This window comes from Schistocerca americana, chromosome X, assembly GCF_021461395.2.
Source record: "Schistocerca americana isolate TAMUIC-IGC-003095 chromosome X, iqSchAmer2.1, whole genome shotgun sequence".
In the NCBI taxonomy this organism is placed as follows: Eukaryota; Metazoa; Arthropoda; class Insecta; order Orthoptera; family Acrididae; genus Schistocerca; species Schistocerca americana.
This window is the reverse complement of record NC_060130.1, coordinates 467,669,827-467,814,005: the sequence shown is the minus strand read 5'-3', so window position 1 is coordinate 467,814,005 and position 144,179 is coordinate 467,669,827.

Genomic DNA, 144,179 nt, shown 5'->3' with positions numbered 1-144,179 from the left:
CAACTTCCTCTTCTTTTAAAATTGTAGGTGTTCTGTGAACATCGGATAAAAGTAAGAAGTTTATTATCTACAAAAGAAATCTCTGGATTTTGATGACTATTTGGAAGATGCTAAAGTGTGTTGTACCTTACATAGGAAAACAACTAAATACAATGTGAATAACGTGAAATAAAACACGAATTATATGACATCAGAATATACATGTTATTAATGTGCTACCTCCACATACAAAATCTAATGAGAGGTATCCAGGCACCTGGTACTAGACACCCTTCGCCTTTATATGCGCATCGACGCGAAACCTTGAGTAGGTCAGAGCATTTCAAGAATGTTATTATGCACAAACAACTGTGACACAGATGCTGCATTATGAGCGGATGGAGTGTCAAGCTGATACAAACAATCTTTGTCCGAAAACTCTCTCTCCGCTGTATGTAGTACACACTACTGCCAAATGTATTCATAAACATTTGCTTTTGACGTTATCTTAAGCGAAATCTGGGAACAACCGCCTTACCACCAAAACAACCCCATGCCGTAACAACACTTCCTCTGTAACTCACTGTTGGCAATCCACACGATAACAGCAAATGTTCTCCAAGCATACACCAAACTCAAACTCATCCATCGGATGGCCATAGCGTACAGCACGATTCATCAAAACAAATCACTCGTCCCAATCCTCCAGTGCATAGTGGTGTCACTCTTTACACAACGTCTAGTGTCTAGTGTCACTTTGTACAGAAGTGAGAGACTAACGAGGAGTTGCTCCCCCATTGTACTTCATTCCGTTTACCATCCGATGCAACGCTATTGTCTTTCTGGTACTGATAGTAGCAATTGGAAAATTACATCTGGATCTTCAAAAGACTATATCTGACATTTTACAACCACGCTCGGGCATGCCCGACAGTACCTGAACGTCACTACAGGACGTCTGCCGTATCTTCGTTTAACAAGGGTTTTTCTTCGCCTTCCCACTTCACAATCTCTTCATCAGCTGGCTACTTGGGCAGCTTTAGAAGGGACGAAATGTTCTCAACTGATTAGCTAATTTGCTCATGTACAATAACTAGCCTACGTTCCGACTCACTGCGCTCTCCTGATCAACTTATCCTTCTATTACCTCATCCCTACTGACGATCATGTTGGTTCATTTGCTGGCTCCCGAGACTAAGGCACGTAAATCACTCAGAATAGAAAATGTTAATATACAGTGGAAGGCGATCTGACCCTTGCAATCACTAATAACATTAACACACGTAGAAGCATGCATACAACCATCGCTAGAAAAATGCTAGGAAATTGACTGTAATTGTTCTTAAGGGAATACACGGAATATATGAGATTGGACAAGACTAATGATTATAAAAGATTGTAATAAAACGTCGTTCGTGGACGGACCTAAACCTATACTGAAGCTACCCAAATACTGAATGACGTAAATGCATATCTGTTATGTGCAAGGTGATGTGGGATCCCACCGAAGTGTGGTGCCATAGTAGGGGTTATAGATCAAACGAGTGTCCTACCCATTACCAATAGCATCACTGCTGACAAGATACATAAGAGCACTATTTGACGTCTGCGCAGATACTTAACGCTTGATTTCAACGGAATGTTATAGCGTTCTTCCCACAGAATAGTAGCCGGACATGCTCAAATAAAACAGGGTATCCATTGGCGGCAATTGCAAGGGATAGACGAGGTTCCGACAACACACTATCAGACATTGAAAGCGCTCATGCCAAGCAAAGAAAACTGTGACCGCATAGAAGAGGACACTATATGCAAAATTAAATCAATGGCAAACCATCAGAGTTTGTTCACATCATCTGCACACTCCGTATGGCTATGGTAGTCATTGCAGGACTTACTCATCACATGGTGACCTCTGGTCATAAATAATTTCCATGTTGCAACTCAACATACAAGCACTAACTGTGTGCATGATGTATCATGCGCGTTTTATACGAGACTCATAATTTTCTGGGATGATCTGTACAGTCTGAGGACCATTTGAATAGTATGAAAAAGATAACGACATTGAATTTGTTCTGGAAAGAAAACCCGCTTCAAATTTTATTGCTGATGTGGTAAAATTAACGTTTCTGAAAACCACTACACGATCATTGGTCGTTTAACTTACCATAATTTACACACATTAAAATGACAAAGTTAGAAAAGTTAATAGGCATCCTTAACATTGCTTATATGTCGTAATAATGTGCGTTCTAATATTTATTTTTTTCTATGATAATAATACCTAATTTTTCAAATTTTTATACATCTTAATTACAAAATTTATTAATCCCAAACTTATTTCAAAACCTCTAAGAATTCATAAACTTAAAACTTTGGTTATTTAGAAAGTTCACAGTAACAATTACTTTTTTCGTGCAGCAACTGGACTGTGGTGAGTCGTAGGTATTCAATATAAAGTGCTCTCGCTTTTCATGTACACTGATTTAAGATCACTTTCCAGTGAATCTGGTTAAAAATTCTATTTTTTTTAGTCTCCAATAAATATTTAGAATTTAGTGCACAAATTGGTAGTTAAATGACTAGATTCGGACATCCGGAACACCTTAGAAAGCCAATTTAAATATGTGCCGGAGTGTGAAGTACCTTGGAGACGGAGACTCCAGATGGTTTGCAAATGTGTTGGAAAATATGCCTTATGGAAGAACTGCAAAAATTGAGAAGTTACAGTCTGTTTGTCATGTCCAAAAGCACACGTTGACATAAGCTAATAATAGATATGAAGGAGAAAAACGTCAGTGTTGGCATACAAATTGGTGGTCGGGGTCGTCTTACTAAGGAAGACGTGACAAAGTGCAGCTCTATTATATCTTAGCCATAAGAAGGAAGCCAGACAATATTGAGGCCATAAAGAACGCAGTATGGGCTACCTTTTTCCATAAAGCTCCTACGGATGACATCCACAGCATGCTCTCTGTGACAGTGCTGTAGGCACATGGTGTCGTTACAAAAAGCAATAGTAAATGGTGAGACTTATGCACAAAATCACCCCCTGCAATCTGAGGTATTGGAAGCAATTAAGCCCATATACAGGGACCTAAGTGACACTAAACTATTGTCACAGTGCTTACATGGGAAGACACAAAATGATAATGAATGTTTCAACCATGTTATATGGGAACGCCTACCTAAAACTGTAATTCTTGGTTTCAATACATTGAGATTAGGTGTATTAGATGCAGTTATTTGCTTTAATGATGGGGCAGTCAGCACTGATGGCAACTGATTCCTTGAGAGTGGCCGAAGGCGAAAAATGGGTTCTTGAGGCAAGAAAGAGGCCAGAACAGCAACGAGGAGCAAGTAATGGAGGAGAGAAGATCAGGTACATAAACCCAAGAATATTATGCAACTGGAGGGTTTTAGAAAAGCAGAGGTCAGTATCAGATGAAATCTACCTTTAAACTGAATTTCCCAAGAATCTAAAATTTCTGAGATGTTTAATTTAATGAAAAAAACTATATGAGCTAGACGTCTCACGTTTTTTGGAATATTTCAGCTACCAGTTGCAGAAAACGAGACTACAGACTCCAATTTTCTGTCACCATAAAGAACAAAATACCCTTAGTAACTATAATCATTTCACTTTACTTTGACTCTCTGAGTCATTTATTTATAGTATAACAGCTATCAACTGAAATCATTGATTAAACTCTACTTTTTACATAACAATGTCATAAATGCGTGCATAAAGTTTTAAGTATCTAAGAAAAGTAGTTAATAAGTCTATTTATTTTAAATGTAGACGACAGGAAAAATTTTAAATTACTGAGCCACATAAACGTATATATGATAAAGGTCATATCAGAGCTATTCTCGCATTTCTTAATCCAAAATCCTCATTCCTAAAACACTTTGATAGTCCAAAATTTTCTTTATATTCAAATTTCACATTAAGTAGTTAGACCTTCATAAACTTTATGAAAATTTTTACTGTTTTTCCAGCCGTTCACTGGCAAGTTACCTTAAAAAATTGCATTACATGTGACTAAATATTTTGTGTATGACCAATTATTAAAAATTCACTGTCAATTTCCCAAAAGAATCAAAGACCGTCAGTACAGGACGTCTGCCGTATCCTCTTTCAACAGAGGTTTTTCTTCGCCTTTCGACTTCACAGTCCCTTCAACAACATTGGCAGCTCTAGATGGGACGAAGGAGCGCTATTTGACGTCGGCACAGATACTTATCACTGATTTTCAACGAAATGTCGTACCATTCATCCCACAGTATAGTGGCCTTTCGTCCTCAAATAAAACAGGGTAACTATTGACAGCAAGTGCAAGGGACAGCAGATGTTCCGACAACACACTATCGGAGATTGAAAGCGCTAATGCCGAGCAAAGACTACCTGTGACAGCACAGAAACGCTCCCTATATGCAAAACTATAGCAGTGGCATACCATCAGAGTTTGTTTAAATCAGTCTGCACACTCCACATGGATATGGCAGTCATTGCGGTACATACTCATCACTTGGTAACCTCTGCTCAAAAATAATTTCCATGTTGCTACTCAACATACAAGCACTAACTGTGTGCATGATGTATCATTATGTGATCCACTACAGAGAGCAGATTTAAAAACTCCCTTCTCCATAAAGGTATTAAATATGTGGCCGCCCACTGTGTACTACTAGATCACAGCCAGCTAATGTTGTGAGGTCGCCGTGGGTTTGCGTATGCAGGAAGTTTTCAGAACCTTTATTAGCACGTGTAAATGCACCGTAAAGCCTCACAGGACTGTTCAATCCGATGATGACAAAGAATAACTGGCCCTTCATACAATTTTAGATACTACTCAATACCATTTGTGGCATAGTAAAAATGAAAAAAATCTCGGTATCTCCTGTAACGAATGGGAGTGATCACATGAGGCTATTGTTCAAAGAGTGACGTTAGTTCGTCTCGAGCAGAGAAAGACTCTTAAAGAGAGACAACTGCAGCCATTACTTATCCCTTCTAAAATCGTTAAATCCCTTGCACACAGTGTCTAGTTCGCTTCATTTGAGAACGATTAGTCTTTCAGTAACGCAATTCATTTAGTTTATTCGTAGAAAGAAGGTTCGCATTTATAGCTTCGTTTCCACTTCGCATATATTGCGATCCTGTAGCCACTCGAACCGTATATTGTTTCCCTTACAGTAGGTTATGTATATTTACATGGCAAGGTGACGTTACAAATGGTAAGAGACATCTTTAACATTGCTTACTTGCTGCAGAAAGGTAATTGCTAAATCGTATTTTATACTACCGTCCATCATCGTTAATTTTTGAAATTAATATACTTTATTACTACAAAATTTACTAATGCCAATCTTATTAACAACAACTCAAACAATTCAAACATATTTCATTATCGTTACTGAAAGGTATCGCAGTAACATTTCGTTAATTCGTGCAGAAAACACACGCTGGTTACACATGTCTACACGGAAACTAATTTAAGTACCAATTGATTAATTTTTTAAAATCACATACTCGATTCAGTTTACAATCTAAAGAAAAGATTATTATCTAGATATATTTGGAAACAGAGAATTATCTAAACAAAAAATTGCTTTGCTTGTGCCTTAAATATTCGATGTATCAGATTTTATTCAACCTGCAATGCACAATTTCCCAAAACAATCAAGTTCTCCCTTTGCATTGTTTACAGAAAGCCACCTTCATTGTTTGAAACCGAATATGAATGGATTACAATTGGAATATATATTTCCAATCACTATGAACGCACTATACAGGGAAACGTCCTCATCTGTGGCGATCACCCTTCCTAATTCATCACGTAATTACACAGATAGATGTAACTTTCAGCAGTTTAACGTATATTTACGAGTTCTGTCTACATCATAAACATGATTTTACTCAACTTTCTCATCTTTTAAGATTATAGGTGTTCTGTCAACATCGGATACAAAAGAAAGCTCTAGATTTTGATGACCACTAGCAAGATGCTGAAGAATGTGGCACCTTAATAATGAAAAGAACTAAATACAATGTGAATAACGTGAAATAAAACACGAATTATATGACATCACAACATACATGTTATTAATGTGCTGTACCTTTACTGTATGATTAAATGATGATGGCGTCCTCTTGGGTAAAATATTCCGGAGGTAAAATAGTCCCCCATTCGGATCTCCAGGCGGGGACTACTCAGGAGGATGTCGTTATCAGGAGAAAGAGAACTGGCGTTCTACGGATCGGAGCGTGGAATGTCAGATCCCTTAATCGGGTAGGTAGGTTAGAAAATTTAAAATGGGAAATGGATAGGTTGAAGTTAGATATAGTGGGAATTAGTGAAGTTGGGTGGCAGGAGGAACAAGACTTCTGGTTAGGTGACTACAGGGTTATAAACACAAAATCAAATAGGGGTAATGCAGGAGTTGGTTTAATAATGAATAGGAAAATAGGAATGCGAGTAAGCTACTACAAACAGCATAGTGAACGCATTATTGTGGCCAAGATAGATACGAAGCCCACACCTACTACAGTAGTACAAGTTTATATGCCAACTAGCTCTGCAGATGACGAAGAAATTGAAGAAATGTATGATGAAATAAAAGAAATTATTCAGATAGTGAAGGGAGACGAAAATTTAATAGTCATGGGTGACTGGAATTCGAGTGTAGGAAAAGGGAGAGAAGGAAACATAGTCGGTGAATATGGATTGGGGCTAAGAAATGAAAGAGGAAGCCGCCTGGTAGAATTTTGCACAGAGCACAACATAATCATAGCTAACACTTGGTTTAAGAATCATGAAAGAAGGTTGTATACATGGAAGAACCCTGGAGATACTAAAAGGTATCAGATAGATTGTATAATGGTAAGACAGAGATTTAGGAACCAGGTTTTAAATTGTAAAACATTACCAGGGGCAGATGTGGACTCTGACCACAATCTATTGGTTATGACCTGTAGATTAAAACTGAAGAAACTGCAAAAAGGTGGGAATTTAAGGAGATGGGACCTGGATAAACTGAAAGAACCAGAGGTTGTACAGAGTTTCAGGGAGAGCATAAGGGAGCAATTGACAGGAATGGGGGAGAGAAATACGGTAGAAGAAGAATGGGTAGCTTTGAGGGATGAAGTAGCGAAGGCAGCAGAGGATCAAGTAGGTAAAAAGACGAGGGCTGGTAGATCCTTGGGTAACAGAAGAAATATTGAATTTAATTGATGAAAGGAGAAAATATAAAAATGCAGTAAATGAAGCAGGCAAAAAGGAATACAAACGTCTCAAAAATGAGATCGACAGGAAGTGCAAAATGGCTAAGCAGGGATGGCTAGAGGACAAATGTAAGGATGTAGAGGCTTATCTCACTAGTTGTAAGATAGATACTGCCTACAGGAAAATTAAAGAGACCTTTGGAGATAAGAGAACGACTTGTATGAATATCAAGAGTTCAGATGGAAACCCAGTTCTAAGCAAAGAAGGGAAAGCAGAAAGGTGGAAGGAGTATATAGAGGGTCTATACAAGGGCGATGTGCTTGAGGACAATATTATGGAAATGGAAGAGGATGTAGATGAAGATGAAATGGGAGATACGATACTGCGTGAAGAGTTTGACAGAGCACTGAAAGGCCTGAGTCGAAACAAGGCCCCCGGAGTAGACAACATTCCATTGGAACTACTGACGGCCTTGGGAGAGCCAGTCCTGACAAAACTCTACCATCTGGTGAGCAAGATGTAGGAAACAGGCGAAATACCCTCAGACTTCAAGAAGAATATAATAATTCCAATCCCAAAAAAGCAGGTGTTGACAGATGTGAAAATTACCGAACTATCAGTTTAATAAGTCACAGCTGCAAAATACTAACGCGAATTCTTTACAGACGAATGGAAAAACTAGTAGAAGCCAACCTCGGGGAAGATCAGTTTGGATTCCGTAGAAACACTGGAACACGTGAGGCAATACTGACCTTACGACTTATCTTAGAAGAAAGATTAAGGAAGGGCAAACCTACGTTTCTAGCATTTGTAGCTTTTGACAATGTTGACTGGAATACTCTCTTTCAAATTCTAAAGGTGGCAGGGGTAAAATACAGGGAGCGAAAGGCTATTTACAATTTGTACATAAACCAGATGACAGTTATAAGAGTTGAGGCACATGAAAGGGAAGCAGTGGTTGGGAAGGGAGTAAGACAGGGTTGTAGCCTCTCCCCGATGTTGTTCAATCTGTATATTAAGCAAGCAGTAAAGGAAACAAAAGAAAAATTCGGAGTGGGTATTAAAATCCATGGAGAAGAAATAAAATCCTTGAGGTTCGCCGATGACATTGTAATTCTGTCAGAGACAGCAAAGGACTTGGAAGAGCAGTTGAATGGAATGGACAGTGTCTTGAAAGGAGGATATAAGATGACCATCAACAAAAGCAAAACGAGGATAATGGAGTGTAGTCGAATGAAGTCGGGTGACGCTGAGCGAATTAGATTAGGAAATGAGACACTTAAAGTAGTAAAGGAGTTTTGCTATTTGGGGAGCAAAATAACTGATGATGGTCGAAGTAGAGAGGACATAAAATGTAGACTGGCAATGGCAAGGAAAGCTTTTCTGAAGAAGAGAAATTTGTTAACATTGAGTATAGATTTAAGTGTCAGGAAATCATTTCTTAAAGTATTTGTATGGAGTGTAGCCATGTATGGAAGTGAAACTTGGACGATAAATAGTTTGGACAAGAAGAGAATAGAAGCATTCGAAATGTGGTGCTACAGAAGAATGCTGAAGATTAGATGGATAGATCACATAACTAATGAGGAAGTATTGAACAGGATTGGGGAGAAGAGACGTTTGTGGCACAACTTGACCAGAAGACGGGATCGGTTGGTAGGACATGTTCTGAGGCATCAAGGGACCACCAATTTAGTATTGGAGGGCAGCGTGGAAGGTAAATATCGTAGAGGGAGACCAAGAGATTAATACAATAAGCAGATTCAGAAGGATGTAGATTGCAGTAGGTACTGGGAGATGAAGAAGCTTGCACAGGATAGAGTAGCATGGAGAGCTGCATCAAACCAGTCTCAGGACTGAAGACCACAACAACAACAACAACACCACCTCCATATACAAACTCTGATGAGAGGTATCCAGGCACCTGGTACTAGACATATATACGAAGTGTGTCCACCCTTCGCCTTTATATGCGCATCAACTCGAAACCTTAGGTAGGCCAGAGCATTTCAAGAATGTTATTATACACAAACAATTGTGACACAGATGCTGAATTATGAGCAGATGGACTGTCAGACTGACACAAACAAATCATTGTCCGCAAACTCTTCCTCCGCTATATGTAGTACTCACTACTGCCAAATGTATTCATAAATATTTGCTTTTGACGTTTTCTTAACCTAAATCGGGGAACAATCGCCTTACCACCAAAACAACCCCATGCCATAACAACAACTCATCCTCTGTAACTCACTGTTGGCAATCCACAAGACAACACTTAAAGTTCTCCAAGCATACGCCAACCCAAACTCATCCATCGGATTGCCATAGCGCACAGCACGATTCATCAAAACAAATCACTCGCCCCAATCCTCCAGTGCATAGTGGCGTCACTCTTGACACAACGTCTAGTGTCTAGTGTCTCTTTGTACAGAAGTGAGAGACTAACGAGGAGTTGCTCCCCGTTGTATTTCATTCCGTTTACAATCCAATGCAATGCTATTGTCTTTCTAGTACTGGTAGTAGCACTTTGAAAATTACATCTGGATCTTCGAAAGACTTACTCTGACATTTCACAACCAGGCACTGGCATGCCCGAGAGTACCTGACCGTCAGTACCGGACGTCTGCCGTATCTTCGATTTACAGTGGTTTTTCTTCGCCTTCCCACTTCACAATCTCTTCATCAGCTGGCTACATGGGCAGCTTTAGAAGGGACGAAATGTTCCCAACTGATTTACTAATTTGCTCACGTCCTATGACTAGTCTACGTTCCAACTCACAGCGCTCTCCTGATCGACTTATCCTTCTATTCCCTCATCCCTACTGACGAACCTGCTGGTTCATTTGCTGGCTCCCGAGACTAAGGCACGTAAATCACTCAGAAGAGAAAATGTTAATATACAGTGGAAGGCGATCTGACCCTTGCAATCACTGATAACATTAACACACGTAGAAGCATGCATACAACCATCGCTAGAAAAATGCTAGGAAATTGACTTTAATTGTTCTTAAGGGAATACACGGAATAAATGAGATTGGACAAGACTAATGATTATAAAAGATTGTAATAAAACGTCGTTCGTGGACGGACCTAAACCTATACTGAAGATACCCAAATACTGAATGACGTAAATGCATATCTGTTATGTGCAAGGTGATGTGGGATCCCACCGAAGTGTGGTGCCATAGTAGGGGTTATAGATCAAACGAGTGTCCTACCCATTACCAATAGCATCACTGCTGACAAGATACATAAGAGCACTATTTGACGTCTGCGCAGATACTTAACGCTTGATTTCAACGGAATGTTATAGCATTCTTCCCACAGAATAGTAGCCGGACATGCTCAAATAAAACAGGGAATCCATTGGCGGCAATTGCAAGGGACAGACGAGGTTCCGACAACACACTATCAGACATTGAAAGCGCTCATGCCAAGCAAAGAAAACTGTGACCGCATAGAAGAGGACACTATACGCAAAACTATATCAATGGCATACCATCAGAGTTTGTTCACATCGTCTGCACACTCCGTATGGCTATGGTAGTCATTGCAGGACTTACTCATCACATGGTGGCCTCTGGTCATAAATAATTTCCATGTTGCAACTCAACATACAAGCACTAACTGTGTGCATGATGTATCATGCGCGTTTTATACGAGACTCATAAATTTCTGGGGTGATCTGTACAGTCTGAGGACCATTTGCATAGTATGAAAAAGATAACGACAATGAATTTGATCTGGAAAGAAAACCCGCTTCAAATTTTATTGCTGATGTGGTAAAATTAACGTTTCTGGAAACTACTACACGATCATTGGTCGTTTAACTTACCATAATTTACACACATTAAAATGACAAAGTTAGAAATGTTAATAGGCATCCTTAACATTGCTTATATGTCGTAATAATGCGATTTCTAATATTTATTTTTTTCTATGATGATAATAACTGATTTTTCAAATTTTTATACATCTTAATTACAAAATTTATTAATCCCAAACTTATTTCAAAACCTCTAAGAATTCATAAACTTAAAACTTTGGTTATTTAGAAAGTTCACAGTAACAATTACTTTTTTCGTGCAGCAACTGGACTGTGGTGAGTCATAGGTATTCAATATAAAGTGCTCTCGCTTTCCATGTACACTGATTTAAGATCACTTTCCAGTGAATCTGGTTAAAAATTCTATTTTCTTTTTAGTCTCCAATAAATATTTAGAATTTAGTGCACAAATTGGTAGTTAAATGACTAGATTCGGACATCCGGAACACCTTAGAAAGCCAATTTAAATATGTGCCGGAATGTGAAGTACCTTGGAGACGGAGACTCCAGATGGTTTGCAAATGTGTTGGAAGATATGCCTTATGGAAGAACTGCAAAAATTGAGAAGTTACAGTCTGTTTGTCATGTCCAAAAGCACACGTTGACATAAGCTAATAATAGATATGAAGGAGAAAAACGTCAGTGTTGGCATACAAATTGGTGGTCGGGGTCGTCTTACTAAGGAAGACGTGACAAAGTGCAGCTCTATTATATCTTAGCCATAGAAGGAAGCGAGACAATATTGAGGCCATAAAGAACGCAGTATGGGCTACCTTTTTCCATAAAGCTCCTACGGATGACATCCACAGCATGCTCTCTGTGACAGTGCTGTAGGCACATGGTGTCGTTACAAAAAGCAATAGTAAATGGTGAGACTTATGCACAAAATCACCCCCTGCAATCTGAGGTATTGGAAGCAATTAATCCCATATACAGGGACCTAAGTGACACTAAACTATTGTCACAGTGCTTACATGGGAAGACACAAAATGATAATGAATGTTTCAACCATGTTATATGGGAACGCCTACCTAAAACTGTAATTCTTGGTTTCAATACATTGAGATTTGGTGTATTAGATGCAGTTATTTGCTTTAATGATGGGGCAGTCAGCACTGATGGCAACTGATTCCTTGAGAGTGGCCGAAGGCGAAAAATAGGTTCTTGAGGCAAGAAAGAGGCCAGAACAGCAACGAGGAGCAAGAAAAGGAGGAGAGAAGATCAGGTACATAAACCCAAGAATATTATGCAACTGGAGGGTATTAGAAAAGCAGAGGTCAGTATCAGATGAAATCTACCTTCAAACTGAATTTCCCAAGAATCTAAATTTCTGAGATGTTTAATTTAATGAAAAAAACTATGTGAGCTAGACGTCTCACGTTTTTTGGAATATTTCAGCTACCAGTTGCAGAAAACGAGACTACAGACTCCAATTTTCTGTCACCAGGAAGAACAAAATACCCTTATTAACTATAATCATTTCACGTTACTTTGACTCTCTGAGTCATTTATTTATAGTATAACAGCTATCGACTGAAATCATTGATTAAACTCTACTTTTTACATAACAATGTCATAAATGCGTGAATAAAGTTTTAAGTATCTAAGAAAAGTAGTTAATAAGTCTATTTATTTTAAATGTAGACGACAGGAAAAATTTTAAATTACTAAGCCACATAAACGTATATATGATAAAGGTCATATCAGAGCTATTCTCACATTTCTTAATCCAAAATCCTCATTCCTAAAACACTTTGATAGTCCAAAAATTTCTTTGTATTCAAATTTCACATTAAGTAGTTAGACCTTCATAAACTTTATGAAAATTTTTACTGTTTTTCCAGCCGTTCACTGGCAAGTTACCTTAAAAAATTGCATTACATGTGACTAAATATTTTGTGTATGACAAATTATTAAAAATTCACTGTCAATTTCCCAAAAGAATCAAAGACCGTCAGTACAGGACGTCTGCCGTATCCTCTTTCAACAGAGGTTTTTCTTCGCCTTTCGACTTCACAGTCCCTTCAACAACATTGGCAGCTCTAGAAGGGACGAAATGTTCTGCTCATGTCCAACGATTAACCTACGTCCCAACCCATTGCGCTCTCCTGATCGACTTATCATTCTATTTCCTTATCCCTAATAAAGATTCTGCTGGTTCATTTGCTGGTTCCCGAGACTAAAGCGCACAAGTCACTCAGAAGGAAAAAATGGTTGAAATGGCTCTGAGCACCATGGGACGTAACTTTTGAGGTCATCAGTCCTCTAGAACTTAGAACTACTTAAACCTAACTAACCTAAGGACATCACACGCATCATTGCCCGATGTAGGATTCGAACCTGCGACCGTAGCGGTCGCGCGGTTGGAGACTGTAGCGCCTAGAACCGCTCGGCCATCCGGCCGGCCACTCAGAAGAGACAAGGTTAATGCATCGTAAAAGGCGATTTACCCTTGCAATCAAGGAAAACATTAACACAATTAGAAACATGCATAAAACTATCGCTAGAAAATTGACTTTAATTGTTCTTAAGGGAATACAGGTACTAATCAGATCGTCCAGGACTAATGTTTCTTAAGGGGTTAAGATAAAACGTCGTTAATGCACGGACCTAAACCTATACTGAAGCAATCCCAATACTGAATGACGTGAATGCATACCTGTTGAGTTGAAAGGTAACGTGGGATCACACGAGTGCCCCACCCATTACCATAGCATCAATGCTGACAGGATGCATAGGAGCGCTAATTGACGTCTGCACAGATACTTATCGCTGATTTTCAACGAAATGTCGTACCATTCATCCCACAGTATAGTGGCCTTTCGTCCTCAAATAAAACAGGGTAACTATTGACAGCAAGTGCAAGGGACAGAAGATGTTCCGACAACACACTATCGGAGATTGAAAGCGCTCATGCCGAGCAAAGATAACCTGTGACAGCACAGAAACGCTCCCTATATGCAAAACTATAGCAGTGGCATACCATCAGAGTTTGTTCAAATCAGTCTGCACACTCCACATGGATATGGCAGTCATTGCGGTACATACTCATCACTTGGTAACCTCTGCTCAAAAATAATTTCCATGTTGCTACTCAACATACAAGCACTAACTGTGTGCATGATGTATCATTATGTGATCCACTACAGAGAGCAGATTTAAAAACTCCCTTCTCCATAAAGGTATTAAATATGTGGCCGCCCACTGTGTATTGTACACTACTAGATCACAGCCAGCTAATGTTGTGAGGTCGCCGTGGGTTTGCGTATGCAGGAAGTTTTCAGAACCTTTATTAGCACGTGTAAATGCACCGTAAAGCCTCACAGGACTGTTCAATCCGATGATGACAAAGAATAACTGGCCCTTCATACAATTTTAGATACTACTCAATACCATTTGTGGCATAGTAAAAATGAAAAAAATCTCGGTATCTCCTGTAACGAATGGGAGTGATCACATGAGGCTATTGTTCAATGGGTGACGTTAGTTCGTCTCGAGCAGAGAAAGACTCTTAAAGAGAGACAACTGCAGCCATTACTTATCCCTTCTAAAATCGTTAAATCCCTTGCACACAGTGTCTAGTTCGCTTCATTTGAGAACGATTAGTCTTTCAGTAACGCAATTCATTTAGTTTATTCGTAGAAAGAAGGATCGCATTTATAGCTTCGTTTCCACTTCGCATATATTGCGATCCTGTAGCCACTCGAACCGTATATTGTTTCCCTTACAGTAGATTATGTATATTTACATGGCAGGGTGACGTTACAAATGGTAAGAGACATCTTTAACATTGCTTACTTGCTGCAGAAAGGTAATTGCTAAATCGTATTTTATACTATCGTCCATCATCGTTAATTTTTGAAATTAATATACTTTATTACTACAAAATTTACTAATGCCAACCTTATTAACAACAACTCAAACAATTCAAACATATTTCATTATCGTTACTGAAAGGTATCGCAGTAACATTTCGTTAATTCGTGCAGAAAACACACGCTGGTTACACATGTCTACACGGAAACTAATTTAAGTACCAACTGACTAATTTTTAAAAATCACATACTCGATTCAGTTTAAAATCTAAAAAAAAAGATTATTATCTAGATATATTTGGAAACAGAGAATTATCTAAACAAAAAATTGCTTTGCTTGTGCCTTAAATATTCTATGTATCAGATTTTATTCAACCCGCAATGCACAATTTCCCAAAACAATCAAGTTCTCCCTTTGCATTGTTTACAGAAAGCCACCTTCATTGTTTGAAACCAAATATGAATGGATTACAATTGGAATATATATTTCCAATCACTCTGAACGCACTATACAGGGAAACGTCCTCATCTGTGGCGATCACCCTTCCTAATTCATCACGTAATTACACAGATAGATGTATCTTTCAGCGGTTTAACGTATATTTACGAGTTCTGTCTACATCATAAACCTGATTTTACTCAACTTCCTCTTCTTTTAAAATTGTAGGTGTTCTGTGAACATCGGATAAAAGTAAGAAGTTTATTATCTACAAAAGAAATCTCTGGATTTTGATGACTATTTGGAAGATGCTAAAGTGTGTTGTACCTTACATAGGAAAACAACTAAATACAATGTGAATAACGTGAAATAAAACACGAATTATATGACATCAGAATATACATGTTATTAATGTGCTACCTCCACATACAAAATCTAATGAGAGGTATCCAGGCACCTGGTACTAGACACCCTTCGCCTTTATATGCGCATCGACGCGAAACCTTGAGTAGGCCAGAGCATTTCAAGAATGTTATTATGCACAAACAACTGTGACAAAGATGCTGCATTATGAGCGGATGGAGTGTCAAGCTGATACAAACAATCTTTGTCCGAAAACTCTCTCTCCGCTGTATGTAGTACACACTACTGCCAAATGTATTTATAAACATTTGCTTTTGACGTTTTCTTAAGCGAAATCTGTGAACAACCGCCTTACCACCAAAACAACCCCATGCCGTAACAACACATCCTCTGTAACTCACTGTTGGCAATCCACACGATAACAGCAAATGTTCTCCAAGCATACGCCAAACTCAAACTCATCCATCGGATGGCCATAGCGTACAGCACGATTCATCAAAACAAATCACTCGTCCCAATCCTCCAGTGCATAGTGGCGTCACTCTTTACACAACGTCTAGTGTCTAGTGTCACTTTGTACAGAAGTGAGAGACTAACGAGGAGTTGCTCCCCCATTGTACTTCATTCCGTTTACCATCCGATGCAACGCTATCGTCTTTCTGGTACTGATAGTAGCTATTGGAAAATTACATCTGGATCTTCGAAAGACTATATCTGACATTTTACAACCACGCTCTGGCATGCCCGACAGTACCTGAACGTCACTACAGGACGTCTGCCGTATCTTCGTTTAACAAGGGTTTTTCTTCGCCTTCCCACTTCGCAATCTCTTCATCAGCTGGCTACTTAGGCAGCTTTAGAAGGGACGAAATGTTCTCAACTGATTTGCTAGTTTGCTCATGTACAATGACTAGCCTACGTTCCAACTCACTGGGCTCTCCTGATCAACTTATCCTTCTATTACCTCATCCCTACTGACGATCATGCTGGTTCATTTGCTGGCTCCCGAGACTAAGGCGCACACGACACTCAGGAGAGACAAGGTTAATGTATAGTAAAGGGCGATTTACCCTTGCAATCAAAGATAACATTTACATAATTAGAAACACGCATAAAACCATCGCTAGAAAAATGAGTTTAATTGTTCTTGAGGGAATACAGGTACTAATCAGATCGGGCAGGACTAATGTTTCTAAAGGGTTATAATAAAACGTCGTTCTTCCACGGACCTATACCTATACTGAAGCAAAACAAATATTGAATGACGTGAATGTATATCCATTATGTTGAAAGGTAACGTGGGATCCCACCTAAGTGCCGAGCCATAGTTGGGCTTATGGATCACACGAGTGCCCCACCCATTACCAATAGCATCAATGCTGACAAGATACATCCGAGCACTATTTGACGTCTGCACAGATACTTATCGCTGATTTTCAACGGAATGTCGTAGCATTCTTCCCGCAGTACAGTTGCTTTTCGTCCTCAAATAAATCAATGTAACTACTGACAGCAAGTGTAAGGGACAGAAGAGGTTCCGACAACACACTATCGGAGATTGAAAGCGCTCAGGCCGACCAAAGACAACCTGTGACCGAGCAGAAGTGCTCACTTTATGCAAATCTATAGCAATGGCATACCATCAGAGTTAGTCCAATTCATTCTGCACACTCCATATGGATATGGCAGTCATTGCGCTACTTGCTCATCACTTGGTAACCACTGGTCATAAATAATTTCCATGCCGCAACACAACATCTACATCTACATTTATACTCCGCAAGCCACCCAACTGTGTGTGGCGGAGAGCACTTTACGTGCCACTGTCATTACCTCCCTTTCCTGTTCCAGTCGCGTATGGTTCGCGGAAAAACGACAGCCGGAAAGCGTCCGTGCGCGCTCGAATCTCTCTAATTTTACATTCGTGATCTCCTAGGCAGTATTAGTAGGGGGAAGTAATATATTCAACACCTCATCCAGAAACCCACCCTCTCGAAATCTCGACAGCAAGATACACCACGATGCAGAGCGGCTCTCTTGCAGAGTCTGCCACTTGAGTTTGCTAAACATCTCCATAACGCTATCACGCTTACCAAATGAACCTGTGACGAAACGCGCCGCTCTTCTTTGGATCTTCTCTATCTCCTTTTTCAACCCGGCCTGGTACGGATCCCACACTGATGAACAATACACAAGTACAGGTCGAACGAGTGTTTTGTAAGCCATCTCCTTTGTTGATGGACTACATTTTCTAAGGACTCTCCCAATGAATCTCAAACCGGTACTCGCCTTACCAACAATTAATCTTATATGATCATCCCACTTCAAATCGTTGCGTACATATACTCCCAGATATTTTACAGAAGTAACTGCTACCAGTATTTGTTCCGCTATCATATAATCATACAATACACGATCCTTCTTTCTATGTGATTCAAGCACTAACTGTGTGCGTTATGTATCATTATGAGACCTACTACAGAGTGCAGATTTAAACATTCCCTTCTCCATCAATGTATTAAATATGCGGCCACCCATTGTTTTTCACTCATTACTAGATCACAGACAGCAAATGTTGTGAGATCGCCATTGATTTGCGTATGCAGGACGCTTTCAGAATGTTTATTAGCAAATGCAAATGGAACGTAAATCCACACAGGACGGTTAAATCGGACGATGACAAAGAATAACTGGCCCTTCATACAGTTTTATATATTATTCAATACCATTTGTGGTATAGTAAAGATGGAAAAAATCTCGGTATAACCTGTAACAAATGGGAGTAATGACATGAGGCTATTGTTCAAAGAGTGACGTTAGTTGGTCTCGAGCAGTGAAAGTCTCTTAAAGAGAGACAATAGCAGCCATTACTTATCCCTCCTAAAATCGTTAAATCCCTTGCACACAGTGTCTAGTTCACATCATCTGGGAACGATTACTCATTCAGTAACCCAATTGATACAGTTTTCTCGTAGCAAGAAAACTCGCATTTACAGTTTCATTTCCACTAGGCATATATTGGGATCCTGTAACCACTCGAACCGTATATTGTTTCCCTTACCGTAGTTTATGCATATTTCCACGACAAGGTGACGTTACAAATGTTAAGAGACATCTTTAACATTGCTTACTTGCTGCAGAAAGGTGATTGCTAAATCGTATTTTATACTACCGTCCATCATCGTTAATTTTTGAAATTAATATACTTTATTACTACAAAATTTACTAACGCCAATCTTAATAACAACAACTGAAACAATTCGAACATATTTCATTAACGTTACTGAAAGGTATCGCAGTAACATTTCGTTAATTCGTGCAGAAACCACACACTGGTTACACATGTTTACACGGAAACTAATTTAAGTACCAATTGTCTAATTTTTAAAAACTGCATGCTGGATTCAGTTTACCATTTAATAAAAAAATTATTATTATCTAGATATATTTGGAAAAAGAGAATTATCTAAACAAGAAATTGTTTTGCTTGTGCCTAAAATATTCTATTTATCAGATTTTATTCAACCCGCAATGCACAATTTCCCAAAACAATCAAGTTTTCCCTTTCCATAGTTTACAGAAGGCCACCTTCATTGTTTGAAACCAAATATGAATGGATTAAAATTGGAATATATTTACAATCACTCTGAACGCACCATAAAGGAGAACATTCTCATGTGTGGTAGTCACCCTTCCTAATTCATCACGTAATTACACAGATAGATCCTACTTTCAGGGGTTTAATGTATATTTACGAGTTCTGTCTACATCATAAACATGATTTTACTCAACTTTCTCATCTTTTAAAATTATAGGTGTTCTGTCAACATCGGATACAAAAGAAAGCTCTAGATTTTGATGACCACTTGCAAGATGCTGAAGAATGTTGCACCTTAATAATGAAAAGAACTAAATACAATGTGAATAACGTGAAATAAAACACGAATTATATGACATCACAATATACATGTTATTAATGTGCTATAGCTTTACTGTATGATTAAATGATGATGGCGTCCTCTTGGGTAAAATATTCTGGAGGTAAAATAGTCCCCCATTCGGATCTCCGGGCGGGGACTACTCAGGAGGATGTCGTTATCAGGAGAAAGAAAACTGGCGTTCTACGGATCGGAGCGTGGAATGTCAGATCCCTTAATCGGGTAGGTAGGTTAGAAAATTTTAAAAGGGAAATGGATAGGTTGAAGTTAGATATAGTGGGAATTAGTGAAGTTCGGTGGCAGGAGGAACAAGACTTCTGGTCAGGTGACTACAGGGTTATAAACACAAAATCAAAGAGGGGTAATGCAGGAGTAGCTTTAATAATGAATAGGAAAACAAGAATGCGGGTAAGCTACTACAAACAGCATAGTGAACGCATTATTGTGGCCAAGATAGATACGAAGCCCACACCTACTACAGTAGTACACGTTTATATGCCAACTAGCTCTGCAGATGATGAAGAAACTGAAGAAATGTATGATGAAATAAAATAAATTATTCAGATAGTGAAGGGAGACGAAAATTTAATAGTCATGGGTGACTGGAATTCGAGTGTAGGAAAAGGGAGAGAAGGAAACATAGTCGGTGAATATGGATTGGGGCTAAGAAATGAAAGATGAAGCCGCCTGGTAGAATTTTGCACAGAGCAGAGTTATCAGTAGGTCCAATATGTTATCGTGGAGATAACATATTGGACCTACTGATAACAAACAGACCCGAACTTTTCGAATCTGTATGTACAGAGCAGGGAATCAGTGATCATAAGGCCGTTGCAGCATCCCTGAATATGGAAGTTAATAGGAATATAAAAAAAGGGAGGAAGGTTTATCTGTTTAGCAAGAGTAATAGGAGGCAGATTTCAGACTACCTAACAGATCAAAACGAAAATTTCTGTTCCGACACTGACAGTGTTGAGTGTTTATGGAAAAAGTTCAAGGCAATCGTAAAATGCGTTTTAGACAGGTACGTGCCGAGTAAAACTGTGAGGGACGGGAAAAACCCACCGTGGTACAACAACAAAGTTAGGAAACTACTGCGAAAGCAAAGAGAGCTCCACTCCAAGTTTAAACGCAGCCAAAACCTCTCAGACAAACAGAAGCTAAACGATGTCAAAGTTAGCGTAAGGAGGGCTATGCGTGAAGCGTTCATTGAATTCGAAAGTAAAATTCTATGTACCGACTTGACAGAAAATCCTAGGAAGTTCTGGTCATACGTTAAATCAGTAAGTGGCTCGAAACAGCATATCCAGACACTACGGGATGATGATGGCATTGAAACAGAGGATGACTCGCGTAAAGCTGAAATACTAAACACCTTTTTCCAAAGCTGTTTCACAGAGGAAGACCGCACTGCAGTTCCTTCTCTAAATCCTCGCACAAACGAAAAAATGGCTGACATCGAAATAAGTGTCCAAGGAATAGAAAAGCAACTGGAATCACTCAATAGAGGAAAGTCCACTGGACCTGACGGGATACCAATTCGATTCTACACAGAGTACGCGAAAGAACTAGCCCCCCTTCTAACAGCCGTGTACCGCAAGTCTCTAGAGGAACGGAGGGTTCCAAATGATTGGAAAAGAGCACAGATAGTCCCAGTCTTCAAGAAGGGTCGTCGAGCAGATGCGCAAAACTATAGACCTATATCTCTTACGTCGATCTCTTGTAGAATTTTAGAACATGTTTTTTGCTCGCGTATCATGTCATTTCTGGAAACCCAGAATCTACTATGTAGGAATCAACATGGATTCCGGAAACAGCGATCGTGTGAGACCCAACTCGCCTTATTTGTTCATGAGACCCAGAAAATATTAGATACAGGCTCCCAGGTAGATGCTATTTTTCTTGACTTCCGGAAGGCGTTCGATACAGTTCCGCACTGTCGCCTGATAAACAAAGTAAGAGCCTACGGAATATCAGACCAGCTGTGTGGCTGGATTGAAGAGTTTTTAGCAAACAGAACACAGCATGTTGTTATCAATGGAGAGACGTCTACAGACGTTAAAGTAACCTCTGGCGTGCCACAGGGGAGTGTTATGGGACCATTGCTTTTCACAATATATATAAATGACTTAGTAGATAGTGTCGGAAGTTCCATGCGGCTTTTCGCGGATGATGCTGTAGTATACAGAGAAGTTGCTGCATTAGAAAATTGTAGCGAAATACAGGAAGATCTGCAGCGGATAGGCACTTGGTGCAGGGAGTGGCAACTGACCCTTAACATAGACAAATGTAATGTATTGCGAATACATAGAAATAAGGATCCTTTATTGTATGATTATATGATAGCGGAACAAACACTGGTAGCAGTTACTTCTGTAAAATATCTGGGAGTATGCGTACGGAACGATTTGAAGTGGAATGATCATATAAAACTAATTGTTGGTAAGGCGGGTACCAGGTTGAGATTCATTGGGAGAGTGCTTAGAAAATGTAGTCCATCAACAAAGGAGGTGGCTTACAAAACACTCGTTTGACCTATACTTGAGTATTGCTCATCAGTGTGGGATCCGTACCAGGTCGGGTTGACGGAGGAGATAGAGAAGATCCAAAGAAGAGCGGCGCGTTTCGTCACTGGGTTATTTGGTAACCGTGATAGCGTTACGGAGATGTTTAATAAACTCAAGTGGCAGACTCTGCAAGAGAGGCGCTCTGCATCGCGGTGTAGCTTGCTCGCTAGGTTTCGAGAGGGTGCGTTTCTGGATGAGGTATCGAATATATTGCTTCCCCCTACTTATACTTCCCGAGGAGATCACGAATGTAAAATTAGAGAGATTAGAGCGCGCACGGAGGCTTTCAGACAGTCGTTCTTCCCGCGAACCATACGCGACTGGAACAGGAAAGGGAGGTAATGACAGTGGCACGTAAAGTGCCCTCCGCCACACACCGTTGGGTGGCTTGCGGAGTATCAATGTAGATGTAGATGTAGCACAACATAATCATAGCTAACACTTGGTTTAAGAATCATGAAAGAAGGTTGTATACATGGAAGAACCCTGGAGATACTAAAAGGTATCAGATAGATTGTATAATGGTAAGACAGAGATTTAGGAACCAGGTTTTAAACTGTAAGACATTTCCAGGGGCAGATGTGGACTCTGACCACAATCTATTGGTTATGACCTGTAGATTAAAACTGAAGAAACTGCAAAAAGGTGGGAATTTAAGGAGATGGCACCTGGATAAACTGAAAGAACCAGAGGTTGTACAGAGTTTCAGGGAGAGCATAAGGGAGCAATTGACAGGAATGGGGGAAAGAAATACGGTAGAAGAAGAATGGGTAGCTTTGAGGGATGAAGTAGCGAAGGCAGCAGAGGATCAAGTAGGTAAAAAGACGAGGGCTGGTAGATCCTTGGGTAACAGAAGAAATATTGAATTTAATTGATGAAAGGAGAAAATATAAAAATGCAGTAAATGAAGCAGGCAAAAAGGAATACAAACGTCTCAAAAATGAGATCGACAGGAAGTGCAAAATGGCTAAGCAGGGATGGCTAGAGGACAAATGTAAGGATGTAGAGGCTCATCTCACTACGGGTAAGATAGGTACTGCCTACAGGAAAATTAAAGAGACCTTTGGAGATAAGAGAACGACTTGTATGAATATCAAGAGTTCAGATGGAAACCCAGTTCTAAGCAAAGAAGGGGAAAGCAGAAAGATGGAAGGAGTATATAGAGGGTCTATACAAGGGCGATGTGCTTGAGGACAATATTATGGAAATGGAAGAGGATGTAGATGAAGATGAAATGGGAGATACGATACTGCGTGAAGAGTTTGACAGAGCACTGAAAGACCTGAGTCGAAACAAGGCCCCCGGAGTAGACAACATTCCATTGGAACTACTGACGGCCTTGGGAGAGCCAGTCCTGACAAAACTCTACCATCTGGTGAGCAAGATGTAGGAAACAGGCGAAATACCCTCAGACTTCAAGAAGAATATAATAATTCCAATCCCAAAGAAAGCAGGTGTTGACAGATGTGAAAATTACCGAACTATCAGTTTAATAAGTCACAGCTGCAAAATACTAACACGAATTCTTTACAGACGAATGGAAAAACTAGTAGAAGCCAACCTCGGGGAAGATCAGTTTGGATTCCGTAGAAACACTGGAACACGTGAGGCAATACTGACCTTACGACTTATCTTAGAAGAAAGATTAAGGAAGGGCAAACCTACGTTTCTAGCATTTGTAGACTTAGAGGAAGCTTTTGACAATGTTGACTGGAATACTCTCTTTCAAATTCTAAAGGTGGCAGGGGTAAAATACAGAGAGCGAAAGGCTATTTACAATTTGTACATAAACCAGATGACAGTTATAAGAGTTGAGGCACATGAAAGGGAAGCAGTGGTTGGGAAGGGAGTAAGACAGGGTTGTAGCCTCTCCCCGATGTTGTTCAATCTGTATATTGAGCAAGCAGTAAAGGAAACAAAAGAAAAATTCGGAGTGGGTATTAAAATCCATGGAGAAGAAATAAAATCCTTGAGGTTCGCCGATGACATTGTAATTCTGTCAGCTTTTCTGAAGAAGAGAAATTTGTTAACATCGAGTATAGATTTAAGTGTCAGGAAATCATTTCTGAAAGTATTTGTATGGAGTGTAGCCATGTATGGAAGTGAAACATGGACGATAAATAGTTTGGACAAGAAGAGAATAGAAGCATTCGAAATGTGGTGCTACAGAAGAATGCTGAAGATTAGATGGGTAGATCACATAACTAATGAGGAAGTATTGAACAGGATTGGGGAGAAGAGACGTTTGTGGCACAACTTGACCAGAAGACGGGATCGGTTGGTAGGAAATGTTCTGAGGCATCAAGGGACCACCAATTTAGTATTGGAGGGCAGCGTGGAAGGTAAATATCGTAGAGGGAGACCAAGAGATTAATACACTAAGCAGATTCAGAAGGATGTAGATTGCAGTAGGTACTGGGAGATGAAGAAGCTTGCACAGGATAGAGCAGCATGGAGAGCTGCATCTAACCAGTCTCAGGACTGAAGACCACAACAACAACAACAACACCACCTCCATATACAAAATCTGATGAGAGGTATCCAGGCACCTGGTACTAGACATATATACGAAGTGTGTCCACCCTTCGCCTTTATATGCGCATCAACTCGAAACCTTAGGTAGGCCAGAGCATTTCAAGAATGTTATTATACACAAACAATTGTGACACAGATGCTGAATTATGAGCAGATGGACTGTCAGGCTGACACAAACAAATCATTGTCCGCAAACTCTTCCTCCGCTATATGTAGTACTCACTACTGCCAAATGTATTCATAAACATTTGCTTTTGACGTTTTCTTAACCGAAATCGGGAACAATCGCCTTACCACCAAAACTACCCCATGCCATAACAACAACACATCCTCTGTAACTCACTGTTGGCAATCCACAAGACAACACTTAAAGTTCTCCAAGCATACGCCAACCCAAACTCATCCATCGGATTGCCATAGCGCACAGCACGATTCATCAAAACAAATCACTCGCCCCAATCCTCCAGTGCATAGTGGCGTCACTCTTTACACAACGTCTAGTGTCTAGTGTCTCTTTGTACAGAAGTGAGAGACTAACGAGGAGTTGCTCCCCCGTTGTATTTCATTCCGTTTACAATCCAATGCAATGCTATTGTCTTTCTAGTACTGGTAGTAGCACTTTGAAAATTACATCTGGATCTTCGAAAGACTTACTCTGACATTTCACAACCAGGCACTGGCATACCCGACAGTACCTGACCGTCAGTACCGGACGTCTGCCGTATCTTCGATTTACAGTGGTTTTTCTTCGCCTTCCCTCTTCACAATCTCTTCATCAGCTGGCTACATGGGCAGCTTTAGAAGGGACGAAATGTTCCCAACTGATTTACTAATTTGCTCACGTCCTATGACTAGTCTACGTTCCAACTCACAGCGCTCTCCTGATCGACTTATCCTTCTATTCCCTCATCCCTACTGACGAACCTGCTGGTTCATTTGCTGGCTCACGAGACTAAGGCACGTAAATCACTCAGAAGAGAAAATGTTAATATACAGTGGAAGGCGATCTGACCCTTGCAATCACTGATAACATTAACACACGTAGAAGCATGCATACAACCATCGCTAGAAAAATGCTAGGAAATTGACTTTAATTGTTCTTAAGGGAATACACGGAATAAATGAGATTGGACAAGACTAATGATTATAAAAGATTGTAATAAAACGTCGTTCGTGGACGGACCCAAACCTATACTGAAGCTACCCAAATACTGAATGACGTAAATGCATATCTGTTATGTGCATGGTAATGTGGGATCCAACCGAAGTGGGGTGCCATAGTAGGGGTTATAGATCAAACGAGTGTCCTACCCATTACCAATAGCATCAATGCTGACAAGATACATAAGAGCACTATTTGACGTCTGCGCAGATACTTAACGCTTGATTTCAACGGAATGTTATAGCATTCTTCCCACAGAATAGTAGCCGGACATGCTCAAATAAAACAGGGTATCTATTGGCCGCAATTGCAAGGGACAGACGAGGTTCCGACAACACACTATCAGACATTGAAAGCGCTCATGCCAAGCAAAGAAAACTGTGACCGCATAGAAGAGGACACTATATGCAAAACTATATCAATGGCATATCATCAGAGTTTGTTCACATCATCTGCACACTCCGTATGGCTATGGTAGTCATCGCAGGACTTACTCATCACATGGTGACCTCTGGTCATAAATAATTTCCATGTTGCAACTCAACATACAAGCACTAACTGTGTGCATGATGTATCATGCGCGTTTTATACGAGACTCATAATTTTCTGGGATGATCTGTACAGTCTGAGGACCATTTGAATGGTATGAAAAAGATAATGACAATGAATTTGTTCTGGAAAGAAAACCCGCTTCAAATTTTATTGCTGATGCGGTAAAATTAACGTTTCTGGAAACTACTACACGATCATTGGTCGTTTAACTTACCATAATTTACACACATTAAAATGACAAAGTTAGAAATGTTAATAGGCATCCTTAACATTGCTTATATGTCGTAATAATGTGCTTTCTAATATTTATTTTTTTCTATGATAATAATAACTGATTTTTCAAATTTTTATACATCTTAATTACAAAATTTATTAATCCCAAACTTATTTCAAAACCTCTAATAATTCATAAACTTAAAACTTTGGTTATTTAGAAAGTTCACAGTAACAATTACTTTTTTCGTGCAGCAACTGGACTGTGGTGAGTCGCAGGTATTCAATATAAAGTGCTCTCGCTTTCCATGTACACTGATTTAAGATCACTTTCCAGTGAATCTGGTTAAAAATTCTGTTTTCTTTTTAGTCTCCAATAAATATTTAGAATTTTGTGCACAAATTGGTAGTTAAATGACTAGATTCGGACATCCGGAACACCTTAGAAAGCCAATTTAAATATGTGCCGGAATGTGAATTACCTTGGAGACGGAGACTCCAGATGGTTTGCAAATGTGTTGGAAAATATGCCTTATGGAAGAACTGCAAAAATTGAGAAGTTACAGTCTGTTTGTCATGTCCAAAAGCACACGTTGACATAAGCTAATAATAGATATGAAGGAGAAAAACGTCAGTGTTGGCATACAAATTGGTGGTCGGGGTCGTCTTACTAAGGAAGACGTGACAAAGTGCAGCTCTATTATATCTTAGCCATAGAAGGAAGCGAGACAATATTGAGGCCATAAAGAACGCAGTATGGGCTACCTTTTTCCATAAAGCTCCTACGGATGACATCCACAGCATGCTCTCTGTGACAGTGCTGTAGGCACATGGTGTCGTTACAAAAAGCAATAGTAAATGGTGAGACTTATGCACAAAATCACCCCCTGCAATCTGAGGTGTTGGAAGCAATTAAGCCCATATACAGGGACCTAAGTGACACTAAACTATTGTCACAGTGCTTACATGGGAAGACACAAAATGATAATGAATGTTTCAACCATGTTATATGGGAACGCCTACCTAAAACTGTAATTCTTGGTTTCAATACATTGAGATTAGGTGTATTAGATGCAGTTATTTGCTTTAATGATGGGGCAGTCAGCACTGATGGCAACTGATTCCTTGATAGTGGCCGAAGGCGAAAAATGGATTCTTGAGGCAAGAAAGAGGCCAGAACAGCAACGAGGAGCAAGAAAAGGAGGAGAGAAGATCAGGTACATAAACCCAAGAATATTATGCAACTGGAGGGTATTAGAAAAGCAGAGGTCAGTATCAGATGAAATCTACCTTTAAACTGAATTTCCCAAGAATCTAAATTTCTGAGATGTTTAATTTAATGAAAAAAACTATATGAGCTAGACGTCTCACGTTTTTTGGAATATTTCAGCTACCAGTTGCAGAAAACGAGACTACAGACTCCAATTTTCTGTCACCAGGAAGAACAAAATACACTTAGTAACTATAATCATTTCACTTTACTTTGACTCTCTGAGTCATTTCTTTATAGTATAACAGCTATCGACTGAAATCATTGATTAAACTCTACTTTTTACATAACAATGTCATAAATGCGTGCATAAAGTTTTAAGTATCTAAGAAAAGTAGTTAATAAGTCTATTTATTTTAAATGTAGACGAAAGGAAAAATTTTAAATTACTGAGCCACATAAACGTATATATGATAAAGGTCATATCAGAGCTATTCTCACATTTCTTAATCCAAAATCCTCATTCCTAAAACACTTTGATAGTCCAAAAATTTCTTTGTATTCAAATTTCACATTAAGTAGTTAGACCTTCATAAACTTTATGAAAATTTTTACTGTTTTTCCAGCCGTTCACTGGCAAGTTACCTTAAAAAATTGCATTACATGTGACTAAATATTTTATGTATGACCAATTATTAAAAATTCACTGTCAATTTCCCAAAAGAATCAAAGACCGTCAGTACAGGACGTCTGCCGTATCCTCTTTCAACAGAGGTTTTTCTTCGCCTTTCGACTTCACAGTCTCTTCAACAACATTGGCAGCTCTAGAAGGGACGAAATGTTCTGCTCATGTCCAATGATTAACCTACGTCCCAACCCATTGCGCTCTCCTGATCGACTTATCATTCTACTTCCTCATCCCTAATAAAGATTCTGCTGGTTCATTTGCTGGTTCCCGAGACTAAAGCGCACAAGTCACTCAGAAGAAAAAAATGGTTGAAATGGCTCTGAGCACCATGGGACGTAACTTTTGAGGTCATCAGTCCTCTAGAACTTACAACTACTTAAACCTAACTAACCTAAGGACATCACACGCATCCTTGCCCGATGTAGGATTCGAACCTGCGACCGTAGCGGTCGCGCGGTTCGAGACTGTAGCGCCTAGAACCGCTTGGCCATCCGGCCGGCCACTCAGAAGAGACAAGGTTAATGTATCGTAAAAAGCGATTTACCCTTGCAATCAAGGAAAACATTAACACAATTAGAAACATGCATAAAACTATCGCTAGAAAATTGACTTCAATTGTTCTTAAGGGAATACAGGTACTCATCAGATCGTCCAGGACTAATATTTCTTAAGGGGTTAAGATAAAACGTCGTTAATGCACGGACCTAAACCTATACTGAAGCAATCCCAATACTGAATGACGTGAATGCATACCTGTTGAGTTGAAAGGTAACGTGGGATCACACGAGTGCCCCACCCATTACCATAGCATCAATGCTGACAGGATGCATAGGAGCGCTATTTGACGTCTGCACAGATACTTATCGCTGATTTTCAACGAAATGTCGTACCATTCATCCCACAGTATAGTGGCCTTTCGTCCTCAAATAAAACAGGGTAACTATTGACAGCAAGTGCAAGGGACAGAAGATGTTCCGACAACACACTATTGGAGATTGAAAGCGCTCATGCCGAGCAAAGATAACCTGTGACAGCACAGAAACGCTCCCTATATGCAAAACTATAGCAGTGGCATACCATCAGAGTTTGTTCAAATCAGTCTGCATACTCCACATGGATATGGCAGTCATTGCGGTACATACTCATCACTTGGTAACCTCTGCTCAAAAATAATTTCCATGTTGCTACTCAACATACAAGCACTAACTGTGTGCATGATGTATCATTATGTGATCCACTACAGAGAGCAGATTTAAAAACTCCCTTCTCCATAAAGGTATTAAATATGTGGCCGCCCACTGTGTATTATACACTACTAGATCACAGCCAGCTAATGTTGTGAGGTCGCCGTGGGTTTGCGTATGCAGGAAGTTTTCAGAACCTTTATTAGCACGTGTAAATGCACCGTAAAGCCTCACAGGACTGTTCAATCGGATGATGACAAAGAATAACTGGCCCTTCATACAATTTTAGATACTACTCAATACCATTTGTGGCATAGTAAAAATGAAAAAAATCTCGGTATCTCCTGTAACGAATGGGAGTGATCACATGAGGCTATTGTTCAAAGAGTGACGTTAGTTCGTCTCGAGCAGAGAAAGACTCTTAAAGAGAGACAACAGCAGCCATTACTTATCCCTTCTAAAATCGTTAAATCCCTTGCACACAGTGTCTAGTTCGCTTCATTTGAGAACGATTAGTCTTTCAGTAACGCAATTCATTTAGTTTATTCGTAGAAAGAAGGTTCGCATTTATAGCTTCGTTTCCACTTCGCATATATTGCGATCCTGTAGCCACTCGAACGTCTACGTTTATGATATTCGTCCTTATTGCATTTAAAACTGTATTTAGCATTAAGCAGCAAATTTCACTCACGAAAATTTAATTTAAGTGGCTTGTGCAAGTAATGGGAATATTTCTTTCCTTGCTTCTCTAACGTACATCCTGAAGTCAATTCCTTTCACCAAAAGTTTTAGAAAAACGAAAATCGCTTCGCATTTAAGTGCCCATACATCTCAAACTTATTTCAATATCTCTGAGAATTTATGGATTTTAAATTTTTGTTAGTGAGGAGTTTCACCTTAACATTTTGTTATCACGACAGAGGTAATCAGTGTTAAGTGTCCTCAATCTCCATGTACCCGAGTTTAAGTACCTATTGACGATTTAAAAAAAAAATTACATGTTGGGTTTAGATTACCATTTGGAAATTATACAGTTGTCCAGGTATATCTGTAACCAATACCTTATCTGAATTAAAAATGTCATTGCTTGTGACTATATATTTTATGTATGATAATTTATTAAAATTTCAATGTCAATTTCGCAAAAGAATCAACGTTACCCTTCCCATTGTTTACAGAAGGCGACCTTCATTTTTTGAAACTAACTATCGATGGATTACCATAAGGTAATTTATCATGTCACTCTGATCACTCCATAAATAGAAACTTTCACATGTATGGCAGTCAGCCATGCTTGCAATCACCATGTATTGTCCCTCTTAGGGGCATACTTCTTACCTCACCAGTTTCCATGCCTATTTCTCAGTTCTGTGTTCATCTTAAACGTGACTCTAATAACCTTTCAAATCCTTTACAAACGACCGCAAGCTGTTCGTTGTAACTTACGAAGGCGTCATATATACAACAGATCATCTGCATATTAAAATGGGTATAAGAAGTATCCCGAGAGAATTGGTGGTATTTTCTGGGGACATCCGACAATAGGAAGAATTTTATTTTCTGAAGGGGAAACCTCTGCATCTCGATGACTATTTGGGAGACGCAAAAGTATTTTACACCTAAGATACGCACTGAAGCAAACGTAATGTGAACAATGTCAAATAAAAAGAAACTAAATACATGACAAAAGAATAAACACATTATTAGTCAGCTGCCTATATATACAATGACCGATGAGAGGTATACACACACCTACTACTAGACATATATACGAGGGGAGTCACCCTCGCTTTCATAACTGCGTCACTCGAGACCTTGGATACACTACTAGACTTCAAGAGTGCTATTGTACAGAAACAGTAGCTGCACAGATGCTGCCCTGTGAGATGGTGCGCTCTCATGCTGATACCAGCAATCATTGTCTCCGAACTGTACCTCCACTGTGTGCACTACACAATACTGGCAAGTGTATTCATCTTCTTCATTTCCCCAACCATGACAAACACTTCCTTGCCATAATACCGCCATCTCCTCTCCACTTCACTGTCGGCACTCCACATGATGGCAGTTAACGTTCTCCAGGCATCCGCCAAATCCAATATATCCTTCGGATTGCCATGGCAATAGCGTGATTATCAGAACAATGCGGAGTGCCGTCACTCTTTACACAACCTCAAGTGTCGCTTTCGATTGACAACGCAATGAGTTTCTTATGAGGAGCTGTTCGATCATTGTACTCGATTCTGTTTAACATCCTATGAAATGTTACTGTCTTGGTAGCACTGCTAGAAGCACTTTGAAACTTACGAGGGAATCCTTCCAGTGATTTACTCCGTCTTTTTCCAAACATGCTCACCAAGTATTGCCCATTACACAATTGTTAACCTCCTGACATTCAATGAGGAGCCTACATTCGGAGTCACTGAACTCTCCTGACCGATCCATCATCCTATTACCGCTTCTCAACTTGCAACATTGCTGTTTCATGTACTGGCTCCCAAGAGCAAGGTCCAGAAGCGATTCAGCAGAGACATAGTTAATATATACTAAAAGACTATTTGAACTTTACAGTCACTGATTTCATTACCGAACTTACTGACAAGCAAAAATATGACAGTAGAAATATGAGTGTAATTATCTTTGTAATTATGCTTAAGGGAAGACACAGATTAAAATGAGATCGGTCAGGACTACCGTTTCACGATAGTTATATTTACACGTACATTCATGCGCCGACCTGAAACTATTCTGTAGCATGTTGAATGACATGAATACAGATCTCTAGTGTTGAAAGACTATGTGGCACTCAACCAATGTGTGGAGAAGTAGTTGGGCTTATGGGTGAAACGACTGTCTCTGCCCATTAACAATAGTTTCACTGCTACCACTAGCAAATATGAGCACTATCTGACGCCTGGAGAGATAATTATCGCTGGTTTCCATGGGAATACCCAACCATTCTTCCTATGTAGTGGTGGCCGTTAGTGCTCAAATGAAGCAGCCCAACCTGCAAGAGTGACTATCATCTGGACTCATATACAAACATACATTTGTCGCCGTGTTTCCATATTTTTTACAACCCCTATATATTGGAACATATCAAGTGCTTGGACGAAGCGAGAGCGTTGTTTATCATGTACAGAAAAGACAGTTTTGGTTCGCAAAGGGCAGTTAAAATACATTATTATATAGACTGCAGTGAATACCTGTCTCAGTTTCAATGTTAATTCTATATGGTTGCCCATTGAAAATGGGTAACTAATCGTGGCAACTACAAGGGATAGAATATCAATATCAGTGAGTGAAATAGGTGGGGTTGGGTGGAGGGGTGGGGGCAAGGCATGTCTCGCCAGGGTAGGGTATGAGATAGGATGGTTAACCACTCATCCCAAGCACACACGAACTGCTGTCGTATAGAAGTGTTCAGTATGTGGTAAACAACAGAAAAATTGAGAGGTGTCTTGCCTGTAGATGCACACAGTGACTTGCCACCTCTCATATTTATATCTTACTCTGAGTAATTCGATTTGGGGAAGTATGGCCTAGTATTGTCATTACAAGGCTAGTATTGAGAACTCAGAAGATATGAATATTTTACTCTCTAATTGCATGTGGTGAAAAGTTGCTATTGCTTCACATGTGGACTTCAGACGCAGCATCTCTCGTCACCCGGGTGGTCCGGTGATAGGCAGTTTCTTCTGATCTTGAAAGGGTTATGCCGACAGGTGTGAGGGAGTCGAGTGGATGCTTTCCAGACGCAGACATTGTCATAAGAGTGGGGACGACACGCCCACAAGGGCCTGGCGGAGCAGCTGGGGATAGAGATTCCATTACTTCGCAGAAACTTAATGAAAACACTTTCTGACGGGCTACCAGCGAGGCGTGGGAATGACTTGTGTTCTCAGGCAGTCTTGGCGGGCAAATTCCAACTGCAAAATCATAACTGTGATTGGCTTACTCAGGGGACAGCTCTGTGACGTAGAAAAATCGGCGCAGAAATTGGTAATGTATGTCTGCAGCAGAGCGTGCCTGTTCCCGTCTTTCCTAACGTGGTTCTGTCTTGGGTGTTCATTGTCTGAGTTCTCACTACTGTAGCTGCAATTAATGTTGGGTTGGCTGGGTGTTTCTCTTAAGATCTGAGTTGCAAGGAATTGGCTATACATACCACTTGGTCATAAATGTCACAATCTAGTTTATGGACAACATCACCTTCACAGCATTTATTTCAGTATCCAATTTGACATATTGTAAATGTTTCATGTGTTTTGTTTATTATTTAGAGTTTGGTCATAATAAATCAAATTGTTATTTTGGACAGAACTTTCATTCTGTTGATTGGCAGAGCAACCCTTTCATTTCTCACTACATTAATGAAACTTTAATTTATCAAATTAATTTGTAAAAAAATTAAATCATTGCAGGTGCCAAACTCTTTTCTACTCCAGCGACGTGTCGGACATATCAGGAATTTGTTGATGCGTTCCTTCGGATCTACTGGTCAAAGGAAACGCATGACAGGATTAAAGAGGAAATAATCTTTTGTCCTGAACTGGAAGTGTCCGGACAAAGGAGTGTAACCAAATTTTTTGATGATTTACTCAAGAAGAATCAATTTTTAGATAGTCCATATAACAAGGGAGAAATCATCAAATTTTGTTTTTCCAATCTGCCAGTTAGGTACTAACAGACACTTGTCGGGAAGTGTGGATTTGACATAGAAGCATTCAAGTGCTTATTGCGTGAACTCGAAGTTGTCTTTGACAATCAAGACGCAAAGGACAGGAAGAAGGGGCAGAGTAACAAATACCGACGACCAGCAAGGGAGGACGACAGCAGATGGCATAATCGCACTGGTCATTTAGGAAACCAGGGTTACGGAAATCAAGATTACGCTAACCGAGGTTTTGGATACCAAAGAGCGTCAGGGAACTGGGTCATGCTAGACAAGGAAGCTGGGACAGGCGGAATAACGAACGGCAAAGCGACCGTAATTGGAGAGAGCGAAATCAATGACAACATGAGAACCAGGAGATTGAAATTAGACCTGCAAATCCTAAAGCACGTCAGAGGAGGGGGAGTCTAACAAGGGATTGACGCTAGTCCATAGGACTCCACCGCATCTCTCACATAAAGAAGTTCATGGAATAATAGTAGTTTAAGTGGTGTTCATAGTAGAATAGGCAAATATATGAATCTTTCTTCGGGGAATAATAATCGTTGCATTGATAGATTAAGATTGTTAAAGTATTAATATGCTGCGTTATCTTGCAAAAGAATTTACTGCTGCTACCATTCCATGAGCAATGTTTTAGTCCTTTCCTGTCTGGTGTCCATGTTGAGGGATAATGATGAGTGAGAAGATGTCGCACAAACGGGCGCATACAAAAACGTGCTCCTAGAAGCGTTCGGGGAAGTCGTGATACGCTCTATAGCGGCCACAACCAGTTCGCGAGACGTTCATACCAATTCTCGCAGGCACGCATCAGTGCACTGCAAGATTGTGGTATATTGCGTGATTCCTAGGATGAATACGGACAGTGATGCGCCAGCATCGTTGTCTTGCAAGTCGGGGTGAACCTGTGATCGTTTGACTCCAATGTTGCCCTAGACGGTAGAAATGCGGGCACAAAGCCTACCATGCCAATGTGCTGGTTGGGGATTTAGCGTGCTGCTCATGACTGTCACAGATGGAGATTCGTGGCATACTGTGTAACTGGCTTGTGGTAGGCGACCGAATCCTCAACAGGAACCAGTCCTTGCATGGTCATATTACATTGCCTCTGGAAAGGTGCACTTTGATCGCTAAAACCGCATCACATAGAAAAAGAAGCTGCAATTATAAATTTATTGTCCTGTATAGCCATGGCCAACTCAGTCTCTGGACTTCAGCGAGGCGTAGTGAGAACTAAGAGGCCATGTCGTATGGCGCGCACATCACTGTCGTCGTCAATAGCGGCGAGCAGCGAGACATCTCAGCGGAACAGGAATTATGTAAGAGTATTGTATAAGGCAAAAAAAACCATATACTAGGATAAGTTAAACTTTAGGATTAAGCAATAACTAGATCCTTAATATCGTGTTTTTTTTGTTTTTTTTTTGTTTTTTTTTTTTTTTACTACAAGTAGGAATGTTTGGCGCGCGCCTGTTGGGATGTTATTTTTCAGGTCACCAAACCACAGACCCGAGATGGAGGGACGATGGGCGAGTGAACATAGAATAATTGCATGTTCTTTGAAGCTCAGTAAAACTCCAACCTGCATAATAACATAATTAATTCAAAAGATATAGAATGTAGATCGTTGGTAAATGGTAGTTAATTCTTGATCATGTCTACTGTCGATCTATATAAGTAACAGTAATATTAGTGCAGACCCACACATTTAGTTGTTCATACAAGACATAGCATCAGTTGTCACACACCATGTACAGTAATGAGATTGGTGTCTACACAAATATCAAGATAAATTATTTCCTTGTCTATATTAGATACACCGAGATTTTGTTATAATGATAGCCTTAGATTAATAACTATAAAATTAAAATAAGAGTGTCTGAAATGACAGACCATCAATTTATCGTTATGTAAATTTATTATAACATAGAAGGTCATTGGAAATAGTTAGGCATAGGATTTTTGTCAGAATTGTGCAGATGACGGGTATCGTGGCAATGCAGAGGCCAGCCGGAGCAAAAACCAGAGGTCATCGGCTACCTGCAAGAAGGGGAGCGTCAAGCGCGCCAGCTGCGAGAAGGGCGCGATGGCGTCCGGTCCTACATGCTGACAAGCGATCGGGCCGTATACCTGAGGGATTAGGCGGGGGACAACTGTCGCCGGGCCACAAGCGAAAGTGAGGCTGGCCATTGACACTGACACGCGACCAGCACGCAACAGCCAGCTAGCTCTCCGGACGCGGCAGCTGTTTGGAGGGATTCCCTGCGGCAGACCACGTTGTCGTGAGTACACGAAGATCACGTACGGTGTCGGAACCTGCACCTCATGTGCCTCAGGACAGAAAGGGATGCTATATACTCACCTGCTTGAGTTTTTACAATTCACTAGCATTGGCCGATCTGCATACACAAAGCAGTATCGTGCCACAAAGTCTAACAAATGAAATGTCTCATTTCTAACTTCTCCTCTCACTTAGAGAGCAGTTGTAGGAAGCGTCACTCCTAGTTCGATCCTGTATGGATGACCTCACACACGTGTGGAGTCACTCCACGTGCCATCATCCCACGTCGAACTGCAATATTGGGAAATGTAAAGTACTGTCCAGGGAGAGAAGAAATCTGGACTAGTGATGCATCCCAACTAGTAGACCTCAGAGACAATTAATCGACGTGAGGAGAGCCTATCACTATGTCTTCCTACCATACTGCCATGATTATATGCGTGGATCTTCCTGCAATCTCAAGAGTGTACTGCAGATGCTCCAGCACACCCTACTGCTGTGGCAACAACATAGCAACAACACCCGACATTTAGAACTATGTGATGTCAGTACAGTGGCCCCATCACAAAAGCTCCCCCCGATGCTCAAGACATGGAACCACATGCATCAATGCATATGACTCAATAGATCAACCCCCTCTGAGAAACCAACGAAACTGGGAAGCGCTTCGAATATTTCTAACAATGTGATTTAGTGCCTCATTCTCAGCACAGTGGTGTACATTGTGCAATGTGCAAGAACAACTTGACACCCCATGAACCTTGTTTTTTCATAAATTTCTGTCTCTAGTGTTGTTTTTGTAATGTATGTTATACCTTGTATGTGTATGTGTTTTGCATTGTAATTCTTATGTAATTGATTGAGTAGAACGTACAAATTAATGTATTGTTCTCTACACTGTTTTTTTTTGTATTCTGCATTTATTGTTGTGTGTATGCAAACAGTGTGCCTGAAGTCCCCATAAACTAAAGCAGATACCACAACTGTCATTGTGAATGGACCATCAGTTCAGGGAACATTTTGTAAAGGTAATTCTTGCTGCAGGGAGACAGAATGCATCGGGGGTTGTAATTAGATTCTAAAAGCTCATAAAGTGAATGTTAACTTAAATAGTATCGTGTGTGATTGAGTTCAGGTTAGTTTAATGATTGTAATTGTTGTAACATCTTGGGCATTTAATTGCAGAGCACTCCGACTCTGATTGTAAATAATAAACTGCTCCATATTTGGCTCACATGCCAGAGCCATATTTAGAGTGTGAATGTCTGTGTGAATCGGTGTTTGGAAAGGGCTCCCCGGGTATGGATGTGTGATGTGAGTGTTAGATTTCCGTATTAAGAAGGTGAAGTTGGCTACGTCATAATCAATCCTCCCTCTATGAGCTGCATCTTCTGTTGCAGTGACGGCCGTGTGGCAGCGCGGTTCTAGGCGCTACAGTCTGGAGCCGCGCAACCACAACGGTCGCAGCTTCGAATCCTACCTCGGGCATGGATGTGTGTGAGGTCCTTAGGTTAGTTAGGTTTAAGTAGTTCTAAGTTCTAGGGGACTAATGACCTCAGAAGTTAAGTCCCATAGTGCTCAGAGCCATTTGAACAATTTTTTTCTGTTGCAGTGATTTTTTTTATAGGGTGTGGCATGTGGAACCAGTTAGATAGATTTTTCTTGGGCGATTGACTCACTACCTTGCATTTAAGTGAGCCAACCACTTACCAATTACAATCTAAAATGGAGTAGGGGCCATGAGAGGTGGCATGCCTTTAGATGCACACAGTGACTTGCCTCTCTCATATTTATATCTTACTCTGAGTAATTCGATTTGGGGAAGTATGGCCGAGTATTGTCATTACAACGCTAGTATTGAGAACTCAGAAGATATTAATATTTTACTCTCTAATTGCATGTGGTGAAAAGTTGCTATTGTTTCACACGCGGACTTCCCACACAGCGTCTCGCGTCACTCAGGTGGTCCGGTGACAGGCAGGTACTGCTGATCTTGAAAGGGTTATGCCGACGGTTGTGAGGGAGTCGAGTGGATGCTTTCCAGACGCTCATAAGAGCGGGGGCGACACGCCCACGGGGGCCTGATGGAGCAGCTGGGGCTAAGGATTCCGTTACTTCGCAGAAATTTAATGAAAACACTTTCTGACGGGCTAGCGAGCCTTCTTCGTCTCCCTCAGAGGCGCATTTGTGTTGCTAGGAAGTCTTTAGTCTGGAACAACCAGACCACGATAATTTGTTTCGGGCTATACTCGCGACATTATCGCCACCACGACCATCGCCTCCGGTATGCCAGATCGTGTCCTTGCAGTTAAGAAGACAGCTTGGTAATGTATGTCTGCAGCAGAGCGTGCCTGTTCCCGTCTTTCCTAACGTGGTTCTGTCTTGGGTGTTCATTGTCTGAGTTCTCACTACTGTAGCAGCAATTAATGTTGGGTTGGCTGGGTGTTTCTCTTAAGATCTGAGTTGCAAGGAATTGGCTATACATACCACTTGGTCATAAATGTCACAATCTAGTTTATGGACAACATCACCTTCACAGCATTTATTTCAGTATCCAATTTGACATATTGTAAATGTTTCATGTGTTTTGTTTATTATTTAGAGTTTGGTCATAATAAATCAAATTGTTATTTTGGACAGAACTTTTATTCTGTTGATTGGCAGAGCAACCCTTTCATTTCTCACTATGTTAATGAAACTTTAATTTATCAAATTAATTTGTAAAAAATTAAATCATTGCAGGTGCCAAACTCTTTTCTACTCCACTTGAAGGGTCGATTATAGTCAGTTCGCGTTTCTTCTTAATCCATGTGCAACAGCAAAAGTCGGAGTTAGAAAAGGGGGGGGGGGAGAGCTTAGAGCATCATTTCCATATGAAGATTCTAGGAGAATTTATTGTTAAATACACTGCTAGCCCCGACACCTCGCATAAAATGGCGACCCTTAGCCTCGGATCTTTCCTATGAATCACTGGTAAGCAAACAGTATTCTCAGTAGGAACAGTCAAAGTTTTTTCTCTACCAAATTGTTTTTCTGGTAGTTCCGCGATTAGTTTTTAAGGAGCGGTGCACAATCACATACAGTTTTTGTTTTCAGTGTATATATATATTTTTTTGTTGGTTGTTTTTTGTGTTTCTTTGATGTGGTGTCCATACCACATCACACTTTGTCGGGTCTGTGTGCGATTTCTGTACCACGACAAATCGTGCATGTAATTACAGCGTTGGAACGGCGTTGTTGAAATTTTATGTCTATATGTAAAAATATAGGAAGTAGATTATTTTTATTGAGCATTTTAGTAAATTTGTTTTTCATGAATGATCACGAGAAGGAAGGCACGACTATTAGCGAGCGAAACTGAAACGAAAGCGGGTAGCATAGTGGATAAGGGGCAGGTTACTGACCGGGATAGTTTCGGAGATGAGATGGGCACATTTTTAGCAGGACACGGCGACAGGTTCATTGATGAGGAAGGTGATTTGGACGCGATCTTAGAGCAACATCGCGGCTGTGAGTATGATAGTGAGGTAGAGGATGAATCAGAGACAGGCCCACAGGTCGAGACGGTAGCAGAAGTTTATAGCCTAACGAACGAGACCAGACAGAGGCCAGCTTGGCCACGTCAGAGCTCTAGCGCCCAGGTGTCCAGAGTCACATCGCCCATGTATGACGAGGATCAAAAGAATGACATTAACGCAATACTGAGCTTCCTACGATCAATGAAAGACGAAGCTGACGAACAACGTAAGAAAGAGAAGGAAGAAGATCAGAAACAGCGTAAGAAGGAGAAGGAAGAAGCTGACGAACAGCGTAAGAAGGACACTCAGGAAATAATTTCGCAAATAGGGGAAATTCGTGGGTAATTAGTAACAATAATGAAAGAATGTGGAGAAGTAAAACAAATGTCAGTGGTTGCACAAGAAGTAGCAGACCTAGCCAAAACGGCAGCAGCAGGGGCAATGAAAATCGCAAAAGCAACTTCTAAACTCGCAGGGCGCTTGCGACGTGCGACACAAGCCCATTCAAAATCCCTAGCGTTCTTAAAAAATCAAGCTAATATCGCGGTTACGAACATCACGAAACGAATGGAAGAAGTAGAGAGTAGGATAGCAAAACTAGAGTGAAACGGGCACACGAGCACTGCGCGTTCGGATACTATGTATGTGTCTCCGAGGAAAAGCCCGCCGTGCTCTAGCACAGTGACAGAGCGCGGAACTAACAGTGCATACACAGAAACAGCGAGTAATACATCCAATAATAGCAGCCCAGTTAGGAGAGTGAATGCTGAATGCCATTTCCACTGTGATACAGAGGTAGCACATCACAGTTACCAGCAAGATAGATCAGGACACTCAGCAGAAGTGCGAGTATCGGAAACGAGTGACAACACCAATGCGAGGATCAGACAGGATTTTGATCACGATCACTTCCTGTCGATACTAAAATTCCAAAAGTTCAAAGATAATGGAGGGTCAATGCATCCCAAGAGTTGGATGATGCAGTTTACAAATTCATTACCGTCATCATGGCCAACGCAGGTAAAATTAGAATTCGTGTGTGGATATATCGAAGGCCAAGGCCAAACTCTTTTCTACTCCACTTGAAGGGTCGATTATAGTCAGTTCGCGTTTCTTCTTAATCCATGTGCAACAGCAAAAGTCGGAGTTAGAAAGGGGGGCGGGGGGGGGGGGGGGTCTTAGAGCATCATTTCCATATGAAGATTCTAGAAGAATTTAGTGTTAAATACACTGCTAGCACCGGCACCCCGCAAAATCATACCATCAGACTTTGTTAAACTCATACTGCATATCCCATATGGATACGGCAGTCATAGCAGAATTAATTCGTCACCTGGTTATCTCTAGCCATCAATAATTTCCATGTTACAACTGCACATCCTATAAGCGTGATGCATCATTCCGTGACTACTATAGACATTACATTCAAATATTCCCATCTCCATAAGGGTATCAAATATGTGGCCGCCGTCTGTATATTATACACTATTTAATTTTAGACAGCTCATGTTTTGAGGTCGTCAGGGGCTTCCGTAAGCACAGTGGTTTAAGAACCTTTATTAGCAAGTGTAAATGCAGCGTAAAGCCTGACAGGGCTGTTAAATTGGACGATGACAAAGAATAACTGACACTTAATACAGGAATCAGATAGAAACTCAATACTACTTGGGATTTATTAGCAACAAAACGACATCTCCCTGTTAGCTGCAACGAAGAGTAGTGGTCACATAAGGCTTTCTGCCGACAGTGACGTTTGGCGTTCACGATAAGTGAAAATCTCTTGAAGAGAGACAACAGTAGCCATTACTTTGCCCTTTCAACATCGTTAAATCCATTTCAAATCGTTTCAAATTCAGTATATAAGTTCATTTGGGGACGATCGACCACTCTGTGACCCAACTGCTGCAATTCTTTTACGAGCCAGGAGGGTCGCTTTCATACGTTATTTAGCACTTCACTTAAATTTTAGTCTTGCAAGCACACCATTACTTGTGGTTACTATATATGTGCTTGATGGAATTTGAAACTGAATTAAGCATTAATGAACAAATTCAATTGATGGAAAATTCATTTAGGTGGCTCAAGCTATTAACAAACCAATTTTTCTCTATCTGCTTCTGTAACGTATTTTCTGGATTCTGTTGCTTTCTAAGAACCATCTAGAAAAAAGCATCCCTTGGCATTTAAGTTTTAAACACCTTTTGAAAAATGTCGTTCAGTGCTATGGTCACATGCCCAACCATTGTTCAGTGTTCCTAGAGAGACTATGCTGTCAGCTGGTAAAATTATATTTGGTCTATTTATTTCCAAAGTTTTGTATACCAGGCAGAAATAGAACAATTGCTTTCAAAGCAGTATTTGGTTGGAATGATTATTTCAATGTGGCAGTGAGGTATGCAAAGTCCGTCCCTCGTATCAATATATAAAGTCGGTGCGCAGTGACGAGCAACCTACTACACACCCAACAGCACAGCCACCTGCTGATACGAATTGAATGTGTATAATAGCCATCGTATCAATTTTAGCACTGAATCAAGCAATGTGTGTGAAAATCACAACTCTCTGACCATTAAAGTCGATTGATCTGACCTTCATAAGAAAAGAAACAACACAATAGATACAAGGACACCTGATGTTCAAACGATAGAAGCGGGAGAGATAGGAGCAGGTGAAAATTTGTTGAGTGATAGAACATTGTGCTGCAGTTTTCCAGACTCAACAAAAAGATACAAGGGTAAACTGTTACTGCATTAAAATGATCAATTGAGTCAAAGTAATCAAGAATAAAACTCTATTACAATTATGTTTACTACTCCGGTATCAGTTTCAAGCTAATTTCTGCATTTTCGGCAGTAACAGCAAAATTAATATTATTAGCATAAGTTGAATTAAAAGTAAAAACCAGAATAGGAACAACGAGCAAATAATTTACCTTTATAAGACAATGTTATGTAAAATAGAAAAATTCCATGAATTTGGAAAATTTTGTAGTACGTGAAGCACTGCTTTTGGGATATTAAGTGAAACCTGGTTTATAACGAATGGTTAGAGACTGGAAAACTAACTGCATGTTAAACACGGCAAAAACACTTTAATCGCATTAGTTTTTTCCACTGGGTACAGATAAATACTGAAGTTCTAAACTGAAGCAATCTAAATATTGAATGACGTGAATGCATATCTGTTACGTTGAAAGGTAATGTGGGATCCACCGAACTGTGGAGTCATAGTTGGGCTTATGGATCACAAGACTGCCCTACCCATTACCAATAGCATCAAGGCTGACAAGATACATTCACTTCACATGGGGACGATTAGTCATTCAGTAACACAGCTGATACAGTTCCTCATAGCAAGAAGGCTCGCATTTATAGCTTTGTTTCCATTTCGCATATATTGTGATCCTGCAACCACTCGAACCTTTACATTTATGATATTTGTCCTTGACAGCAGTTAAAGCTACATTTAGCATTAAGCAGCAAATTTCATATACGAAAATTAAAGTTAAGTGGCTTGCGCAAGTAATGAAACAATTTCTTTCTTTTGCTTCTCTAACGTATATCCTACAGTCAATTCCCTTCAGCGAAAGTTTTAGAAAAACAAAAATTGCTTCCTATTTCAGTGCCGATACATATTGCAACATTTCAATAACCCGCTTAGTGTTCATATTAACGATATCACATTTAAACACTACTCACTATTTATTTCTACTACAATGTATATGACAATATGATATAGTCCTCAAATTCCTAAAGTTCTTTGCTCGATTACACATCTAGATACAGAAGCTCTATCTCTTATATCAGATTCTCGTTAATGGAAACTTTGTCAAGATGTTTACAGGTAAAGAGAGGGAAGTACAAAAACAGTGCTGCTATTTTTATCAAAATCTGCGGTGAGAACTTTTAACATTGCAGGCGTCAGTAATTGTGAATAATATGATTATAAAGAATCCGTCTCAACTGCAAATAGAAACCGGATGTTGACCTGTGTTACACTGCGGATAACTACGCCGAAACCTAGGTCCACATACGGTTTCTATTTGCAATCGTGGCGGATTCTTTATAATAATCAAAATGTGCGGTGTTTAAAGAGGACTAACAATTTTTGTGATGATCTATATAGTCTGAGGATCATGTGGATACTATGAAACAGATAATGACCCTGTAAATGTTACGGGATGCAAATCCGCTTCAGAAGTTATTCCTGATTCGGTAAAATTAACATTTCCTGAAACTACTACGCAATCATATGTTGTTTTACTTACCATAATTTACATACATTTACATGACAAAGTAATGTTAGAAATCTTAATAGGCATCCTTAACACTGCTTATATGCCCTAGTAAGGTGCTTGCTAATATTTATTTTGTACTTTGGTAAATAATTTTGAAATTCTTATACATCTTAATAACAAACTTTATTTATCTCAAACTTATTTCAGAAGCTCAGAGAACTCAAAGTTTTTAAATTTATGTCTCTGAGCACTATGGGACTTAACCTAGAACGTAGAACTACTTAAACCTAACTAAATTAAAGACATCACACACATCCATGTGAGGGGCAGGATTCGAATCTGGGACCGTAGCGGTCGCGCGGTGCCAGACTGAAGCGCCTAGAACCGCTCGGCCACACCGGCTGGCTTTCACATTTATGTTATTGAGAAGTTTCACAGTAACATTTACTTCTTTCGTGCAGCAGTTGGACAGTGGTGAGTTAGAGGTAATAAATGTTAAATGTTCTCGGTTTCCATGTACAATAATTTGAGTACCTATTGATCATTTTTAAATATTACATGCTGAGTTTAGTTTACAATTTTAAAAACATATAATTGCTCCAGGTATATTCGAAACCAATTACTTATCTGTATTAAGGTCACTTTCCAGTGAATCTGGCTCAAAAATTCTATTTTTCTCCGTCTTCAATAAATATTTATAGTTTTGGGCACAAAACGGTAGCTAAACGTTCGATTCGGACATTCGGAACACCTTAAAAAAAAAAAACAATTTAAATACGTGTCGGTATGTGAAGTACCTTGGAGCCGGAGGCTCTAGAGGGTTTGCAATGTGATGGAAAATATGCCTCATGGAAGATCTGCAGTAATTGAAAAGTTACAGTCTGTTGTTCATGTCCAAAAGAGGATGGGCACACGTTCACGTAGGCTAATAAAAGACATGAAGGAGAAAAACCTCAGTGAGGGGAAACAAATTAGTTATTTGGGTCGTCTCACTAAGGAAGAGGTGAACAAAGTGCGGTTCTATTATAATTTAACCATAAGAAGGAAGCGAGACATTATTGAGGTCATAAAGAAAGAAATATGGGCGAACTTTTTCAATAAAGCTCCTACGGATGACCATCCACAGCATACTCTCTGCGACAGTGGTGTAGACACGTAGTGTGGTTACAAAAAAGCAATAGCAAATGGTGCGACTTATGCACACCATTTAAGGTATTGGAAGCAATTAAGCCCATATACAGGGACCTAAGGGACACTAAACTATTGTCACAGTGCTTGCATGAAAAGACACAAAATGATAATCAATGGTTCAACCATGTGATACGGAAACGCCTGGCTAAAACTGTCATTGTTGGTTTCAACACGTTCAGATAAGGTGTATTACATGAAGTTGTTTGCTTAATGATGGGGCAGTTATCACTGAAGGCAATTGATTCCTTGAGAATGGTCGAAGTCGAAAATTGGGTTCTTGATGCAACTAAAGAGGCCAGAATAGCAACGAGGAGCAAGAAAAGGAGGAGAGAAGATGAGGTACATACAAACCAAGAATATTATGAAACTTGAGGGTATTAGAACAAAAGAGGTGAGTAAGAGATGAAATGTACCTTTAAACTGAATTTCCCAAGAATCGAATTTTCTGACATATTTATTTTTCCAAAAAAACTATTTGAGCTAGAGGTCTCACGTGTTTTGTAATATTTCAGCTACCATTTGCAGAAAAGTAGAGTACAGACACCAGCTCACTATCACCAGGAAGAAAAATATACCCTTATTAATTATAAAAGAATTAACTTTACTTTGACTCTCTAAGTCCTCTATTTGTAGTATAAAAACTATCGACTGAAATCATTTGATTAATGTCTACTTTTTAGATAACAATGTTACAAATGTGTGCATATAGTTTTAAGCATCTAAGAAAAGTAGTTAACAAGTCTATTGTTATTAAACATAAACTGACAAGAAAAATTTTAAATTACTGAGCGACATAAATGTTTATGCGATAAAGGTCATATCAAAGCTACTCTTATTATTCTTAATCCAAAACCTTCATTCTTAAAACACTTTCATTGTCCTAAAATTTCTTTGTATTTAGTGTACAAATTATGTAGTTAGACCCTCACAAACTTCATGAAAATTATTACTGTTTTTCCAGTTCTTCACTAGCAAGTTACTTAAAAATTTGCATTTCGTGTGACTACATATTTTATGTATGATCATTTATTAAAAATTCACCGTCAATTTCCCAAAAGAATCTAAGAACCTCAGTACAGGACTTCCGCCGTATCTTTGTTCAACAGAGGTTTTTCTTCGCCTTTCCACTTCACAATCTCGTCACCAATGGGCTACCTGGGAAGCTTTAGAAGGGACAAAATGTTCGTGGGTGATCTGTTAATCTGCTCATGTCCAATGACTAACCTTCGTTGCAACTGATTGAGCTCTACTGATCGACCCATCCTCTTGTTACCTCATCCCTACTCACGATCCTACTCGTTCATTTGCTGGTTCCCGAGACTGAAGCACACAAGTCACTCCCGAGAGACAAGGTTAATGTATAGTAAAAGGCAATATGACCCTTGCAATCAAGGATAACATTAACACAATTAGGAACATTTTTAAAAAACCAATGCTAGAAAAATGACTTTAATTGTTCTTAAAGGAATACAGGTACTAATCAGATCGGACAGCATCAATGGTGACAACACACATCCTACACTATTTGCCGTATGGAAAGATAATTGTCGCTAGTTTTCAACGGATTGTCATACAACTCATCCCACACAATAGTGGCCAGTCATGCTCAAATAATACAGGGTAACTATTGACGATAAGTGCAAGGGACAGATGAGGTTCCGACAACACACTATCAGACAATGAAAGCGCTCATGCCAAGCAAAGAAAACTGTGACCACATAGAAGCACTCACTGTATGCAAAACTATAGCAATGGCATAACATCAGAGTTTATTCAAATCATTCTGCAGACTCCATATGGATATGGCAGTCTTTGCAGGACTCACTCATCACATGGTAACCTATGGTCATAAATAACTCCATGTTGCAACACAACATACAAGCACTAACTGTGTACATGATGTAACATTATGTGACCTACTACAGACTAAAGATTTAAAAACTCCTTTCCCCATAAAGGTACAAAATATGTGGCCGACCACTCTATATCATACACTATTAGATCGTAGACAGCTAGTGTTGTGAGGTCACCCGCGTATGCTGGAAGTTTTCAGAACCTTTATTACCAAGTGCAAATGCAGAGAAAAGACTCACAGGACGGATAAATCGGACGATGAAAAAAAGAACTGCCACTTCATAGAATTTTAGATATTATTCAATTCCATTTGTGGTACAGTAAAGACGAAAAGAAATCTCGGTATCACCTGCAACGAATGGAAGTGATCACATGAGGATGTTAGTCGGAGAATGACGTTTGGTGGTCATGAGCAACGAAAGTCTCTTAAAGAGAGACACGAGCAGCCATTACTTATCCCTTCTAAAATCGTTAAATCCCTTGCACACACTTTCCAGTTCACTTCACTTGGGAACGATTAGTCTTTCAGTAACACAGCTGATACAGTTCCTCGTAGTAAGAAGTCTCGAATTTATAGCTTTGTTTCCACTTCGCATATATGGCGATCCTGTAACCGCTCGAACCTTTAAATTTATGATACTTGTCACTGACCGCATGTGAAACTACATTTAGCATTATGCAGCAAATTTCATATACGAAACTTAAAGCTAAGTCACTTGAGCAAGTAAAGAAACAATTTCTTTCTTTTGCTTCTCCAATGTATTTCATAAAGTGAATTCCTTTCAGCGAACGTTTTAGAAAAAAAATTGTTTCCCATTTCAGTGCCTATACATATTGCAAGATTTCATTAACAGGCTTAGTGTTCGTAGTAACGATAACACATTTAAACACTATTCACTATTTATTTCTTCCCCAATGTTTATCACAATATGATATATCCCTAAATTCCTAAAGTTCTTTGTTACAATACAAATCTAGACATAGAAGCTCTATCTCTTATTTCAGAGTCTCGTCAATGTAAACTTTGTCAAGATGTGTACACGTAAACAGAGGTAAGTGCGAAAACAGTGCTGCCATTTGTATTAAAATCTGCGGTGAGAACTTTCAACATTGCAGGCGTCAGCATTCGTGAATAATTTGATGATTATAAAGAATCCGTCGCAACTGCAAATAGAAACCGGATGTTGACTTATGTTTCAGTGCGGATAACTACGCCTTCTTCGGAACACAGTAAAACTACAAACTGGCTAAAGAGGCACGGTTCTGTATTAATGTTGAACCATGCCACTTTCGGCAATTTATAGTTCTAGTGTGTTCCGAAGAAGGAGTGGTTGTCCGCCCCGAAACCTAGGTGCACATACGGTTTCTATTTGCAATCGAGGTGGATTCTTTCTAATCATCAAAATCTGCGGTGATTATAGGAGACTAACAATTTTTTGGGATGATCTATATAGTCTGAGGATCATGTGAATAATATGCAACAGGTAATGACTCACAATATGTTACGAAACGCAAATCCGCTTCAAACGTTATTGCTGATCTGGTAAAATTAACGTTTCTTGAAACTACAATGCAATAACATGTTTCATAACTTACCATAATTTACATACATTACATGATAAAGTGATGTTAGAATTTTAATAGGCATCCTTAACACGGCTTATATGCCCTAGTAAGGTGCTTAATAATGTTTATTTTGTACTTTGGTAAATAATCATTAATTTTTGAAGTGTTATACATCTTAATTACAAACTTTGTTTATGCCAAACTTATTTCAGAACCTGAGAGAATTCATAGTTTTTAAATTTATGTTACTCAGAAGTTTCACAGTAACATTTATTTATTTCGTGCAGCATTTCGACAGTGATGAGTTAGAGGTAATCAATGTTAAGTCTTGTCAGGTTCATTGTACAAAAATTTTAGTACCTATTGACCATTTTTAAAAAAATTACATGCTCACTTTAGTTTACCAATTTAAAAAACACACTACTCCAGGTATATAGGAAACAGATTAATTAATTAAGGTCAGTTGCCGTTGAATATGGTTCAAAACTTCTATTTTTTCCGTCTTCAATAAATATTTAGAGTTTCCTGCACAATATGGTAATTAAATGAATCCATTCGGACATCCGGGACACCTTAAAATTAATTTAAATATGTGTCGGCATGTGAAGTACCTTGGAGACGGAGCCTCCAGAGGGTTTGCAAATGTTTAGGAAAATATGCCTTATGAAAGAAATGCAAAAATTGAAAAGAAACAGTCTGTCGGTAATGTCAAAAGCTGATGGCCACACGATTACACAAGCTAATAAAAGATATGAAGGAGAAGAACCTCAGTGATGGCAAACAAATTGGTGATCGGGGTCGTCTAACTAAGGAAGAGGTGGACGAAGTGCAGCTCTATTGTAGTTTAGCCATAAGAAGGAAGCGATACATTATTGAGGCCATAAAGAAAGCAGTATGGCCTACCTTTTTCCATAAAGCTTCTACGGATGACCATCCACAGCATGCTCTCTGTGACAGTGGTGTAGACACATGGTATCCTTACAAAAAAAGCAATAGCAAATGGTGAGACTTATGCACACTATCACTGCCTGCCGCTTGAGGTGTTGGAAGCAATTAACCCCATATACAGGGACCTAAGTGACATTAAACAGTTGTCACAGTGCTTATATGGAAAGACACAAGATGTTAATGACAGTTTAAACCATGTGATATGGGAACGCCTGCCTAAAACTGTGACTGTTGATTTCAGTACCTTGAGATTAGGTGTGTTAGATGCAGTTATTTGCTTTAATGATTGGGTAGTTAGCACTGATATCAATTCATCCCTTGAGAGTGGCCGAAGGCGAAAAATGGGTTCTTGAGGCAACTAAAGAGGCCTGAATAGCAATGAGGAGCAAGAAAAGGAGGAGAGAAGATAAGGTACCCACAACCCAAGAATATTATGCAACTGGATTGTTTGAACTACACCACAGGTGAGTAACCGATGAAATGTACCTTTAAACTGAATTTGCCAAGAATCTAATTTTCCGACTTGTTTATTTTAATAAAAAAAACTATTTCAGCTAGAGGTCTGAATTTTTTCTTTATATATTTCAGCTACCATTAGGAGAAAAGAAGACTACAGGCTCCAGCTTACTTTCGTTAGGTAGAAACATATACCCTTATTAATTATAAAGAAATACCTTAAGTTAGACTTTCTAGTCAGTGTTTATAGTATAAAAAATATCGACTGAAACCATTTGATTAAAGTCTACTTTCTAGATAACAATGTCATAAATGCATGCATAAAGTTTTAAGCATCTAAGAAAAGTAAGTCTACTGATTTTAAACATAGACTGGCAGGAAAAATTGTAAATTACTGAGAGACATAAATGTATATATAATAAAGGTTGTACTAAAGATATTCTCATTATTCTTAATCCAAAATCTTCGACCTTAAAACAATTTCATTGTCCAAAAATTTCTTTGTATTCAGTGTTCAAATTATGTAGTTAGACCCTCATAAACCTTATGAAAATTCTTACCATCTTTACAGCCGTTCACTGTCAAGTTACCTTAAAAAGTTTCAAAACATGTGACTAAACAATTTATGCCTGATGAATTATTAAAAATTCACTGTCAATTTCCCAAAAGAATCAAAGACCGTCAGTACAGGACGTCTCCCGTATCTTCGTTCAACAGAGGTTTTTCTTCGCCTTTCCACTTCACAGTCTCTTCGCCAACGGGCTACCTGGGCAGCTTTAGAAGGGACGAAATGTTCGCGAGTGATCTGTTAATGTGCTCATGACCAATGACTAACCTACGTTCCAACTCCCAGCGCTCTCCTGATCGACCAATCCTCCTATTACCTCATCCCTACTGACGATCCTGCTGGTTCATTTGTTGGTTCCCGAGGCTGAAGCACACACGTCACTCAGGAGAGACAAGGTTAATGTATAGTAAAAGGCGATTTACCCTTGCAGTCAAGGATAACATTAACACAATTAGAAACATGCATAAAACCCTAGAAAAATGACTTTAATTATTCTTAAGGGAATACAGGTACTAATCAGATCGGGCAGGACCAATGTTTCTAAAAGGTTATAATAAAACGTCGTTCATGCACGGACCTAAACCTATTCTGAAGCAATCTAAATACTGAATGACGCGAATGCATATCTACTTTGTTGAAAGGTAACGTTTGATTTAACCGAAGTGTGGAGCCATAGTTAGGCTTATGGATCACACGAGTGCCGTGCCCATTACCAATAGCGTCAATGCTGACAAAATATATCCGAGCACTATTTGGCAACACACTATCAGAGACTGAAAGCGCAAATGCAGTGTAAAGACTCGCAGGATGGTTAAATCGAACGACGACAAAAAATAACTGGCACTTCATGGAATTTTAGATATTAATCAGTACAATTTGTGATATAGTAAAGATGAAAAGAAATCTCGGTATCACCTGCAACGAATGGTGTTTGTCACATGAGGCTGCTATTCGGAGAGTGACGTTGGGAGGTCACGAGCAACGAAAGTCTCTTAAAGAGAGACACGAGCAGCCATTACTTATCCATTCTAAAATCGTTAAATCCCTTCCACACACTTTCCAGTTCACTTCACTTGGAAACGATTAGTCTTTCAGTAACCCAGCTGATACAGTTCCTCGTAGCAAGAAGGCTCACATTATATCTTATTTTGCACTTCGCATATTTTTCGAGCGTGTAACCACTTGAACCTTTACGTTTATGATATTTGTCCTTGATCGCACTTAAAACTACATTTAGCATGAAGCACCAAATTTCATTCACGAAAACTAAATTTGAGAGGCTTGTGCAAGTAATGAAACAATTTCTTTGGTTTGCTTCTCTAACGTATTTCCTGAAGTCAGTTGCTTTCAGCGAAAGTTTTAGAAAAACACAAATGCTTTTTCAGTATGTGTACACGTAAACAGAGGTATGTGCGAAAAACATTGCTGCCATTTGTATTAAAATCTGCGGTGTTTATGCGTGACTAATAATTTTCTGGGGCGGTCTGTACAATCTGAGGATCATGTAAATCCTATGAAACATATAAATACCATCAATGTGTTCCGGAACGCAAATCCGATTCGAATGTTATTGCTCATCCGGTAAAGTTAACGTTTCTTCAAACTACTACGCAATCTTATGTTGTTTAACTTAGCATAATTTACATACATTTACCTGACAAAGTGATGTTAGAAATGTTAACAATCATCTTTAGCATTGCTTATATGTCGTAGTAAGATGCTTGCTAATATTTCTTTCGTACTGTGGTAAATGATCTTTAAGTTTTGAAATTAATATACATCTTAATTACATTTTTTAAAATCCCAAACGTATTTCAAAACGTGAGAGAATACTTAGTTTTTAAATTTGTGTTATTGAGAAGTTTCGCAGTAACATTTCGTTATTTCGTGCAGCAGTTAGACAGTGGTGAGTCAGACATAATCAGTGTTAACTGTTCTCAGTTTCCATGTACACAAATTTAAGTAGCTATTGACCATTTTAGAAAAATTACGTGTTTGGTTTAGTTTACCATTTTAAAAACATATAATTACTTCAGTTACATTTGAAACTAATGACTTATCTGAATTTAAAAATGGCATTGCATGTGACTAAATAGTTTATGTATGATAATTTATTAATAATTCTCTGTGAATTTCTCAAAAGCATCAATGTTTCCCCTCTCATTGTTCACAGAAGGCGACCTTAATTTTTTGAAACTAAATTACTCAATCTTCTCATCTTTTAAAACTGTGGGTGTTCTGTGAACCTCCGATACAAGTAAGAATTTTATTTTCTACAAAAGAATGCTCTGTATTTTGATGACTATTAGGGAGATGATAAACTGTATTGCATCTTAAATAGGAAAATAACTAAATACAATGTGAATAACATGAAATAAAACACGAATTACATGACATCAGAATCTACATTTTATTAGTCTGCTACCACCATATACAGTGTCTGATGAGAGGTATCCAGGCATGTGGTACTAGACGTATATATGAGGTGTGTCCACCCTTCGCCTTTATATGCGCATCGACTCGAGACCTTGGGGAGGCCAGTCCATTTCAAGAATGTTAGTGTACACAATCAATTGCGACACAGATGCTGCATTGTGAGAGCGTGGACTGTCAAGCTGATACAAACAATCATTGTTCACAAACTCTCCCTCCGTTGTATGCAGTACACAGTACTGTCCAATGTATTCATATCCATTTGCATCTGACGTTTTCTTAACCGAAATCGGGGAACAACTCCTTAACCACCAAAAACAACCTCAACCTCATACCATAACAACAACACCTCCTCTGTTAGCACTCCACACGATAACAGTTAACGTTCTCCAAGCATACGCCAAACCAAAACTCATCCATCGAATTGCCACAGCGTACACAGCGATTCATCACAATAAATCATTCCTCCCAATCATCCTGTGCCCACTGGCGTCACTCTTGACACAACCTCTAGTGTCGCATTGTACTGACTACAGAAGTGAGAGACTAATGAGGATTTGCTCCCCCATTGCATTTCATTCTGTTTAACATCCGATACACCGTTATGTCTTTGTAGCACTTGTAGTAGCACTTTCAAACTTACGAGTGCATCTTCCCAGTAACTTAATCCGACATTTTACAACCACGCACTGCCATGCCCGACAGTCCCTGAGCATCAGTGCAGGACTACTGCCGTATCTTCGTTTAACAGAGTTTTTTTTTCGCCTTCCCACTTCACAATCCCATCATCAGTGGGCTACTTGGGCAGCTTGAGAAGGCACAAAATGTTCCCCATTGATTTGTTAATCTGCTCATGTCCAGTGACTAGCCTGCATTCTAACTCACTGCGCTCTCCTGATCAACCCATCCTCCTATTACCTCATCCCTACTGACGATCCTGCTGTTTCATCTGCTGGCTCCCGAGTCTAAGGTCCACAAGTCGCTCAGAATAGATAAGTCTAATGTATAGTACATGAGGATTTGCTCCTTGGAGTCACTGATGTCATTACTGAAGTTAGAAACGTGCATTAACCCGAGAGAGGACAAGTTACTCTCTCCCCCACTTTTCGTGGACGGAAAATTATTAAAAATTTTGTTACAACCTGTCGCAATTTGAGCGAGACTCTAGAAAGTTAACGGCCTGAGCAGACGTTGATGGAGCCTGGTAGGGCGCTAAAAGCATGAGGTATTTTTATGGTTCTTTGCTCATAGAAACGGTAGTTTGGGAGCTGAAAGCAACTGTCTTAGTAAATCATGCCGGACAATCCCACAGCCGTACAGGGCAGACCGTCGTCAAGACAGGTCTCCAGCAGCACAATGCCGCGATACCTGCCACAGCGCCAACGGAAGCCTGGCCTGGGGGCAACGGTCTGAACAAACACGTCTACACAGTGGATTTGTAAACCGGGCAATGTGTGTAGAGCCATGCATAATAAAAATCCACCTTTTCATGTTCACTGGTAGTGCAATATGCCAGTGAACCACTTCCCTGCCGCCTTGGCTGTACAAGAAAAAAATCCCGAGTCTGAGAAACGTTTGGAGATAGAATCTTTATTACACCTCTTAGCTAGGACTAACAAGCTCCAAGACACAGCCGATTCAGTTATAGACCTTTAAGATTGTGTCTGTTCACTTGTTGCCATGTAAAGCGACGCGCCTTCTTCCGAGAAATTCGTCTCTTCCCCCTGTGCGAAAACTTAAGAAAGCCAGTAATTGGTGGTGTCCTTTTTTTTTTCCAGAGACGAAGGTTTCTTATCTCTTGCCCTGCTTTGACATGAGTTTGTGCTGTCATGTGGGAGGGGAGATTTAGCGCCTCTAGAGCGCTGTGATTGGCTCAAGACGGCGTGAAGGCGGTGTCGTTAGTGCACTGTCTGAAAGCACGTCTGGTCGAAGCTCTGGTTTGTGTGGTTGGTATTTGGGACCTGTCCTGAAACTGATTTCACTTGCAAGTAGTTTAGACTGGGGAGCCTGTGGTGAAATTCTTAGTGTACCGACAGTGTGATTTCACACATCTCGGACTACTCCTTTGCTGAGGGCACACTTACTCATTTTTGGTTTACCAGTCTTGACGTTTGGCATCCTTGTGCGCTCTGTCGTACAAGTGAGCCGAATTGGTCTTTGGTACGACCAGCGAACAGGTGTGTCACACGCCGAAATGTACCGTGGTTTCAGGGCTCTGGTAGAGAGTAAATTGCGATCCGACTGCCTGATCGCTAGGCCGCGAAATTTATGCATTTCTTTCATGGCCGTGATCGATTCACAGGCGCCGCCTCCACGTCTCACGTGCGGCGCACACCTCCCAGCTGCAAGGTACATAGCCGCACAAAGCATACAGGGTAACGTACTACCGCTCCGGCACTGTCAGGGCATACAGATCTCAATCACCACTTGCTCTCAGCTCCACCTATGTAGAGAAACTACAGTAGATTTGATCAATCAAAGTCTGCTCAGCGTCAAATCAATTTACATTGCATTATCCACATTTTTAGGACTGGAGTACTTGACTCACTTCTGCCACCCAGGATCCTTGTCCATTGTGGTCTTAAGCCTCCTGTTAGTTGCTAACGGTAATCAACCAATAAATTGTTAAGCATAAATTAATGTTGTTACAACACTAAAAGTATGTCAACACAATCAATCATTTAAACAGTCCCCATCAGCGTTACCTTTCAAACCCGCCGGCACAAATCGACTGTAATCGTGCTTAACGGAATACACGGAATATCAACGGCATTGCTGCAGTGGTAACACCTGTTCCCGTGAGATCACCGCAGTTAAACGCTGTCGGGCTGGGCTAGCACCTGGATGGGTGACCATCCGGTCTGCCGAGTGCTGTTGGCAAGCAGGGTGCACTCAGCCCTTGTGAGGCAAACTGAGATGCAGCGGCTCTGGTCTCGTAAACTGACATACAACCGGGAGAGCGGTGTGCTGACCATATGCTCCTCCATATCCGCATCCAGTGACGCCTGCGGCCTGAGGGTGACACGACAGCCGGTCGGTACCGTTGGGCCTTCCAAGGCCTGTAAGGATGGAGTGCGAGAGAGAGTACAAGGAATAAAAGAGATCGCTCAGCACTAATGTTTCTAAAGGTTATAATAAAACTTCGTTCATGCAGTCGTAGACCCATACTGAAGCATCGCAAATAGTGAATGACGTGAATGCAGATGTATTATATTAAGAGGTTATGTGAGATCCCACCAAAGCATGGAGCAGTGGTTGGCCTTATGGATTACACGACTTCCCTCCCCAGTAGGGTAAGTTTCAATGCTGTCAAAATTCATCCGAGCACTATTTGACGCTGGTTTTCAACGGAATATGATACCATTCTTCCTGCGAAATAGTGGCCTGTTGCGCCCAAATGAAACAGCGTAACCTGCACGCTTGTCTACCATTTGCATTTATTTTCAGGCACGCATTTCTCGTGGTGTTTCCATATTTTTGTACAATCCCTGTATAATCAACGCGCTTTGTCGAAGGGAAAGCATTCTTTATCATTCACAGATACAGACACAGTTTTGGTTCTCAGAGGCCAGTTAAAATAGACGATTATACAAACTGCAGTGACTACCTGTATGTGATACACACGGTATCCTATATAAGGACCACCAACAACGGGTAACTATTGATGGCAAGTGGAACGGATAGAAGAGATTCTGACAACACACTATCAGAGACTGAAAGAGGAGGCGGTGCTCGCCGAGAGAGAGTTTGAGGTACAGTGGTGAAGCACTCATGCCACGCACGGGTAAGCTGCAACCGCATAGAATTGCTCAGTATATGCAAAACAACAGGAAAGGTATACCATCAGAAATTTTTCAAGTCATTCTGCACATTCCATATGACTGACAGTCATTGTAAGTCGAACTCATCACATGGTAACCTCTGGTCATAAATAATTTCGATGTTACAACACCATGTACAAGCACTAACTGTGTGCGTGATGTATCATTATGTGACCTGCTACAGACAGTAGATTTAAGAATTTCCTTCTCCGTAAAGGTATTAAATATAAGACCGCTCTTTGAATGTTATACACTACTCGATCTTAGACAGCTTATGTCGAAAGGTCGCCATGGATTTCTGTATGGAGGATGGTTTCAGAACCTTTATTAGCAAGTGTAAATGCTGAGTAAAGCCTCACAGGACGGTTAAATAGGACAATGAAAAGAATAACTGGCGTTTAATACAATATTATGTATTATTCACTAGCGATTGTGGTATAGTTAAGACAGAACAAAATCTCGCAATCGATCAGCTGCAACGAATAGGAGTGATCACGTCATCACGTGAGGCCGTTTTTCCGACAGTAACGTTTGGTGGTCACAAGAGGTGAAAGTCTCTTAAAGAGATACAACAGCAGCCATTACTTTGCCCTTATAAAATAGTTAAACCCGTTGCACACATTTTTCAGTTCAGTATCTGACTTCATTTGGGAACGACCTGCCTCTCAGTAACCTAGCCGATGGAGTTCCTCGTAGCAAGTAGACTCGCATTCATAGATTTGTTGGCACTTCGTATAAATGGAGATCCTGCGAGCACTCAACAGCTGCTCCATAAAAAATATGAATTGAGACAAGAATCCAGACTGCGACTATATTATATTTCTGTCTGCTACTCTGTTATCAGTTTCAAATATACAGGATTCAAAATTTACAGGATTGAGATTTCTGCAATTTCGGTTCCAAAGGTTCAAATGGCTCTGAGCACTATGGGACTTAACATCTGTGGTCATTAGTCCCCTAGAACTTAGAACTACTTAAACCTAACTAACCTAAGGACATCACACACATCCACTCCCGGACCAGGATTCGAACCTGCGACCGTAGCGGTCACGCGGTTCCAGACTGAAGCGCCTAGAACCGCACGGCAATGCAATTTCGGCAGTAATGGAATAATCACTATTATTAAAGTAAGTTAATGTACAAAGCAGAATAGAAAGAATGTACAAATAATTTCCCTCTACGAGACATTATTATGTAAATTCCCATAATTCAACAGATGTGGAAAATTTGTAGTACCCTCCGTAGCATAGATTTTGAGATGTTAAGTGAAACCTCGGCTATAAAGAATGGTTTGGGACAGTCTATGGGAAATTCTTTTAATTTTATTTTTACGCTTCAAGTTCCGTAGGACCAAATTGAGGAGCAAATCTCCAAGTTCATGGAACGTGTCAGTACATGAAAATACAACATAAAAGTAATAACAGATAAAAATAAAATGTTTATGAAGTCAAAAGAAGTCAATCCATACTTTTAAGTAAACACAATCAAGAATACAACAAGAATCAGCTTAATTTTTCAAGGAACTCCTCGACAGAATAGAAGGAGTGACCCATGAGGAAACTCTTCAGTTTCGATTTGAAAGCGCGTGAATTACTGATAAGATGATTGAATTCGTGTGGCAGCTCAAAAGATTACACCATAATTATGTAGCATTTAATTGCAGACAACCTGAAGTTGGCTATTTTGCGGAAATAGGCCTACTGTATCGAATAAATCGATCCGACCTAACAGGTTTTTCGGAATCATAATTACATATTGAGTATAATTTACCATTTTAAAAATACGTCTTCACTGTAGATATATTTGAAAGCAATTATTCGTCTTAATTAAAAATAGCACTGCATGTGACTGAAATATATTATTTACGAGATTTTATTGAAACTTTATGTGCAATTTCCCAAAACAATCAACTTCTCCCTTACCATTTTCCACCGACATCTTCAAATGTGTGAAATTAAATATGAAATGATTACCATCAGAATATATTTCAAGTCCCTCTGAACGCTCCATATATGGCAACTTCCACATGTGTGGCAGTCGGCCTCCGTCCTAATTCATCATGGTGGTATTCCCTATTTCACAGATAGCTGCTACTTTCACAGGCTTTGATGTATGTTTATGAGTTCTGTGTTAATCATAAACGTGACTCTACTCAACCTTTACATCCGTTAAAATTGGGGATGTCATTACACAGACCGCCTGCTTTGGATTGTAACTCACGAAGTCGTCTATACCCAACAGATGAACTGCCCTGAAAGTGGATATAACTAGTACCCAGAGAGATTCCAGTTTTTTCTCTGCGCATCGGATACAAGTAGAGATTATAACGTTTGCTAAAGGTGTCACTGAATCTCGATGATTATCTGGGAGATGCAAAAGTACTTGACGGCTAAGAATCTCAATACAATTTGAATAACGAGAAATAAAGAACGATATACATACCATCAGAACATACATCTAATTAGTCTGCCACCCTCCCCCCCCCCCCTATACAATGTCTGATGAGAAGCATCCGGCACCTATCACTGCACATACGTATCAGGTGTGTCCACCCTTCGCCTTAAAACGACTTCAACTCGAGACCTTGGATAGGCCAGTGCACTTCAAGAATGTTATTGTTCACAAACGAATTGCATCGTAGATTCTGCTTGATGATAGGGTGCATTTTCATGCTGATACAAACAATGATACTCCAAGCTGTTCCTCTACTGTACACAGAACACCATGCAAACTTGTGGCTTACGAGGAACTGCTCTGCTGTTGTACTCCATTCCGCGCAACACCCTATGCGCCTTCACTGTGCTTGTAGAACTTTGAACGCAGAAGTGAATCCTTCCAATGATTTAATTCGACTTTTTACAACCACCATCCGCAATGCCTGACTGTACCTGACCGTCTGTACGGGAGGTTTGCCTGGTCTTGGTTTGAGAGAGGTTTTGCTTCGCGTTTCCACTTCACAGTCATATCATCAACAGGCGACTTGAGCAGCTTTAAAAGGGACGAAATGTCTCAGAGACATTGGTTACTCTGTGACATCAAATGACTAGTCTACTTTCGAAGTCACTGAGCTCTCCTGACCGATCCGTTTCCCTATTAACGCCTATATATTGGGGAAAAAACTGACCTCTACTGACATCTAGTGATCAATTCGGCATTACGTAGCGGTGTCTGGGTACTTTTGATCAGATAGTGTATGGGACCTCCTGGAATATGCAGTCATAGATGAGCTTATTTAGCCCATGGTCGCCTCTAAACATCAGCAATAATTAGAGTACTGCCAAGGCACATCCGAATACTAAGTCCCGCTACAGCTCGTACTTGTCACCAGCGCTGCCAGAAATTACGCCCTATTTGCTTATATGCGGTGTATCATATTGTTAGATAACTGATATGGATTAAGGTGTATAGTAATAGGCCGGTCGGCGTGGCCGAGCGGTTCTAGGCGCTTCAGTCTGGAACCGCGCGACTGCTACAGTCGCAGGTTCGAATCCTGCCACGGGCATGGATATGTGTGATGTCCTTAGGTTAGTTAGGTTTAAGTAGTTCTAAGTTCTAGAGGACTGATGACCTCAGATGTTAAGTCCCATAGTGTTCCGAGCCATTTGAACCATTTTTTTGTACAGTAATAAACGCAAAAATATTACACTAATTTCGTGTCTGCAAACGAGCCACTTGTAAGATGACTACGAACGTGTGCTTAGCCTACAAGAAGCCACTAACGTAAGTCGTACTAACTAGGACAATACTTCATACTGATGTCAGCGGCAGCTCGTAACCACACACTCGCAGTATCTCGCAAACGTCTTTACGGAGTCCCGTTTTCGCTGGGACTACTTTTCATTCTGCTATCGTATGCTTTCACCTAAGTCAGTATATGACAATAATTACGATACAGTTTGTGCGTTACAACATGTTAAGCTACTTTCATAAGAAAATACGTGCATTATCATTCAAGGGGTAACAATGACGAAATACAGCTTTAATTATCACATGGCAGTTAACAAACACTATATTTTTAACATCTGACAAGTAATGATGAGGATTCATACAATTAGAGCACCAGAAAAGTTAGGAATGACATATTGCTGGTAACAACAGAAGAAAGAAGGGATAGCAGCGTCACGTTGCCCGAAATAGAGAAAGAGGGAACGTCTTTGCAAGCAAATGCAATTGCCTACAACAAATTTCCATGGGTATGAAAAAAAAAATAAAGAGAAAAACAAATGCTGTGCGAGAAAGAAAGACAGCGTCACAGAAATATATGACAGAGGTTATATTGCTGTACTGATTGTTTTACCAATAACTCAAAGGCAATCTTGAGTCTGTATCATATAGTGACATACCCAACCTTGCTATAAAAAAGGATGTACGTATATAAATATGTTCATATATTCCACATCTCTTCCTAAATCACTAGGCCTATTTCAACAAAACTTGGTACACTTATCACCTGCTCTCTGGAGAGAATCACCTACCCATGAACGGGGCGGGGGTGGGGGTGAAAACGCAGTGTAGCTCACGAGGCGCGATTTTGCAGGCTTTGTTCTTCCAGTAATTGAGATTGAGAGCACTTAACTGACTTACGACAATCTTTACAAACGGTCTTATAAACAGTTCAAAAACAGATTTAAGACTGGTAGTGTCCTCGAAGCGTTCAGAAATCGATTCCTGTAATTCTTTCAACGTCTCAATTTATTATTGGAAATTCGTGTTTTCTTTAACGTCAGTGAGATGAAGGAAATCGGTGGTTACATCTCAGAACTTTCCCCTTCCTGAATGTGTTTTAATTTTTAAAAGCAACTCCACCAAATCAGAAATAAGTTCTTTGTCAACTTGCAACGTCTTAATGCAGGAACTGTGCAGTCAAGTCCACTTAAAGTGAGAGTTCTGCAATCCATTCACGGTGTTCTAATTTTCGTTCCTGCTTCGGAAACTCAGCAATAGCGGCACTTAAATCGAGAAATCGTTCGAGGCATGCACTTTGACTTAACCAATCTTCTTTGCAACAATATATAACGTCTCCACACTCTTCGTTTAATTCCATCAAAAACTGTTGCAAATGACGATATAATCGATTCTTGAGTTTCTCCCGGCGTATTTGATAATCAAAATATCCACGGCTGTGCTGCCGGTCTATAGTGTCCAACGGGCACAATATTTCGGCGATCATACATGTCGCCATTATCAGGTGAACTGACGGACTGAGCTCCTGTGAACGTGCCGGCACGGAGATCCGTACGCTATGGCTGCTCAGAGGGAACTGGGTTCGGTCGCGGCGGCGACCGATTTAAATACCCTCCGCCCGCGGCGCGCTCCCTCCGCCGTCCGCGCCCCGCGCCACGATCGCGCGGTGGAACAGATTGCGACGGCGTCTGAAATGACGTCGGTGTGATGGCTCTGTCCGCCGTGGTCGTCACGACTATACGTTTGCTTGATTTACTCTTGATTAACCCGATCGCTGGTTCCCAAGCCTTGCTAAGATTATAGCCACAGTCACGGTTTATGAGGTCGTCAGAGCCTGCTAAATGACGATTCCTACCGGAAGATCAGCGTTGACCCTACAAAGAAGGTGGAGAACAAGACGAGGGCGCTTCTCAAGGACGCAGATTTACCGGAGGGTGACGCTAAGAAATTGTTACCCCAAGGTCCGGTACCGCCTAGACTATATGGACTCCCGAAGGTTCACAAAGAGGGGATACCATTACGCCCCATTGTCAGCAACATCAGGGCACCTACATATTTGTTGGCCAAATACCTGACGGGAATATTAAATCCTTATGTGGGTAAATGCCCTCATCGCATCCGTAATTCCGTGGATTTTGTTAAACGCCTTGATAGCTGAGTCAGATATCATGGTGAGTTTTGACGTCGTTTCCTTGTTTACGAGGGTACCCCTGCGAGGGTCACTAGAATTGATTAGTCAGAAGTTTGACGAGAAGACCACTGAACTTTTTAGGCATGTCTTGACTTCCACGTATTTTCTTTTTAATGGAGAATACTACGAACAAATTGAGGGAGTCGCCATGGGTAGCCCACTCTCACCGGTGGTAGCGAATTTGTACATGGAGAACTTCGAGGAGGAAGCCCTGTCGTCATCCGTATGGAAACCTACTTGCTTTTTCCGTTACGTGGACGACTCGTTCGTCATCTGGCCACATGGTATGGATAAACTCCTTGACTTCCTTACACATCTAAACTCCATACACCCCAACATAAAATTCACTATGGAGACTGAAACGGAGGGTAAATTACCTTTCCTTGACGTCTTGGTCAAGAGAAGGGCTTCACAGAGGAATGGGGTACTTAAAACTCTAGTACATAGGGCGCGCACTATCTCTGACGCAGAGAGTCTACCCCAGGAATTGGAACATCTGAGAACTGTATTTCGAAAAAATGGGTACTCAGAGTGGCAGATTCAACGTGCTCTCCGCCCAACCACTGCAGCACAACCTGTTGAGATGGATGAAGTCACGAGGGAGGAGGTAGGCACTGCATTTATTCCATACACAGGCGCACTCTCGGGGAAAATCGACCGCATTCTGAAGAAACACCGGGTCGGAACTGTGTTTTGTCCTCCAAATAAAACTCGTACACTGGTGGGGAGCGCCAAAGATGACCTCGGTTTGAGGAAGGCCGGCGTGTACCAGATTCCGTGTCAATGTGGCAAGTCGTATATTGGTCAGACGATGCGTACCATCGAGGATCGATGCCGTGAACACCAGAGGCACACTCGACTGATGTATCCGAGCAAGTCGGCGGTCGCTGAACATTGTTTGTCGGAAAATCACGCCATGCAGTATGACCGCACGAGGATTCTGGTACAGACGTCGAGATACTGGGACAGCGTTGTTAGAGAGGCCATCGAAATTCGCACCAATGACGACCTCATAAACCGTGACTGTGGCTATAATCTTAGCAAGGCTTGGGAACCAGCGATCGGGTTAATCAAGAGTAAATCGAGCAAACGTATAGTCGTGACGACCACGGCGGACAGAGCCATCACACCGACGTCATCTCAGACGCCGTCGCAATCTGTTCCACCGCGCGACCGCGGCGCGGGGCGCGGACGGCGGAGGGAGCGCGCCGCGGGCGGAGGGTATTTAAATCGGCCGTCGCCGCGACCGAACCCAGTTCCCTCTGAGCAGCCATAGCGTACGGATCTCCGTGCCGGCACGTTCACAGGAGCTCAGTCCGTCAGTTCACCTGATGATGGCGACATGTGTGATCGCCGAAATATTGTGCCCGTTGGACACTATAGACCGGCAGCACACCCGTGGATATTTTGACGATATAATCATTCGGGCTACCTCAGAAAATTTATTGATCGTACCACCTTTTTCACTATGTGCTCCATGCCTGATAATTTAGTACAAAATGCTTCGTGATGTACAGAACAATGCATCCTGTATACAGGGTGTTACAAAAAGGTACGGCCAAACTTTCAGGAAACATTCCTCACACACAAAGAAAGAAAATATGTTATGTGGACGTGTGTCCGGAAACGCTTACTTTCCATGTTAGAGCTCATTTTATTACTTCTCTTCAAATCACATTAATCATGGAATGGAAACACACAGCAACAGGACGTACCAGCGTGACTTCAAACACTTTGTTACAGGAAATGTTCAAAATGTCCTCCGTTAGCGAGGATACATGCATCCACCCTCCGTCGCATGGAATCCCTGATGCGCTGATGCAGCCCTGGAGAATGGCGTATTGTATCACAGCCGTCCACAATACGAACACGAAGTCTCTACAGTTGGTACCGGGGTTGCGTAGACAAGAGCTTTCAAATGCCCCCATAAATGAAAGTCAAGAGGGTTGAGGTCAGGAGAGCGTGGAGGCCATGGAATTGGTCCGCCTCTACCAATCCATCGGTCACCGAATCTGTTGTTGAGAAGCGTACGAACACTTCGACTGAAATGTGCAGGAGCTCCATCGTGCATGAACCACATGTTGTGTCGTACTTGTAAAGGCACATGTTCTAGCAGCACAGGTAAGAGTGTCCCGTATGAAATCATGATAACGTGCTCCATTGAGCGTAAGTGGAAGAACATACTGACGAAACTAAAATGAGCTCTAACATGGAAATTAAGCGTTTCGGACAAATGTCCACATAACATCTCTTCTTTATTTGTGTGTGAGGAATGGTTCAAATGGCTCTGAGCACTATGGGACTCATCTGCTGAGGTCATTAGTCCCCTAGAACTTAGAACTAGTTAAACCTAACTAACCTAAGGACATCACAAACATCCATGCCCGAAGCAGGATTCGAACCTGCGACCGTAGCGGTCTTGCGGTTCCAGACTGCAGCGCCTTTAACCGCACGGCCACTTCGGCCGGCTGTGAGGAATGTTTCCTGAAAGTTTGGCCGTACCTTTTTGTAACACCCTGTATATCTTTTTTCGATCGCTGTAATTTTTTAATCTTTCGTCGTCAACTAAATTGTTTCTGCATGGTGTTGTAATGTCGTTTCACAGCAGATCTGAGACACCTGTCGATTATGCGATTGCATAATACGCGTCTGGTCACATTAATGTGACCACCTGTGAAAAGCCCCAATAATCATCTTTTTCAGCGCGGACCGCTACAAGGCGTGCAAGAAGGGAGCCAATGAGGTTCTGGAAGGTAGCGACAGGGCTGTGGAGCCATGCCGACTCCAGTGCCGTGGGCAGCTGTGCTATGTTTCTGGGTTGAGGACTCATCACTCGAACAGTCCGATGGAGGTGGTCCCACAGATTCTCAATTTGGTTTAAATGCGGGGAGTCTGGTGGCCAGGCAAGTACGGTAAATTCATTCTTGTGCTCTGTGAACCATGCACGTACACTGCGAGCTATGTGACACGTTGCAGCAGTAGATGCTATCGTGCAGTGGAAAATTAAACTGCATGTAGGCGTGGACATGGTCCCCAAGGGCAAACGCAAACTTGTATTGATCCACTGTGCCTCCCAGAATGAGGAGATCATACAGGGAATGCCCTCAAGCCTGGACAGTTCCAACGATTGTTGCAGGGTGTTTGCTTTCAGACGGTCCACACCACACACGCCAACGGCCATCCATCTGATGGAGCATAACACGTGATTCATCTGAAACAGCCACCTGTCGCCACCCAGTGGACGTCCAGTTGCGATATTAGCCTGCAATTTCGACCCTCCGTCGCCAATGAACGGCAGTCAGCATGGATGCGTGAACCAGGTGCTTGCTGCGGAGACCCTAAGTTCACTGGACGGTCGTTGAAGAGACACTGCTGTTAGGCCCTTGGTTCATCTGGGTGGTCAGTTGTTCAACAGTTGCACGTCTATTCGCCTATACACACCTTCGCAGGCGTCGTTCACCCCTGTCATCTAAGGCCTATGGAGCACGATAGTTTCCTCGGTGCCTGTTTAGGATAGCGCTATGCATGGTACCTTTAACTACGGTGGGAGGTGAACAGTTTACAAACTTAACCGTTTCTGAAATGCTTCCACCATTGGCCCGAAAGCTAATGATCATGCCCTTTTGGACGTCATGTAAATCGCTCCGTTTCCGCATTACGATTACGACTGCACTGTTTTCCGCGTCCCGCAGAAATTCTTTCTACTCGTATACTTTCCACTTCTACTCCTGCCACCTGCCGTCAGTGTGTGGTTACTGCACGTTGACTTCAAACGTAGGCGGTGGTCACATTAATGTGATTGGACAGTGTAGATATTAAGAATTCTCGACCTTCGATTCTTTGACAAGCATTCGTTTTCAAAGATTGAGATGACATATCGCTAGCTTGCTTCTTTTTGTCCAAAGGTCCATTGGCCACATGAACTTCCTGTATACCACGACTAAACAGTGAAAGATAAACACCGTTGATACCACGATTCCACGGATCTGAAGTTAAGTCTTGCTGAGCGCAAAATTCTTCACTAAATTCCGGAAGAAACAGTGTCTCATCGCACTGCTAAATGAAAGGTCGCGCTGTAGCAAGTATACTACTGGCCATTAAAATTGCTACACCACGAAGATGACGTGCTACAGACGCGGAATTTAACCGACAGGAAGAAGATGCTGTGATATGAAAGTGATTAGCTTTTCAGAGCATTCACACAAGGTTGGCGCCGGTGGTGACACCTACAACGTGCTCACATGAGGAAAGTTTCCAACTGATTTCTCATACACAAACGGCAGTTGACCGGCGTTGCCTGGTGAAACGTTGTTGTGATGCCTCGTGTAAGGAGGAGAAATGCGCACCATCACGTTTCCGACTGTGATGAAGGTCGGATTGTAGCCTATCGCGATTGCGGTTAATCGTATCCCGACATTGCTGCTCGCGTTGGTCGAGATCCAATGACTGTTAGCAGAATATGGAATCGGTGGGTTCAGGAGGGTAATACGGAACGCCGTGCCGTATCCCAACGGCCTCGTATCACTAGCAGTCGAGATGACAGGCATCTTATCCGCATGGCTGTAACGGATCATGCAGCCACGTCTCGATCCCTGAGTCAACAAATGGGGACGTTAGCAAGACAACAACCATCTGCACGAACAGTGCCGACGTTTGCAGCAGCATGGACTATCAGCTCGAAGACCATGGCTGCGGTTACCTGGGTGCACGAATGGCAAAACGTCATTTTTTCGGATGAATCCAGGTTCTGTTTACAGCATCATGATGGTCGCATCCGTGTTTGGCGACATCGCGGTGAACGCACATTGGAAGCGTGTATTCGTCATCGCCATACTGGCGTATCACCCGGCGTGATGGTATGGGGTGCCATTGGTTACACGTCTCGGTCACCTCTTGTTCGCATTGACGGCGCTTTGAACAATGGACGTTACATTTCAGATGTGTTACGACCCGTGGCTCTACCCTTCATTCGATCCCTATGAAACCCTACATTTCAGCAGGATAATGCACGATCGCATGTTGCAGGTCCTGTACGGGCCTTTCTGGATACAGAAAATGTTCAACTGCTGCCTTGGCCAGCACATTCTCCAGATCTCTCACCAACTGAAAACGTCTGGTCAATGGTGGCCGAGCAACTGGCTCGTCACAATACGCCAATCACTACTCTTGATGAACTGTGGTATCGTGTTGAAGCTGCATGGGCAGCCGTACCTGTACACGCCATCTAAGCTCTGTTTGACTCAATGCCGAGCCGTATTAAGGCCGTTATTATGGCCAGAGGTGGTTGTTCTGGGTACTGACTTCTCAGGATCTATGCACCCAAATTGCGTGAAAATGTAATCACATGTCAGTTCTAGTATAATATATTTGGCCAATGAATACCAGTTTATCATCTTCATTTCTTCTTGGTGCAGCAATTTTAATGGCCAGTAGTGTAGTTCCGAGAAGGACGGAGCAAAGCCTAGACGCGTCGAAGCAGAGCGAGCCTGGGATCACATGCATATAGCATATCGTGCAGCTGTGAAGTTTTGCACGCTGTGGTCGACCCTTGTCTAGAATGTTCGTGTGTCGGAATTCGTACTTCTAAAGAGCCGGAAAATGTATGGCACTAAAATGGCAGTCTATTTAAATTGATATATAAATGATCTTTTAAGGCTTACTTTATAAGAAATTCAGGTAGACTAGTGGACGGAAAAGTCTGTAATTGATTTATTTTTGTGGTTTCAAAACAAGAAGCCGAAATGGTCAAACTAGCCATTATCTGAGTTAGTTAATCTGACAGCAACAAATCTATACGCCTCCTCTAAAAGAAGGTATAGGCTCAATGATCATAAATTTTAAGCATCTGTATCTTGAAATATTAATTTCATTGGTATTAATGAAGGTTAGGAAAATTTAGTGATACTGCAGCTACATAGCATTAGGAACCAATATTCTGTGACGCAGAACCACAATGTTTGCGAGACAATAGCATGAATAGTGTCGGCATAAATTTTCGCATGTCGGCCTATTTTTAGTTTGTCCGATTTTCCGTCCGTCGTTGAGAAAGATCTATTAACCACTGATATTCTACTGAGCAATAGATGTATCCAGTCTGGTTCTCTATTTTCTGCCGGAAGGGATAGTGAGACGTTTTACCCTAGTGAAGCATGATTCATCTGGATTTTCAATCAACGAACTAAGTTCGTATAACAATTAAAATCTGAATCTATTAGAAAGTAAACCACATAAAAAAAAATCTGGTTCTGTGCAGTGAACTAAAACAGAAGGAGAGATAATAACCTGTGACAACTTCCAATTCATCTAAACTAACAACGGAATGGTCCAAACTGACATGTCGAAATCTACCTTGAAATTCTTTATACACGAAGAATATACCGAACGAAACATAATGTCAAAATTTTCGCTGCTAAGACACACTTCACGTACTTTTTTTAAAAATGTTGAAAATTGCTAAAGTTATAGCTCGCCAGGCTGCTGGAGAAGTGTAGTACACTTGCCGTTACAACGCGTGCGCAACAAGGCAGGCCCAATAAACTGTTCGTAGTTTCTATTCATTCTGATTTGCATCTCATTTAATACCCGTAATAAGTAGCAGTCGCCTTTGCGAATCGCTAAATGTTAACAATATGGATAAAACTAAATCAATTTTCTTTGTGATTTCTTGTTATATGCTCGCTAATAACATCTGTCTTTGTGCAGAAGAATTTAATCAAGTATGCCTGGTACACTGCACAGTACGTTGAACATCTGTCACGACCATTTTAACTCAATTCCAATTCAGTCTAAATAAAACTAAAATGACAGTGAAGTTCCTGAATGCATTGATTTTTCGTTTATCAGGTATGCCTGGTAGAAGGGAAATGTTTGTTTTGTCATCCAATAACCACTTCGCACTTTTGAGACGACTACATGAAATAAACAAGGAACTTTTTTATTGTTAGTAAAATATACATTATTGAAAAACTATTATAAAAACTGTGCTACAGGGGTTGTTATACAATGTCAACATATTATTAAACTCCCAACTGATGGAAGACGTCGGTAATGTAACATCACACAATGCGTTGATTTTCTTTCTTCTGCTGGTCACTTGTGTAACAATTACATCTGCTGCAGTTAAGCTATCAATATGAATTGCTATTTATTCAAAAAATGATGATTTGAGACTTTTTGGTACGCCTTAAGTGCTTAAAATTTGCTTGTGTGCATTTTTCTCTTCGCGCTACATGGTGCTACATTCTCTTGTCACGGCTGAATCTGCTTATTCGCCGATTCGCGCAATAGCCAGGAATGATTGTAAAAACCGTTGTTATAAGCAGTTCTTTGCGAGGTAAAAATGACTAACTTTAACTTTTAATGAATACTTGTAGTTCTTCTTAGTTTCTAAAATTTTGACAGTCCATTCTTTCGGTGTATTCTTCCTATGTGAAAATTTTCAGGATATGTTGTGACATGTCGGATTCGGTCATTCCCTTCTAACTCATATGCTTAGAGCACAGCAAACAGACCAAACCCGTCTCACAAACTTGGGGAAGTAACGCCTGCCATGTCTGTGATATTCGGTAAGCCTTTTGAGTCTCCTGAGTCGGGCCAAATTTCAGGTACTTCAGATAAACTAAATATGAAAGCCTTATCATCAGAATGAATTTAAAGTCTTCCACAAGTTCCAGAAGTCGAAATTCTTATGGATGATGCAATTATACCAGTTGTCATTCGTTACATGGTGATCTCTGGTCGTTAGTGATTATGTCAGTGCTCTCGACATTCATTGTAGTACCGAGAGAGATCAGACGAAATAAATGGCAACTGCGTGTAATGGGCCTTAAACGGTTATCATACGCCCATTAGTCGCTGAAGTTATAACAAAGAACAGTATCAGATGATACTTCCTGAAAATTACGCCCCATGATATAAATATCATCTGGGGCGTACATAAAAAGATAAAAGATCCTGCAAGACTCACGGAGTTACAGGGTCTACATGGCATGCAGCGTGTGGTCTCTTAAGATTCCTTAATGTGGACAATAATATAGAGTAACGGCCAGACAGTTACTCCTAATGACACGACAAGTATACCTTACGAACTCCAGTAAAAGTGACTGGAATTACTGCAATGAAATACAATAAACGGGGATGAACTTATGCGGGTGGTGCACAGATATAGCGTGGGGTGACCACGGCGAGCGAAAATTTGTTAAAAGAGTGGCAATAGTAGCCTGCAAATTTCCAGCTTCCATAATACGGAAAAGGGTAAACAGCTGCTGCATGAAAATGAACAATGTGGCTACGGGAATATAGACAGCTGCATTGTAAATTGAATGTTCTTGTGTTGCGAGTTTAAACGTTGTAGTGATATATCAAATTGTCTAGTGCTACAAGTCCACAAGCACAGCAAATCATCAGTATATTTAAACTAGTACTTAATTTTACAGTGGAGCTGGGAGGCTTTTCTATGTATTTGTGGGACCTTCATACAGATATTAGCATTAAGACGACATTTAGCTAACATATAAAAAAATCGTAGCTACTTATAAGGTAATACCTGTGTGCTCCCAGCATCCACACAGCCACAAACATGCAGCTTTCCATTCGATGGTGCATGCCTCATATCTGTTTCATTATCTGAAACAGCTTTTCAAACGTAACTAAAAACCATCAAACATACCACTTCCAACAATGGCTATAAGTCTGTCCTGATACTATGAAAAAATAAAATGCGTAAAATTATATCACTTCTGTAAGCTGGTCGACAGCAATCTGTTAGTAGTTATTATGCCTCGTACAAAATCCCGTATACTGACAAGATTTCAGACAACCTTGCAAAAGATGTTCCGGTCTCGCAACTACAGACCTGTATTTTAAAATCCTATATCATATAAAACTTTTTACGCAATAGTAAAGACAAATTCCAACCCTTGGCACATAATGGTGTGTGTAAAATCACGTGCAAACAGTGTGAATATGAATATAGTACTTAGTCAGGCACACCTGTGGCAATCAGACAGTCTAAACATGAGACAATCTGCGAAGGTTCAATCTCTGCTGATAATCTTTTAACAGGAAACCATGCCTATGATGCAGAATGCAAGCTTTTAAGTTATTTTAAGAAAAGCATACCTTACAGGAAATACTGGGAATAAACAATCAATTGACATAGAATGCCAGCTTCGAACTGAATGATCAGATTCAGTTTCCTTTTCCCTTTTTTAAACTAACTTTCTTATAACAAATACCAGAGTTAAACAGCAAATTCAATTTATATTTCATAAGTTATTAAATGTATCTGCGCATAAGACTTGGTCCCCCACCCCCAATTTTAAGTTAACGTAATTGTTACTATGTGGCAACAAATGTAGTTTTTTCCTCTGCAAACACCCTAAGTCAGTCTTGTAGTCGCTGTACAAATGACGTCTCTGTAAGTCGAACATCATGCTTATCTCGACGTTATTGCTAGGTCGTTATGGTCTACTAACACTGTCCTGGAGCGCGCCTGAAGTTACTTTTACGTTGAAGACCATTCCGTTCAGAATGACATTCTCTGTTCATTTTGCTATAAAAGGGTTGCCACAAGTTTCCCCAAGTGAAATTCCCTGATATTTCCCTGATTTCCAGACATGTTATTTATCTCTGACAAATTTTCGTATGTCAAGGGTAAGTAAAGACATAAGCTGACCAAAAAAGTAAGGATTTCTGTATTTCTAAGCGTGAGAGCTAAAACGTTAAGTACTAACATCAACATATTTTGTACTAAACTGTTTTTAGATGGAAAAACCAAGCCAAATGGTACGTTTCATTAAGACGACTGATAATATTTTATTTCAATAAAGCGAAACACATTTGATGACAAAAATACGCATTTTGTGGAGTCGCAAGACAGATGTACAATACCTTCACGCTTTCGGAAATAACATCAGAAAAATGTAGGCCTCTTGAAAGAAATGTATAAGATGGGGAAGAGTTGTATGAACCACCACGTGACCGCCAATAAAATGTTGCTTCTACTATGTTCGTTATTGTCGGTTATTACCCACTGTGTTATGTCTACAGGTACTGTGTGATTTTTCTTTCAAGAAATACATGAGTATATAGCATACAAACTGACAGCGACTGCCACAATTTTCTTCTTATCGTCCATACATTCTAATAGATAAACTATTTTCAAAGCGCCAAAATGTACTAAAATAAATAAAATGTCTATAAAAGGCAGCACTGTACAATGTACTTGAGGTGAGACAGTCGCAACTCCTGAAGTCCATCGTCCGTGGCCTCTGGCCTGCCGAGGAGCACTACAGTCCTGGATAAACCATGAACATCCGCTGCATTACGCCACACACAGACAGACCTGGCCTATGGGCAGATCACTGAGACTCGATCCGACAGGCAGGGCCCGCACATTAGTGGGGAAACTATGGGCTTCAGAACGGCAGGCTCGATCTGTTAGAGGTACCCACAGAAATGGCCTGCAGTTTTGGCATGTCATGGAAGTCTACTCGTGTGGCCAGACTCGATCTGAGACTCGATCCGACAGGCAGGGCCCGCACATTAGTGGGGAAACTATGGGCTTCAGAACGGCAGGCTCGATCTGTTAGAGGTACCCACAGAAATGGCCTGCAGTTTTGGCATGTCATGGAAGTCTACTCGTGTGGCCAGCTATTCACGAGTCACAGTCACCATGTTGATGAAATGAGACCGCGGTGATCACCCACACAACAGATAACTTGCGTAAATACTCTGAGAATCAATACTACTGACGATAGGTAGCAACTCAACATAAAGATGATCGCTGAGCTACAGACAGGCACATAGAAAAGAAAATCACACTCTCACAACCAAATTTTTGGCCACAGCCTTTGTCAGAAAACGAGAGCGCACACACATTCACACAATCACTCAGACACAACTCATGCACACATGACCATTGTCTCCGGTGGCTGCGTCAACAATCTCTGAGAATCAGATCCAAACAAACCACGCCTCCCTGAATCTCATCGGCAGCTGCTAGGCTAGCAGCAGCAAGCAGTGGTGGCAGCACTGACGACAAGCAGTGGGGAGGGGTGGGAAGGGGAGAAGCAGTAAAAGAAAGAGAAAGTAGGGAAGTGCCTCACTTACTCAGCTGCCCCCAGCCAGCGACGAAGCATGACATCTCTGTAAACCAACAATTTCGACTTACTGAGACAAAAACGAGATTTTTCCTGTGTTTTTTTTCATATTTCCCTGAAGCGTCTGAAATTCCCTGCTTTCCAGAACTTGTGGCAACGTTGTAGAGGCTCTGCAGACCGATCACTCAGTTGGCCTGATATTCCGCAAGCTCGTTTTTCGTTCATTAGGCAACAGTGCGGAACTGTATCGAATGCCTTTCGGAAGCAAGAAACACGGCATCCACTTGGGAGTTTATATCTATTGCATTCTGCATCTCGTGGATGAACGGAGCGATCTGGATTTCAAACGATCGTTTTTTTTTATTTTTTTTTTAAATCCATATTGTTTCCTACAGAGCCCATTTTCTGTCTCCTGAAATGTCATAATATGTGAGCACAAAACACACTCGAAAATTCTACAACAAATCGACGGCAGAAATATAGGATTGTTGTTTTGAGCGGCAGTTCGACAACCTTTCTTGCAAACGGGAATGACCTGTGATCTTTGCTTTTTTCTCATCATTACGAACGCTTCGGTCCTGTAGATACCTACGGTAATCTGCTCCTAGAAAAGAAGCTCTATGTCCCTTCAAATCTAGTGGTCTTTCTTCTGTTAAGCGATTTCAGTTCCTTTTCTGTCCTTTGGTTACTTATTACGATATCTGTCATTTTGTCAACCGTGCAACGATTTAAAGAAAGGACTACAGTACGATCTTCTTCCGTGTAACACTTTTGAAAAAGTGAGGTTTCTTGTCTGTAGCGTCCTCTGCCGTCTGTTGAAAATGATGTCTTAGATATTGTTATTTTACGGAGCATGAGATAGTTGCGCTTTGTTTCTCTGTCTTGGGCAAAAATATGGGATGCTGGCATATTTTTCTTATTTATGTGCGATTCATCTAGATTTTACATTCTCTTTATGTGAAGCACACTTGTATCACTTTCAAGATATGCGTGTTTCCAGCAGCAGTAGAGTAATGACCGCTACTAAAGTATTTTATATTTAAGGTACTATGCAGAATATCACTATCTAAAACACCGCAGTTCTACGGACTTGTAGCAAAGACTGTAAGATATTAAATGTGTGAAACTAAATACGGAAGGATTACCATCAGAATATGTTTATAGTCATTGTGAACGCCCCATGCGTGGAAACCTCCACGTATGCAGCAGTCATACTTCGTGCTAATTCATCATATGGTATTCCCTAGCAGATAATTGGCACTTTCTCAGGATTCGATGTATATGTATGAGTTCTGACTTGGTCTTAGTTATGTTCTGCTCAGTCATTTGACTATATTTCCTTCTTTGACTTTTCTATTGCCTCACTATACTAGCATTAGGGAACGGGGAAACGTGACTGTACTGATCTTCTCATCTACAAAAATTAGATACCTCATGCAACGACCACCTGTTGGCGATATGTTTCATCGTCATGGCAGTATACCACGCCATTCACACACGAGATGAAAGAAATGCACAAAACCGTCACCCCTGCAATTACCATGGTGTATCTACGAGCAGTGCCATGTTGTAACATGTTGAGATATTAAAAACTCGAGAGATAAGCTGCTACTGCAGGTAGTTTTACCAAATACCCACAGAGAGTACATTCTTATTTTCTGAGTACGTTGCATACCGGTAAGTCATAACTTTTGCAAAGAAAGGCAATAATTCTTCAAGAGAGTTCGGGAGATAATACATAATTCGAGCAAAAGTACGCTACATCTAGTATAGGAAAAAACGAACGCAATCTGAATAATGTGAAATGGAAAAAGGACATACATGTCATAATTATATCTAATCAATCTTCCAGGCCAGTATGTGAAAATAGTTCTGATTATGCAATGATAGATGAATATGTTCGGCAGATGGTAGTCTCTAGCCTAAAGCAATCATTAGATTGCTGCTAAAGCATACCCACGCACTACATAACGACACAGCTGACATTTCCGCTACGCTGCCAAATATATAATTCTAAGTTTTGTATAAAAGTTGTATCTTGATTAATGGCATACGGTAATAGATTCAGATGGTCATGGGTCAACAAACGAATTGCTTAGGAGAAAGTTGCGGCCACAGATTTCTCTACGGAATATCGTTCCACTTAGCAGAAATGTATTTTACTTGAAAACGTTTTTACCATGTCTCAATCTAATCGTGCTGAAATTCCGCAGATGGGAGATGTGAACATGAAATACTGTATGACTTCAGGACGTTACAGGTTTGAATGTACTGAAGACTCGTATCTGTATAAGGACTGGTTACTTGTGTCGCCCTCGCCTTTGAGTCCAGTATTACACTCCTCTCTATTGTGAGTTACAAATTGTTTCATAGACGCCTCGATCATCTAGTAACCATTCATGATACTTTACATTATTCCGCTCAAATTTTTCAAAGTTGGCAACAGGGATCCTGCACACTTCGCTTTAACCAGACCCCAAGACAGAAAATTCCATATGGTTAAAGTCAGGTGATCTTAGAGGCCCATGTAGGGGTGTTAGACGATAAACCAGTGGCTCCCAACCTTTGCCGGCCGGGGTGGCCGAGCGGTTCTAGGCGCTACAGTCTGGAACTGCGCGACCCCTACGGTCACAAGTTCGAATCCTGCCTCGGGCATGGATGTGTGTGATGTCCTTAGGTTAGTTAGGTTTAAGTAGTTCTAAGTTCTAGGGGGCTAATGACCTCTGAAGTTAAGTCGCACAGTGCTCAGAGCCATTTGAACCCAACCTTTCTGAGACCATTACGCCTGAGTGAAATCGAATATTGGCTTCCCTCCCCCACCACCCTCCACATGCACACATCACCACCACTATGATCAACATCCGCGCCGAACTAAACATTGGAATGAAAAAGAGTTTTCTTTGAACGCATTTATTATTAAAATGGTGAAAGATAATGATATTTACTTTTTGTAAATCTTTGATTAAACCACAAACTAATGCATCAATGAGGCAGTTGCTAGTGCTTACTTCTAGTAACCGTTTTTTAGAAGATGATGAAGCAATTCTGAGTGCAACGCCTACGACTCCTCCTCAGAAAAGAAACCTGACTATCCAGACTGAGTGTACATGCTTCTTACAAAACATGTTTTCTCTGCATCACGCGTCTTCCTAGCAATACGTGCTTAACCCACTCTCTACACCGACATTTAAAATCAACCAAGTTATATTGTGTGCACTATCTTACTGTTTGTAAATCACTTGATTGGTGGACTCTTTAGTCTGAAATGGCAGAAATTGGACAACTTCAAGGTTCCAATGCTTTGTGTCCAAGCACTTCCACTAATAATAATAATAGTAATAACAAAATAATAATAATGTGTAGGTCCTACAGTAGCCTAGTAGCCATTACATAGATACTGTGGTGTTGTACCGTCAATTAGTTCGTTTATTGTTGTGAAGTGAATATTGAAGCAATTTATGGTCTGTTGTAGGAGCTACCTACAACTCAGAGAAGGTAGTTTCACGAGATACTTGAGTATACATGTGTCTCAGTTTTACTGTCATAGATGCATGGTACGAAGTATGTTTGTAGTGGGTGGACTATGTGAGAAAGATGGTAATACATCTGTTTCACAGCTTCTAATCTCCACCACGCTGTCTCATGCGTTAATACTAGTATTTGAAATTAAAACTGTAATTATTGGTAACTTATGTAATTGGTATTGCAGTCTTATGAAATACTGAATATTTAAAAACCATTTACTTTCGTGACTGGAACACAACTGAACCCTATTGCTTTTACTCCTAAGAAAATTTCATTTTACCCTTGATGAGTGACTATCCCCCACTTGGGATCAGCAAAATATATAGCTGTTTCATGATGCAATAACATTTTCGCGAAGCATGGCTGGAATTTAACCTCAATTAGACGAGGACTTAATCAAAAGTTTAAATTTTAAATAAGGTAGTACTGACTGGAACAATAATACATATTGAAGACGGTGGCTGATAGTGAGATCACATTCTCAACATTTCACAAACGGCTCATACGAAGCCCCATGTTTATTACGAGTATTTTTACTTTCGCCATCATACACTCTGGCCTTTGTCAATTTTCGACAGTAATTATGATACACCCTGTACATTACGACGTGCTAGCTCATTTGATCAGAAGGAAAAATTTCTTATGATTCAGGTGTCATAGCAACAATGTATGGCGTTCATTATCACAATACCATTAACAAAGATTATTACTTAGAGCATCGCCGGCCGAAGTGGCCGTGCGGTTAAAGGCGCTGCAGTCTGGAACCGCAAGACCGCTACGGTCGCAGGTTCGAATCCTGCCTCGGGCATGGATGTTTGTGATGTCCTTAGGTTAGTTAGGTTTAACTAGTTCTAAGTTCTAGAGGACTAATGACCTCAGCAGTTGAGTCCCATAGTGCTCAGAGCCATTTGAACCATTTGAACTTAGAGCATCTGGGGAATAGCATCGAGTATTCATAATATTTGAGCAAAAATATACACAGGATATGTTGCCGATAACTGTAAGCACAGAATTGTTTTCCGTTAAAAGGTGATCAGCAGAGATTGAATCTTTCTTCCTTAGTCTCCAAACTGGCTTATGTTCAGATAGCCTAATTACCACAGATCTGTCTGACTGAGCACTATATCCATTTTCGCTCTGTTTGCGTATGATTTTATGCACACCACTCTCTGCCTAAGGCTGGAATTTGTCTTTACTCTTGAATAAAAAATTTGTGGTATCAGGATTAAAAAAAAAAAAAACCAACAGGACTGTAGTTGCGAGTTTGTCTGAGAACATTAGCCACATATTGTGGAAGACATTGTAACTACTGACTGACTGCTGCTGGCCAACTTACATAAGTGATGTAATTTTACACAGTCTGTTTTTTCGTAGTATATTACCAATGAGGCGATGCACCATGGAATGGAGAGCTGCATGTTTGTGGTTGTGTGGATTGCTGTTAGCTTGCAGGTATTATTCGTATCTGTAGCTATGTTTTTTTTCCTGAAATTGCTAAATAAGTGTCTTCTTCTGGCAACGTCTACATTAAGGTACCAGAAATTTGTAGAAGAGCGTCCCAGCTCCATTGTAAACAGAATTTACTTAAGTTACGATTTTTAACTGTTGTAGCAATGTATCTAATACCCTACTGCTACCGGTACACAACAATAGCACGCCATTCATGTATCTGAGGCAGTACTTAATTCTACAATGTATCTGTGATTATTTCGATCGGCGGCGGTTTGAAGGACGAACTACAGTGCCTTCTTCCGCGAAACACTTTTGAAGACGCAAGTTTTTAGTTTGTTCCATTCTCTGTCTATTGTAGAGAAAAATCTCGTAGCTACCGGTACTGATATTTTATGAAGCAATACTTATTTGCATTTTGGTTCTCTATCTTCTGCTCGTGCATGGGACTGTGCCACAGTTTATCTTAGTGATTCACGGTTCATCCAGATTTTACATGCATGATTCATCCTGATTTTACATCATCATGATGAGAGCTATGTTAGTATGACTTTAGAGAATCAAATGTTTCATTGGAAACTCTACTTTTTAGCAGCAATGGAATAATGATTACTACTAAAGTATTTTACATGTATTGTACTAAGTAGTGCAAAAACATTCTACAGAATTATCAGCTAAAATTCAACTGTTACTACTAGTAGCATTGAGTGTATGGTGTTAAATGTTTGAAACTAAATATGAAGGGATTACCACCAGAATATGTTTAAAGTCATTGTGAAAGCTCGATAAGTGGAAACCTCCACATTTGGAGCAGTCATACTTCGTGCTAATTCATCATATGGTGTTCTCTAGTAAATAGTTGTTACCTTCTCATGTTTCGCTGTATATGTGTGAGTTCTGTCTTGGTCTTAGTTGTCTTCTGCTCAGTCATCTGACTTTTCTGAAACTGCGCTACACAAATATTAGGGAGCACAGAAATGTGACTGTATTGATCTTCTCACCTATTAAAATTAGAGGCCTCATGTAACGACTGCCGGTTGTGGATATGTTACATCCCCATGGCCAAGCAGTATACCACGCCGTACAGGCACGAAACAAAGACATACACAAAAGTTGTCACCTCTTCAAATGGCATGATGTATCTACGAGCAGTGTCATGTAGTAACATATGAAGACATCAAAAACTCGAGAGATAAACTGCTGCTGCAAGTGATTATAACAAGTATACACAGAGAGTACATTCTAATTTTGGAAGTACATTATATACCAGTAACAGTTCTAGTTTTTGGAAATAAACTCAACGAATCCTGACGAGAATCCCAAGATAATTTGTGCAAAAATAAATTATATCTAGAATAGAGAAAGTAAATACAATGTGAATTATGTGAAACAAACATTACGTTTAATCAGAATGTAATTACATCTAATCAGTCTTCCAGCCCTATATGTGGGAACCTACTGGAATATGCAGTCATAGATGAACGTATTCATCATCTGGTAGCCTCTAGACTTTAGAAATAATTAGCTTGCTGCAAAAGGACACCCTACCACTACATTTCAACAGAGTTGATATTTCCGCTACCGTTGCCAAAAATTACGTAGTAAGTGTGTATAAATTGCATGTCATCATTAATAGCGAAAACTGGTATGGGTGAACACGTTCTGTAATAGAGCGAAATACATTCAGATGCACACGGGTCCACGAACGAACCGTTTATTAGAAAATTGCAGCCACAGAGTTCAGAACGAAATATCGTCCCACTCACAAGGAAACCGTGCCATAGGTCACTCTCTAATGCAACTGAAACGCATTTTATGAAAGAAGGGTGAAAATAAAGGGACACCTATTTTGATTCATGTGCCAACAGTCGATGGTTTCCCAGAAAATAACAAATTTTTGATGCTATTTCATCAGTTCGCTTGCGCGGCATTAAACAAACCGAGTGAGTAGTGTAATGGCTAGGACTGCAGTTTCCTATTTTTGCATTTCTTGTTCAAGTCCAGCCGTATGTTGTTGTTTTCTTTTGTTGTCGCAGAAGTATGTGACTTTTTTGTGACATCGAGAAATGCAACTGGATTATTAACAAAAGTAATAAGCATTTCAAAACTTATTAACAGTAGATTTTATCATCACAAATCTAATACAACCTTACATTATTACCGGTAACAGTAATTGAAAATGGAAAACATACTAACCGATTACTTGATTTTCTACTTCATGAGAACCAGTGCAGAGCTTCACTAACAACGTGTGAAGGCACGTATGCCATAGTCACATTTTTTTGGTGTGAATATCATCAGGAAAAGAAACCTGGCTAACGTTTCTTAATACTTTGCTATCTGGTGATAATTTCGCAGCAAACCAGTCGTATCAAAACATTTTCTCGGAAGCTGGAGCCAGAAACTGATTATGGATTTAGGCGTGTACTATATTAATTGCATCGCTTCCATTCGTCATATCTATTTGCTGTGCAATGAAGATAGTGCACCTCAGTAATGGGCGAAATTAATTTTTCATCTATCAGTAAAAGTACTCGCCACACTCGAATACAGAACGGCATAAACTTACGCGGAATTGCTTTTAATGAACACTTCGGTATTCCGATTTCATCGATAACCAGGCAGTCGTATAAGAAGGGATAGCTTTCCCCATCCTACGAGATAATAATGTACAAAAACGACTTAATTCTTTCGTAAGGTCACAAACTTTCTCCAAAAACTGATGATAGATTTCTTTGTTTCAATTGGCCGACTGCTATCTCCGTAACTTTCTTAGCTCAAAACGATAACGTTCTCTTACTAGAGATGTGATACATTCTGTTTGATCCGTACTTAGAACGAAATCAGGATTGAATTAATGAATTATAGTGGAGGACTGAAGTTGAAACAATCTTCTTGTTCCCAATAATTCATCAAACGTACGCTCGTCTTTGGTGGTGATGTATTTGGTGACATGACGCTGCTGAATTCTGTCTTTCCCCCTTGAAAGAATCACACCAGGTATTTAAACATTCCGACAGCAATGAGGCTGCTGCAGCCATTAATCACAGCCGTAATGTTCGTGTAGTAACCAAATGTCGAGATCCGCCAATCAATCCTTTCATATTTATTTCGAGTCGATCCCCTGCTTGTCACTTGGGTCCTCTGTCGAGACAGCTCTTTCGTACTTGTCAGCTTGCGCATTCGTACACTGCACAGTTTCCAGAAAACTGTTAACAACAGTTTTTGTGCGACAGACATAAAATACGGAGAGCTCACAAAACATACCTAACATCAGTTTTTGGTCAAAATTTTGTAACCTTAAGTAAAAATGGAGCCATTACTAACTTGTGAGATGGGTAAGAGCTTCTATCACTTGTCTTGGTGGTTGCCATACCCTACCTCATCCAACAAGGTCGCCGCACATTGAGGGTGTTTGGAGCATTATGGGCAAGGCCCTCCAACCAATCCGGGATTTTGACGATGTACGCACCAATTGCACAGAATCTCGCACGATATCCCTCAGAAGGGTATCCAAAAACTCTATCAATCAATGCTAAGCAGAATAGCTGCTTGCGTAAGGGCCAGAGGTTGATTAACGCATTAATGACTTGCACAGTACGTGAAGCTCTTTCTCTTGAGTAAGTCATCCAATTTTTTTGAATCTGTAACCATTTGTTTGTCTGTACTTGCACATCACATCTACAGATTTCCGTCCCCTCCTTACACGGTGGCCACTGCGTAAGATAAAGAAGTACAGGGTGATTCAAAAAGAATACCACAACTTTAGGAATTTAAAACTCTGCAACGACAAAAGGCAGAGCTAATCACTATCTGTCGGCGAATTAAGGGAGCTATAAAGTTTCATTTAGTTGTACATTTGTTCGCTTGAGGCGCTGTTGACTAGGCGTCAGCGTCAGTTGATGCTAAGATGGCGACCGCTCAACAGAAAGCTTTTTGTGTTATTGAGTACGGCAGAAGTGAATCGACGACAGTTGTTCAGCGTGCATTTCGAACGAATTATGGTGTTAAACCTCTTGATAGGTGGTGTATTAAACGTTGGTATAAACAGTTTACAGAGAATGGGTGTTTGTGCAAAGGGAAAAGTTCTGGACGGCCGAGAACGAGTGATGAAAATGTAGCACGCATCCAGCAAGCATTTGTTCGCAGCCCAGGAAAATCGACTCCCAGAGCTAGCAGAGAGCTGCAAATTCCACAATCAACTGGATGGAGCGCCACCACATTGGCACTTATCTGTCCGTAACTACCCGAGGCGATGGATCGGCCGCCAGGCAGCCCGTGACAGAGCACTTCATCACTGGCCTCCAAGAAGCCCTGATCTTACCCCCTGCGATTTTTTCTTATGGGGGTATGTTAAGGATATGGTGTTTCGGCCACCTCTCCCAGCCACCATTGATGATTTGAAACGAGAAATAACAGCAGCTATCCAAACTGTTACGCCTGATATGCTACAGAGAGTGTGGAACGAGTTGGAGTATTGGGTTGATATTGCTCGAGTGTCTGGAGGGGGCCGTATTGAACATCTCTGAACTTGTTTTTGAGTGAAAAAAAAACTTTTTAAATACTCTTTCTAATGATGTATAACAGAAGGTTATATTATGTTTCTTTCATTAAATACACATTTTTAAAGTTGTGGTATTCTTTTTGAATCACCCTGTATATTTCGTACACAAAAAATAATTTAAGAGTAAACGGTGTTACATTTAAATTTAGTCTGTTTTTGCATACTTGCTGCAGTGTATGTACTTGTAACGCAACTGAGTATTTAGCATCAGTATTCTGCTTTTTCTTAAAAACATCTCATATTATTTGAAATCCCAACAGTCGCGACGATATCCGAAATACTGAGTGATGTTAATATTGAAAATTCCTTTTGCGTTTTCTTGATAGAACAAATTTCGTTAAGACAAGGCAGTTACTAGTTTCAGTACTGCCTGTTTGCGTCATAAAATGTAATTAAACGTTTCTAAATAGTATTTTTCAGCGCATTTCATATTGTTTACTATACTCTGATTACTGCCACAACAATTAGTTTACTTCCAATTCCTTGTCCGGATTTATTTCTTGATTTGTATGGACCCCAAATCCCAGGTCTGGCAGATTTATTTCTTATTTCATCACACACCACACCAAAAACAAAACACACGCACAACGATGCTAACGAAATAAACACGTTTCACACATAGCACTAACTAAATAGTACTGGATCCTTCCATACAAGATGCGATTCAGCGTCACATCTACAGTTACTATGATCACAAAGGTTGGCTTATATTAGATAAGGTTCGCATGACATTACGTGCAGCCGAATTTTTGAAAATTTGCAATTAATCATTGGGATTGGGTCAGAATCAGAAACACAACAATGTTTTGGAGCACAATGGTGTAACACAATAGTTTAGCGTATAAACCTAAGGATTGGAAGGTCGTACGTTCGAATCTCACCAAATGCTCTGATTTTTTTTTATTTTTCTAAATCTAATCAAAAGACTTTGATTAATATATTTATTCACTTAATTGGTTGAAGTGTATTTTTTCATTTTTAATACTTTGCCACATCACTGTAACATCGTTCTGATTTCTTCATTTAGCCTTAATTTTTCGGTCGTCATTCCTTTTTCGTTTAGAATCTCCTTGTGTTGCCTATAACCTGAAACAAAGCGTCAACCAGAACTCGTCGGTTAGTGACGTGGCAGCACGTGTAGCCAGAGTAAGGATAGTTTCAGGTAGCCAATGACAGCAAAAATTTACCGTTTTCCATTGAAATTGAAATTTTTCTATGTTGAGTTTACTTGTAGAGGTTAGCCTTAAACGCTGTGAACGAAGCAAACGTGATTTTAGCTCTTCCATAGACTACTGATCGCCATTTTCCTGGATACACTCTATATCGCGACGTTGTGTTTAGGTTAGGACACTAAGTTACTTTAAATACAGGGCTACAAAGCACGTCATCTGTCGCAGTTCAGTCATTGGTCACTTAAAATAAACTGTCGACAAAGCACCTCCCATTTGCATCATATCCCGCGGCGGCCGCTTCCAACATTGCTCCGCGTTACACATTTAAAAGCAATTGTGAAGTGACCTGCCGTGTTTGTGTGTCGCCTATAACGGTGCAGTAGGCGGCATCGGATGTCGCAACACTGTATCAGCAACTGACGAAGTCAACTATCAAGTAATTTTAATCGGACTGTAGTTAGACGCGATGTTGGCCTAAATTTTCTGTCTTTTAAACGTTAAAAAATTTAACCAAACAATCTTGATAACGCGTATTCTCTAAAAAACAATGTAACCACTAAGTCATTCTTCTGGCATTATACCTCTACATCAGTACAAAGACAGCGTAAACAGGACGAAACACTTCACTGTCGTTTTTGTTTACAAGCAGCCAATCTCGCATCCCTGGCATACTTGAACCGTTCTTTAATATTAAACTTAATTCTTCCCTCGTAAGTGACCATGAGTGAGAACTGTGGGAGCAATTGTAGGGCTCTGACAAGAGGGATTTGTAGCTAATCTTGCACAAAATTTTTAATATTTTCATTGGGAGAGAGGGACGGGTGAAATAAGCAAGGGGCAGTGTACCACGCCAGCAACATTTTCAAACCAAATGCAGGGCTAAGGTAAGTGAAAGAGGACTTACAGTCTTTATATAGGGCCTACATATTTCTCAAAATAGGACCAAGTAGTGATAGTGGGTGTGGCAGGAAATGCTAAAGTGGTACTTGATGCTCCTGACAAAGATGAGTCAGTCACAGGAATAGTTTAAGATCTTTCTAAGGTTTTTGACACTGATGACCATAAGATTCTACTGAATAAGCCAGAAGCATCAGAGATAAGAGGGGTATCTAACGCCTGGTTCTCGTTGTGATTATGAGGTATGGTACAAAGAGAAGAAATAGCACATACCTCAAATAAGTCTACATATTCAATTAAAAACTTATCAGAACCAAAACATGTTTCTATAGTGGTCCCTCATAGTAACATATTAGAACCAATACTGTTCCTTATATGCACCAGTTACTTTCACAGTATGGTTAGAAAACTGCCTTTACTGATGACAGCAACATTCTAGTTATTGAGAAAACAAGAGAATTCCTAGCAGAGAAAGCAACAGAAACCTTTAAAGAAGTTTACAATTGGTCAATGTAGATGGTGTCTCTGTAGGCTGTGTAACAGATCCAATATTTATAGGAATGAATGTTGATTCTCAGTTGAAGCAGTGTGACCACACAGACACTTACAAACAGTATGTCATCAGCATGTTATACTCCCAGTGTCCTGACATAAGTGTGTTAACAGCCAGTGTCTTTTAGTTACATACTATTCATATTTACACTCAGTTCTTAGGTGTGACATTCTTTTCCAGGGAACAAATGCACAAAATATTTCAGAGGAAACCACTGAGCCTGCAAGATCTGGGCAATCACAGAGGGTGGGATTATTGGTAGTTGGGAGCTCCAACGTTAGGCACGTTATGGGGCCCCTTGGCTGACAAGGAGGGTAAGAAAACCAATGTGCACTCCGTGTGTATACAGGGTGGAGTCATTCCAAATGTGGAAAGGGTCCTCCCAGAATGCATGAAGAGCTCAGAGTGGAGCCAACTGCAGGTGGTTGCTCACGTTGGTACCAATGATTTGTGTCACTTTGGATCAGAAGAGATTCTATCTGGTTTCGAGCAGCCAACAGAAGTGGTAAAGGCGCCAGTCTTGCTTGCAAGATAAAAGCAGGGCTGACCATTTGCAGCATAGTCGACAGGACCGATTGTGGACCTCTGGTACAGAGCTGAGTGGAGGTTCTGAATCAGAGGCTCAGACGGTTCTGCGACCATGTAGGCTGCAGATTCCTCGACTTGCGGCAAAGGGTGGTTGGGTTTCGGGTTCTGCTGAATAGGACAGGTGTCCACACTATACGCAGGAGGCGGCTACACGCGGACCATGGACTGCGTGGCGTGGACTGGGCGGTTTTTTAGGTTAAACGGTCTCGGGAAAACATAAGAAGGGCTTCAGTCACAAAGGGTGCAGGCTGAACACAGGAAGAATGTAGATACAGGAAGCACTGGTACAACAGTTGTAAATTGTCGTAGCTGTGTTGGGAAAGTACCAGAGCTCCAAGCGCTAATAGAAAGCACTGATGTTCAAATAGTTATAGTCACTGAAAGCTGGCTGAAGCCGGATATAAGATCAGCCGAAATTTTTGCGAAGAACCTAACGGTGTTCCGAAATGATAGGCTAAACACGGTTGGCGGAGGCGTGTTTGTTGCTGTCAGAAGTAGTTTAACTTGTTGCGAAACTGAAGTAGATACTTCCTGTGAGTTGGTATGGGCAGAGGTCATTGCTGGCAACCGGAATAAAATAATAATTGGATCCTTTTGCCGACCTCCCAATTTAGATGGTACAGTTGCTGAAAGGTTCAAAGAAAACTTGAGTTTGATTTCAAACACTTATCCGACTCATAATAGTGGTGACTTTAATTTATCCTCGATATGTTGGCGAAAATACATGTTTAATTCCGGAGGTGCGCATAAAATATCATCCTAAATTGTACTAAACATATTCTCCGAAAATTATTTCGAGTAGTTAGTTCATGAGCCCACGCGAACAGTAAACGGTTGTGAAAACGCACTTGACCTCTAATCAACAAATAATCCAAAAAATATACCTATTCAAAAAAGCAGATAAAAATTCACTTGACGCCTTCCTGAGAGACAATCTCCACTCATTCCAAATTAATAATATAAGTGTAGACCAGGTGTGGCTTAAGTTCAAAGAAATAGTATAGGCAGCAATTGAGAGATTTATACCAAATAAATTAACAATCGACGGAGCTGACCCTCCTTGGTACACAAAATGGGTTACAACACTGTTACAGAAACAACGAAACAAACATGCCAGATTTAAACAGACGCAAAATCCCCAGAAGCTCGAAATTTAGCGCGGACTTCAATGCGAGACGCCTGTAACAGTTCCCACAATGAAACTTTGCCTCGAAACCTGGCAGAAAACCCAAAGACATTCTGGTCGTATGTGAAGTATGTTAGCGGCAAGAAACAATCAATGCCTTCTCTGCGCAATATTAATGGAGATACTACCGAAGAACGTGCTGCCAAAGCAGAGTTACTAAACACAGCCTTCCGAAATGCCTTCACAAAAGAAGACGAAGTAATTATTCCAGAATTCGAATCGAGAACAGCTGCCAACATGAGTAACGTAGAAGTAAATATCCTCGGAGTAGTGAAGCAAATCAAATCACTTAATAAAAGCAAGTCTTCTGGCCCAAAATGTATACCAATTAGGTGCCTTTTGGAGTATGCTGATGCATTAGCTCCATATTGAACAATCATATACAACGGATCAACGACGAAAGATCCGAAAACTCTGTACCCAAAGACTGGAAAGTTGCACAGGTCACACCCATATTTCAGAAAGGTAGTAGGAGTAATCCACTAAATGACAGGCCCATATCGTTAACGTCGATATGCAGCAGGATTTTAGAACATATATTGTGTTCGAACATTATGAATTACCTCGAAGGAAACGGTCTATTGACACACAGTCAACATGGGTTTAGAAAACATCGTTCCTGTGAAACACAACTGGCTCTTTATTCACATGAAGTGCTGAATGCTACTGAGAAGGGATTTCAGATCGATTCCGTATTCCTGGATTCTCGGAAGGCTTTTGACACTGTACCACACAAGCGGCTCGAGGTGAACTTGCGTGCTTATGGAATATCGTCTCAGTTGTGTGACTGGATTTGCGATTTCCTGTCAGAGAGGTCGCAGTTCGTGGTAACTGACGGAAGGCCATCGAGTAAAACAGAAGTGATTTCTGGCGTTCCCCAAGGTAGTTTTATAGGCCCTTTGCTGTTCCTTACCTATATAAACGATTTGGGAGACAATCTGAGCAGACGTCTTCGGTTGTTTGCAGATGACGCTGTCGTTTATCGACTAATAAAGTCATCAGAAGATCAAAACAAACTGCAAAACAATTTAGGAGAAATATTGGAATGGTGCGAAACGTGGCAGTTGGCCTTAAATAACGAAAAGTGTAAGGTCATCCACATGAGTGCTAAAAGGAACTTCGGTTACACAATAAATCAGTCTAATCTAAAAGCAGTAAATTCAACTAAATACCTAGGTATTACAATTAAGAACAACTTAAATTGGAAATAACACATAGAAAATGTTGTGGGGAAGGCTAACCAAAGACTGCGTTTTATTGGCAGCACACTTAGAAAACGTAACAGACCTACTAAGGAGACTGCCTACACTACATTTGTCCGTCCTCTTTTAGAATACCGCTGAGCGGTGTGGGATCCTTACCAGATAGTACTGACGGAGTACATCGAAAAAGTTCAAAGAAAGGCAGCACGTTTTGTATAATTGCGAAATATGGAAGAGAGTGTCACAGAAATGATACAGGATTTGTGCTGGAAATCATTAAAACACCGACCTACATAGGGAGGAACGATCACCACGATAAAATAAGAGAAATTAGAGCTCGTACGGAAAAATATAGGTGTTCATTCTTTCCGCGCGCTATACGAGATTGGAATAGACCTAATAGTGAATTGTGAAGGTGGTTCGGTGAACCCTCTAGCGGGCACTTAAATGTGATTTGCAGAGTATCCATGTATATGTAGCTGTAGATCACAATTTGAAATTGTGGAAAAGGGCCATAATAATAATAACCAAAAATAGTAGTTTAGATCATTGTAAGGAACTGTTGAAATCAATGGCGATTTTCACTGCACCATGTGAGAATATTTACAAATCAGTTGTACACAACAAAAATAACAGTGATAATTCCTGCATGAACATCTGTGTCCATCACCACGGAACAAGATCTAGACTGAACTTACATTTACTAAGAAAAAAGAAACATAAAACTCAAAACAGCACTTCCTACCAATGAAAAAAAAAAACTGAACAATAAATTTCCACAGAAGATTAAAGAAACTGCTAAAACAAATTTATTTAAAAAGACAGTGAAGAAATATTTGTTAAGCAATACGTTCTATAAACTGAAGGATTATTCAGATAACACAGAGTAGTGGTTTGGTAAAATATGTAACACAAACAAATAAAGGGGCCCTCACGCATTCAGTATTTACTGAAAATAATATTGTTAACAATATAATGTCAAGCCTTCAATATATTTTAGAGATCCTCACACCGTCAATAATATTGTCATTATTTTCAGTTGACAATATTATTTCGTTAAGACACCTTGTTGAACTAGGGGAAAGTATGTGTCACTATTACATTAGCACTTGCTGGCAAAAACTAAAAACCAAAAATAATGAAATAGATGAAATTGGTTTGTGAATGGTTAAAGAAAAGGAATGACTTTTCACATATAAGTCTGTTGATGGAAATCTGAATCACTGATCTGGAAGATAACTAAGTTGTATGACATATTACTTATGGTGATATGGGAAAAAATCAGAAACCAAGCTTGCTGACTGTGCAGCTCTTCAGTGTATAAATATCTGGCACCTGAGTACTATCATTTGCTTCTTTCAGCTCCTTCCCAGAAATTTGTTAGCAGTGTATTAATTTTCTTTTTCACATCTCTTTTCATTTCACTTTAAACAGGGTGGCCTTGTATTTGGGGGGGTGGAGGCTCCAATTTCATTCAAACTTCCTAATTTAGAGTTTCTGTGGTTTCCCTGAATTACTTCAGGCAAATGCCAGGAATGTTCTTACTATAAGGCCATGGCCCATTACATGCACCATTCTTGTCATACTAGACTTGTAAGTATGTAAATGTCTGTATATGTGTGTTACTTTAATTTTATTGTTCTTAAATTGTAATACCAATATCATTGTGCAGATAAATAAAGCAGCTATTTCCATACTGAGGCTCTAACCTCTTTGACTGCCTTAAGACACTGACATTGCAGTATTTTTAATTATCAATCCATCAAAGAATATCACCAATGTTCCATTCATGCTGTTACATACTGTAATTACCTAGTCTGGAATTTATAAAGAGGATTCCAAGGAATAAGTTTGTTGTTTGTGTTGTGGTTTTTAGTCCTAAGACTGGTTTCATGCAGCTCTCCATGCTACTCTACCCTGTGCAAGCCTCTTCATCTCCGAGTAACTGCTGCTACCTACATCCTTCTGAATATGGTTACTGTATCCATCTTGGTCTCCCTCTACAATTTTCACCCCCCCCCCTTTCCCTCCAATACTAAATTGATGATCCTTTCATGTCTCAGACTGTGTCCTATCAACTGATCCCTTCTTTTAGTCAAGTTGTGCCACAAATTTCTTGTCTCCCCAATTCTATTCAGTACCCCTTATTAGTTATGTGATCTACCCATCTAAATTCCGCTTTCTTCCGTAGCGCCACATTTTGAAAGCATCTATTCTCTTCTTGTCTAAACTGTTTATCATCCATGTCTCACTTCCATACATGGCTACTCTCCAGATAAATACTATCAGAAAAGACTTCCTAACACTTTTAAGGCTATATTTGATGTTAACAAATTTCTCTTCTTCAGGAATGCTTTTCTTGCAATTGTCAGTCAACATTTTATATCCTCTCTACTATAGCTATCGCCACTTATTTTTCTACCCAAGCAGCAGCAAAACCTAGGACTTATATACTATTTTAAGTGTTTTGTTTCCTAATCCAATTCCCTCAGTATCACCTGATTTAATTAAGACCACCTGCCATTATCCTTGTCTTCCTCATTGTATACCCTCCTTTCAAGACACAATCCATTCTGTTCAACTGCTGTTCCAGATCCTTTGCTGTCTCTAAAAGAATTACAATGTCATCGGGAAACCTCAAGGTTTTTATTTCTTCTCCCTGAACTTTAATTCCTACTGTGAATTTTTCTTTCATTTCCTTTACTGCTTGCTCAATGTGCAAATTGAATAATATTGGGCATATGCTACAAATCTGTCTCCCTCCTTTCTCAACCACTGCTTCCCTTTCATGCCCCCTGACTCCTACAACTGCCATCTAGTTTCTATACAAGTTGTAAATAGCTTCGTGCTCCCTGTATTTTATCCCTGCTGCATTCAGAATTTCAAAGAGAGTATTGCGGACAACACTGTCAAAAGCCTTCTGTAAGTCTAAAAATGCTACAAATGTAGGTTTGTCTTTCCTTAACCTATCTTCTAAGATAAGTTGTAGGGTCAGTATTGCCTCACATGTACCTACATTTCTCCAAAATCAAAGCTGATCTTCTCTGAGGTCACCTTCTACCAGTTTTTCGATTCTTCTGTAAAGAATTTGTGTTAGTATTTTGCAGTCCTGAGTTATTAAATGAATAGTTCAGTAATATTCACACCTGTCAGCAACTGCTTTCTTTGGGTTAAGAATTATTACATTCTTCTTGAAGTCTGAGGGTATTTCACATGTCCCATACATCGTGCACACCAGATGGAAGCCTCTTGTCATCGCTCTCTCTCCCAAGGCTATCAGTAGTTCTGATGGAATACCATGTATTCCCGGGGCCTTCTTTCGACTTAAATCTTTGAGTGCTCTGTCATATTCTTCTCACAGTATCATCTCTCACATATCATCTTCATCTACATTCTCTTCCACTTATATAGTAATGCCTTCAAGTTCGTCTCCCTTGTATAGATCTCCTATACACTCCTTCCACCTTTCAGCTTTCCCTTCTTCGCTTAGTACTGGTTTTCCATCTGAGCTTTTGATATTCATACAGCTGCTAGTCTTTTCTCCAATGGCCTCTTCAGTTTTTCTGTAGGTGGTGTCTATTTTTCCCATAGTGAACTACGCTTCTAAATCCTTAAATTTGTCATCTAGCCATCCCTGCTTAGCCGTTTTGCACCTCCTGTCATTCTCATTTTTGGACGTTTTTATTCCCTTTCACCTGCTTTCTTTGTTGCATTTTTATATTTTCTTCTTTCATAAATAAAATTCAGTATCTCCTGTGTCATCCAAGCATTTCTCCCAGGTCTTATCTTTTTACTTATTTGCCCTCTGCTGCCTTCACTATTTCATCTCTTAAAGCTACCCATTCGTCTTCTACTGTATTCCTTTCTCCTGTTCTAGTCAACCATTGTCTAATGCTCCCTCTGAAGCTCTCAACAGCCTCTGGTTCCTTCATCTTATTCGGGTCTCTCCTTAATTTCCTACCTTTCTGCAGTTTTAATCTCGAGTTCATAACCAATAGGTTGTGGTCAGCCCATCTGCCCCAAGAATCACCTTACAATTTACAACATGGTTCCAAAATCTCTGTTTTACCATCAAACAATCGATCTGAAACTTTCTGGTGTCTCCAGGTCCCTTTCACATGACCATTCATGATTTTTAAAGCAATTGTTAGCCATGTTTAAATTATCCTCTGTGAAAAATTCTACCAGGTGGCCTCCTTTTTCATTCCTTTCCACCAGTCCATATTTATCTACTGTTTTTTCTTCTCTTCCTTTTCCTACTATCAAATTCAAGTCCCCAATCACAATTAAATTGTCATATCCCTTAACTATCTGGATAGTTTCTTTTATCTCATCATACATTTCTTTAAACTCTTCATCATTTGCGGAACTAGTGGGCATATAAATTAGTTACCATAGTGTGTTCACTATGCTGTTCATAATAGCTTACCCACATTCCTATTTTCTTATTCATTATTAAACCCACTCCTGCATTACCCCTCTGTGATTTTGTATTTATAGACCCACATTCACATGACTTGAACTCCTGTTCCTCCTGCCACCAAACTTCACTAATTCCTACTACATCTAACTTAAACCTATCCATTTCCCTTTCAAAATTTTCTAATCTATCTGCCTGATTAAGGGCTAACATTCCACACCCCGATCCTCAGAATGCCACTTTTGATCTCCTGATGATGACAATCTCCTGAGTTCTCCTGTCCGAAAATCCAAATGGGCAACTAATTTTACCTCTGGAATATTTTACACAAGAGGATGCCATCATCATTTAACCACACAAGAGAGCTGCATGCCTTGGGAAGAAGTTTTCCTTCACTTTAAGCCATTCATAGTGCCAGCACAGCAAAGCTGTTTCGATTGCTGTAACAAGGCAGTATTAGTCAATCATCCAGACTGTTACCCCTGCAACTACTGAAAACTCTCCTGTTCCTGTTCTGGAACCACACATTTGTCTGGCCTCTCAACAGATACCTCTCTGCTGTAGTTGCATCCACAGATCAGCCATCTGTACCTCTAAGGCTTGCAAACCATCTCACCAACGGCAAGATCCATGGTTCATTTCGGGAGAGGGAGGAGGGGATAATGTAGCTGAGACTATAACTCAAAGACTTGAGTTACTGTCAAGACATGTTTTTGTCTCCTATATCTGAAACACTGATAACATACAATTTCTGTATGCTAAAGATACAAAATAAGCTGTAACAATAGAAATGTAGTTTCAAAATCAAGAACATTAGCATGTTAGAAGCTGGAAAACTGGAGCCATTTTAATCTGAAATACAAATGATCCTTTACAGGTTACCTTAACATATTTAACAGTAATAATTAAAAAAGAAGAAAAGGATGGGTTAGTGGATAGAGACCATTATTATTGATTTGTGTTTGTTGGTTTCAAGACAAAAATGCTGAAATTTAAAAATAGCCGATATTTGAGATTAAATTAATGTCATAACCACAGACTATAAATCTCTTCCAAAGAAGACACAGGATCACCACTCACACAATTTCCTCATCTAAATCTTAAAATATTAATTCCATTAGTGTCAACAAAGATAGGAAAATTTTGTGATTCTGCAGATATGTGGCATTAGGAAACTAATATTCTGATGTTGTATTTTATGGATCAATAGGTATTTGCGTTTTGGTTCTCTACCTTCTGCTGGTAGATGGGATGTTGGCATAGTTTATCTTAGTGCTGCACAGTTCAGCCAGATTTTATATGCATGATTCTTCCAGATTTTACATTGTCATGATGTGAGCTATGTTGGTATGACTTTAGAAAAATAAATGTTTCGTTGCAAATTCTACATATTAGGCAGCAAAGGAATAATGACTACTACTAAAGGATTTTTCATTTAATACACAAAGTAATGTAAAAACAATTTACTACTAATCTCTCTCTACAGGATGTTGTTAGCTAAAATTCTGTAGTTCTGCAGATTTGTAAAAATTGCTACTACTTGTACAACTGAGTGCACGATGTTAAATGTTTGAAACTAAATATGAAGGGGATTACCATCAGAATATGTTTAAAGTCATTGTGAATGCTTGATAAGTGGAAACCTCCACATATGGAGCATCATACTTCGTGCTAATTCATCATATGGTATTCCCCAGTAAATAGTTGTTACTTTCTTAGGTTCCCATGTATGTGTGTGAGTTCTGTCTTGATCTTTGTTGTGTTCTGCTCAGTCATTGGTCTATATTTCCTTCTTTGGCTTTCCTGAAACTGCACTATACTAACATCAGGAGCACAGATATGTGACTGTGTTGATATTTTCATCTATTAAAATTAGAGATGCCATTCAATGACCACCTGTTGTGGATATATGGTATGGCATATACCCTGTCATACACGTATGAGATGAAAGAAGTACACAAAAGTGTCACCTCTGCAAAGAGCAGAGCAGTGTGATGTTGTAACATATGGAGGCATCAAACACTCAAAGACAAACTGCTGCTGCCAATGTGTATAACAACTACCCACATAGAGCACATTCTAATTTTGGGAGTGCATTACATACCAATAACAATTTTAACTTTGCACGAAAAGTCAATGAATCCTGATGAGAATTCCAGACATAATTCATGCATACGTACATTACATCTAGGATAGGAAAAAGTATATACAATGTGAAGAATGTGAAGCGAAAATTATGCATCATCAGAATATAATTACATCCAATCAGTCTTCCAGCTCTATATGTGGGAACCTTCTGTGACATGCAGTCATAGATTAACATGTTCAGCATATGGTAGTCTCTAAACTTTACCAATAATTAGGTTGCTGCAAAAGGACATCCAAATACCACATTTCTAAAGAAGTGATATTTCCGCTACGACTGCCAAAGTTACATTCTATGCATTAAGTATATCATGATTACTAGCAACAATGGAGATGAGTGAAAGTATATGGTAGCAGAAGGAAATATGGGTCCACAAACAAATCAATTATGAGAAAATTGTGGCCACTGATTGCACTATGAAGTCTTGTCCCACTTAGTACAAACGCACTTGAATTGAAAACATTCTTATTATGTCCTACTCTAACTGTGCTCAAATTTCTCACATGGTCAACCTTAACACAAAATACTATATGATTTTAGGATATTACATGCTACAGTTTACAGAACACTCATATCTATATCAGGAGGTGTTACACTATCATCTTCACTTTTAAGTCCAGTATTACACTCATCTCTGTTCTGTGTTATGAATTGTTTCATACACTCCTGCATCACTGAGTAACTCATCAAGAGATTGTAAAGTTTGCTGCTCCTAGTTTTTCAAACTTATCAATGGGAAGGCCATAAACTTAACTTTAATGAGACTGCAGACAAAATATTTCCATATGGTTAAAGTCAAGGGATCTTGGATGCCAAACTACAGGTCCTGAGTCACTTATCCATTTTGGACCATACAGGTGTGTTAGATATGAACTAAAATCAACAGGAAAATGTCCTGGTGTTACATCAATTGAGTACCACACTTGCAAACCACAGCTGAAATTTGCCCTCCATTACATGAGGACCTACCTGTAAGTTTACATTTCAAATATACTTGTACTAATTAAGACAATACTTTATACTGAACAGTTCATAAGCGCACATTCTCAACATCTCACAAACAGCCCTTACTTGGCCCCATGTTAATTCGACTGTTTTTACTTCCACTATCATATACTTTCACCTGTGTCAGTTTTCAACAATAATCATGATCAACCCTATACATCACAGTCCACAGCATTAATTATTACAGGGTCCTTAACAAAGATTTTTAGTTACAACATCTGCAAGTAGTGCCGAGTATTCGTAAAATCTGAGCACCATAAATATAGAAAGAATAGTATCTGCGCACCATTAATATAGAAAGGATAGGTTGCTGGTAACTACAAGGGAAATAAGAGGCTGCAACATTATATTATCCAAGGCAGAGAGGTAAGGTCTTGTCAATCTGGAATTTAACAAGTTTGGTGGTTTTTAAGTATGGTATCCCTTATGAACCATGGACCTTGCCATTGGTGGGGAGGCTTGCGTGCCTCAGTGATACAGATAGCCGTACCACAGGTGCAACCACAACGGATGGGTATCTGTTGCGGGGTCAGACAAACGTGTGGTTCCTGAAGAGGGTCAGCAACCTTTTCAGTAGTGGTAGGGGCAACAGTCTGGATGATTGACTGATCTGGCCTTGTAACATTAACCAAAACGGCCTTGCTGTGCTGGTACTGCGAACGGCTGAAAGCAAGGAAAAACTACAGCCGTAATTTTTCCCGAGGGCATACAGCTTTACTGTATGGTTAAATGATGATGGTGTCCTCTTAGGTAAAATATTCTGGAGGTAAAATAGTCCCCCACTTGGATCTCCGGGCGGGAGACTACTCAGGAGGACGTTGTTATCAGGAGAAAGAAAACTGGCGTTCTACGGATTGGAGCATGGAATGTCAGATCCCTTAATCGGGCAGGTAGGTTAGAAAATTTAAAAAGGGAAATGGATAGGTTAAAGTTAGATATAGTGGGAATTAGTGAAGTTCGGTGGCAGGAGGAACAAGACTTCTGGTTAGGTGAATACAGGGTTATAAACACAAAATCAAATAGGGATAATGCAGGAGTAGGTTTAATAATGAATAGGAAAATAGGAATGCGAGTAAGCTCCTACAAACAGCATAGTGAAAGCATTATTGTGGCTAAGATAGAAACACAGCCCATGCCTACCACAGTAGTAAAAGTTTATATGCCAACTAGGACGGCAGATGACGAAGAGATTGATGAAATGTATGATGAGATAAAAGAAATTATTCAGATAGTGAAGGGAGATGAAAATTTAATAGTCATGGGCGACTGGAACTCAACAGTAGGAAAAGGAATAGAAGGAAACGTAGCAGGTGAATATGGAATGAGAGTAAGGAATGAAAGAGGAAGCCGCCTGGCAGAATTTTGCACAGAGCATAACTTAATCATACCTAACACTTGGTTCGAGAATCAAGAAAGAAGGTTGTATACATGGAAGAAGCCTGGAGATACTAGAAGGTCTCAGATAGATTGTATAATGGTAAGACAGAGATTCTGGAACCAGGTTTTAAATTGTAAGACATTTCCTAGGGGCAGATGTGGACTCTGACTACAGTCCATTGGTTATGAACTGTAGATTAAAACTGAAGAAACTGCTAAAAGGTGGGAATTTGAGGAGATGAGATCTGGATAAGCTGAAAGAACCAGAGGCTGTGAAAGTTTCAGGAAGAGCATTAGGGAACGATTGGCAAGAATGGGGGAAAGAGATACAGTAGAAGAAGAATGGGTAGCTTTGAGAGATGAAATACTGAAGGCAGCAGAGGATCAAGTAGGTAAAAAGACGAGGGCTAGTAGAAATCCTTGGGTAACAGAAGAGATATTGAATTTAATTGATGAAAGGAGAAAATACAAAAATCAAGTAAATGAAGAAGGCAAAAAGGAATACAAACGTCTCAAAAATGAGATCGACAGGAAGTGCAAAATGGCTAAGCAGGGATGGCTAGAGGACAAATGTAAGGATGTAGAGGCTTATCTCAATAGAGGTAAGATAGATACTGCCTACAGGAAAATTAAAGACCCCTCTGGAGAAAAGAGAACCACTTGTATGAATATCAAGAGTTCAGATGGAAACCCAGTTCTAAGCACAGAAGGGAAAGCAGAAAGGTGGAAGGAGTATATAGAGTCTATACAAGGGCAATGTTCTTGAGAACAATATTATGGAAATGGAACAGAATGTAGATGAAGACGAAATAGGAGATATGATACTGTGTGAAGAGTTTGACTGAGCACTGAAAGACCTGAGTCGAAACAAGGCCCCGGGAGTAGACGACATTCCATTAGAACTACTGACAGCCTTGGAAGAGCCAGGCCTAACAAAACTCTACCATCTGGTGAGCAAGATGTATGAGACAGGCGAAATACCCTCAGACTTCAAGAAGAATATAATAATTCCAATCCCAAAGAAAGTAGGTGTTGACGGATGTGAAAATTACCAAACTATCAGTTTAATAAGCCACGGCTGCAAAATACTAACACAAATTCTTTACATACGAATGGAAAAACTGGTAGAAGCCAACCTTGGGGAAGATCAGTTTGGATTCCGTAGAAATGTTGGAACATGTGAGGCAATACTGACCCTACGACTTATCTTAGGAAATAGATTAAGGAAAGGCAAACCTATGTTTCTAGCATTTGTAGACTTAGAGAAAGCCTTTGACAATGTTGACTGGAATACTCTCTTTCAAATTCTGAAGGTGGCAGGGGTAAAATATAGGGAGCAAAAGGCTATTTACAATTTGTACAGAAAGCAGATGGCAGTTATAAGAGTCGAGGGACATGAAAGGGAAGCAGTGGTTGGGAAGGGACTGAGACAGGGTTGTAGTCTCTCCCTGATGTTATTCAATCTTTATATTGAGCAAGCAGTGAAGGAAACAAAAGAAAAATTTGGGGTAGGTATTAAAATCCATGGAGAAGAAATAAAAACTTTGAGGTTCGCCGATGACATTGTAATTCTGTCAGATACAGCAAAGGACTTGGAAGAGCAGTTGAATGGAATGGATAGTGTCTTGAATAGAGGGTATAAGATGAACATCAACAAAAGCAAAATGAGGATAATGGAATGTAGTCGAATTAAGTCGGGTGATGCTGAGGGAATTAGATTAGGAAATGAGACACTTAAAGTAGTAAAGGAATTTTGCTATTTGGGGAGCAAAATAACTGATGAGGGTCGAAGTAGACAGGATATAAAATGTAGACTGGCAATGGCAAGGAAAGCGTTTCTGAAGAAGAAAAATTTGTTAACATCGAGTATAGATTTAAGCGTCAGGAAGTCATTTCTGAAAGTATTTGTATGGAGTGTAGCCATGTATGGAAGTGAAACATGGACGACAAATAGTTTGGACAAGAAAAGAATAGAAGCTTTTGAAATGCGGTGCTACAGAAGAATGCTGAAGATTAGGTTGGTAGATCACATAACTAATGAGGAAGTATTGAATATGATTGGGGAGAAGAGAAGTTAGTGGCACAACTTGACTAGAAGAAGGGATCGGTTGGTAGGACATGTGTTGTGGCATCAAGGGATCACCAATTTAGTATTGGAGGGCAGCGTGGAGGGTAAAAATCGTAGAGGGAGACCAAGAGATGAATACACTAAGCAGATTCAGAAGGATGTACGTTGCAGTAGGTACTGGGAGATGAAGAAGCTTGCACAGGGTAGAGTAGCATGGAGAGCTGCATCAAACCAGTCTCTGGACTGAAGACCACAAGAACAACTCCTAACTACTACTATTAATGGTATATTTTCATAATAATTCAGACTAAATCCAAAGAGTTTAGACTTAATATCTGCTTGGTGTCAGTATCCAGTACATTATTATTATTTGCTGGTATAGGCAGTGTGTCAGCAGAAATATTACAGCTGTAGCTTCTCCAAGCACCTCAAAGCTGACAGTGCATTATTTTAAGTTATCACATGATTGAAGGCCATCACCTTTGCTCCACTCTCGCTATTACATGCTGTAATTACCAAATATTGAGTTTTATGAAGAGCTGGCTAGGGAAGGAATTCGTTAGTCACTAAACTGAAGTAGCTGAGACTTTAACAAAGACTGCATTTACTGTTGAGGCACATCATCCTCTCCTAAATATTTGAGACAGTGATAACATAAAGATGCTGTATGTCAAAGACACAAAACAGGCTGTAGCAACAAAAACATTACTTCCTTGATCAGAATGTTAATATGGTGGAAGACATAACCATAATAAACTGGAAAATGACGGTGACTGTAAAGTGGTATGTAAATGATGCTTTATTTGTTAATTTATAAAATAACAAAACCAGGTAGGTTAGTGGCTGGAGAGCATTATTATTCATTTATTTTTGTTTGTTTCAAGGAAAGAAGTCAAAATGTTCAAATTGTCCATTCTTTGATAATAGATTAATTTTATAGTCACAAATCTATGCAAATCTTCCAAAAGAAGATATAGGATCACTGATCATACATTTTACACATCTAAATCTCAAAATATTAATTCCATTAATATCAATGAAGGCAAGGGAAATTCTGTGATACTGCAGTTACATTGCATCAGTAAACTACAGATTGTAGTACATTAAATGAGTGAAACTAAATACCATCAGAACATGTTTAAAGTAGCTGTAAACACTCCATACACAGAAACATCAACATACTCAGCCACACTGTAATATATGAAGACATCAGTAACTGAAAAGATAAACTGCTGCTACAAGTGGTTCTAACAAGTATCCACAGTTTTAATTTTTTCAAAGAAAGCCAATGAAATAAAGTCAGATTACTGAGTGGAGCACAAGTAATATCAAAACAAATCTCACAGTACATTCTAATTTTCAAATGACATCAGATACCAATAGCAATTTTAACTTTTGCAGACAAATTCAATGAATCTTGATGAGAAATATGACAGATGTACCGTATTTAAGAATGGGTGATTAATTCTGATCAAGCATGACAGTTGGTTTGTACGTATTGTGTTGCAAGTCAGGCAAGCAAGCTTTCAACAGGTGGCTGTGAGGCTGGCAGCAGTACACAAAGATGGCATAGCTGACCAACATGGGAGTGCCTGGGCCATATGCTACTGTGAATATTCAAATGAGGTAGACATGATGTCATTTCCACCATCAACCCACAATGTCTAGATCTATATTCTTCACATTTGCACAAACTGCAGATAAGTTTGCAATTCGTGTGTGAGAGAAGTTACAGCACTAAGAAGATATATTGAATTGTAATTCAGTAAATAATTGATAACTTTCATAATAGTAGTTTACCAAAGAGATCAACCTATCGAATTGTAGTGCTCTTCATAATGCATCAATTGACCTATTCACATGTAACATAAATTAACTGATTAACCTGGGAGACATTCTTTATTGAACTTTTAATTAAAATCAGCATATCATTTACTCCAACACACCTACACAATTAGCAAGGCAGACAGATGTGATTACACACCAGAAGCAACATTTAGCATGTAAGATTTATAATTTTCATTGTCATTTATAATTAATTGTTCTGTAATTTGCATAATTTTGCAAATAGTTCATAAACTAGTATAGTGACATTAATTATGATTGTGCCATTGGAAAGGGCCAGAAAATTCCTATTAGGAATTTTAATGTAGTAATTGATGGTATAGAGACCATCTGAGCACAACAACAAAAACTTAAATTTAGTTAACATTATTTTTGGGCAGGCTGCTGCACACAGAATAAAGTGTAATACCGTATATACATTTATTTTGTTTTGATTCTTAGCATGCATTTGATGGCATGTTCAAATATTTAATGAAATTTAAATATAAAAAGTTGTAAATGAGGCTGTTGGTGGCATGAGGTCACCAAGTGACTTAGATATATGGTTTTTGCATGGAGGGGGCAGCTGAGGGCATAAAAGAAAGGCAGCCATCTTTCTCATTTACACGGTTTAGGTCAAAGTTGAAGATGCTGGATCTATGCTTGTTTGAGAGTCATCCAGCCATATGTTTGTTGGGGACAGAAATTTTTCACATCACCAGTTGTGTCACTTCGAAAAATTTCATTTCAGTGCAGTGGGAACTTAAGTTATTCTACAATGGTCAGGGCTCTGTTTTATTCCTGCCAGTTACTCAGCTGAACTTATATTATTGATGTGAATCTAGTTTGGACTTTGAATAATTTTCATTACTTCCGTTAGAATTAATACATAATCTGTCAATTAGGCTTCTATTTATTTGAGTTAGAGTGGAGTTTTGACATCAATGAATTTTAGTTATGAACACTGCGTGTGTACTCCAGCTATTTTATTTATTTTTTATTTTGTGTGTTTGATAACTGGACAAGGACTGAGTAATGATAAAATATAAAAAATTGTCAGAAGTAGCGGTGACAAAATTGGATTATCAGCAGCAGTTGAATAAGCATTACAGGAAGAAAGTGCTCTATTGTCAATTAGAGAAAGAGGAACAGCTCCCCAATATGGAGTGAGTGTGCAAGCAAAACAATGAAGTTGCCTAGGGAAAGTAAAGAGTTAAAATGTTTCATGTGTGGGTTACAAGGACATACAGCAAGTAAGTGTAGGAGAAACAAAGCAGAAGGAATGCAATGATGGCAAGAAAAATAATGGAAATAGACCCAAGACATTAAAATGGAACTGAAAAGAGGTTAATTTGCATTCACTGTGAATGGAGATGCTTGCAGTGTAATCTGCAGGGTAACAGTGTTGCTACAAGACAAAGGACATGAATTGTTTCAAGTGTAAACAAACAGGGCACTACACTAGGGAATTTCATGAAGGGTCTTGGTATACATGCAGAAAGGGTAGATTGCCAGTGCCTAATGAGGCACAGAAAGTGCAGAGAAACAAAAGGGTGACGAAGCCGCACAGTCAGGCATTGTCATGTAAAACAAACCAACAATTAGGGTAACAGACTGTACCGCAGAAAATTATGTGCTAGTGTTATGATGTGTAGAGTTCAAGAGGAAATTAAAACTGTTGATAGATACAGGGGCACAGCTGTGTTTCTTAAAGAAAGGGAGTGTGTGTGTAAATTATAAAGTCAGAAAAGATGATGCAAAAAGGCTTTGGTGAAGGATGTCACCAGTGAAACAGTAAGTACTTTGGGTGTGGTGAAACTGCACCCAAGTATAGAAGATGCTGGAGAAGTCAGGCACAACTTTCATGTGTATGGGTCAGGGTTAGACATCGCAGATAACTGGTTGGTCGGTAGAGATTTTTTAATGGAGCATAAAGTTAAGTTAGATTATGTGGGAGAAGTGTTACACTTACAAGAGCAAGATATACCCATAACAGTGGAGAAGGAACTGCAAAAGAGTAATAAAGGATCATCTATGCACAATTACTTGCACATGTACTATGCGGGCATACAGAGCCTCCCAGTAAAGTGGTGTAAGGCCATTGCATTCTTTGGAAATAATGTTGAAAAATAGGGTTTTATAGCCAAAAGTGTGGGAAATAATATGTGTATTTGAATCCTGAGTAAAACCAACCTCCTTTCAGGAAAAAAATGTTGCATTACTTATTGAATGCCCCTCATATTTGCAGTGACGCAATTCCAGTCATACATCTATGATGACAATTTATAATGGTAACAGACTATAGGTCATTAACAGGGATATTCAGCATAAAGGACCCTAGTTCAAGACTCCTGAACTGAAGACTTAAACTCAGTGAATATGACTATGAAGTAAACTACAAGCCAGATAGGTTGAATAGCAATGCAGGTGCTCTTAGTAGAATACAGCCCACAGAGCATATCCCTACTGACAGGGATCAGCTTGAAGGAAAAGAAAAGGGTAATTGCATGAATGTGTGACTAACCCAAGCGAGTGCTGAAATAGAAAGTGATGAGGAGACATTAGTAGACGCAAAGTATGATGCTAGAGAAAGCGAGATGAGTCCTGAGGAAAGTGCAACGAATATTAAAAGAAATGCATGATAATCTATTGGGAGGACACCCGGGCATACATAGTGTGTTCGAGAGGATGAAGCAGTACAAGCAATGGAAAGGAGTGAAATGTGTATCAAAGAATACATATGTAAGTGTCAATCATGTCAAAAGAATAAGTTTGCACAGGCAAACATGAAAATGCCGTTGGGAAGGACAGACTGTACGTTTGCTGGAAGTCTATTCAAAAAGTTTTCAGTGGACGGACATTGTAGGCCCCCTAAATGTATCAAAATTAGGTAAAAGCTACATGTTGATATCCCAAGACAATTTAAGTAAGTTGATGTTAGCTGTACCAATAGAATGACAAGATGCTGAGACAGTAGAAGAAGCATTTGTAGAACATTTAGTTTTGAAATACGGAATTCTGTAAGTGCTTAAATTTTTTAGGTGATCTTTTTAAGAGAGTTTATAAATTGTTGTGTGTTAGCAAGATACACTCAATGACATACCATCCATAGTGAAATAGTGCATTAGAAAGAAGTTACCATATAGTAATAGAGTACTTGAGACACTTCATGACAGGATATCAGGGCATGGGATAAGTGGGCAGTGTATGTAATTTTTGTATTCAACGTGACACTACACAGTAGTACAGGGTACACAACTTTTGAACAGATGTATGGCAGAAAGGTAAACATCTCACAAACATTGCAACAAAAATCAGAAAAGGTAAGTTATGACACTCGGTCATATATGAGCAGATTAAAAATCATAATGCAAGAAGCACATACAGGGTGAGTCACCTAACATTACCGCTGGATATATTTCGTAAACCACATCAAATACAGATGAATCGATTCCACAGACCGAACGTGAAGAGAGGGGCTAGTGTCATTGGTTAATACAAACCATAAAAAAATGCACGGAAGTATGTTTTTTAACACAAACCTACGTTTTTTTTAAAATGGAACCCCATTAGTTTTGTTATCACATCTGAACATATAAACAAATACGTAATCAGTGCCGTTTGTTGCATTGTAAAATGTTATTTACATTCGGAGATATTGCAACCTAAAGTTGATGCCTGAGTACCACTCCTCCGCTGTTCAATCGTGTGTATCAGAGAGCACTGAATTACGTAGGGATCCAAAGGGAACGGTGATGGATCTTAGGTACAGAAGAGACTGGAACAGCACATTACGTCCACATGCTAACACCTTTTCATTGGTCTTTCTCACTGATGCACATGTACATTACCATGAGGGGTGAGGTACATGTACACACGTGGTTTCCGTTTTCAATAACGGAGTGGAATAGAGTGTGTCCCGACATGTCAGGCCAATAGATGTTCAATGTGGTGGTCATCATTTGCTGCACACAATTGCAATCTCTGGCGTAATGAATGTCATACACGCCGCAGTACATCTGGTGTAATGTTGCCACAATACGTTGTTTCATATCCCCTGGAGTTGTAGGCACATCACGGTACACATTCTCCTTTAACGTAGCCCACAGAAAGAAATCCAGAGGTGTAAGATCAGGAGAATGGGCTGGCCAATTTATGCATCCTCCACATCCTATGAAACGCCTGTCGAACATCCTGTCAAGGGTCAGCCTAGTGTTAATTGCGGAATGTGCAGGTGCACTATCATGCTGATACCACATACGTCGACGCGTTTCCAGTGGGACATTTTCAAGCAATGTTGGCAGATCATTCTGTAGAAACGCGATGTATGTTGCAGCTGTTTTGGCCCCTGCAATGAAGTGAGGACCAATGAGGTGGTCGCCAATGATTCCGTACCACACATTTACAGTCCACGGTCGCTGTAGCTCTACCTGTCTGAGCCAGCAAGGATTGTCCACGGACCAGTAATGCATGTTCCATAGATTCACTCCCCATGGTTTGTGAAACCTGCTTCATTGGTAAACAGGTAGAACTGCAACGCATTCTCTGTTAATGCCCATTGACAGAATTGCACTCGATGATTAAAGTCATCACCATGTAATTGCTGATGTAGCGACACATGAAACGGGTGAAAGCGGTGACGATGTAGTATGCGCATGACACTACTTTGACTCAGTCCACCGGCTCTCGCAATGTCCCGTGTACTCGTGTGGGTTCATGGCAACAGCAGCTTACACACCAACTGCGCCCGCTTCTCCTGTGATGGGCCTGTTACGGACCCATTTGCGTGCTACGACCATACCTGTTGCATACAGTTGGTGGTAGATGTTTTGCAATGTGCGGCACGTTGGATGCTCTCTGTCCGGGTACCGTTCTGCATACACCCTGCAGGCTTCAGCTGCATATCGTCGACACTCGCCATAGATGAATATCATCTCCGCCTTTTCAGAGTTCGAATACACCATGGTCACAGTTCCTACAACACTACACTATCACAGACATCTGGTAACATGGTGTACTACAGTTGGTCTGCGTGTGGAGACGAATGCAGAATAACAATAGCAGCAAGCGCTATATGCGGACACTGCGACAGCTAGACCAAACCACAACAGTGCACTACAGCCACACTCGTAAACACGGTTGTCATCGTAAACATGTCCCTGCAGATGCTGCACGCCGACCGTGGCCCGTGTTTGTTACAACATGCAACTGAACGTCGGTGGTTTCAAGCGCCAACTTTAGGTTACAATATATCCGGATGTAATTAACATTTTACAATGCAACAAACGACACTGATTATGTATTTGTTTATATGTTCAGATGTGCTAACAAAACTAACATGATTCCATTTTAAAAAACGTAGGTTTGTGTTAAAAAACATATTTCCGTGCATTTTTTTACGGTTTGTATTAAACAATTACACTAGCCCCTCGACTCACGTTCGGTCTGTGGAATCGGTTCGTCAGTATTTGATGTGGTTTACAAAATATATCCAGCGGTAACGTTAGGTGACTCACCCTGTATATGTAGCAGTACAATCAATAGCACAATACAAAAAGGCTTACAAGGAACAGTATGACAAATGACAAAATCCAAAAAAACTCGAAGTAGTTGATAAACTGCTGCTATAGGGTGAAGTAGTAAGACGTGGCATATCTAGGAAATTAGACTCACAGAGGTGAGGACCATATGAATCAGTCAGAGTAGATATGCCAATTGCAATCATAAAATTAAGAGGAAACAAAGAAACAAAAGTACATCCAAAGAGATTAAAACAGCACTTCTACACTTAAGTGCCAAAGAAAATGGTATAGGCATGTGTATTCAAATACAAAGATACCTAAAAAGGCAGAATACGGCACTGCAGTCAGCAATGCCTATATAAGACAACAAATGTCTGGTGCAGTTGTTAGATTGGTTACTGCTGCTATAATGGCAGGTGATCAAGATTTAAGTGAGTCTTAATGTGGTGTTATAGTCAGCGCACGAGCGATGGAACAAAGCATCTCTGAGGTAGCGATGAAGTGGGGATTTTTCTGTATGACCATTTCACAAGTTTACCGTGAATATCAGGAAAAAGATCCTGCAAGAACAGGACCAACAATGACTGAAGATAATTGTTCAACGTGACAGAAGTGCAATCCTTCCATAAATTGCTGCAGATTTCAATGCTGTGCCATCAACAAGTATCAGCGTGCAAACCATTCAATGAAACATCATCGATATGGGCTTTCAAAGCCAAAGGCCCACTCGTGTGCCCTCGACTGCATGACACAAAGCCTGGGCCCGTCAACACTGACATTGGACTGCTGATGACTGGAAACCTGTTGCCTGGTATGACGAGTCTCATTTCATATTATGTCGAGTGGATGAAGGTGTACTGGTATGTAGACATCCTCATGAAACCATGGACCCTGAATGTCAGCAGGCGACTGTTCAAGCTGGTGGAGGCTCTGTAATGTTGTGGGGTGTGTGCAGTTGGAGTGTTATGGGAGCCCTGTATGTCTAGATATGACTCTGACAGGTGACACATATGGAAGCATCCTGTCTGATCACCTGCCTCCAATCATGTCCATTGTTTATTCCGACAGACTTGGACAGTTCCAGCAGGACACTGTGACACCCCACACGTCCAGACCGGCAACAGAGTGGCTCCAGGAACACCTTTCTGAGTTTAAACACTTCTGCTGTCCACCAAACTCCCCAGACATGAACATTATTGAGCATATCTGGGATGCCTTGCAACGTGCTGTTCAGAAGAGACCTCCACCCTCTCGTACTCTTTCGGGTTTATGGACAGCCCTGCAAGATTCGTGGCGTCTGTTCCCTACAGCACTACTTCAGACATTTGTGTAGTCCATGCTACGTTGTGTTGTGGCACTTCTGTTTGTTTGCGGGGGCCCTACACGGTATTAGGCAGGTATACTGGTTTCTTTGACTCTTCTGGGTAGAATATGGCATAATACACTGCAGAAACAGGTTCCGATGTTAGGTTGCAGCTTCCTCAGTGCTACACACTCAACTGATACCAATTTAAGAATTAAGACCAGCTAATACAAAACTGAAATATGCCTGTTTATTCAGCACTTTCACTTTTCTCACATCATATCTTGTTTTCTGTTGGTTGCAATACTCATATTTGTATACTCTGTGCGAATATGCTCCGACTACTTTTGATCAATCTATGCAAGTTCTGTAGCAAATTCATTGCATGGTCACCGACACAGTTTTAAGTCTGGTACGTCGGTTTGCTCCCGTCCAATAGAATTCGGCGGTGGGCTGCTACCCTCATGGGCTTCCTTCTTTGAAGGGCTTCTGCCGTTCCGTCTGTCCTATTCCGTTTGGTAGTGGGCTACATGAACCCACTTTCAAGTATCGTGTTACATATAAAGGAGAATCAGGCTTGTTTCACTTGATGATTAACGGTCTTGTTTACTGAATTTTTGTTCACACAAATGGAGCGACAACTCCATTACACAGTTGGACGCTATAAGCAGAAGACTAACACATTTCCGTATTATCTATTGCGTTCGCGAACTGATGTATCCATATTAATAAAATGAGTACAAAGTATTTATGTTCCACAACAATACCTATTAGTTAGTTAAGAATAGGTTTTAGGCTTCTTAGGCAGTCGTCTGATAACTTAATGCCAAACTGATAATCCACACAACTTAAACGAAAATTCATAGCTCTACAAAGAATGCGCTACAAAGAAGAGATCTCCACCCCCTCATACTCTTTAAGATTTATGGACAGCCCTACAGGATTGATGGTGTCAGTTCCCTCCAGCACTACTTCAGACATTAGTTAAGTCCATGCCATGTCAGGTTGTGGCACTTCTGCATGCTTACGGGGCCCTGTATGATATTAGGCAGGTGTACCAGCTTCTTTAATTCCTCAGTGTAAATTAACAGACGGTCCAATATGTTGTGCCTATACAAGTTATATCCTCATTTTGAGGTTTGGAGTAATGCTTCAGTGGGAAGATGAGTGGCTAGCAGTGATGACATAAGCTGTGGCTTGTAAATTCAGCTGCTTAGCTGGGGTGTAGCTCCTATTGGTCAGTAATTGGAAATGTAGTCTTTCTCACTCAAGTATGGGTAGGGCACAGCCCAGTGAGGCATAACTTCCTATTTCAGTGAGAGGACCCTCCATTGTGTGGCACTGATGTACATATTTCAGTATTCCACTCTTTAAATAGAGTATTTTATACTCATACAACAGGGCAGATGCTAGTTTACAAGCTAACCTGTCTCCTAATTTAGCAGATGATAAGATGATTGTGGTTAGACTTCAAAATTTTTCTGGAATGTCTTACTTGCTCCCAAAACAGGGAGATGGTTTTTATGTGTTATTGATAAACTCAACAACACATTTGTGAATTATTTTTTGTAGCTATTATTCTATACATCTCTTAAGATTTCTACAGTGCATTTTAACATTGACAATGTTAATTGTTTTACTTTCTTCATGATTGAATATGTCTTTTTAGATTAATATCACTAAAAAATGAGGAGAGAGTGATAGTGACTTAAGTGAGTTTATTTTTTATGCATTTTTAGGTTTATCTGTTTTAGCAAAATTCAACTCAGGCTTGTTTAGCAAAGGTGCTAATAACCTTACTTTTGAGTACCCTAAATCCACAAGCACACACATTCAGTGGCTATGCTGCTAATGTGTTATTGTGCAATGACACTGAGACCAAAGACTGTTAGTTTGGATCTTGATAGTTTAAAACATTTTCATCTGACCGAGAGCTAAGGGGTAGGTAGTAGCCTACAGTTGTCCATCAGGCACAGTATGAGATATTTCAAATTTGTTTAATTAGGAAAGGGAAGGGTAAATTGGCTGGGATGATAGCAAAATCTTTAAGGAGGGCACTGAAACTCATGGGAGTATCTCTTTATTAGGCTAAGATCATTGTCCAATGATTCAACATTTAATGAAATTGAGCTTAATAAGAAACTCGGACAGCAGGTACTAGAGGTGTTAAAATGTCACAAGATTCTAATAAAAGTACTGTGAAAAATAATGTTAGTACGTCACAAGATTTGCATTATAGCACAGTGAAAAATAATGTTAGTGTATTTCATCAGAATATCAGGGGATTAAAAAACAAAGTAGATGAGCTTCTTGTTTGTTAAGAGGATTTAGGAACTGAGAGTGGAAGAGATGTACTATGCCTTTCTGAGCATCATATAGTCACAGATATGGACAAGATAAATAATTGCAGCTGTTATAGGTCCCCATTGGAAAATTTTCTGCTATTTTTGAAAAACTTGGATTCTTTGTGGTGCTAACTGTCAGAGAGCAGGAAGCAAATTATTGTTTGTGGAGATTTCAATGTAGATTTTCTCCAAAGAGTCCGATAGAAAGCTTGACCTTGAAGTATTACTTGGTTCTTTCAATTTGATGTCAGTTATTGATTTTCCTACTAGGTTGGTACAGGAAAGCAGCACACTGATAGTTAATATTTTTATAGACCAAGATAAATTTAATCAAATGAAAACTTTTCCTATCAAGAATGGTCCGTCTGATCATGATGCATAGTATCATGATACAGTATATGGCATAGCTCCCTACAGTAATGCAAAACAATCCTCCAAAACAGTGAATTCAATTAATGGTTTAATAACTGCAAATTTTATGGAAAGCTTGCAACAGTTAGACTGGGATGAGGTGTACAGGGAACCTGTAGCTAATTTAAAATTTAACCTATTTCATGATACCTTTGCGAGTACATTGAAAACAGTTTCCCTAAGAAAACAGTGAGAAATAGTTGTAAGAAACAATTTAAAAAGCCATGGCTTACTGAAAGGATAAAAATATCTTGTAAACCGAAAAGTGAAATGTAACTAATAGCTAGAAGGAGTAATGATCCAGAAACAGTGAAACATTATAAAAACTACTGCACTGTATTAAGAAAGGAGGAAGACTGTATTTCTATCAAAATCAATGAAAAGTTTGTTAACAAAAAATCAGAAGTAGAAAACATTTTTAATAATCATTTTTCAAATGTTGTATAGAAAATGGGATCCAGCTAGTCATTAGAAAATGCAAGACAGTACATGGAAGATCCAATATCTATGCAATTTGAAATTCAACCCACCTCTCCTACTGAAATTAGGAAAATAATAAATTCACTCAAATGTAACAGCTCACATGAAACTGAAGGCATTTCCAACAAAGTACTAAAGGCCTGTTCCCAATAGATACGTGGGAGTCTCAGCCACATATGTAGTAGCCCACAGAAATAGGGCATTTTTCCAGATGGACTGAAATAAGCTATTGTTAAACCATTGCATAAAAAAGGGGATAGGTCTGATGCTAACAACTACTCAATATCGCTTGTAACAGCTTCATCCAAAATTATTGAAAAAGTAATGTATTCATGAGTAGTGCCACATATTTATAAAAACAGAGTAATAACAAAATGTCAATTTGGTTTTCAGAAAGGCCTTTCAACAGAAAATGCTATATATGCTTTCACTGACCAAATATTAAGTGTTCTGAATAACTGAACATCACCCGTTGGGATATTTAGTGATTTCTCAAAGGCTTTTGATTGTGTGAATCATGAAATACTTCTAGATAAGCTTAAGTATTGTGGTGTGAGTGGGACTGTGCACAGATAATTTAATTCATATTTAACTGGAAGTATGCAGAAGACTGAAATTAACAGTACAGATAGTCTGCAAAAATCAGCAGAGTCCTGTAACTGGGGAGGTATCAAGAACGGTGTCCCACAGAGTTCAGTCTTGGGTCCCTTATTGTTCTTAATATATATTAATGACTTACCACTCTATATTCATGAGGATGCAAGGCTAGTTCTTTTTGATGATGATACAAGTACAGTAACCACATCCACCAAACAAGAATCAGCTTAGGAAATTGTAAATAACACCTTTCAGAAAATTATTAAGTTTTTTCTGCAAATGAACCTCACTGAATTTTGAAGAAAACACAGTACATACAATTCTGCACAGTAAATGGCATAACACCATTGATAAATATAGTTTTTGAACAGAAATCTGTTGTTAAGGCGGAATATAAAAATTTATGGGTGTGTGCATTGATGAGAAATTGAAGTGGAGGAAACGCATTGATGATCTGCTGAAACACTTAGGTTCAGCTACTTATGATATTAAAGTAGTTGGGAATTTTGGTGATAAACGTATCAGTAAATTAGCCTACTGTGCCTATTTTCGTTTACTGTTTTCATATGGCATCATATTTTGGGGTAATTCACCATTAAGAGAAAAAGAATTCATTGCGCAAAAGAGTGCAATCAGAATAATAGTTGGAACCCACACAAGGTCACCTTACAGATGTTTATTTAAGGTACTTGAGATATTCACAATACCATCGCAATACATATATTCACTTATGAAATTTGCTATTAATATCCCTCACCAGTTCAAAAATAACAGGAAAGTGCGTAGCTACAACACCAGAAGAAAGGATGATCTTCACTATTCTGGGTTAAATCTGACTTTGGCACAGAAAGGGATGAATTGTGTTGCCACAAAAATCTTTGGTCATTTGCCAAATAGCATTAAAAGTCTGACAAATAGCCAGCCAACATTTAAAAACAAATTAAAAGAATTTCTGAATGACAACTCCTTCTACTCAATAGATGAATTTTTAGATATGAAGTAGTAACTGTTAAGTAATAAAACAAAAATAATAATTCTTATTATTATTATAATAAACCCCGTGGAGGCCCGGGAAAAGAATAGGCCTCCGATATGTTCTGCCAGTCGTAAAAGGTGACAAAAAGAACAAACCACTAATAGGGTTAACCCCCCTTTTAGTGTGATCAGTTGGTTCAGGACACAATTAATTAAGCCTCGGACAAGCGCTGTCATGGTCGGGAACGACGCTTGAACCCTGTGCCCGTCCACAATGGTAACGACACTGCTAGCCACATGGCAAATGATTTAAATCCAAATAAAGGTGTTTTGCAGGATATGCTTCTTGCAACCACTCTAGAAGGAAAACAAAGCCAGAGGATGAGATGGTCAGATGAAGTTAACTAACACCTCATGTTCTGTTATTACCAAGCAACAAACTTAGGAACCAACACAACTGGATACAGATCACAAGTATACACAACATTTATTACCAGATACCCAGAATTGAAATTTTTAACAGAACAACAACTACCTGATCAGATCCGTGTAATAATCAAAAATAATAGGATACCCCGGTCAGAATTAGAAAACATCAAACAAAAAGTACAACAAATACTGGAACAAAATACTGTGCAATCAGAAGAAGAAGAAAATACAGTACTGGACTCAAACATCCCAGAGCAAACAAACAAAGAACAACACGCATCAATTAAACAATCAGAGGAAAACGAAATCTTAAGACAGCCACTAGAACAAGCACAAATAGAACACGAAGTGACACACATGTTAGATATAGAAGAAAAATTTCAGCTGACATATATAGAATACAAAGACACAAATACAGACATTAGATCATTCTTGCATAGACTCCCAAATAACCCACAAGTCGAAACAACAATAACAACTATCAACACAATCATACACAACAAAATAAATGAAAATACAACTATGGAAGAGTTGCAACTACTGGTTTATATAGGACCACTCACTACACTAAATATACACACTAGGCAGGGATCAGAAACAAATGACACACAGAAGAAACCCACAAAACCAGCATGGCAACACAGGCTGCAGATCAGAATAGAAAAACTGAGAAAAGGCATTGGACAGCTAACACAATTTATAAGAAATGTAATATCAGAAAAAAAACGAAAAAGGTTAGGTAAAATCTCACAACAAGAAGCGATAGAGCAATTAGATGAAAAGAAGCAGAAGTTACAAGCATTGGCCAAACGACTTAGAAGATACAAAAAAAGTGAAAATAGAAGGAAACAAAACCAAACATTCAACACAAACCAAAAGAAATTTTATCAGACAATAGATAACACACACATTAAAATAGACAATCCACCAAACATAACAGACATGGAACACTTTTGGAGCAACATATGGTCAAACCCGGTACAACATAACAGACATGCACGGTGGATAGAAGCAGAAACAGACACCTACAGGATGATACCACAAACGCCTGAAGTGATAATTTTGCAACATGAAGTCACCCGAGCAATTAATTCTACACACAATTGGAAAGCCCCTGAAAAAGATAAAATAGCAAATTTCTGGCTTAAGAAGTTCACCTCAACACATTCACATCTAACTAAATTATTTAACAGTTACATTGAAGACCCATACATAGTCCCTGATACACATACACAAGGAATAACTTATCTGAAACCTAAAGATCAAGCAGACATAGCAAACCCAGGAAAATATTGCCCCATAACATGCCTACCAACAATATACAAAATATTAACTTCAGTCATTACACAGAAATTAATGACACATACAACACAGAACAAAATTATAAATGAAGAACAAAAAGGCTGCTGCAATGATGTAAAGAGCAACTGATAATAGATGCAGAGGTGACATATCAAGCTAAAACTAAACAAAGGTCGCTACACTACGCATACATTGATTACCAAAAAGCTTTTGATAGTATACCCCACTCATGGTTACTACAAATATTGGAAATATACAAAGTAGATCCTAAATTGATACAGTTCCTAAACATAGTAATGAAAAATTGGAAAACCACACTTAATATCCAACAAATTCAAATAATATCACATCACAGCCAATACAGATTAAGTGTGGAATATACCAAGGAGACTCATTAAGTCCTTTCTGGTTCTGCCTTGCTCTGAACCCACTATCCAACATGCTAAATACTACAAATTATGGATATAACGTTACTGGAGCATACCAACACAAAATCACACACTTGGTATACATGGATGATCTAAAACTACTGGCAGCAATGAATCAACAACTCGACCAGTTACTAAAGATAACAGAAGTATTCAGCAATGATATAAATATGGCTTTTGGAACAGACAAATGTAAGAAAAATAGCATAGTCAAGGGAAAACACACTAAACAAGAAGATTACTTATTGGATGACCACAGCAACTGCATAGAAGCAATGGAAAAAATAGATGCCTATAAATATCTAGGATACAGGCAAAAAATAGGAATAGATAATACAAATATTAAAGAAGAACAAAAAGAAAAATATAGAAAAAGACTAACAAAAATACTGAAAACAGAATTGACAGCAAGAAACAAGACAAAAGCTATAAATACTTACACTATACCAATATTGACCTTCATTTGGAGTAGTGAAATGGAGTAACACAGAACTAGAAGCACTCAATACACTTACACGATCACAATGCCACAAACCTAGAATGCATCACATACATTCAGCAACAGAAAGATTCACATTAAGCAGAAAGGAAGGAGGAAGGGGATTTATCGACATAAAAAACCTATATTATGGACAGATAGGCAATTTAAGAAAATTCTTTATAGAACAAGCAGAAACTAGCAAAATACACAAAGCAGTCACTCATATAAATACATCGGCTACACCATTGCAATTTCATAACCACTTCTACAACCCTTTAGATCACATGACATCAACAGATACAAAGAGAGTAAATTGGAAAACGAAAACTCTACATGGCAAGCACCCGTATCATCTAACACAGCCACACATCGATCAAGGCGCATCCAACACATGGCTAAGAAAAGGCAATATATACAGTGAGAAGGAAGGATTCATGATTGCAATACAGGATCAAACAATAAACACCAGATATTACAGCAGGTATATTATTAAAGATCCCAATACCACAACAGATAAATGCAGACTTTGCAAACAACAAATAGAAACAGTAGATCACATCACATATTAGATACAGGCTCCCAGGTAGATGCTATTTTTCTTGACTTCCGGAAGGCGTTCGATACAGTTCCGCACTGTCGCCTGATAAACAAAGTAAGAGCCTACGGAATATCAGACCAGCTGTGTGGCTGGATTGAAGAGTTTTTAGCAAACAGAACAAAGCATGTTGTTATCAACGGAGAGACATCTACAGACGTTAAAGTAACCTCTGGCGTGCCACAGGGGAGTGTTATGGGACCATTGCTTTTCACAATATATATAAATGACCTAGTAGATAGTGTCAGAAGTTCCATGCGGCTTTTTGCGGATGACGCTGTAGTATACAGAGAAGTTGCAGCATTAGAAAATTGTAGCGAAATGCAGGAAGATCTGCAGCGGATAGGCACTTGGTGCAGGGAGTGGCAACTGACCCTTAACATAGACAAATGTAATGTATTGCAAATACATAGAAAGAACGATCCTTTATTGTATGATTATATGATAGCGGAACAAACACTGGTAGCAGCTACTTCTGTAAAATATCTGGGAGTATGCGTGCGGAACGATTTGAAGTGGAATGATCATATAAAATTAATTGTTGGTAAGGCGGGTACCAGGTTGAGATTCATTGGGAGAGTACTTAGAAAATGTAGTCCATCAACAAAGGAGGTGGCTTACAAAACACTCGTTCGACCTATACTTGAGTATTGCTCATCAGTGTGGGATCCGTACCAGATCGGGTTGATGGAGGAGATAGAGAAGATCCAAAGAAGAGTGGCGCGTTTCGTCACAGGGTTATTTGGTAACCGTAATATAATAATAATATTGTGTAAAGAAATTATGTTAAGAGGCCATGTTAGTCATTATTACAAAATGTTGTGCACATGATCTTCAGAACAAGTACACTACTGGCCATTAAAATTACTACACCATGATGATGACGTGCTACAGACGTGTAATTTAACTGACAGGAAGAAGATGCTGTGATATGCAAATGATTAGCTTTTCAGAGCATTCGCACAAGGTTGGTGCCAGTGGCGACACCTACAATGTGCTGACATGAGGAAAGTTTCCAACCGACTTCTCATACACAAACAGCAGTTGACCGGCGTTGCCTGGTGAAACGTTGTTGTGATGCCTTGTGTAAGGAGGAGAAATGCATACCATCACGTTTCCGAATTTGATAAAGCTCGGATTGTAGCCTATCGCGATTGCGGTTTATCGTATCACGACATTGCTGCTCGCGTTGGTCGAGATCTAATGACTGTTAGCAGAATATGGAATCGGTAGGTTCAGGAGGGTAATACGGACTGCTGTGCTGGATCCCAATGGCCTCATATCACTAGCAGTCGAGATGACAGGCATCTTATCTGCATAGCTGTAACAGATCGTGCAGCCACGTCTCAATGCCTGAGTCAAAAGATGGGGACGTTTGCAAGACAACAACCATCTGCACGAACAGTTCGACGAAGTTTGCAGCAGCATGGACTATCAGCTCCGAGACCATGACTGTGGTTACACTTGAAACTGCATCACAGACAGGAGCGCCTGTGATGATGTACTCAATGATAAACCTGGGGGCATGAATGTCAAAACATCATTTTTTCGTATGAATCCAGTTTCTGTTTACAGCATCATGATGGTCTCACCCGTGTTTGGCAACATCGCAGTGAACGCACATTGGAAGCTTGTATTTGTCATCACCATACTGGCGTATCACCCGGCATGATGGTATGGGGTGCCATTGGTTACATGTCTTGATCACCTCTTGTTCACATCGACGGCACTTTGAACTGTGGACATTACATTTCGGATGTGTTATGACCCGTGGCTCTACCCTTCATTCGATCACTGCAGAACCCTATATTTCAGAAAGATAATGCACAACTGCATGTTGCAGGTCCTGTACGGGCCTTTCTGGATACAGAAAACGTTCGACTGCTGCGCTGACCAGCACGTTCTCCAGATCTCTCACCAATTGAAAACGTCTGGTCAATGGTGGCCAAGCAACTGGCTCATCACAATACGCCAGTCACTTCTCTCGATGAACTGTGGTATTGTGTTGAAGCTGCATGGGCAGCTGTACCTGTACATGTCACCTAAACTCTGTTTGACTCAATGCCCAGGTGTATCAAGGCCGTTATTATGGCCAGAGGTGGTTGTTGTGGGTACTGATTTCTCAGGATCTATGCACCCAAATTGCGTGAAATTTAATCACATGTCAGTTCTAGTATAATATATTTGTCCAATGAATACCCGTTTACCTTCTGCATTTCTTCTTGGTTTAGCAATTTCAATGGCCAGTAGTGTATTAATGTAACGTGATGTAATGTAATTACTTCTTGCAATAATAGTTGTCTGAATTTACATTTATGATTTCATACGTTACAGAAATATTTTGATATGGTCTATGCACATAACAGTCCAAAGAGGCATTCAGCATGTCACTGACTTCAGGCAGGGGAGGAGCATTAGGGGTACACATGTGGAACAAGGTGGTAGTAAGGATATACTGGGAAGCAGAAGAGGGGGAGGGTGGCAAAATATTCTCATTAACAGTTGTAAAATATGGATTTTTACTTTTATCTAGTACAATACTGAAGCAGTGAAACTTAAGAAAGAGATAAAAGAGGAAAAGGTGAGTGCAATTGTATGAAGAGATCTGGTGTGGGAAGTGACAAGAGAGGAGAAGTTGTACTAATCGAGCATTTAATGTGTATTTCCAGTCAGTGCAGATGAAATAAGCTGATGCTGTGTGAAGAGGAGGAGGTGGGGGGGGGGGGGGTGTGAAAGATCCAAATAGTATGAGTGTTGAAGCCATTGCAACCATTGGTGTTAAAGTGCCCAGTGTGATCACCAATCAGATGTGTGAGTTTGCTGTTAGCCACAATTTGGCAGTAGCAGCTACATATTACTTACAGACCAACTGGTAGATGTTTCTTACAAGGCCCTAACTATGATCTCAGATACGAAATGCTTGTGACTGAACAACAACAGGAAATTCTGTAAGAGAGTATGGCATATTTTTGCACTTGAGTTATATACAGAGGAAGCCTACCTTAATTTCTGTGCTTATTTTTATCAGTTATATGCACAGACAGCATAATTGACGCATGTGGAAGAAATTATGTTTCAAAGAAATGTTTTTTTCAACATTTCACATAAAATGAAGTTCCTTAGGCAACAGTTGATGAGCCTGTGCAGTAATTTTCAAATCACTGCCAAATAGTTACTTTAATTCTGTTATCTTAGCAAAAGTGCTGACAGACGACTGAATTCTGAGAAAACTAATTTGAGTTAATTGTGGTCTGTTTTTTTTGTATGTAAATGAGAAATTTCTCTTGCATAAATTCTACTTCACTCTTTGGTGTGTTAATTTTCTAATATTTTTAATCCTTTCTGATAATTCAAAGTAAGATTTTAGAATAGTCTTGTTGAGTAACTTTACTAACTGATTGCTACTAGGTGTATACAGTATCTATAAATTAGAGGAAACAACAAAAACAGCATTTACGTGAAAAAAAAGGGTTAAAGAAGTTCAATACACTCCCGCCACAGTAATGCAGCACAGAACTAGTACACACAAATCAGTGGTACTCTTCACCTATGGCTTTTCCTGCTCTCCCTCTTGCCCCCCCCCCCCCCCCCCCCCCCACCCCCCACCCCTCTACCCATCTTCCTGTTCTCTTCTCTCTACCATATCCCTATATACTGTAATACTGCTGGGTATATTCTGTCAGTCTTTATATTATGTGACCATTTGATCTACATTCATTGATACATGTTAAATAACATCATGATGTTCAAAGTGCTTAACTACACTATTGGCCATTAAAATTGCTACACCAAGAAGATACGCAGATGGTAAAAGGGTATTCATTGGACAAGTATATTATACTAGAACTGACATGTGTTTAAACTTCACGCAATTTGGGTGCATAGATCCTGAGAAATCAGTAGCCAGAACAACCACCTCTGGCTGTAATAACGGCCTTGATATGCCTGGGCAGTGAGTCAAACATAGCTTGGATGGCGCGTACAGGTACAGCTGCCCATGCAGCTTCAACACGATACCACAGTTCATCAAGAGTAGTGATTGGTGCATTATGACAAGCCAGTTGCTCGGCCACCATTAACCAGACATTTTCAGTTGGTGAGAGATATGGAGGATGTGCTGGCCAGGGCAGCAGTCGAACATTTTCTGTATCCAGAAAGGCTCGTACAGGACCTGCAACATGCAGTTGTGCATTATCCTTCAGAAATGTAGGGTTTTACAGTGATTGAATGAAGGGTAGAGCCACAGGTCGTAACACATGTGAAATGCAACGTCCACTGTTCAACGTGTCATCAATGCGAACAAGAGGAGACAGAGACGTGTAACCAATGGGACCCCACACCATTATGCCGGGTGATACGCCATTATGGCGATGACAAATATATGCTTCCAATGTGTGTTCACCGTGATGTCACCAAACGTGGATGCGACCATCATGATGCTGTAAACAGAACCTGGATTCATCCGAAAAAATGACATTTTGCCATTAGTGCACCCACGTTCGTCGTTGAGTACACCATCTCAGGCGGTCCTGTCTGTGATGCAGCATCAAGTGTAACCACAGCCATGGTCTCCGAGCTGATAGTCCATGCTGCTACAAACATCTCCGAACTGTTTGTGCAGATGGTTGTTGTCTTGCAAACGTCCCCATCTTTTGACTCAGGCATTGAGACGTGGCTGCACGATCCGTTACAGCCATGCAGATAAGATGCCTGTCATCTCGACTGCTATTGATACAAGGCCATTGGGATCCAGCACGGCGTTCCATATTAGCCTCCTGAACCCACTGATTCCATATTCTGCTAACAGTCATTGGATCTCGACCAACGCGAGCAGCAATGTCCCGATATGATAAACCGCAATCGGATAGGCTACATTTTGTTATTTGGTCACAGTGAGTGGAGCTGTGGACACTAGAAAATGGAGTGCCAAGTGGAGAAATTGGAACATTTATGACATATTTTTCATTCTGAGTTCAACAGTGGGATGACAACATAGGAGGCAGCCTGAAACAAAGTCGGAAACATGATGGTATGCATTTCTCCCCCTTACACGAGGCATCACAACAACATTTAACAGGCAACGCCAGTCAACTGCTGTTTTTGTATGAGAAATCGGTTGGAAACTTTCCTCATGTTAGTACGTTGTAGGTGTTTTTGCATATCACAGCATCTTCTTCCCGTCGGTTAAATTTCGCGTCTGTAGCACGTCATCTTCATGGTGTAGAAAATTTAATGGCCAGTAGTGTACATTTGTTCATATTAGGCTTGTGCATAAGTTCACACCGTTTTTGTTTTGCATGTTGCTATTCCAGTTGCTATGGGTTTATATATTGATTTTTTATTTTATATTTGTAGTTCACTGTTGCTATTTGAGTTTACATATTGTCATTTGGTCACAGTGAGTGGAGCTGTGGACACTAGAAAATGGAGTGCTAAGTGGAGAGATTGGAACATTTCTGACATATTTTTCATTCTGAGTTCAATAGTGGTATGACATCACAGGAGGCAGCCAGAAACATTTGTGCCATATATGGGAATAATGCCATTGGACACAGCACAGGAAGAAATTGTCTTTTTTCTCATTTTAAGTAGTATTGTTTTGACAATAGTGACTCTCCACAATCTGGAAGACTTTCAGGGTTTGATGAAGATTGTTTAAACACATTAAACCGCAATGATTAACATCAGTGTACTTAAGAACTGGCAGATATGATGAACTTTGATAATTACACCATCGTATGACATTTGCATGCAATGGGGAAGGTTCAAAAATTGGGGGGATGGATACCACACGCTCTAAACCAAAATAAAAAATATCAATGGCTGGCCATATGTGCATCTCTGCTTGCACATCATCAACTGACTCATGAATAACACCGACCATTCCTATCCTGTATCATTATTGGTGATGAGAAATGGTGTCTTTATGTTGACACGAGAAAAAGAAAGGAATGGTTGAGCCAAAACAATGCAGTAACTCCCTGTACAAAGACATGCATGCATACGAAATAAATAGTACAAAATTATGCATCTTTTGGAACAGTGACAGTGTATGTGCTATGAACTGCTTCCTCGAAGTGTAACCATCACAGCTGACATTTTTTCTTAACAACTGAGATGTCTTGCAGGCACATTCTGAGATCAATGGCTAAGAAGACTGTGTGAAATGACGTTACTCCATGATAACAACCACCCATCTTCTGCTAGACTGTCACAAAAACACTATACAGGAATTGGGTTGGAAAGTCATTCTTCACCCACCTCGTTCACCTGATCTTGTACCTTCAGATTTTCACGTTTTTGCTCTCTATTGGACAACCTTCAAGAAATTCCCTTTCTGAAAAAATGTGCTCCAATCATGGCTCAACAGGTTCTTCACCTCAATACCACATGATGTCTACATTGCCAGAATCGAGAAGTTATCCCAGCATTTGCAGACTGTCGTAAATAGTGAAGGACAATATATTATTGATGACTAAAGTCTCTGTATCTGTTGTATTTATTAAACTCATGGAATAACACTACAAACTCATGCACCAACCAACTATATTTATATGAAGTATTTTAGTGGATTAACCAAATCTGAGATAGCAACTGCTTGCTAAAACTGGTAATCTGAATACTTTTTTATACATGTAATTGATCGTGATGTAGTAAATTATCTTACAAGTCTTTCAGTTGTTCATAAATTATGATGGCAACTTTTAAACAAAAGTTTTACAACCATAACATTCACACAGGAAAAGTCAGTGGTTACACTGTTTGCCAAAGACCTTCAGACAAAACTAACTCTACTTTGCCTTGATACAGCTATCATGTGGGATATACATGTGGGATATAATCACATAATGTGTACAGGATAGTTTGTCTACATGAATTAGGTTGCAGTATGACAGAAGGCTTTATCTGTTTTGGGGATGAAACAAAACCTTAACACCTGCCACCTAGCAAAAATCCCAGCCATCTGCACATAAGGTGGAATATGTTTTGGTGGAAGGTACAGTTCTACGAGGAACTGTAACTGCAAGTCTTTAAAGACGACACCCTTGATGCTTACAAATGTGCATGTGCCAGTTCAGTATTTCCTATAAGACAATGCCACTCATTCAAAAAGAGCTGATTTTACACATGTTCAATGGTAAAAAATTCATTGAATGCCATAGCCAACTTAATGTCCTGACTTGAACGCACAGAGTGTATCTGTATACTATATCAGGAGAGCCACTGCTGTTCAATGACCACCTCAACAGACACATTTCGAGCGGTGTAGGAAAATGAATTGTATTAATCCCCTATGGTGTCTATAGGCATCATCATTAACAGCATCACATACTGTCATATGTTCCATTTTGCTACTTGCAATTGCCATACAGTGTACAAAATTTGCTTGTGATATACCAATAAAACTGACATATTCACTTTGCAATTTTCAAACTTGTTATTAAATCTAAGCCCATTTTTATTAGTACAGAGGAATAGTTTTACAACATTAACCAAAACAATTTGAAGACTGTCATGCAAAGTAGAGGAGTGTTAGAGAAACATAAACAAGAACTGAGATATAGAAGCAAAAATAAAAAATTTGCGTTCTTCTTAAAATAACACAGACACACTGAACACACACAATTACATTGTAGTGGTGCTGAAACACTACAGTACCACTTAAGACATGACAGCTGTGGAAGTGTCTAACTGTGAGCTCCCAAGAAAAACTTGAAATTCATGAGCTAAAATGAGATATCTTGGTAATCAAAACCACCTCAGTTACCAAAATTTTTTCATTACACTTCATAGATACCACCAATCAATTTCAGCTTGCAGTGCAAGTTTCAAGTGTCCTTGTTTATAAAATAAACATAATGTTCAGATAAAACATGAATGACATTTAGGGTTGCTACATCCATTCACACATGATGGTATAACCAACACAGTCATCCCTGTCTAGAGGTATTACACCACATAGGTCTGAATACATTTGCATACTGTCGTAAAAGTAAACAAGTATCCTATAGCAACATAGCTGATGGAACTACTTCACCTTTGAAGCATATCTATTTTATAATGAATAGTAAAAAAGAGTGTTAGTTGCTAAGATAGCATCCTAACTCAGGATTTCCTGCTTTCTGCTTCATTTTATGGATGTCTGTGCCACCACCACAAACAAGTGAATTTCTTGAATGTGCTAACAGTTCATTTTCATATGCCTGTGTACCATCCAACAATTCCACTACACTTTGAGTGATTATCTCCACTCACTCCATTGTTTACCCAGAACTCTTCAGTAAGAAATTAATAACTACAGCTCAGTATCTTTTAAAAGCAAATAATTGGCATTTACATTTAAAAAAGTAACACTGGGAAAGTTCTTAAAGCTATTTCAAACGCCCCAAAATTATTCAAACAACATGTTAAAATTTCTAATTTTGCTAACTGAAAAATCAATGGAGAGGCCTTAATCAGCTTGTCAAAAATTAAGAGTTGTATCCCTCCACGTGCCTAGGCAAGCATGAGTCTCATGATAATTCACATCTTTTCATTCTCTATAATCCTTCAGCTCATCCAATTTAAAATACTATGAGAAATGGCAGAGCTTTGATCATCTGATTTAAAATACTATGAGAACTGGCGGAGCTTTTGTTATACAAATATGGAATACAATTTCAGTGTGCAGAATTAGTAATCAGACATTCTATATGGACTTCTCCAAGATATACAAGGCTAGTGATGGTACATATTGCCACTGATGAGCTGTATGGAAGGGCACCTAAATGAAACTGTGATATCAGTGTAAATAATTCAAGGTACATAAACAGCTGCCAAAAAGGCTTTATGACTCTCACAAGTTAGCAAAAGAGTCACACACTCTGAACTAATACTTTAAAATATTACTGTAAGTAGTATATATACAGTGGAGGTGATTTTATCCATGCTGAGGGATCTCCCAGGTGTTTTTTTCCCATTATTAATGCTGGACTCAAAACAATGATACTGTTTATAATTATGTGCACATAATTCTGTAGCTTTTTTAAAACAATGAAAAATAATGTATCATTGATACAGCATTTTGCGTATTTTTGAATGTTTCATGAATACATTTGTTGTAATTCTAATTGATTAAAACATAATTTATATTTTATAAATTGGCACAAAGGTTTTATTTATGTGTTTTGTTCCATGATGTTCTGTTGTGCATTGTTATGAACATAGGCTGCAATTCAAAGATAGGTACTATGCTTTAAACTTTTGATAAAGCTCATTTAAACATTATTTGCTGATCAAATCTGGGACCGAGATGCTAACCGTAATTTAATTTCAATTAAGGTTAATAGCAATTTAGCTCATGTAGTGCTGTTATTGTGAACCCTTTTTACATTCCTTTCACTAATTTTAAGTTCAGCCACTATGTACCTTAACACTAGTGTGTTTCATTGAATTTCTGTTAAGTTTTCACCCATCTAAATAAAGTGTGGTCATCCTATTCCAATAAATTTTGAAGTGTTAGTTACAAATTCATTAGAAGCGGTAAGAGTATATGCCATGCTACATAGGATGGTTTTTTCCACTGTGTACGAGGTCTAGGGATTGGTCAATGAGAGGATACGGAACATAAAAGGTCTAATGAACTTATGTCCGGAAATGCATGGTTTCAATGCTAGAGACCATTTATTCAACTATACATTGTTACAGACTGCAATCTAATATGCACTGTACCATGCAGCCACAGTTACAATATGTGTTGAAAATGATTTCCATGTGTGTCAACATGTGTTTATGCACTGTAGCATGTTCTGTCTCACATGTTCACATTGGCCAGGCTGCATCCAAACATTGTCAAAGGCAGCATGAATACCCTCCTCCAGTGTCTCCACATCAGGAATGGGCTCTACATACACAATATTTTCGAAATGGCCCCATAATCAGAAATTGCATAGCTTAAGATCCAGTGAATGAGCAGACCATGCAATTGGACACCCTTGTCTGATCCATCAACCAGGGAAGACGTGATTGAGATGTGTCCAGATGTTAATGACAAAGTGGGCTGAAGCACCACCATGTAGCAGCCACATAACGCTTCAAATCATCAATGTCACTTCTTCCAACAGGGAAGGCAAAGTCACCCACAAGAAAGGCCGGTAATTCCAGTCTATTATGCAACATGGAAGGAAGACTGGTCCCAAAATACAGCTGCCAATTATCCCAGACCACACATTTGGGTTGCACCAACGCTGATGAGTCACTGTCACCATACCATGGGGGTTCTGCATATCCCACAGATGACTGTTATGAAAGCTGAAGATACCACTCTGCGTGAAGGTGGCCTCATCTGTGAATATGATGGATGACACAGATCCCAGAATCATGGTTGCCTGGTGAAGAAACCAGTGACAAAACTGTTCCTGATGTGGAAAGTCTGTCGCTAGTATGTCCTGCATGCTGTAAGGGATAAGGGTAGTAACAATTGTCATGGAGGATGTTTGACACAGTTGTTTGGCTTACTCTGTACTGGTGAGCCACCTGCCTGGTACTGACAAAGCAGCCGGCTTCCACAGTGTTAATCACATTTTCCTCCAAGTTTGGTGTCCAAACATTATGGGTACATCCTTCATGATTTCCTGCTTTCTGAAATGACCTGTCTCAGACAACCGGCAAAACACTGTTGCAAACATTGAATGCTGTGGCTGTCATCAGCAGGGATAGGTCTTCTGGTACAACCTTGCTGCCCACTGCCTGCGACCATTTGCCTTTCCGTATGAAAACACCATGCCAGCAAGCTCTCGATTCAAAAACAGAAACACTGTATCACGTCCACTAAAAGGTAAGTCAGCAATAGAAGTGGACTGGACACAACATTACCAGTTATTACAGCGGGAGAGTGCACTTGGGCATGCTGTATGAGGAACAGTGCCACACTTTAGGAGGAAACCATACATACTGTAACTGTGGCTGCATCGTATAGAGCGTATTAGACTGCAGTCTCTATAACAATGTATGATTGAATAAATGTTCTCTAGCATGGAAACCATGCATTTCCAGACATGAGTCCATTACACGATTTTTGTTCCATATCCTCTTTATCAATCAATCCTTAGAGTTTGTACATGGTGGAAAATCACCCTATATATCTGTCATGTAATTATAAATTGACAGCTTAGTATAAAGGTCATCCTGTGTGTATTTTGTCCAAACAGGATGACTAAATCTATGGGTAAATATATGACTGTTGAATTTTATCTGTATATTAATGTTCTAATGGAGTCATGTTTTAACTTATTTTTCATGTTTGCATAAAGTGTATCAGAGACACAAACATTTATCCAGCCCACAACTGCTCATATGATTATGGATAATCACATAGAACCCACACCAACACTGCGCTGCAGAACTGATACGGAACAATTTAAGGTCAAATCTAGACAACACCCACATCCACAACATGATAATATTTTCTTATTTGTGGGGAACACTAAACATGGAATGACATTAAACTATTTCAATGCTTAAATTTGGTACTCTGTTGCTAAATGAATAGAAGGAGGAGAGGGATTGTGGTTTTATGTACCGTCAACAATGAGGTTGTTAACTGCAGGACACAAGCACCAGATGAGGAAGTATGACAAAGGGGACTATCCATGTCCTTATCAAAGGAAGCACCCCAGCATTTCCTCTAAATGATTTAGGAAAAAGCACAGAAAATCTAAATCAAAATCAAAGGAGATTGGTGTGTACCACTGCCATCTTGAATGCAAGATCATTGTCTTTTTACTGCCTCATCTCACTCAGTACATATGAATGCTAGACAATGTTTGAGGCACCATTATTTCAAAAATAACAAATGACAAATTTTAAAACAGTAATACTATCACACTTAAGTAGTGTTATTTAGTGGTCATTAGTAAGAACTTAATATGTGATCCCTGCATAACGAACTATTTATTACCAGATTTACTGAACAGAATTTACAAATGCAAAATAATCTGTCATGAGCATGGTAAGTTTAATCAGTAAGGGCACTGAAAATACTATAGATCCATAACAAACAATTCTCCATATTTATAACATTTCTGTAAATAAATTTGGTTCATTAAGAAACCTGATGAAAATTGAAGTCGTGAAAGGGATATAAGTCTACAATCCTCACACATATATTTTAAAAGACATAAAACATCAGCAACACAGAACACCTAGTGAAGAATTAATCTCTTATTTATTTATCAGGTTGCTCAGAAACGTAAAACTGTGAACTTCACAAGACAAAACAAAATCATAGTATCCTATGACTATAATATCAGTCAGTCACAACTGGAATCTGTAAACTCATACAAATACCTGAGTTTGACACTTTTTAGGGACATGAAATGGAACAATAGGCTCAGTCATGGGTAAAGCACATTGCACACTTCAGTTTCTTGGTAGAACACTAGGGAAATACAATTAGTGTACAAAGGAGATTGGTTACAAACCATCTGTCTGAAACATCCTAGAATATTGCTCAAATCTTTGGGACCCTCACCAGATAAGACTGACTGGGGATATTGAATGTATAAAGAGGAGAGCAGCACGAATAGTCACAGTCTTGTTTGATCCATGGGAGAGTGTCATAGAGATGTCAAATGAACTGAGCTGGCAGACTCGTGAATATAGACATAAAATATCTCAAGGAAACTTACAAAGTTTGAGGAACTGGCTTTGCACGATGACTCTAAAAATATGATACAACCCCCTAAATTTTTTTCCCATAGGGTCCATGAGGACAAGACCATATTAATCACAGCATATACAAAGGCAGTTACACAGTCATTTTTCTATGTTCCATATGTGAATGGAACAGGAAAAAGCTCTAATAAATGGTACAATGTGGCATATCCTCTTCCGTGCACTTCACAATTGTTTGCACAGTAAGGATTTCGTGGATGTAGTGTAGCAGCACAAGTTCTATGGGAACATGCAAGTGAGAGATACTTGGTCAAGAAATGAGTCAGTACACCTAGGTTCATGCCGGTAGCGGACATTGTCAGTGCAGTTGACCAGGTTGCTGCACAACTACCACCTGAAGCAGCTGAAGAAGTACGCTGGAAAACCTGCCGTGCACTGACAAGAACTAAACCGATCAAGTCAAATATTACCAGCAGGGAGAGGGCAGCCATTCGAGACCTGAGACAGAGCCCTGAGATTGTTGTCTTACCGGCTGACAAAGACAATGCTACAGTTGTTCTTTCCCATAAGGACTACATTGAGAAGATGCAGAGCCTGCTAAATGACAAACCTTACAGGAAGATCAATGCTGACCCCACAAAGAAGTTGGAGAACAAGACTAGAACTCTTCTCAAGGACACAAATTTAACAGAGGGTGCCACCAGGAAATTGACACCTCAAGGACCAAGACTTAACGGACTCCTTAAAGTCGACAAAGAAGGGATGCCATTACGCACAATTGTCAGCAACATTAGGGCACCTACAAATTTGCTGGCAAAATACCTAGCAGAATTACTAAGCCCTTATTTGGGTAAATACCCTTATCACGTTCATAATTCTGTGGATTTTAGAAAACGTCTCAACAATTTCAAGCTGAAAGGTTCAGATATTCTGATGAGTTTTGACATTGGTTCATTATTCACCAGGGTGCCTCTTCGAGAGTCAGTTGAGCTTATTGCACAGAAATTTGAAGAGAAGACGACCGACCTTTTCAAGCACGTTCTGACCTCCACGTATTTTCTCTTTAATGGAGAATACTATGAACAAACAGAAGGAGCCGCAATGAGGAGCCCACTCTCACCCGTGATCGTGAATTTCTATATGGAGTACTTTGAGGAGGAAGCTTTGGCGTGATCCAAATGGAAACCTACTTGTTTCTACGTTATGTGGATGACACGTTCGTGATCTGGCCCCATGGAATGGACAAGCTCCTAGACTTCCTTACACACCTGAACTCCATACATTTGAACATCAAATTCATTATGGAGACTGAAGCAGAGGGAAGATTACCATTCCTGGACATCATGGTCAAAAGAAGAGCGGATGGCACCCTGGGCCATGGGGTATACAGGAAGAAAATACACACTGACCTGTATCTGCAAGCGGATAGCTGCCTCCACCCGGTGCAGAGGAATTGGGTGCTAAGAACACTGGTGCACAGGGTGAGCACCATCTCTGACACAGAGAGTCTGCCCCAAGAGCTGGAACACCTCAAAACTGTATTCCAGAAAAATGGGTACTCGGAATGGCAGATCAGACGCACTCTGCATCCTACCTCTACAGTACAGATGTGGAGACTGAAGAAGTCACAGAGAAAGGGATAACCACTGTCTGTATACCATATACTGGCGCACTATGGGGGAAAAAGGACGAATATTGAGGAAACACCGAGTAGGAACTGTCTTTTGCCCACCAAATTAAACGCAAGCATTATTGGGAAGTGTCAAAGATGATCTCGGTTTATGGAGGGCCGGTATATACCAGATTCTGTGTCAATGTGGGAAGCCTTATATTGGACAGACAGTGCACACCATCAAAGATCATTGCCGAGATCATCAGAGGCACACTCGGCTTGGGTACCCCAGCAAGTCAGCAGTCGCAGAGCACTGTTTGTCCGAAAATCACAAAATGGACGACCAACATACCAGGGTCCTGGCACAGATATCTAAATACTGGGATACCGTCGTTAGAGAGGCTATCAAAATTCGTACCAGGGACAGATTCATCAACCGAGATTGTGGCTACAACCTCAGCAGGGCATGGGAACCAGCACTGAGTCTAATTGAAAAGATCCTCAGCAAAGGAAACGAGCGAGCGATTAAGGCAGATGAGGCAATAAACCAACGCCACCACAAACTCCAACGCCAGCATCCCACCGAGCACTGACGCACAGACATGGACTGCAGAGAGAATGTCACGCAAGGGGAGGGGATCTAAGATGGCTGCCCACCCTTGGGAGCTCAGTTCGTCAGCACACTTGACGATGGTGAGATGTCTGATCATTGAAATATTGAGCCTGTTGGACACTATGGACCAGCAGTACACCCGTGGACTCTTCAAGCAAGAAATACGCTCGGAGAAACTGAAGAATGACATAACAGAGAAGAGTTATCTACTGCAAGGAGCCCTTGTACAGACTAGATGGAGTGCACTTTTTTTTTTTTTTTTTTTTTTTTTAGTTCTGCTGGTAAGCTACTGAAAATTAAACCTGCTGAGTAGTGCACACCTTTCTGTACAATGCTTGAGGATATATTATCAGAATGCAATTGTTTTTGTATCTAGTGTTCTCTGAATAAATCTCGTGATGGAGTATATGTACAGGGATGTCGGAGTTGCAGTTCCAAGACACCTCACTGAGCAAGGTGGCACAGTGGTTAACACACTGGACTCACATTCAGGAGGACGATGCTTCAAACCCATGTCCGGCAATCCTGATTTAGGTTTTCTGTGATTTCCCTAAATCACTTCAGGCAAATGCCGGGATGGTTCCTGTGAAAGGGCATGGCCAATTTCCTTCCCCATCCTGCCTTAATCTGAGATTGTGCTCCATCTCTAATGATCTCATTGTCAGCAGGGCATTAAACACTAATCTCCTCCTCCTCCAAGATACCTCAAGAAAAACAGAAATAATATCTGGTGCTCCACAAGGAAGTGTTGTAGGCCCTTAGTTGTTCCTGATCTACATAAACAATTTAGGAGACTACCTGAGCAATCCTCATAGATTGTTTACAGGTGATACTGTCATTTACCATCATGTTAAGTCATCATATCTTCAAAACAAATTATAAAATGATTTAGAGAAGATATCCACACGGTGCAAAAAGTGGCAATTGACTCTATATCATGAAAAGTGTGAAGTCATTCACATGAACACTAAAAAGAATCGACCAAGTGAGGTGGCACAGTGGTTAGACAATGGACTCGCATTCGGGAGGACGACAGTTCAATCCCGCATCCGGCCATCCTGATTTAGGTTTTCCGTGATTTCCCTAAATCGCTCCAGGCAAATGCCAGGATGGTTTCTTTGAAAGGGCACGGCCGACTTCCTTCCCCATCCTTCCCTAAACTGATGAAACCGATGACCTCGCTGTCTGGTCTCCTTCCCCAAAACAACCCAACCAACTAAAAAGAATCCACTAAATATCAGTTACACAATAAATCACACAAATCTAAAGGGTGTAAACTCAACTAAATATTTAGCGATTATAATTATGAATAACTTAAATTAACACAATCATATAGATATTTTTGGGGAGAAGGCAAACCAAAGACTGTGATTTATTGGCAGAACACTTAGAAAATGTAACAGATCTACTAATGAGACTGCTTGCATTATACTTGTCTGCTGTCTCCTGGGTTATTGCTGTGTGGTGTGGGATTCACATCAGATAGGATTCACAGAGGACATCATAAAAGTTTAAAGAAAGGCAGCCCATTTTGTAGTAGCATGAAATAAGGGAGAGAGCGTCACAGATATGATACATGAATTAGAGTGGCAGTCACTAAAACCATGGCATTTCTCGCTGCTGCAGGATCCTCTCATGAAATTTCAATCAGCAACTTCCTCCTCAGAATCTGAAAATATTTTGTTGGCCCCCACTTACATAGGAAGATGATCATAAGAATAAAATAAGAGAAATCAGAGTTCACACAGAAAGATTTAAATGTTTGATTTTCCCTCACACTGTTCCAAACTGGAACAGTAGACAATCACTTAAAGGTGGTCCGATGAACCCTCTGCCAGGCACACAATTGTGAATTGCAGAGTAATCATGGAGATGTAGGCTTAGAAATAGGCAACTAAACAATGGTCTACATGAAGTTTGCAAACCAATGCTGCACATTTCCATGACTCCCCTTTTCTGAGCTATGTTATTCTTGGTGAGTGCCAGAGTTACAGAAAAATATAATGGCATAGGAGGTAATAGATGAAAGTGAGCAAAGCGAACAAGCCTGGGGAAGACAACCATATCAGAGAGACCATTCGATCAAGAAAGCAAGATCATACAGTAACAATACCTAATGTCATCAAGTTTTCAGACTGGTATGGCACGTGATGAATACTTGCACTATTATAATGTCAGCACTTTTCCTCAAATAACAATTCTGATATATCATTATAAATTTTATGAGAGTTCAAGAAGCAAAGAGGCTACAACTACAAGAGAAGATGCACAAAAAATAAAACTCAAAATACTCAAAGTATACTATAAATATCAATTTTGAAAAAGAAATTGTGTTTACTCACTCCCATCAGTAACAGGAAATCTCTTCAGACGGTCAAAAATTTTGTAGCTTCAACACCAAAACAAACGCTTTTTCCCTGCTGGTGTACCAGAGTATCATAACACACTTTCAATAAAGTTCTGAAAAAAATACAAGAAGAAATGAAATACATGTCTCAACGTGATCTGTTTCATGCTTTATGTTCTAAAAGTAAAATTTTAGCATTTTGATAAATATAAGAATGAAATATCTGTACTCATAAAAATGAAATGGATAAATATTTATTACAGTGTAAGAAATATAAGAAGGCATAGTCTCAATAGATACTCGTGAAGAATGACATACAGAATTCATTCTGTGTTCATTGCTTTCCTGCAAACAAATTTTTCAATTTCTTTTTGCAACTGTCCCTACCAGACAGAAAACTTTTATCACAAGACAGTGCTTCCATTGTGGTCAACAGCTCTTCTACTATAGTATCTGAAGAAAGTTTCAGTATCTTTCACTTTTAACAAGCATCTCTTTTTCAAAAGGTATCATAGATTTGGTTATTGTTAAAAAATCATTCAAAAGCCAAGACCACACAAAATATTTTTATTCAAAACAACCATTTTGAACTGTCTTTGCTGTCATCTTCAGGTCTTAATGCACAAGATGTCAAGTGGATAAAACTCAGCACATTATAAATGTTTGTCACCACTAAAATATTTAAAAACACAAAGCACCTTGTCCAGAAGGCCATGTCCATATACATATTGCTCACAGATGCTTCTTACATGGTATAAATATGGTACACAATAGCACATCTGTTTACATATGGTGGACACATACTAAACAATGCAAATCCAGTCTGAAAGTGTGTTGTGTACTGTATTTGTATGTAGTAACAAGCAACTGTGAGCAATGTGTATGTGGACATGGCCTTTTGGACTAGGTGCTTTGTGCCTTTAAATATTTTAGATATGACAAACATTTGTAATGTGCTAAGTTTTACCCACTTGACATCTTGTGTATGTGGTTCATTTGTAAAATGAACATGTTTTACTACAAAAAGATGTTTAAGATCTGAAGATGACAGCAAAGACTGTTGAAACCAGTTGCCTTGAATAAAAAATATTTTGTATGATCTTGGTTTTTGAATGGTTTTTAACAACTAAAACAGATCACCCTTCAATGCTCTCATAACAAGAAAATTCAATGATTTAGTTAACAGTTTTAACAGTTTCAGGACAATTCTTAGACAATATGACATTAACGATCAGTACAAGTAAACCTGTTGTGTCAAACAACTGCTCTGGATTCTGGATAGGAGCAGTAGACAGACCTGTAATTCTGTTTCCTGGATTGTGGTCTAGTGTATGAAAGCACTTCTTCCGACTGCAGAACAACTCATGATACACACTTGAACTAAGCTGGGACAGTAGCATATGTTTTACATCCAGGACTTATGTAAGCCCTGCCAAGGTATATCTTTAAAACTGTTTTCCTTTAACACCTTCTCAGTTTCATTATCCAGTAATACACAATTATACATTATCAACTACTTCAAGGGCAGCCTCAAAAGGAAAACTAGGCAGCTGCCTACTTCTGTGACTTTCAAAACTCTTTAACTGTGTAGCAAGAGAATGTCAACACAAAAGTAAGACTTTTATAATATTCAGGACATCCCACGACAATAAAACTAGGCTATCTTCATAAATGAAAACAGTAAAGCATTGCAACCACGCTGATCTATGAGACATTGTATGGAGTTTCACATCCTAATGTCTTCTTATGACTTAATTATGAATGTCCATTATTTCACCACTGCTCAATAGCCAAAAGGGTTTATGATTGATCAATGGCAAAAATATTAATATTGATATAAAATACACAATTATTGTTCTATTCCATAAATCAACAATGATTTAAAAATGGCAGTAAAAGAGAGAAATTTTCAAACACTGAATGAAATTTCAAGAATAAAATACCCTATTATCTGCTTGCATAACAGACTAAGATGAAACTGCACCATGGTACCCATTATAGTTTGTGAACACCAAAGCTGTTTTCAGAAGTATCACTGAAGAAAAAATTGCAACCAGCCACACTTTTTCAAGAATGGAATATTACACTGCAATCAGTTTTGGCTCTGAGGCAATTACAAGGAGGCAGCAAGGCTTCTTATACAAATTTCATGACTTCCTTGTTAACAAAAGTCTTAGTATATACATTTTACTTGCTGTGCTGTAATGCATAAAACAGTTGAAAAAATCCTCTTCAATCAATTAAAGTGTAAACACGTTGTATATAATGTAAAAGCTTTTTTAAACAAAAAAATCATGGATATTATGTTATATTACAGAGGCAAAATAATGTGAAATTTGTACAAGAAATCCTTGCTGCCACCTGACAACAGGCTCCGCAAAAAACCAGTTACAGCAAAATAATGCAGTCATCAAAATGTGTGACTTGTGGCAGTTTTCTCTTCAGCAATAAAATGAAGTGCCCAGTTTCACTACCTGAGGGCAAAACATTGTTCAGGAAACTGTGAACTTGTAAGTCTCTATAATTTTGTCACCTCTAGATAAAACTAGAAAGTTCACTTCAATATTTTCTTGTCTGCATCTGATTGATTCACAGATTTGTTGACTCTCATCCACTACCATTTCCTTTGCCAAATGTTTTATCAGCATGTATGGTTATCATTCTGAATGGTTTACAACCAATGATTACTCTGTATTCATACACTGCATTTCTTATTCACAGTTGTGGAAAGCAACTTGTTTGGAAGCTTTTGCAATTCTTCATTGTCTTGCTCTGTCAAATTTATAATCCCTCAATGCAGGGAGGGGCAGTATGAGCCAGCACAAGTAGGAGGGGGAGGTGAGACTGGAGCCAAGGAGGCTCCAGAGAAATGCAGCTGCAAATGTAGACAGGGAGTGACCCACTGCCCAATGAGCAGGAGCCAGCCCTGCTGCTGGAGTTGACCTGGGATGGCCAGCTACACCATGACACTATGTATGAGGAAGACCTGAGAGAATAGAGGTGTTGCCCTGCCATAATCTCAAACCAGTGACTTTTACTGGCATGTCCATGTGACGACTTCATCCGGCATAGCACAGTCATCCTAGAAGGAGTGCGAGACTAAGAATAATTTTGTTACAAAAATTTTTGGTATTTATAGTCGGCTGCTGCACGGTTATTGTGCATATTTGCCACTACCAATCATGTATCCTAACAGACCAGTTGGTGTGGAAATTTGCCATCTCCTTGCCCCTTGCTGTACAGTCTGTGCACTACCACTGAGTTCACCATTTCAGCCAGCTAACCTGCCTCACAATATTGTGTTGACCTAGTTGGATTATTACAATGATAACATCCCATGCTTACCTATTGTCAGCACCACTGCAATATGCCACAGAGGCACACACTAATGTACCCACATATGGTCAGTAAACCGGAGATTGCATGGTTTCAGCAATGACTAAACTTAAACACATTATCAAGGCCATGGTTGACTTACTAAACAGTCTTGTCTTAACTGAGCTAGAGGTTCATCATTTATGCCCTTCATATAAATGGTATGTTACATTCTTATTTTTTTCTTTACAGTGATAAAAGCAATGTAATCCAGTGTCTACAAATTGTTTAATGTAGGATAAACTCTCTTTCTTGTCATTTTACATTTAAATTGAAACTGTATTGAACACTGTATTTACACTGTATTGAACAAGAAAAAAACGATTTTTAAAATACACAGGAGAGTGTAAATAGAAAATCAAAAGTAGAAACTATCCATGTAAGAGATGACATTTAGAAATAGTAGTTAGTGTATTAGTTATCCAGTCTGTCAGTACCCAACATTAAGATATGAAGTTGAAGTGCAATTCTGTACATCCTTTCACTAGGAGTACAACTTCAAGCACTAATTAAGGACTTCAAGAGGGAAACTTTCCCCTCTTCCAGGGACCTCTCAGCTCAGGCTGCAGTCACAGTGGCACCTACATCAGGGGATTCTGCCAACATCCGCCACTGGCCCATAGTGGTCAGCCACATCAAATCAGTATGCAAATGTGCAGTCCATTGCAATAAATGTCAACGTGGGAACATACAGATTTCAGAGGGTGGGTGGTGTAATTCGAATCAGTTTGTTTCCTTTCCAGTGTCACCTCAAATCATCTCAATTATGTGATAGTATATTAATCACTTCATGTAGTATATTAATCAATTCATGAAACTTGTCTGGTTGTTCCAGTAATTGAGGAAAGAGTGTATGGTATAGGTCAAGTTCCCATTGAGACAGATATGGCTCATTCACATACATCTCGCATAATTTTAATAGCAAAAGCCTCAACACAGGACTCATCTCTAACAAAGCACAGAAGCATCATGGTATCCTTCCCCCAAAAAGTGACAAAACAGACTGGATGCACTGTGACTAAGCTGTAGGCCAATGTTACTGTACGATCTCTGTCAGTTTCATCTGGTAACCACTGTCAGTACCCCTGTGACTGCAGCCTTAGATGATGTCCACTGTTGTGGTGACACTGTCAACAGTTCAGTAGGTACATATGTGAATGAAATGCCAGAAGCTACTTATTACATTGATACAACACCAAAATATTATGTATAATTGTTTTAACATACAGCAAAATTCCACATAACCCATCTACATAATTGATCTTACCCAAATTTACCAGGGACTCAATATTTGTGATCAACTGATAGTTATAGACATAATTATCTGCTTTCTCTAATACAAAATCCCTTACTATATTATTGAATGTAGTTGTTCTTTTACCTTGTTGTTGTGCTGTGAATGTATGTTGCAAGAAAGTCTCTTAATGCAGCCTGAAGCTGAGAAATTGCTACACAAACTTGACAGTTGACATCAATACATGATCCCTAACAAATTATGAACATTCATTCATACTGTGGCAGTTATGAAAGTGTACCACACTTGTCAATACACATAAGACATAACAGAAACAGAACAACAATGGAGATTACCACTACAGCATGCACCATGGAGCCAACAACTACATCCTTCATAGGTCTATTCGTCAAACAAACAAATGAAAATAATAGATTGGTTTCAAAGGAAGAGGACAGCAACACATGAAGCAATGCAGCACAGACCTTTACAAGTTAAAGCATCAGTAGATGCCAGCTTGCAACTACACACAAGAATGGCCACAACAATCAAGACATTTTAAGGTAACTGCATTATTAGAAACGCCTTTAGACAAATATCATGCAGTAGAGGTGTCAAGCAGTTGTCAATCTGAAGAGATTTACTAAACTTTTTGACAATGGGCTTCTCTTCTCCAACTTGTCTGTCTAATCAAAATACAGTTGCACCTGAAAGTACATTGTCCAAAAGCTCTACGATACTTTTAATCTTGTGTTCACCCACAACATTTCAGAATCATATTTAGATAAAGTTTGTTTGCCACAAGAGGTGCGTTCGGAAAGTAATGCCAGTCTTTGTAACCAAAAGATTTATTGTAGATATAAATTACAAACATTTGCTGTTCTTTGAAGTAGTTACATTGGGCATCTACTCGTTTTGTTCAGCAGATGTGCCACATATTGTACTCTGCAGGCTTCAAATGGATCTTGTCAAGGGCCCTAATCAAGGTGCCTTGGATGGCTTCAATCAACCCAAAACTGATTCCTTTCAGGGAGGTCTTGAGTCTGTGGAAGAGAAAGAAGTTGACTGGATCCATTTCCACACAATATGGGAAGGGGGGGGGGTTGTGGCAGCATTGCCAAGTTGTGCTTTGCCAGGTACTCACAGACGTGAAGAGCATTGTGGCTTTGAGCATTGTCATGGTGGAGATAATGGTGGTCTCATTTTTCACTTGGATGAACCTTTCTCATATTTTTTCCAGCACATCAACGCAGTAGGTAGCATTCACAGTTTGGCATCGAGGAACAAACTCTCAGGGAGCACAATTTTGGCATCAAAAAAGACAATCAACATTGTTTTCACATTCAACTTGCTCATTCTCACAACATGTGCCTGATGTGTTTTGTTTCTGGATCATACTTGAAACACCATGTTTTATACCCAGTAATGACATTGTCCAAGAAAAAAGGTTCAGTTTCCATGCATTCAAGAAGTTCAGTCACAACAGCCACCTGCAGATCACCTGTCAAAAGCTCGGGTACCAGCTTGGCACACACCTTCCTCATGTGCAATTTATTGGTCAGAAGTTTTTTGCTTTGGGAATGTTGAGAGTTGCACTGCAACTTGGCTGGTGTAAGAACTTGTGTTGTCTGGAGTGGGTGAGGGAAGAGAGGAAACAAGGAGTGGGATGGAAGGTTAAAGATGGGTGGTTGATGGCTGGCAGGAAGAGGCATCAGGTGCATGGGATATGAATGTGTCACTGGTGAGCCCGTTCTGACTGCAGGAAGGGGAATTTGTGTGAAGCACTTGATGACATGGAGGACAGGATTAAGTAAGAGAGAGATAGATAAAGAAAAGAGAAGACATGGTAGACTGCAGAGAAGGGGGTGTGGATTCAGGTGGTGTGAAATCAGGGTTATAGGACAGGGTGGCATAAGGTTTCAGGTAGGAGCTAGTAGAAATTGAGGATAAGAGCATTACAGGATTGGAGGATGTGTTGCAAGTACAATTCCTATCTACAAAATTCAGAAAAGATGGTGTTGTGGGGAAGGAACCAGATGGCAAAGTTTATTTCATAGCCCTTGAAGTCGAGCATGATGTGCTCGCAATTATGTTCTGCCACTGCTTAAAAACGAGTAACATCAGTCACAATCCAAAGTGGTGTTCCACTGATCACTCAATCTCATCCTACTTCAGACCTATCATAGGTTTATCCTATACTATCAGAGATAGATATTGGTGTAAACATTCATGACATACGCCAGCTCTTTTAATTTCTACACAGTGTGTTATGTGGGCATGGCCAACAACCAGCTGTCCAATCAAATGAATGGCCACAGCCAAACTTTTCCCCAAGAGCAAGAGCTGAGCAAACCACACCTAATTTACACGGCTGGCTCACAACCCATGTGATCTTGATCCTTCCCAATAACATCACCTTCTCTGAACTATGTAGATGAGAGTTGTCCTTGTAACACATCCTTTGATCCTGTAATCCTCTTGGCCTCAACGTCTGCTGGTCCCTTCTCATACTTACCAGTGCCTCCACCCCTGACCCATGGTCTCCATATCACTTGTCCTGCACTCACAACGTCTTCTCCACAGTCTCCCATTTACTCTGATCTACCTCCCCATTTAGTGCACTCCTCCACATTATCTACATATACATGTACATAGATACTCCACAAGCTACCATAAGGTGTGTGGCAGAGGGTACCCTGTACCACTACTTGTCATTTCCCCTCCTGTTCCATTCGCAAATAGAGCAAGGAAAAATGACTGTCTGTACGCCTCTGTATGAGCCCTACTATGTTGTATCTTATCTTCATGGTCCTTACTTGTGATGTATGTTGGTGGAAGCAGAATCCTTCGGCAGTCAGCTTCAAATGCCGGTTCTCAATTGAGTTTCCCGAAAATAATACCACCTTCCCTCCAGGGATTCCCATTTGAGTTCCTGAAGCATCTCTGAACACTTAAGCTTTCTTCAAACCTATGGGTAACAAATCTAGCAGCACTCCTCTGAATTGCTTGGATGTCTTCCTTCAATTTGACCTGGTATGGCTCTCAAACACTCAAACATTACTCAAGAGTGTGGTCTCCTTTACAGGTGAACCACTCTTTCCTAAAATTCTCCCAATAAACCAAAGTTGACCATTTGCCTTCCCTCTCACAGTTTTCACATGCTCATTCCATTTCATATTGCTTTGCAACAATATGTCCCCCAAATAATTAAAAGACTTGACTGTGTCAAGCAGGACACTATCAATATCATATCCGAAAATTACAGGTTTGTTCTTCCTACTCACCTGCATTAACTTATATTTTTTCACATCCAGAACTAACTGCCATTCATCACACCAACTGGAAATTTTGTCTAGGTCATCTTGTATCTTCCTACAGTCACTCAACTTTGATATCTTACTGTACACCACAGCATCATCAGCAAATAACTGCAGATTGCTGTCAACCCTGTCAGCCAAATTGTGTATGTATATAGAGAACAACAACAGTCATATCACACTTCCCTGGGGCACTCCTGAGGAATACTCCTGTTGAACACTCACTGTCGAGAACAACAGACTGGGTTCTATTATTTAAGAAGCCTTTGAGCCACTCCCATACCTGCAAACGTATTCCATATGCTTGTACCTTCATTAACAGCCAGCAATGGGGTACCATGTCACACTTTCCGGAAATCTACAAATATGGAATCTGCCTGTGGCCCTTCATCCATAGTTCTCAGTATATCGTATGAGAAAAGGACAAGCTGAGTTTTGCACGAGTGATGCTTTCTGCAACCATGCTGATTTATGGACATAAGTATCTTAGCCTCAAGAAAGATTATTATATTCAAACTGAGAATGTCTTCAAGGATTCTGCAGCAAATAGAAGTTACGGATCTTGGTCTGTAATTTTGTGGGCCTATTCTTTTATCTGTCTTACATACTGGAGTCACATGCACTTTTTTCCAGTCACTTGGGACTTTGTGCTGGGCTAGAGATTTACAATAAATACAAGCTAGGTAAAGGGCCAATGGCATAGAGTACTCTTTGTGAAATCGAACTGGAATTCCATCCGTACCTGGTGATTTATTTTTTTCAAATTTTTATGTTGCTTCTCTATATAAGGTATACTTAAATATGACATCCATAGGGGAGTCTGTCCAATGGTTAAATAATGGTATGTTTGTACAGTTCTCCTGTGTGAACAATTTCTTGAATGTGAAATTTAAAACTTTGGCCTTTGTTTTGCTGTCTTCAACTACCACACCAGAATGGTCAACAAGGGACTGAATGGAAGCTTTGACCCACTTAGAGATTGTATATATGTCCAGAATTTTCTTGGGTTCTCTGCCAGATCTTTTGCTAAGGCGACAGTGGCAGTTGTTGTATACTTCACGCATTGATCTTTTCACTGATGCACAAATCTCTACAGACCTTCACCTGTTGCCATTTGTGCATACCCTTTTGAACATCATGTGAAAGCGGGCAGAATGAGTCCACCAGTACTGCATTCCTATCTTGTGCGCCAGCTATCAATCCCTTGTGTGTATGTGGACCCTAGCTCTGAAGAAGGAATCGTATAAAAGCTAGCAAAGTTCCAATTTGTTTATGCACCAATCAGTGACTAACCCTAGCTCTGAAGAAGGAATCATACAAAAGCTAACAAAGTTCCAATTTTGTTTATGCACCAATCAATGATGTAGCACTTTGACTGTTCTGAGTTCTTACTTTCTGTTACCATATATTTGAATTTAGTTCATGTTCTTAAGTGTGATGTAAAATTTACCAGGAGATCTTTAGGACTGTCTGGTTGTTAGTACTTTGTTGCTGCCACTTTAGGGGCATCTACACGGTAATTAAAAGGTTAAAACTGCAGACTTAAGTAAATTAACATCATATTTTATATAGAGCATCAGGTAGTAATATGCTTGTTGCCATGTGTTTATTTTATGACACATTTCATTGTTCTAGGGAACACTCAGTTCATTAAAAATGAAGATGTTGTTTTCTGATGATTTGAACATTGATTTTGCAAAAACCATAATTCTGTATATACTTTTATAAAAATTACAAAATAATAGAATCTCATCCCCACAATATGCTATCCAATCAAATCAACAGTAGATAAAAGTTCTATCACTGACCAAGTATTTAGTTGAGATATAAACTAAAGCTTTACAACTAGACTACTGAATAGGAAATACACACTGAAGCACCAAAGAAACTAGTATAGGCATGCGTATTCAAATATGGAGATATGTAAACAGGCAGAATATGATGCTGCGCAGCAA